Source organism: Hemiscyllium ocellatum, chromosome 6 (genome assembly GCF_020745735.1).
Source record: "Hemiscyllium ocellatum isolate sHemOce1 chromosome 6, sHemOce1.pat.X.cur, whole genome shotgun sequence".
NCBI classification, from domain to species: domain Eukaryota; kingdom Metazoa; phylum Chordata; class Chondrichthyes; order Orectolobiformes; family Hemiscylliidae; genus Hemiscyllium; species Hemiscyllium ocellatum.
The window spans coordinates 67,849,281-67,993,459 of record NC_083406.1 but is presented as its reverse complement, the minus strand read 5'-3'; the positions used below and the strand labels follow the sequence as shown (position 1 = coordinate 67,993,459).

Below are 144,179 nucleotides of genomic sequence, written 5' to 3'. Positions count from 1 at the left end.
CATCTTTTTGACAAAAGGACAATAATGACTTATCTTGTACTAACAACAAAAAATGCCCTTATTGCATTGTACTTAAGGAATCTCAAATATATAATTTATTAAAAAGATTACAGATAAATACATTTATTCCCTAAGTGTTTTACAAGGAAGAAAATGAAAGTTCTTATTTTACCTGAGGCTGTGTCTGAAGTGCCCTCCACTGAGTAAAACACAAAGCCAAATTCTAAAATGGTGAAAACAAGATCACAATTACATTTACATTATGTTGCTCATCCCCCAGGAATGTAATTTGTTGTTAAAGTTAGACAATGTCAGCCACAATATCCAGCAAACATTTATTGGAATCATTAATATTACCTCTGCATTGTTATTGTCCCATTCTTCAAAATAGTCTTGGAAGTGATGTGGAGACCCTGCCAACAGGGATAAGTAAGTGTGATAGATGCAAGTGGTCAAAGAACACATTAAGTATATATAATAAAACTAACATATTGAAGCATGGAAACTGGAAGGGAAAAAACGTGTATAATCAAATTAACAAAAAAGTAGAGCTGAAATGTTCTTATAAAATGGGTATTTCTATTTGAATTGCCCATTGACTTCCAGCAATATTGAGGTGGATGAGACCAGGACATGTGACAATCTGTTATGCAGGATCACCATCCACATTGGCTTCTGAAATAAGTCCATAGAGGCTGGTATCCCATCACCAAATCACTGTGTATTTACATTTGAGCAGTCCGTGACTCTAGTACTGCCTTGTCAGAGTCCACTCTCAGAACGCAGTATCTCTGATACTTTCATTTTTATCTGTCAGCCAGGGCTCCCTGATTGGGAATGTTAGCCTGTTCCAATCAGAGAACTGATATTCTATTATGCCTAGCTGGTTGACCTTGTTACAATTACTAAAGCTTCCATTTAAGTGGGAAGACACATTCAAATTAAATATCAAAAAAGTGGGTGTCAAATATCACATGCTCAGTTGCTACTGAGTGCTAATCACATCTTTGTGAAGTGGGTGTCCATTTGCTAGGGTGTCCATTACAGAGAAAGCAGAATGGAGTTCAACAAATCCAGTAAGGCATTTACAGAGAGTTGATTTCTGAGCTATTTTTGTCAATGTCAGAATCTATATTGAATCCTCTGAAAGACATCATTCTTTTAAAAATGGACACTAATGAGATCTGGAAACCTCTAATTCTTCAGCAGGACAAAATATCCTGATCCTCTGGCCAGTTACATTATCTGTGTCATGTTGCAGCAATACCTGATCACTTGCGCACTCTCATCTGACAGATTCTCCAATGTCCATTGGTAGAATGTCTTCAAAATTGGTACTTGTTGTGATTAATTGTAGTGAAGTGCTGTCAGAAGGACCTAATGCTTCTTCTGCCTTTGTTCCTTCTTCTGGGATATTGAGGAAGAAAGGCAATAAAGCTTGTTAAATAACAGAGTTCAGATGGAAATTGCAGTGAAAGCTGAGACATGACATAGTACCATAAACCTATCTGCTCACAGATAATGCAGAATGAGAAGGAAAAGAATTCTACATCGCCTTTCCATTCTCCAAATATTGTCTTTCCTTGAAGCTCCAAGTCTTGACATGGTAAAGGATAAGAAGGTGATCAAAGTTTGTGCGAAGATTTGTAGCTCGGGTGCTTGTTGTAGTGGTTCTGTTCGCCGAGCTGGAAGTTTTTGTTGCAAACGTTTCGTCCCCTGGCTAGGAGACATCATCAGTGCTCTGGAGCCTCCTGCGAAGCGCTTCTTTGATGTTTCTTCCGGCATTTATAGTGGTCTGTCCTTGCCACTTCCGGGTGTCAGTTTCAGCTGTCCGCTGTAGTGATTGGTATATTGGGTCCAGGTCGATGTGTCTGTTGATGGAGTTTGTGGATGAATGCCATGCCTCTAGGAATTCCCTGGCTGTTCTCTGTCTGGCTTGCCCTATGATACATGAACACCAACTAGCCACGAAACGACACGACCAGCTATCACTAGTAGCCACACACTCAGACAACAAGCAACATGAATTCGACTGGGAAAACACTACTATCATAGGGCAAGCCAGACAGAGAACAGCCAGGGAATTCCTAGAGGCATGGCATTCATCCACAAACTCCATCAACAGACACATCGACCTGGATCCAATATACCAATCACTACAGCGGACAGCTGAAACTGACACCCGGAAGCGGCAAGGACAGACCACTATAAATGCCGGAAGAAACATCAAAGAAGCGCTTCGCAGGAGGCTCCAGAGCACTGATGATGTCTCCTAGCCAGGGGACGAAACGTTTGCAACAAAAACTTCCAGCTCGGCGAACAGAACCACTACAATATCCCAATGACCATTTTTTATTTTTCTAAGGAGATCTATGTTTTAATAGTTTGATTAGCAAGGGCATATTATTCTCATTTGATTTTTCTAAAGTTCATTCATGGGAGGTGGGTTTTGCTGGCTGGTCTAGCATTTATTGCCCTCCCTAGGTAGATCCACAAACCCTCTAGGGAGGGAATTCCAGGATTTTGACTCTGCAAGACATAAGGAATAATTCAAGATGGTTGTTGGCCTGGAGGGAAACTTGCAGGTAGTGATGTTCCCACATATCTACTGACCCCGACCTTCTGGAAGATAGTGGCTTTGAAAGGTGCTGGCTAATGAGCCTTGTGAATTTCTGCAGTGCATTTTTAGGTGGTATATACTGCTGCTTGTGAGCATTGGTGTGGACAGAGTTAATGGATGTGGTGCCAATCACATTGACTTCTTATCCTGATGGTAAAAAGTTTCTTGCGTGTTGCTGGAGCTGCATTCATCTAGGCAAGTGGAAAGCATCCCATCTCATTGCTGACTTGTGCCTTGTAGTTGGTGGATAGGCTTTGGGAAGACAAGAGGTAAGTTACTTGCTGGTGGAGTCTTAGCCTCTGACCTGCTCTTGCAGCTATTGGCTCGATATGCTGTTGCAGTTCAGGTTTTGGTCAATGTTCACCCCCGGTATTGATTGTGGGAAATTCAGTGATGGTTAGGCTGTCTGTTCTTGGAGATGGTCAATGCCCGGCACTTGTATTATTGTTATTTGCCTCTTGTCAGTCTAAAACTGGATATTGTCAGTTCCTGTCACATTTGGAAATGGATTGTTTCAGCAAGTGAGCAGCTGCAATTGGTGCTGAACGTTGTTGAAATATCAGTAAGTATCCTCACTTCCTACCTTAAAATGAAGGGAAGGTCATTGATGAAGCAGCTGAAGATGGTTGTTCTGAAGACACACCCTGAGCAACTTCTGAAGACATTTCCTGGAACTGAAATTACTGGCCTGCAACAATTAGAGCCACCATCCTGTGTGTTAAGTATAGCTTCAACCAATAGAAAGTTTTCCTCTAGATTCCCACTGACTGAAGTTTAGCCGTAGTTCCTTGATGCCCTATTTGGTCAAAAGCAGCACTGCTCTCAGCTCTTTTGTCCATGTTTGAACTGAAGCTGTAATGAGGTCAGGAGCTGAATGGCTCTGGCAGAACCCAAACTGGGCATCAGTGAACAGGTTAATGCTGAGCAGATGCTGCTTGATAGCACTGTTGATGACACTTTCCATCAATTTACTGATGATCGAGAGTATACACTTGGGATTGTAATTGGCTGGATTGGATTTGTCCTGCTTTTTGTGTACAGAACATAACCTGGGCAATTTTCCACATTGCCGAGTAGATGTCAGCATTGTAGCTGTACTGAAACAACTTGGCTAGAGCTGTAGGAATTTCTGGGGCACACATCATCCATACTATCGCTGGAATTTTGCAGGGCCCATAGCCTTGGCAGTATCTGGTACCTCCAGCCATTTCTTATATATCAAACGGACAGAAACTTTAGTCTAATAGTCAATGTTATAGTGTAAAGTGGCGAAGACTACTTTATATTCATACCATTTTTTAAATTTAAATAAATAAATTAATCATGGCAACTTATTGACAGCAGGTGGACTGCAGCAGTTTAAGAAGAAACCTCACCCACACCTTCTCAAGGGCAACTAGGGACTGGCAATAAATGCTGGGCAGCCAGGAACCACATCCCACAACAAGAATGAATAAACCAAACATCAGCCAGTGTCACATTCACTTCACTCACAGTGGCTCCATTAAGCAAAAACAGCTCACCTATTTAAAACAAAGCTGTTAATAAGGTACAAATTATTGAACATCTCATATGGAAGAGGTCATGGCAGATGGACGGAGATGTTTAAGACCTTAGTCTGAAGAACGGTTCACTGTTTTCCGCGCTCTCAACTCATTTTGATATCTCCTAGCAGAGCAGAAAATATAATTTCAGACCAATCTCTAAACCATCTTACACGTTACCCCGCAATTTGGACGTCTAATCAAGTTTCAAATTTCCGCCTCCGTAACTATTATTGTCTGGCGTGTAGAAAGAGTTCATTTTTGATATCTGGCTAGGATCCGTACAGCAGAATTAGGCAAAACTTATTTTCTCGTATTTGCCAGATTCTCATGAACTCGGGATTTGATAGATCAGGTCAATCACTGGCAACTCACAATCCGACAAAGTAACTGCAATTTGTTTGACCTTTTGTGTAGTGTGTAATAGGGACACGGTCCGCACTCTGATAAAAGGCTGATATAAAAAAATCATTTCTGACTGCATTGTTATTGCTTCATTACGAATCAGATTAAGCCAATTTTGCAAATCAGAATCCCTAAATAAAAATCGCAATTATCTAGCCTTTAAATCTCAAAGATCAGAAACCTTCTGTCCTGTTCTGCATAAAACGATGAAGAGGTCATTCGGCCCATCCGAACCTGCTCAAGTACCATGAAGATCCAATTTTTCAAACTGTAAATAATATCTCAATTTAACCCCAAAACAACTAGACAAACAAAATCACAATTCTTAATCCAATGCGAATAGCGGTGTTAATGATATTAAATAATTTCCACTAAACAACGCGGCTGGTTTGCAGTGACAAACTTGCATGAAGATACAAAGTGAAATAAAAGCCCAGATTTTAAAAATTAACGAACACAATTTAAATCGACCGACAACCGTGATACGGCGTTTTCTGTTGCAATGATCAAACTTTGTCTCAACCTTGATTTGGACAATTACAAAGAAAAAAACGCTTCTTTGTCAAAAACCTACGAACCTGAACTTAAAGGCAAAGTAGACAAGCAACACCAGAGCAGAAAGATAAGCATTTGTGAGCTGCCCCTCATCTCAGTGCTCTTGCTGGAGCGACAGTACAGCATGCTACTATGCAGGAGTTCCTCCAACTCGCTGCCGGGGTGGGAGCAGCCCTCCATTTATATATAGCCTGACGGCTCCTGGATCAATTCCGCGCTCAGCGGGTGTCCCAATCGCCGTGTAAATGTCACACCGCGCTCTTATTTATCATGCTATCTCCCCGCTGAGATAGCACGCTTCAGCAGCACGCTTCAAACCTCACTCCTAAAGTTAATAAGCTGAGCCGAAACTACTTCTTTACGGCGCAGAAGGGAGTTTAATTAAATGTCACACAAAATTACACATTGGAGACACGGGGGAATCTGATGTACACGTGTGCTGCTTGCTACGTACCCATCTCCTGTTTTGCAAGTCCATGCAGACTGTATAGCCATTTAATATTAACCCACAGAATTAATAATGGTACACTGTGCAACGGAAACGCTCTCAAAATGTTAGCGCCAAATACAATGCGTTTGGAAAAGAAACGCGCCTGAACGCGATAGAGTCAAAGCTGCTTTGTGAATGATCTTCAGCTATAGAAGGGTCAGGGGGTAGCGCGGATGTCAGAAAAGTGGGAAGCAATGTCTGAAAGTGACATAATAACAATGTCTGCGCTTGAAGATAATGAGTACATAAGAACATAGAAACTAGGAACCCTTTGAGCCTGCTCCGCCATTTGATACTATCATGTATATCTGCACATTCTTCCCGTGTTTGCGTGGGTTTCCTCTGGGTGCTCCGGTTTCCTCCCACAATCGAAAGATGTGCATGTTATATGAATTGGCCATGCTAAGTTGCCCATAATGTTCAGGGATGTGCAGGTTAGGTGCATTAGTCAGGGGTAAATGTAGAGTAATAGGGAATGGATCTGTGTGTGTTACTCTTAGGACTTAGGTCTATGGACTTGTTGGGCCAAATGGCCTGTTTTCACATTCTAAGGATTCTACTCTATGATTCTATGTCTCACCTCAACTCCACTTTCTGGCCACTCTGCACAACCCTCCAACCCGTTAGTAATCAAAAACCTGTTGATCCACTCCATGAATTTACTCAATGGCCCAGCGTCCAGCACTGTCTGGGGTGGGGAATTCCACAGATTCATGATTCTTTGAGAGAAGTAACTTCTCTTCATCTCTGTTTTAGATCTGCCTTATCATAAATCTATGACCTCTTTTTTCTAAATTATCCAAATTGAGAAAGTATCCTTTCTATGTCTACTTCGTCAATCCTCTTTAGCATACTTTAATTAGATAACCTTTCATTCTTCTAAACTCCAGACAGTATAAGCCTGAATTGCTAAATCTGTCTTCATAAGACAAGCTCCTCATCTCTGGAATCAATCTAGTGAACCTCCTCTGAACTGCCTGCAATGCATATACAACCCTCCCAATAGTGGGACCAAAAATGTAATACTTCAGGTGCAGTCTCACGATTGCCTTGTAACATTGAATCAACTATTCCATATTTTTATACTATATTCCTTTGGCAATAAATCCAAAAATTCCATTTGCCTTGAGTTTGAATTTGATTTTTTGGTTGTCACATGTACTGAGATAGTGACAAGTGTTGTTTTGCATGCTATACAGGCAGATCATACCATACAAAGTACATCAGGGTAGCAGAACAGAGTGCAAAGGAACAGTGTTACAGCTGCAGAAAAGGTGCAAAGAGAGAGATCAAAATGAATATTTGTCAAGTCTATTCAAAAGTCTAATAGCAGTGGGGAAGAATCTGTTTTTAAATGTGTTCATTTGTGTATTCAAACTTTTATAACTCCTTCCCAATGGAAGAGGGTGGAAGAGAGTATAACCAGAGTGGGTGGAGTCATTTGATTATGTTAGCTGCTTGCCCAAGGCAATGGGAAGTACAGGTAGAGTCATGGATGAAAGGCTGATTTGTATGGTGGACTGGCCTGTGTTCACAAGTGTCTGTAGTTTCTTATGGTCTTGGGAAGACCTGTTGCCATAGGATGCTTTCTATGATGCTTCTGTAAAAATTGGTAAGAGTCTTTGGAGATATGCCAAATTTCCTTAGCCCCCTGAGGGTGTAGAGATGTTGATGTGCTTCCTTGACCAACGTATCAATGTGGGTGAACCAGGACAGCTGTTGGTGATAATCACTCTCAAGAACTTGATGTTCTCGCCCCTCTCCATCGCAGCACCATTGATGTAGACAGGGGTGTGCTGTCCACTCCAACTCCTGAAGTCAATGACCAGTTCCTTTATTTTGCAGACATTGATGGAGAGATTGTTATCTTTATACCATTCTGCTAAGCACTCAATTTCTTTCCTGTATTCTGTCTCATTGTTTGAAAACTGACCTACCACTATGGGTGTTATCAGCAAACTTGTGAATAGAATTGGGCAGAGTTTGGCCATTTAATGGTGAGTGGATAAGATGTATAGTAGGGGCTGAGTATGTAGTCTGATGGGGCACTGGTATTGAATATTATGGTGCAGGAGGTGTCACCTATGCTTACTGATTGTGGTATATGGGTCAGGAAGATTCAGTTACAGTGGGAGTCTTGGAGTTTAGAGAAGTTTTTGTTTGGAATTATGGTATTGAAGGCAGGGCTGTTGTCAATAAGCAGATGCCTGCCATGGGTATCTTTCTTATCCAGATGTTCTGGGGCAGAGTGTACCATGAGGGAGATGGCATTTACCACGAACCTGTTGTGCTGGTAGGCTAATTGCGGAGAATCAAGGCAATTTAGCAGGCTGGAACCTCGACGACCCTCTCAAAGCTCTTCACAATTATGGAGGTCAGAGCCACTAGGCGGTAACCATTGAGGTTCATTTTTGCCTGTAGTCTAGTTTTCTACAATTCATGCATGAAGACGCCCAGATCCCTCTGCATTGAAGCACTCCAAAGTTTCTCTCTATTTAGAGGGCAAGTTGCCTTTCTATTCCTTTCACCAAAATTGATAACCTCGCACTTATTTTCGTTAAAACTCAACGGCCAAATCTTGGTCCATTCATCTAATCTATCCATATTCATTTGTAATATTTGTTTTTCTTTATTATAACTGCAAATTTGGCTAGACTGCTTTCTATGCTGAAAATGTGTTGCTGGAAAAGCGCAGCAGGTCAGGCAGCATCCAAGGAACAGGAAATTCGACGTTTCGGGCATAAGCCCTTCATCAGGAATGAGGAAAGTGTGTCCAGCAGGCTAAGATAAAAGGTAGAGAGGAGGGACTTGGGGGAGGGGTGATGGAGATGTGATAGGTGGAAAGAGGTCAAGGTGAGGGTGATAGGCCGGAGTGGGGTGGGGCAGAGAGGTCAGGAAGAATATTGCAGGTTAGGAAGACGGTGCTGAGTTCGAGGGATTTGACTGAGACAAGGTGGGGGGAGGGGAAATGAGGAAACTGGAGAAATCTGAGTTCATCCCTTGTGGTTGGAGGGTTCCCAGGTGGAAGATGAGGCGCTCTTCCTCCTCGTTATGTTGTTATGGTCTGGCGATGGAGGAGTCCAAAGACCTGCATGTCCTTGGTGGAGTGGGAGGGGGAGTTGAAGTGTTGAGCCACGGGGTGGTTGGGTTGGTTGGTCCGGGTGTCCCAGAGGTGTTTTCTGAAACGTTCCGCAAGTAGGCGGCCTGTCTCCCCAATATAGAGGAGGCCACATCAGGTGCAGCGGATGCAATAGATGATGTGTGTGGAGGTGCAGGTGAATTTGTGGCGGATATGGAAGGATCCCTTGGGGCCTTGGAGGGAAGTAAGGAGGGAGGTGTGGGCGCAAGTTTTGCATTTCTTGCGGTTGCAGGGGAAGGTGCCGGGAGTGGAGGTTGGGTTGGTGAGGGGTGTGGACCTGACGAGGGAGTCACGGAGGGAGTGGTCTTTTTGGAATGCTGATAGGGGAGAGGAGGAAAATATATCCCTGATGGTGGGGTCCGTTTGGAGTTGGCGGAAATGACGGCGGATGATACGCCGTATATGGAGGTTGGTGGGGTGGTAGGTGAGAACCAGTGGGGCTCTGTCCTGGTGGCGGTTGGAGGGGCGGGGTTCAAGGGCAGAGGAACAGGAAGTGGAGGAGATGCGGTGGAGGGCATCGTCGATCACGTCTGGGGGAGTCTGCGGTCCTTGAAGAAGGAGGCCATCAGGGCTGTACGGTATTGGAACTGGTCCTCCTCGGAGCAGATGCGGCGGAGACGAAGGAATTGGGAATATGGGATGGCGTTTTTACAGGGGGCAGGGTGGGAAGAGGTGTAGTCTAGGTAGCTGTGGGAGTCAGTCGGTTTATAGTAGATGTCTGTGTTGATTCAGTCGCCCAAGATAGAAATGGAAAGGTCTAGGAAGGGGAGGGAGGAGTCTGAGACGGTCCAGGTGAATTTGAGGTCGGGGTGGAAGGTGTTTGTAAAGTGATGAACTGTTCAACCTCCTCGTGGGAGCACGAGGCAGCGCCGATACAGTTATCGATGTAAAGGAGGAAAAGGTGGGGGGTGGTGCCAGTGTAGTTGCGGAAGATGGACTGTTCCACATATCCTATGAAGAGACAGACATAGCTGGGGCCCATGCGGGTGCCCATGGCAACTCCTTTAGTTTGGAGGAAGTGGGAGGATTGGAAAGAGAAGTTGTTCAGGGTGAGGACCAGTTCAGTCAGTTGAAGGAGGGTGTCAGTGGAAGGGTACTAGTTGATACGGTGGGAAAGGAAGAAGCGGAGGGCTTTGACTCCTTCATGATAGGGGATGGAGGTGTACAGGGACTGGATGTCCATCATGAAGATAAGGTGTTGGGGACCGGGGAAGCAAAAATCATGGAGGAGGTGGAGGGCGTGGGTGGAGTCCCAAACATAGGTGGGGAGTTCTTGGACTAAGGGGGACAGGACCATGTCGAGGTATGCGGAGATGAGTTCGGGGTGGCAGGAGCAGGCTGAGACTGCTTTCTATCCCCATATCCAAATCATCAAAATCGATTGTAGAAAGTAGGACATCAAGAACTGAACCATGTGGCAGCCCACTAGTTGCCTCTTGCCCACCTAAAAATGATCCATTTAACCTGACTGTCTGCCTTCTGTTGTGTGGCCAATCCTTTATTTAAGACAATAAATTACCCCTAACCCCACGTGATCTTATCTTGTGTATTAACCTTTTGTGCTTCACCTTATCAAATGCCTTCTTGAAGTCCAGATGTCTACACCCACATGATTCCCCATTGCTTGTTACATCTTCACAAAACTGTAACAAATTAGTCAAACACAATTTACCCTTCATAAAACCTGCCTCTGATGGATTGTATTTTGATTTTCTAAATATACTGTTATTGTTCCTTTATAATGTATACCAACAATTTAACAGTGACACATAACCTCCACCATGTTGTGTGGCACTTTCAATGTGCTAAATGGGACAGACATTGAACAAATCGAGCAACTCAAGACTGGGCATCCAAGAGGTGCTGAGGGTCATCAGCATCAGCAGAATTGTATTCTAGCATAATCTGTAACCTGATGTCCCAGCATATCGCCCACTCAACCATTACCATCAAGTCAAGGGATCAACCCCGGTTCAATGGAAAGTGTACAAAGGGCATGGCAAGAGCAGCACCATTCATACCTGAAGATGAATTGCCAACCTGATGAAGCCACCAAACAGTACTACTTGCATGAAAATGTGTTGCTGGAAAAGCGCAGCAGGTCAGGCAACATCCAAGGAGCAGGAGAGTCGACGTTTCGGGCATGAGCCCTTCTTCAGGAATGAGGAAAGTGTGTCCAGCAGGCTAAGATAAAAGTTAGGGAGGAGGGACTTGGGGGAGGGGCATTGGAAATGCGATAGGTGGAAGGAGGTCAAGGTGAGGGTGATAGGCCGGAGTGAGGGTGGGGACGGAGAGGTCAGGAAGAATATTGCAGGTTAGGAAGGTGGTGCTGAGTTCGAGGGACTAGACTGAGACAAGGTGGGGGGAGGGGAAATGAGGAAACTGGAGAAATCTGAGTTCATCCCTTGTTGTTGGAGGATTCCTATGCGGAAGATGAGGCGCTCCTCCTCCAGCATCATGCTGCTTTGGTCTGGCAATGGAGGAGTCCAAGGACCTGAATGTCCTTGGTTGAGTGGGAGGGGGAGTTGAAATGTTGAGCCACGGGATGGTTGGGTTGGTTGGTCCGGGTGTCCCAGAGGTGTTCTCTGAAATGTTCCGCAAGTAGGCGGAATATAGAGGAGGCCACATCGGGTGCAGCCAATGCAGTAAATGATGTGTGTGGAGGTGCAGGTGAATTTGTCGTGGATATGGAAGGATCCCTTGGGGCCTTGGAGGGAAGTAAGGGGGGAGGTGTGGGCGCAAGTTTTGCATTTCTTGCAGTTGCAGGGGAAGGCACCGGGAGTGGAGGTTGGGTTGGTGGGGGGTGTGGACCTGACGAGGGAGTCACAGAGGGAGTGGTCTTTTCGGAACGCTGATAGGGGAAGAGAGGGAAATATATCTCTGGTGGTGGGGTCTGTTTGGAGGTGGCGGAAATTACGACGGATGATACGATATATATGGAGGTTAGTGGAGTGGTAGGTGAGGACCTCACCTACCACCCCACCCAGAACCCAATGGTCCTCACCTACCACCCCACCCAAAACCCCACTGGTCCTCACCTACCACCCCACCCAGAACACCACTGTTCCTCACCTACCACCCCAGGGAGATAGTGAGGAAAGAGATCGATCTGAGACGGGTACAGCTGAGAACAGAAGTGAGTCAAACAGTCAGGGCAGGCAGGGACAAGATAAGACTAATAAATTAAAGTGCATTTATTTCAATGCAAGGGGCCTAACAGGGAAGGCAGATGAACTCAGGGCATGATTAGGAACATGGGACTGGGATATCATAGCAATTACGGAAACATGGCTCAGGGATGGGCAGGACTGGCAGCTGAATGTTCCAGGATACAAATGCTATAGGATGGAGAGAAAAGGAGGCAAGAGAGGAGGGGAAGTGGCATTTTTGATAAGGGATAGCATTACAGCTGTGCTGAGGGAGGATATTCCCGGAAATACATCCAGGGAAGTTATTTGGGTGGAACTGAGAAATAAGAAAGGGATAATCACTTTATTGGGATTGTATTATAGATCCCCCAAAAGCCAGAGGGAAATTGAGAAACAAACTGGTAAGGAGATCTCAGCTATCTGTAAGAATAATAGGGTGGTTATGGTAGGAGATTTTCCCTTTCCAAACATCGACTGGAACTGCCATAGTGTTAAAGATTTAGATGGAGAGGAATTTCTTAAGTGTGTACAAGACAATTTTCTGATTCAGTATGTGGATGTACCTACTAGAGAAGGTGCAAAACTTGACCTACTCTTGGGAAATAAGGCAGGGCAGGTGAGTGAGGTGTCAGTGGGGGAGCACTTTGGGGCCAGTGACCATAAGTCTATTCGTTTTGAAATAGTGATGGAAAAGGATAGACCAGATCTAAAAGTTGAAGTTCTAAATTGGAGAAAGGCCAATTTTGACGGTATTAGGCAAGAACTTTCAAAAGCTGATTGGAGGCAGATGTTCGCAGGTAAAAGGACGGCTGGAAAATGGGAAGCCTTCAGAAATGAGATAACAAGAATCCAGAGAAAGTATATTCCTGGCAGGGTGAAAGGGAAGGCTGGTAACTATAGGGAATGCTGGATGCCTAAAGAAATTGAGGGTTTGGTTAAGAAAAAGAAGGAAGCATATGTCAGGTATAGAAAGGAAAGATCGAGTGAATCCTTAGAAAAGAATATAAAGAAAGTAGGAGTATACTTAAGAGGGAAATCAGGAGGGCAAAACGGGGACATGAGATAGCTTTGGAAAATAGAATTAAGGAGAATCCAAAGGGGTTTTACAAATATATTAAGGACAAGAAGGTAACTAGGGAGAGAATAGGGCCCCTCAAAGATCAGCAAGGCAGCCTTTGTGTGGAGCCACAGAAAATGGGGGAGATACTAAATGAATATTTTGCATCAGTATTTACTGTGGAAAAGGATATGGAAGATATAGACTGTAGGGAAATAGATGGTGACATCTTGCAAAATGTCCAGATTACAGAGGAGGAAGTGCTGGATGTCTTGAAATGGTTAACGATGGATAAATCCCCAAGACCTGATAGGTGTACTCTCGAACTCTGTGGGAAGCTAGAGAAGTGATTGCTAGGCCTCTTGCTGAGATATTTGTATCATCGATAGTCACAGGTGAGATGCCGGAAGACTGGAGGTTGACAAACGTGGTGCCACTGTTTAAGAAGGGCGGTAAAGACAAGCCAGGGAACTATAGACCAGTGAGCCTGATCTCAGAGATGGACAAGGTGTTGGAGGGAATCCTGAGGGACAGGATGTACATGTATTTGGAAAGGCAAGGACTGATTCGGGATAGTCAACATGGCTTTGTGCGTGGGAAATCGTGTCTCACAAACTTGATTAAGTAACAAAGAAAATTGATGAGGGCAGAGCAGTAGATGTGATCTATATGGACTTCAGTAAGGCGCGTCCAACAGTTGCTTAAATATCCCTAATGACTCTGTATCCACCAGCACCACTGGGTGACTTGTTGGGAAAATGGCCTGCTTCCACACTGTAGGGATTCTATGATTCCTACACGCCCTACCTACTGAGCCTCGCCTCATTAAAAAATCACTGCATCAAGGGATCAAACTAACAAACTTTCCTCCATTGCTTCCAATGTCAGTATATCTTTTCTTAGATAAGTGGTTCAAAACTATTCACCCTATTCCAGCTGTTCTGACTAGTGCCTTGTTTAATTTTAGCAACAACATCCTATTTTTATATTCCCCTCCCTTTGAAATAAAGCCAACATTCCATTGTTTTCTCTATTGTCCTTTGAACATGTGTGCAGGCCTTTTGTGATTTATGCATGAGGACCCTCCAGTGCTTCAGTTTTCTGCAGTCTTTCCCCATTTAAATAACAATCAGCTTTTCTATTCTTACCATCAAACTGCATAATCTCATATTTGCCCATATTGTATTCTATCTGCCTGTTTTTTTGCCTTCTCACTTAACTTGTCCATGTGCCTCTATCGACTCCAAGTTTTATCTTCCTTACATGCCTTCCTGATTGTTTTCGTCTTTTTTGTGGAATTCCCTGCCCAGTGAACCAGTTGAGGTTGCCTCATTGAATGCTTTTAAGGCAAAGATAGATAGACTTTTGAAACCGAAAGGAATTAAGGGTAATTGCGGGGAAGTAGAGCTGAGTCCACGAAAAGATTAGCCATGGTCCTCTTGAATAGTGGAGCAGGCTTGAGAGGCCAGATGGCCTACACCTGCTCCTATTTATAGAGTCATAGAGATGTACAATTCAGAAACAAAACATTTGGTTCAACTTGTCCATGCCAACCAGATACCCTCAGTTAATTTAGTCCCATTTGCCAGCATTTGGCCCATAATTGTCTAAACCCTTCCTATTCATACGCCCATCCAAATGCCTATTAAATGTTTTAATTGTACCAGCCTCCACAACTTCTTCTGGCAGCTTATTCCATACATGCGCCACCCAGTTAGTAAGTTTGCAGATGACACCAAAATTGGAGGTGTAATGGACAGCGAAGAGGGTTACCTCAGGTTACAACAGGATCTGGACCAGATGGGCCAATGAGCTGAGAAGTGGCAGATGAAGTTTAATTCAGATAAATGCAAAGTGCTGCATTTTGGGAAAGCAAATCTTAGCAGGACTTATACACTTAATGGTAAGGTCCTAGGGAGTGTTGCTGAACAAAGAGACCTTGGAGTGCAGGTTCATAGCTCCTTGAAAATGGAGTCTCAGGTAAATAGGATAGTGAAGGTGGCATTTGGTATGCTTTCCTTTATTGGTCAGAGTATTGAGTACAGGATTTGGGAGGTCATGTTGCAGCTGTACAGGACGTTGGTTAGACCACTGTTGGAATATTGCATGCAATTCTGGTCTCCTTCCTATCGGAAAGATGTTGTGAAACTTGAAATGGTTCAGAAAAGATTTACAAGGATGTTGGCAGGGTTGGAGGATTTGAGCTGTAGGGAGAAGCTGAACAGGCTGGGGCTGTATTCCCTGGAGCATCGGAGGCTGAGGGGTGACCTTATAGAGGTTTACAAAATTATGAGGGGCATGGATAGGAGAGATAAACAAAGTCTTTTCCCTGTGGTCTGGGAGTCAAGAACTAGAGGGCATAGGTTTAGGGTGAGAGGGGAAGGATATAAAAGAGACCTAAGGGGCAACCTTTTCATGCAGAGGGTGGTACGTGTATGGAATGAGCTGCCAGAGGATGTGGTGGAGGCTGGTCCAATTGCAACATTTAAGAGGCATTTGTTTGGGTATATGAATAGGAAGGTTTTGGAGGGATATGAGCTGAGTGCTGGCGGGTGGTACTAGATTGGGCTGGGATATCTGGTCGGCATGGACAGGTTGGACCGAAGGGTCTGTTTCCATGCTGTACACCTCTATGACTCTATGACTCTATGACTCTGGGTGAAAATGCTATCCCTCAAATCCTTTTTAAATCCTTCCCCTCTCACCTTAAACCAATGCCCTCTAATTATGGACTACCCCACTCTGGGAAAAAGACCTCAGCTATTCACTCTTTCCATGCTGTTCATGATTTTATTAACCATTATAAGGCCATCCCTCAGCTTCCGATGCTCAGGGACCTAAGGAGCAATGTTTTCACATAGAGGGTGGTGCATGGAATGAACTTCCAGAGGAAATGGTGGAGCCTGGTACAATTACAACATTTAAACGGCATCTGGGTATATGAATAGAAAGACTTTAGAAGGATATGGACCAATGCTAGCAAATGGGACTAGATTAGGTAAAGATAACTGGTCGGCATGGACGAGTTGGACCGAAGGGTCTGTTTCCATGCTATACATCTCTATGACTCTATGACTCTATCAAAAAAGCCCCAGCTATTCAGCCTTCCCTATAGCTCAAACTCTTCAAACCCAGCGACCTCTTTGTAAATCTTTTCTGCACCCTCAAGTTTAACAATATCATTCTGAAAGAAGGGCGACCAGAATTATATGCAGTATTCCAAAAGAGATCTCGTCAATGCCACAACGTGATGTCCCATCTCCTTTACTCAATGTGCTGACCAACGAAGGCAAGCGTGCCAAACAGCATCTTCACCACCCTATCTACCTGTGACTCCATTTTCAAGAAACTGTGCCTCTGTACACCTAGGTCTCTCTGTTCAGCAACACTCCCCAAGGCCCTACCATTAACTGTATATGTGCTGCCTTGGTTTGCCTTACCAAAAGGTAACACATCACATTTATCTAAATTAAACTCCAACTGCCACTCCTTGGCCCTTTGTCCCATCTCTTCAATGTCTCGCTGTATTCTGAGATAATCTTCTTCACTGTCTACTACATCACCAATTATGATGTCATCTGCAAACTTACTAACCGTGCCTCCTATGTGCACATCCAACTAATTTATATAAATAACTAAAAGCAGTAGACCCAGCACTGATCCTTGTTGCACACCACTGTTCACAGGCCTCCAGTCGGAAAAGCAACTGTCTACCACCACCCTCTGCCCCCTACAATCAAGCCAATTCTGCAACCAATTAACTAGCTCCTCTGAATCATATGTGATCTAAACATACTAGCCAGTCTACTATATTCATTTATCAACTTTGAACTGTGAGGTAGAAATGATTTGTGGACTTTGAGACAGCTTGTGGTAAAAAGAAACAAACAGATCAAACGAGCTTTGTTTGTTTGTGAGGCCTTGGCTGGAGGCTAACTGCAGCTGAGCCTTGATTAAAAAGATTCTAACAGACACAGCACAGTGGGAGAAGCATTATGTTTAAACAAATAGCAGAATACTGCATTTGACTGAGTGTGGAACCCCAGCAATACTGGAATCAATGGGTATTAGGGGGCAAACATTCTCTTGATTGGAGTTATATCTGGGCACATAAGAAGATGATTGTGATTGTTGGAGATTAGTCATCTTAGCTCCAGGACTTCTCTGCAGGAGATCCTCTGGGTAGTGTCCAAGGCCCAATAATCTTCAGCTGTTGTATCAATTACCTTCCCTCATTCATAGCGTCAGAAGTAAGATGTTCACCAATGACTGCACAATGATCAGCACTATTCACTACTCCTCAGATACTGAAGCAGTCCACATATTCAAATGCAGCAAGATCTGGACAATGTCCAGACGTGGGGTGACAAGTGGCAAGTAAAATTCACACCACACAAATCACAAGCAATGATCATCTCCAATAAAAGTCAATTTAATCATGGGCCCTTGGCATTCAGTGGTATTACCGTCACTTACTCCTCCACTAACATCATCCTTGGGGTTACAAGGATTGATCAGAAACTCAACTGAACTCATCACATAAACACAGTGGCTACAAGAGCGTATCAAAGGCTAGGAATACTGTGGTGAGTAACTCATTTCCTGACTTCCCAAAACCCCATCCATTGTCGACAAAAGACAAGTCAGAAGTGTAATGGAATACTTTCCACTTGCCTGGATGGGTGTGGCTCCAACAGCACTCATGAAGCTTGACACCGGTTGATTGACAACACATTCACAAACTCTGCCCACTCCATCATCAATGCTGAGTAGCAGCAGCGTGGACTACCTACAAGATGCACTGCAGAAATTCATGAAAGATCCTTAGATAGTACCTTCCAAACCTACGACCACTTCCATCTAGAAGGATAAGATATCTGGGAACACCAACCCCTGCAAATTCCCATCCAATCCACTCACCATTCTGACTTTGAAATATATTTATATATTTTGTATTCATTCATGGGATAAGATCATCACTGGCTAGGCCAATACTTTTTGCCCTCCCCTAATTGCACAGAGGGCAGTTAAGAGTCAACCACATTGCTGAGTCACATGTAGATCAGAATGACAGTTACCTTCTCTGAAGGACATTAGTGAACCAGAAGGGTTTTTCTGACAACTGGCAATGGATTCATGGTTATTATTAGACTCATTAATTCCAGTTATTCATTGAATTCAAATTCCACCATTTGTCGTGGCAAGAACATTACCTTGGTCTCTGGATTTCAAGCCCAGCGATAATACCACTAGGCCATTGCCTCCCCTTCACTGTTTCTGGGTCAAAATCCTGACATTTTCTCCCTGAGGGCATTGTTGGTCAACCTACTTCATGTAGACTGCAGTGGTTTAAGAAAACAACTCACCATAATTTTCACAAGGGCAACTAGGGATGGCATTAAATGCCGGCCAACCAGCAATACCCATGTCCCACAAGTGAATAAGAAAAGAAGGTGGCTATTAATATGGTCAGTTTCTTGGAATAGTTTCCAACAAGTCTGGAAGAGACCATGTGTACAAGCAGATGGCAATTGTTGAAAGGTAATTCAGGCCTATGGAAGAGTCGATCAGTCTCCCAGGATGGAACAGGAATTAAAGTGTTTTTTTTTCAAACAGGTTTTCTGAGAGATTGCTTTGGGCTGCGACTGAGACAGTATGGAGATTTAAAATCTCCCTGCTGAATCTGATACACCTGCTTCTGGAAGCCAAATAGTCGGAAGCTGAATTGAAAATATTGCTGCCTTTGCCTGGGTGAACTGAGAAGATGACCCGAATCAACATTTTGCAAAAACTGAAGAGTCCACATTTGTACCTGCGAAACAATGCATTGTGAAAGGCATTTAATTCACTTGACCAGTTTTGACCTTATCTTTTATTTATCCCTTAACTGTGTTTGTTTGTCTGACTATCTTTTGTATGAATGGGGGCTGAAAACAAATGTTGTTGGATTTAAGAACAGACATTAATCAGCTTACCATGTTGTTTAATTTTCTCACTGCTAAAGTTATTGCGTATCCAATAAATATTTAAGTCTTTCACTTGAGATACAAAATGGTGTCTGGAAATTAATTATTTGCAAAGTCTCGCGTTGGTTATCAAAAGTCTAGTTAGGAATCACTGGAATGACTATTGTGGGGGGAAGCAGTGGTATTCGGTTTAATTTTACTGTGTTGTGAATGCAGAGGTAGAAAGGCTGATTTGATTCAGCTGTCTGTCTCTGTGTCGCAACAACATGCTTCTTAATAGGTATAAGGACATTTCGGAAGTGTTGAGCTGTCAAGGGAAGTGTTAAACTCATTGGAAATGTTAAGCTGTCAAGAAATTTGAATTCACTGGCTTTAAATTTTAAAAAAAAGGTTGCGGTTGAAAAACAGTGTGTTGGATTTCACTCTTGTCTGTTGCCAAAATCTTGAGAGTTATCAGGATAGGATTTGTGCTGTGCCACTGATTTCACAACCTATCATTGTCACAGTGGGATGCTTGTTAGTTTACAGTTCGATTGAGAATGCCAAATGATTATGAAGTCTTTGATTGGAGTCTATGAACACAAATTACAAATGCTTCTTTTTATACAGAATTAATGTGTTAAAATTTAAATGCTATGAATTTTTTTATCAATTAGAATTTTTTAACATAGCAAAGTCATCAATAGATACAGAATTTTATTTTCTTTCATCTCAGCATGAGTTCTCAGGTCTGCCGATGATGAATACTGGTTAATTTGACATGGAGGGTGTAATTGGAAAGGATGATGGAGGGGAGGGCATAAGTTGACATGTGTTTGGACTAAAATGTCATAAAGACTATAAAGGGCTGTGGGGATAGCTAGAATAAAGATATGGTAGTAGTAGTGTCAGTGGATTAAGAATCCTAATGCTCAAGGACAGAAGTTAAAATCTTGTTATGGCAATTAGCAGAATTTGAATTCAGTTAATAAATCTGATATTAAATTGAAGAGCCTTTATTGTCATATGCACTCAAGTGAGTGCAGCGAAAGGTTTATAATGTTGCCCCTCAGTGCCATCTTAGGTCCTTTAAATGTTGGTACAGAATTGAAATACTGAAAAAAATTACTAGCGCAGGAATACAGAACTTAAAAAGTCCAGAAAGACAATAAAAAGTATCTTTAAAGCACTCAAGTTATAGTCCTTTTTCACTGAGTCCATGCCCGCTGGGCTTCAGAACACGAAGCCTTGCTGCCTCCATGCACTAGCCTTCATCCGGACTTACATCTAGGACTCATCCCCCTGGCCAACCCGCACTCACTCTACTCCCCACTCTGGCCTCTGGACGTAACCTATTTCTGATGTTCAGCCCATGAATGCTCTGTTCCTGTTTTGGGTTCTGGCCATGATTTGCTTCCAGGACTCGGCATACAATTGCTCTGCACCCGACTCACTTCTGGGAGTCGCCTCCCAGGTCAGCCTGGGCTTGGTCTGCTCCCACTCTGGACTCTGGCCAGGACTCACTTCCCACGCTGACCTAGTTGCTGACTTGTCACCTACTCTGGGCTGGTTTGGGACTCCGTTTTCCATTCCTTCCAGTTAGGGTAGTTTAAGAAATTAAAACTGGTGGGGCGGGGGAATGGGTGGGGGTGGCTGTGGAGTGGGGGGCTAGTGGAAGAAAAACTGCAGTGAAGAGGGAAAAAGAAAGAAAAAAAGAAAGGGACTGGTGAGCAGAGGAGCTCCGGTTGGAAAGTCTTACTCTGGCTGCAAATGTGTTGCTGGTCAAAGCACAGCAGGTTAGGCAGCATCTCAGGAATAGAGAATTCAACGTTTCGAGCATAAGCCCTTCATCAGGAATAAGAGAGAGAGAGCCAAGCAGGCTGAGATAAAAGGTAGGGAGGAGGGACTAGGGGGAGGGGCGATGGAGGTGGGATAGGTGGAAGGAGGTCAAGGTGAGGGTGATAGGCCGGAGTGGGGTGGGGGCGGAGAGGTCAGGAAGAGGATTGCAGGTTAGGAGGGCGGTGCTGAGTTGAGGGAACCGACTGAGACAAGGTGGGGGGAGGGGAAATGAGGAAGCTGGAGAAATCTGAATTCATACCTTGTGGTTGGAGGGTTCCCAGGCGGAAGATGAGGCGCTCCTCCTCCAGCCGTCGTGTAGTTGTGTTCTGCCGGTGGAGGAGTCCGAGGACCTGCATGTCCTCGGTGGAGTGGGAGGGGGAGTTAAAGTGTTGAGCCACGGGGTGATTGGGTTGGTTGGTTCGGGCGGCCCAGAGGTGTTCTCTGAAGCGTTCCGCAAGTAAGCGGCCTGTCTCACCAATATAGAGGAGGCCACATCGGGTGCAGCGGATGCAATAGATGATGTGTGTGGAGGTACAGGTGAACTTGTGGCGGATATGGAAGGATCCCTTGGGGCCTTGGAGGGAAGTGAGTGTGGAGGTGTGGGCGCAAGTTTTACATTTCCTGCGGTTGCAGGGGAAGGTGCCGGGGGTGGAGGTTGGGTTGGTGGGGGGTGTGGATCTGACAAGGGAGTCACGAAGGGAGTGGTCCTTGCGGAACGCTGATCGGGGCGGGGAGGGAAATATATCCTTGGTGGTGGGGTCCGTTTGGAGGTGGCGGAAATGGCGGCGGATAATACGTTGTATGCGCAGGTTGGTGGGGTGGTAGGTGAGAACCAGTGGGGTTCTGTCTTGGTGGCGGTTGGAGGAGCGGGGCTCAAGGGCGGAGGAGCGGGAAGTGGAGGAGATGCGGTGGAGGGCATCGTCGATCACGTCTGGGGGGAATCTGCGGTCCTTGAAGAAGGAGGCCATCTGGGTTGTGCGGTGTTGGAATTGGTCCTCCTGGGAGCAGATGCGGCGGAGACGAAGGAATTGGGAATATGGGATGGCGTTTTTACAGGGGGCAGGGTGGGAGGAGGTGTAGTCCAGGTAGCTGTGGGAGTCAGTCGGTTTATAATAGATGTCTGTGTTGAGTCGGTCGCCCGAGATAGAAATGGAAAGGTCTAGGAAGGGGAGGGAGGAGTCTGAGACAGTCCAGGTGAATTTCAGGTCGGGATGGAAGGTGTTAGTAAAGTTGATGAACTGTTCAACCTCCTCGTGGGAGCACGAGGCAGCGCCGATACAGTCATCGATGTAGCGGAGGAAAAGGTGGGGGGTGGTGCCAGTGTAGTTGCGGAAGATGGACTGTTCCACGTATCCTACGAAGAGGCAGGCATAGCTGGGGCCCATGCGGGTGCCCATGGCAACTCCTTTAGTTTGGAGGAAGTGGGAGGATTGAAAAGAGAAGTTATTCAGGGTGAGGACCAGTTCAGTCAGTCGAAGGAGGGTGTCAGTGGAAGGGTACTGGTTAGTGCGGCGGGAAAGGAAGAAGCGGAGGGCTTTGAGTCCTTCGTGATGGGGGATGGAGGTGTACAGGGACTGGATGTCCATAGTGAAAATAAGGCGTTGGGGACCGGGGAAGCGAAAATCCTGGAGGAGGTGGAGTGCGTGGGTGGTGTCCCGAAAGTAGGTGGGGAGTTCTTGGACTAAAGGGGACAGGACCGTGTCGAGGTATTGGGAGATGAGTTCGGTGGGGCAGGAGCAGGCTGAGACAATGGGTCGGCCGGGGCAGGCAGGTTTGTGGATTTTGGGCAGGAGGTAGAAACGGGCGGTGCGGGGTTGTGGGACTATGAGGTTGGAGGCGGTGGATGGGAGATCCCCTGAGGTGATGAGGTCCTGGATGGTCTGGGAGATGATTGCGCCCACACCTCCACACTCACTTCCCTCCAAGGCCCCAAGGGATCCTTCCATATCCGCCACAAGTTCACCTGTACCTCCACACACATCATCTATTGCATCCGCTGCACCCGATGTGGCCTCCTCTATATTGGTGAGACAGGCCGCTTACTTGCGGAACGCTTCAGAGAACACCTCTGGGCCGCCCGAACCAACCAACCCAATCACCCCGTGGCTCAACACTTTAACTCCCCCTCCCACTCCACCGAGGACATGCAGGTCCTCGGACTCCTCCACCGGCAGAACACAACTACACGACGGCTGGAGGAGGAGCGCCTCATCTTCCGCCTGGGAACCCTCCAACCACAAGGTATGAATTCAGATTTCTCCAGCTTCCTCATTTCCCCTCCCCCCACCTTGTCTCAGTCGGTTCCCTCAACTCAGCACCGCCCTCCTAACCTGCAATCCTCTTCCTGACCTCTCCGCCCCCACCCCACTCCGGCCTATCACCCTCACCTTGACCTCCTTCCACCTATCCCACCTCCATCGCCCCTCCCCCTAGTCCCTCCTCCCTACCTTTTATCTCAGCCTGCTTGGCTCTCTCTCTCTTATTCCTGATGAAGGGCTTATGCTCGAAACGTTGAATTCTCTATTCCTGAGATGCTGCCTAACCTGCTGTGCTTTGACCAGCAACACATTTGCAGCTGTGATCTCCAGCATCTGCAGACCTCATTTTTTACTCGAGTCTTACTCTGGCGCCATCTTGCTGTTAGTTAGTCAGGGTAATAATGACAATGAAAACTGGTAGTTAACTGTCAATCATCATTAATTGGGATAGTTTCCTTGGCAAAATTTCTACCAATCAGCACCCACTTGTCAACCAGTCAGGACTCTCCTCTCATATTGATGTTGGTCTTCCCCCCCATATTGGTATTTTTGCAAATTGCTCCAGTGAGTGCAAAATCAATCACTCTAACAAAATGTGTTTTTTAAACAATACTTGAGACAAATTGATTTGCAGATGCCGGTGTTGGACTGGGGTGTACAAAGTTAAAAATCACACAACACCAGGTTATAGTCCAGCTGGTTTAATTGGAAGCAAACTAGGTTTCGGAGAGTCGCTCCTTCATCAGGTGATAGTGGAGGACTCAATCCTAACACACAGAATTTATAGTAAAAATTTAAAATGTGATAAAATTGAAATTATACATTGAAAAATAATTTGATTGTCTGTTGAGTCTTTCATCTGTTTGAATACCATGATAGTTTCACTTCTTTCATGTGTAAATCACAAAACCTTTTTTTTTAAAAGTTGCATTCTCAGTTTAGCTGTAACAATGGGTGATAGCTAGACAATATGTTGAAGGTGTTAGTCCCCTGTGTTCTCTGTGTATGTCATGATGTTTAGATTGATTCTAATCTAAAAAGTGAGATAACAGAGTTTTACATGAATTCATGCAGTTTTTGAGCAAAATACAACGTAACTCTGCAAGTACAAATTCACCTCACAAAATATATGTGTGCATGTGGGTCTTTGTCTGTCTGTGTGTGTATGTGTGTGTGTGTCTGTCTGTCTGGGTTGGGGGTTGTGAGTGTGAGAGAGAATGTGTGTATGTGTGTAGTGAGTGTAGAGTATCTTAAGTCTGTGAGGGGGTGCATGTGTGAATGTGAGTGTGTGTGTATGTCTGGTGTGGGGGTTGTGAGTATCTGTGAGGAGAGTGTATGTGTGTGTGCATGAGTGTAAAGTGGTCTAAGTCTCTGAGAGGATGCCTGTGTCAGTAAGAGTGTGTGTGGGTGTCTGTGTATATGTGTGTCCGTGTGTATGTGTGTATAGGAGTGCGTGTGTGTGTGTGTGTGTGTGTGTGTGTGTGTGTGTGTGTGTGTGTAGGAGTGTCTGTGTGTGTACATAGTGCACTGGTGGTTACCTGTAATGTGGCATGAACCCAAGGTCTCGGTTGAGGCCCTCCCTATGGGTACCGAACTTAGCTATGAGCTTCTACTCAGCCACTTTTCGCTGCTATCTGTCCCGAAGTCTGCCTTGGAGGATGGTCACCCGAAGGTCCGAGGGCGAATGTCCTGGGTCACTGAAATGTTCCACAATTGGGAGGGAACATTCCTGTCTGTTGATTGTTGTGCAGTGCCCATTCATTCGTTGTCGTAGCCTTTGCTCGGTTTTCCCAATGTAACATGCTCCAGGGCATCCTTGCCTGCAACATATAAAATAGACAACGTTAGCTGAGTCACATGAGTACCTGCCATGTACAAGGTGGGAGGTATCTCCACATATAATGGTGGTATCTATGTTCATACTCTGACACATCTTGCAGCGCCTACCGTGACAGGGTTGTATGGAGTTGTCCTCACACATGCACCCCCTCACAGACTTAAGACACTCTACACTCACTACACACACACACACACACACACACACACACACACAGACAAAGACCCACATGCACACATATATTTTGTGAGGTGAATTTGTACCTGCAGGGTTACATTGTACTTTGCTCAAAAACTGCATGAATTCATGTAAAACTCTGTTATTTCACTTTTTAAATTAGAATCAATCTCAACATCATGACATACACAGAGAACACAGGGGGCTAACACCTTCAACATATTGTCTAGCTATCACCCATTGTTAACAGCTAACCTGAGAATGCAACTTTTAAAAAAAAAGGTTTTGTGATTTACACATGAAAGAAGTGAAACTATCACTGTATTCTAACAGATGAAAGACTCAACAGACAATCAAGGTATTTTTCATTGTATAATTTCAGTTACATCACATTGTAAATTTTGCTAATGTTTCTGTGTTTTAGGATTGAGTCCTCCACTACCACCTGATGAAGGAGCGACTCTCCGAAAGCGAGTTTGCTTCCAACTCAACCTGTTGGACTATAACCTGGTGTTGTGTGATTTTTAACTTTGAGACAAATTAGTTCAACTATTTCTGTTCACAAACCAATGTTGATTCTGTATTTAATATGATTTTCTAAATGAATTCCTATTCCTTAATAAATAGATTCTAGCATTTTTGTTGTAACAGGTGTTAGACTAACTGCTCTGTGGTTTCCTGCTTTCTTTTAGATTGCACGAGATGCATATATAATTGGATACTTCAGTGCACCAATTGTTTTTTTTTAAATGGTGCTTGTCAGGGAAGAGAATATACAGTAGATAACAGGCATGTTAAGGTGGCATTTCTCTATGGAGAGGTTTGATTTCAGGTAATAGTGTTAAGAAGTTTGAATTCCCAGTAGAAGCAGTTAGAGTTGAAAGATTCAATCCACCTGTGCTTTTAGGAAGGTGGATTGTTGACCACTTTCCTCTCTGATTAAGGATGCAAGTGGGTGGGATCTGAACTATGAAGTGGAGGCTAGAGTGATCCTTCAACTTCATGGTACGTGATCACCACAGACAAGACTGGGAGGCTGTTGCAGATGCTTAGACTGGCACAGATATTAGAAAGGCAACAGGTCATGTTTGTCATGTAGAACACTAAGATTTGTAAACATAGCAGATATTCTTGGGTATTTAAATCCTGAGGTTTTAGGCACTGTAAGAGTAGGGTGTTGCCTCAGATTCTGCCGCAAATGTGACAAAAACAGGTTAAAATAGACAGACAAGAAGAGGGAAAATTAATGAACAGACAAATATGAATTTTAACGTAATTTAGATATGCCACAAAATACTGGATAATATCCATGTGTCTGTTCCGTTCTTTCTTTTACTCTTTTATTTGCCTCTATGTTTGAACATTGTTTGTTTCTGAAATGCATAAAAATAATCAAAGCAATTTCATACACACACCAGATGGGAAGCTAGGCTGCTATTTCAAATCATAAAGAAGTGCAGTAATCAGGCTTAAGTCAACGCACATTAGAAACAGGGTGATTAATTTTCCAAAGTGTTTTGTTTATGGCCAAACATTTGAATTTGCAGACCAGGAGCTGGCAGGTAGAATAAAGTTTGGTAGCAAACAATGTTTAAAGAGGGATGGAAACTTTCAAAAGATGATCTTAATATTTTACAAAATTTGTCCTAATGCTAAAGTGCATTGTCAAATTTAGTGGGAATAGTTTGGTACAATATTGGAATGTTTCCCCTAATTCTCCTTGACTCCAGGACTCTTTGCTAGGGCTCACTGATGCAATGCTTGGTAAAATGTTGCCTTGCAGTCAAGGACAGTCACTTTCCCTCACCTCTAGAGTTCAGCTCCTTTGTCAATATTTGGGAAAAATCTCTAATGAGGTTAGGAGCTTGGTCTAACCCAAATTTAGTGTAAATGGGTGTGTTATTGCTGTGGAAGTGCTGCTTGATAGCACCATTGAGGATGCTTCCATCACTTAGCTGATGATTGATCAGAGATTGATAGAGTGGTAATTGGCTTCATTACATTTGTCTTATTTGCTTGCACAGGATTTACTGCATCCTAGACTTCAATGAAAAGCAGAAAAGTCAGATTGAAGACATATTTCAAACCTTCTTCTGAAGTTACATATGAAGGCTATATGTTCAACATCAGGACTTGGAGGAGAAAAAGAATGCTGATCAGTGTGTGGCAACATTCAGATATATAGCTGAATCCTGGATAACTGAAAGATGATCTCAGAAATAGGATTGTTTCATAGAATCAAAGAGGTGGAGAGCACGGAAACAGACCCTTCAGTAAACCCATCCATGCCAACCAGATATCCCAACCCAAACTAGTCCCACCTGCCAGCACTTGGCCCATATCCCTCCAAACTCTTCCTATTCATATACCCATTCAAATGCCTTTTAAATGTTGCAATTGTATTAGCCTCCATCATTTCCTCTGGCAGCTCATTCCATACACGTACCACCATCTGTGTGAAAACTTTGCCCCTTAAGTCTCTTTTATATCTTTCTCCTCTCACCTTAAACCTATGCCCTCTAGTTCTGGACTCACCCACTCCAAGGAAAAGACTTTGTCTTATTATCGTATCCATGCCTGTCATAATTTTGTAAACCTTTACAAGGTCACCCCTCAGCCTCCGACGCCACAGGGAAAACAGCTCCAGAATGTTCAGCCTCTCTCTATAGCTCAAATCCTCCAACCCTGGCAATATCCTTGTAAATCTTTTCTAAATCCTTTCAAGTTTCACAACATCTTTCCGATAGGAAGGAGACCAGAATTGCACGCAATATTCCAGCAGTGGCCTAATCAATGTCCTGTACAGCCACAATATGACCTCTCAATTCTAGTACTCAATACTCTGAGTGATAAAGGAAAGCATACCAAACACCTTCTTCACTATCCTACCTACCTGCAACTCCACTTTCAAGGAGCTATGAACCTGCACTCCAAGGTCTCTTTGTTCAGCAACACTCCCCAGGACCTTACCATTAAGTGTACAAGTCCTGCTAAGATTTGCTTTCCCAAAATGCAGCACCTTGCATTTATCTGAATTAAACTCCATCTGCCACTTCTCAGCCCATTGGCCCATCTGATCAAGATTCCGTTGTAATCTGTGGTAACCTTCTTCACTGTCCACTACACATCCAATTTTGGTGTCATCTGCAAACTGACTAACTATACCTCTTATGCTCATATCCAAATCATTTATATAAATGATGAAAAGTAGTGGACCCGGCATCAATCCTTGTGGCACTCCACTGATCACGGGCATCCCGTCTGGAAAACAACTCTCCACCACCACCCTCTGTCTTCTACCTTTGACCCAGTTCTGTATCCAAATGGCTAGTTCTCCTTGTGTTCTGTGAAATCTAACCTTGCTAATCAGTCTCCCATGGGGAACCTTGTCGAACGCCTTGCTGAATTCCATATAGATCACATGTACCACGCTGCCTTCATCAATCCTCTTTGTTACATCTTCAATAAACTCAATCAAATTCGTAAGACATGATTTCCCACCCACAAAGCCATGTTGACTATCCCTAATCAGTCCTTGCCTTTCCAAATGCATGTACATTCTGTCCCTCAAGATGCCCTCCAACAACTTGCCCACCACCGACGTCAGGTCTACAGTTCCCTGGCTAGTCCTTACCACCCTTCTCCAGTCTTCTGGCACCTCACTTGTGACAATCGATGATACAAATATCTTAGCAAGAGGCCCAGCAATCACTTCTCTAGCTTCCCACAGAGTTCTAGGGTACACCTGATCAGGTCCTGGGGATTCATCCACCTTTACCTGTTCCAAGACATCCAGCACTTCCTCCTCTGTAATCTGGACATTTTTCAAGCTGTCACCATCTATTTCCCTACATTCTATATCTTCCATGTCCTTTTCCACAGTAAATACTGTTCCACACTGTAAATAATCTAATCTAATCTAATCTAAAATACTCGTTTAGTATCTCCCCCATTTTCTGCAACTCCACACAAAGGCCGCCTTGCTGATTTTTATGGGGACCCTATTCTCTCCCTAGTTATCCTTTTGTCCTTAATGTATTTGAAAAAAACCTTTGGATTCTCCTTAATTCTATTTGCCAAAGGTATCTCATGTCCCCGTTTTGCCCTCCTGATTTCCCTCATAAGTATACTCCTACTGCCTATATACTCTTCTAAGGATTCACTCTATCTATCCTTACATATGCTCCCTTCTTTTTCTTAACCAAACCCTCAAGTTCTTTAGTCATCCAGCATTCCCTATACCTACCAGCCTTTCCTTTCACCCTAACAGGAATGTACTTTCTCTGGATTCTCATTATCTAATTTCTGAAGGCTTCCCATTTTCAAGCCGTCCCTTTACCTGCAAACATCTGCCCCCAGTCAGCTTTTGAAAGTTATTGCCTTATACTGCCAAATTGACCTTTCCCCAGTTCAGATCTTCAACTTTTAGATCTGATCTATCCTTTTCCATCAGTATTTTAAATCTAGAATTATGGTCGCTGGCCCCAAAGTGCTCCCCCACTGACACCTCAGTCACCTGCCCTTATTTCCCAAGAGTAGGTCAAGCTTTGCACTTCTCTAGTAGATACATCCACATACTGAATCAGAAAATGTTCTTGTACACTAACAAATTCCCCTCGGTCTAAACCCTTAACACTATAGCAGTTCCAGTATATGTTTGGAAAGTTAAAATCCCCTACCTTAACTACCCTATTATTCTTAGAGATAGCTGAGATCTCCTTACAAATTTGTTTCTCAATTTCCCTCTGACTATTAGGGGGTCTGTAATACAATCCTAATAAGGTGATCATCCTTTCCTTAGTTCCACCCAAATAACTTCCCTGGATGTATTCCGATAATATCCTCCCTCAGCACAGCTATAATGCTATCCCTTATCAAAAACGTAACTCTCCCTCCTCTCTTGCCTCCCTTTCTATCCTTCCTGTAGCATTTGTATCCTGGAACATTCAGCTGCCAGTCCTGCCCATACCTGATCCATGTTTCTGTAATTGCTATGATATCCTAGTCCCATGTTCCTAACTATGCCCTTAGTTCATCTGCCTTCCCTGTTAGGCCCCTTGCATTGAAATAAGTGCAATTTAATTTATTAGTCCTATCTTGTCCCTGCCTACCCTGACTGTTTAACTCGCTTCTGTTCTCAACTGTACCAGTCTCAGATTGATCTTTTTCCTCACTATCTCCCTGCATCCCACACCGCCCCCCCCCCACCTTACTAGTTTAAATTCTCCCAAGCAGCACTACCAAATGTCCCTGATAGTATATTAGTCCCCTTCCAATTTAAGTGCAATCTGTCCTTCTTGTACAGGTCACTTCTACCCTAAAAGAGATTCCAACGATCCAAAAATGTGAATCCTTCTCCCATACACCAGTTCCTCAGCCATACATTCATCTGCTCTATCCTGCTATTGCTGCCCTCACTAGCTCATAGCACTGGAAGTAATCCAGGTATTACTACTCTCGAGGACCTCCTTTGTAAATTCCTGCCTAACTCTCTGTAATCTCCCTTCAGAATCTCAACATTTTTCTTTCCTATCCTTGGTTTCAATGTGGACAATGATCTCTTGCTGTCCCGTCTCCCCCTTGAGAACATACTGCACCCTCTCAGAGACATCCTTGACCCTGGCACCAGGGTAGAGACACACCATTTTGATTTTTTGCTGCTGGCCACAGAAACGTCTGTCTGTACCTCAGACTAGAGACTCCCCTAACACAATTGACCTTTTGGAACCCAACGTACCCCTCATTGCATTAGAGCCAGTCTCAATACCAGAAACTTGGCTGTTTGTGCTACATTCCCCTGTGAATCGATCACCCCCTACATTTTCCAAAACAGCATACTTGTTTGAAATGGGGATAGCTACAGAACATCAACTGCCTACCTTTCTTACCTTTCCTGGAGTTAACCCATCTGTGTGTTTGGGGCATTATGAGAGCATCTGTGGTAAAACAGGAGAAACTTACTACTCAGGAAGCTATAACAACGTGTATCAGCTCTGAGCTGATCCAATCACCAGCTGAGTTGTTAATCACCAGCTTGTTGGTAGTCATGATTTGGAGATGCCAGTGTTGGACTGGGGTGGACAAAGTTAAAAATCACACAACAGGTTTATTTGGAAGCACTAGCTTTTGGAGCACTGCTCCTTCATCAGGTGGTTGTGGAGTGAACCTGAAGCTGAACAACCTAAAGCTGATCCAGTAGAAGATACCTGTGTACAAGTGCAGAGATCATGACAGCAGAAGGACTTTGCCCAGATTCAAACAAGGTGAGAGTTAAATTGGAGATGAGTAAGGAATGAGCTGCCAGAGGAAGTGGTGGAGCCTGGTATAATTGCAATATTTAAAAGGCATTTGGATGAGTATATCAATAAGAAGGGTTTGGAGGGATATGGGTTGGGTGCTGGCAGGTGGGACTAGATTGGGTTGGGATATCTGGTCGGCATGGACGGGTTGGACTGAAGGATCTGTTTCTATGCTGTACATCTCTATGACTCTATGAGGTATGAAAAAGATACAATGATTTCCTTGCTTTGTAAACTATCTAGCAAAGTTTTTGCCTAATTTAGCATCAGAGATTGAACCTTACACAAGCTCATTGCTAAATATGTACTGTGCTTTTGGGACGCAGAAGAAGCACTTTCATTAGAATCAAGCAACTAATAATGACACCAGTGCTGAGGTGCAATGACATCAACTGTTAAGTCACCGTGCAATTGAAGACCTGGACTCCCCAGGGGTCTCTCTGTTCCACGATCTGTCAATAAACACTAGCAATTCAGTCTGGCTCTGTAAGATTTCACACTTTAATTATCACGGCCGAGTACAGGTTGTCCAGTCAACACAAAGGTTCAACACTTCTGTCACCAAGGAGAAACTGCACACATGGCTTAACACAAAGACATTTTTATATATTTTTTTTAAAAGAGGTATAGCCATAATTACAGAGCAAATTTAAACAATTATCGATCAAATTTAACGAAATGGCTTTACTGACAATGGTATTTCCTGGGAACCAACTTTACTTTTCACATTCAAGCATCCCTATCTTAGATTCCCTACAGTGTGGAAACAGGCCCTTCGGCACAACAAATCCACACCGACCCTCCAAAGAATAACCCACCCAGACCCATTTCCCTCTGACTAATGCACTTAACCTATGGGCAATTTAGTATGACCAATACACCTGACCTGCACATCTTTGGACTGTGGGAGGAAACCCACACAGACACAGTGAGAATGTGCAAACTCCACACAGACAGTCACCCGAGGCAGGAATTAAACCTGGGATCCTGGTGCTGTAAGGCAGCAGTGCTAACCACTGAGCCACCGTGCCACCCCTATCTTGTGAAACTATTCTTTGCACCTGCATTTGCAAGGTCACTTAGGATGGTTAGTAATGTCCTGTCTAGTCTAGTTATTTCTATGCTATTAGGGAAGTATTGTCTGCTAATCTTTGCTAAAACACACTATGGTTAATTCAGGAATGCAGCTTTAAGCAGAACTGTCAATTTGCAGCCTAGAGGCCATTTTGTTTTGTTATTTGCATCAAGAAGCCATTTTATTGCTGCCTATGTTAGTAACAGCATGTATTAAATGGTTGTTACTGACTATAACTAGTTACTTTAGCCTGTATTCAGATTTCAGGCCTTTATCCTAAACTGAATGACATTAAGCACAGACTGAGAAAGAGTGCTTGGCTATTACCTGCGTGCCTATTTTAATCAATGCCTGTTTGGAAGAGACAAAGTGACCAGTGTCTGACCACAAGCAACTTCAAAATATCTCTTCAACCACTTCCATCTGTTCCAAAGTATCTGCAAATAATATTATTTTCCTGGCAGAGGTATCATTTGGGTGTGATGTAAAAGCAAGGGAAACAGATGTACATTGCAGAGGTTCTGTCAAGAACAGCAGTCCTTATAAATAAATTAGATGGTACTGAGACACAGTGGGAACTCTTCTACATACAAAAAGGTACTAGAGGTTGGCATGCTGTGGAACCCATCAACCAGCATAGACAATGAACCTGAAAGCAAGCATCTTGTTCAAATTAAGCAAATTCTGACAAGGTGAAGTACTCCAAATGTTGCAAGAAGTGAAGAAAGTATAGGCTGAAGCAATCATGGACATGCCTGTTGATATAAGAGAGTATAGAGTATGCAGATATGAAATTGTGACCCAAGATGGCATCTTCCAGATAAGACATTATCATGATGGACACCAGTAAAAGAAATGTTGAAATACATCTATGTAAACATCAAGGAATTTTATCTCATCTGAGCAAGACAGGAGAAATGCTCTAAAACAAGAACAGAAATTGCGAGGAGCAAGTCAACATGTCTGGCAACATCTGTGGGAAGAAAACAGAGTTAACGTTTCAAGTACAGTAACTCCTCATCAAACAGAAATGTTCTACTAGCCAAACAAGAACATGAGGTAAAGGACTGTATCAGCTAGTGCAGTGCTTTGTAATGTATATCAAGCTAAACAAGCTAGAAAACTAATCATGACACTTAACATCCCAGAGAGACGATGGATGAAGATTAGAGTAGATCCCTCCACTTTTGCAATATTTAATATCTTTTTACCATTGATCAACTGACTTCAATGACTACCAACAAGTTTATAGCATATAGTTATCTTGAAAGCATATAGTCATCCATAGTCATTATAGCATTCAGACTATGATGAGTGACAAAGGCCCTCAATTCATGAGTGAAGGATTCTAGTGCTTCTTAAATGATCAGGAAAATCAACATCATAAACCATCGCCACATTATTTCCAGTTAAAAGGAATGGCTGTGCCATCAGTGAAAACCACCAAGGGAATCTCAAACATTTGAACAAGGCAATCACATACTGACACCTGAACGTACTGAAAGTCTAACCTAATGTCACATTGCATCCAAACTATTCTTTAAACAGCTTAAACAAAAACTTCTGAAGCCAACAGAAGCAACAGGAATGAGTAGAACAAAATCAAAGTGAAATGACAATTACCACATTTCATTTTAATAGAGATGCAAGATCATCAGCACAGCTAAGCATTGGAGAAAGTCTGAGTTCAAACATTCAATGCTATCGACTAAAGTTAGCCCATGTGCAAGGTAGTACCTATGTAGAATATGAACACAGTGAACATGAATGATTGGATATATTATTATATCCATGCATTTATATGTACAACTACAGAAGTCAGTCCTTCACTGTAGACAGCTAACAAATAAGATTTGAATCCATTCACTGCACAGAATACAGAACACCTATCAGTTCTAGAGGTCCACTGGTCCTCAACAAGGGCAATAGATCAGCAACACCTGATACCAAAACAATAGCCCTCACCATGGATCAACATGCTCTGTAGTAAAGGAACATCACCTATGAGCTGAGAGCAGATGAACAGCTACCAACAGTGTGTATGTGTATCATTAGAAGACCTGAATGATTTAAACATTATGCATGCAGTTCATATGCAGAGAATGAAGAAAGCGCAACAGATAAACATTAACACAATTTTGTTCAATTTACTTGACTGTTTGTATATAGTGGGTAAATTGTAACTGCAAATGATAGCACATGAAAATGCATTTTTGTTTTTTTAAGGATGCTTGGAATGTTTAGAGAAATGCATCTGTAAATGAAATGTGCACTATGACCTGTCATAGTCACGGGACCTCTGCTGTAAGTACTTTCATTTAGCATAACTACTACTAGTACTTAAGTAACTTTTTTGCATGGTATTGTATATTGAATAAGAATTAGAAAAGACATTAGCAAACATACATTTTCAGATGCCCTTCAACTTGTTATTGAAGAATAAAGAGATAACTCTTGGCCATGTAAACAGAAAAGTTTAGTCTTTGTCAGTGGTGATACAATAGATCACGTGGTATGGAAATGCTTCGGAGAGATACAAGTGTATGGAGCTTATACTGAATCTAAATGTGTACAGTTAGCATATTGTAAATAAACTATTATTTAGAAAAGACTTGAGACTCTAGCAGCCTTTAGTAAAGTATTCAATTATTCTCCTCCAAGAATACTCACACAAGAGGCCATCAAGAATGCCAAGTGTTTCAAACAATTCTCAAACAAAAATAAATACCAAGCTACTACAGGTCAGATACTAATTTGGAGATCCCAACGAGTAGATGACGAAATTTAACTGTGTTTCCATCTTCTGATCCCAATCCTTTTCCATCTGATTGGATGCATTCCTGGAGGTATAATTTCACAACCTCCTGCCTCAACTGCCATATGTTTATCCCACCCCAAGACTTTTGTGATTAATAAGCAAAAGTGTTCAAAGTAAATGAAACTCACACATTTTTAAACTCCTCTAGGATTTTTCTTCTGGGTTACCCTTAGTAGTATCCAAGGGATTATTTTTTAATTCCTAGAGATTCCAGGATAATGCTGGAGATTTGGCAATCCTTTGAGGTGGGATGGTCATTACAGTCTTCCGCTCAAGTCGTTCAGTTTAAATTACAGTCAGGTTTGAATGATATCACATGTAACCAAGATACGTATTTAATAAAGGAACCCATTGGCTTTGAGTGGGTGTCTTTGCCATTGTATAGATAATTAAAACTGAGCATATATATAAATATACCAATTAGAAGTAGGAATAGGCATTTGGCCCCTCAAACTGATCTGATTGTGGCCTCTATGCCACATTCTTTTCTACCCTGATAACCTCTCATTCATTTGTTCGTCTAGAATTTATCAGCCTCTATCTTAGAAATATTCAACTAATACTGTTGTCTGGTGAACTGAATTCTGAAGATTCATGATCCTCTCAGAAAAATGATTTCTCCCAATTTTCATCCTCAATGGAACACCCCTTGTAATTAAACTATATCAATTGGTCAGTTCATGGTGACTCCATGACCAATAAGTAATTTGAACAAATTTAACTGCCCTTCAACCTGTTTCTGCTAAGCAGATGAAGTTATAATTCCACTCTTTGTTCAATGGGGAGGTTAGAAGAACTGAGGAAAAAGAAATAACCACTGCAACCCAATGCAAAGACCAATATAATGAGAAAGAGGCAAATCTTATTAAGAAGGTGTTTGATTTTTTTTTCGCAGGAACAACGGGATGAAACATTACACAGCCCTCAACACTAGGAAGAGATTATCTACATGTAACACTTATTATTAGTGCATAATTAAATGTTCCTGAGATTCAAAGTAGTTTACAAATCTTAAGAAAATGTAATTGTTGTATCATTATAAGATTGCTCACCAAATTTAAATGATATGTATAATTTTTTTGTCAAATTGTACGTATTAACTTATACTCTAACCAGTCACTTCAGACTGAATGTTGCCATATTTTCAATCTTGTCAGGTTTCATGGAGCATTTGATTTTTTAAAATTCACTCATGGGATGTGGGCATCACTGGCTGGGCCAGCATTTATTGCCTGCCTCTAGTTGTTCTTCAGATGAGGGGCGGTGAGCTACTTTCTTGTAGCACTGCAGTCCATGTGCTGCAGGAAAACCCACACTGCCATTAAGGAGGGGATTCTGGGTTCCTGACCCAGCAACACTGCAGGAACAATGACATATTTTCAAGTCAGGAAAGTGAGTGCCTTGGAGGGGATCTTGCAGGTAATGGGGCCTCATAAATCAGCTGTCTTTCTAGACAGTATTGTTCGTAGGTTTGGAAGATGCTGTCTAAGGATCTTTGGTGACAATCTGCAGTGCATTCTATAGAAAGTACGTATTGCTGCTGCTGAGTACGATGGTAAAGTGAATGAATGTTTATGGATGTGATGCAAATCAAGTCAGCTTTGTCCTGGATTAGTCGCACTCCTTGATTGTTGGTAATGCTGCATTCACCCAGACAAGTTGGGAGTATATCATCACACTTGGCTTGTGCCTTGTAGATAGGAACAGGCGCTTTTGGGAACAGGAGGTGAATCACTCACTGCGATATTTCTAGTCTCTGGCCTGCTCTTGTAGCCATTGTCTGGTGAGTCCAGTTGAGTTTCTAGTAAATAGTAACCCCATGAATGTTGATATTGGAGAATTCAGTGATGGTAACACCATGCATTGTCAAGGGACAGAGGTTAGTTTGTCTATTATTGACCATGTTCATTGCCTGGAATTAATGTGGCATGAATGTTACTTACCACTTGTCAACCTAAGACTGGATATTGTCCAGACTTTGTTGCATACCCTGAGGAGCCATGAACGGTGGTGAACATTGTGCAACCATTGGTGAACATACCCACTTCTCACCTCGATGATAGAGGGCAGGTCATTGATGAACCAGCTGAAGATGATTCAGCCAAAAACAACACCCTGAGGAATCCCTGCAGAGATGTCCTGGAGCTGAGATGACTAACCTCCACCAACCACAACTGCCTTTCTACGTGCGGGGTATGCTCCAACCAGCAAAAAGATTCCCTTTGATTCATGATTATTTCAGTCTTGCTAGGATTCTTTGATATCATTCTTGGTCAAATTTGTCTTGATGCTGAAGGCTGTCACTATCCTCTCATCTCTGGAATTCAGGTCTTTTGTCCATGTTTGAACCAAGGCTATAATAAGGCTGAATTAAACCAAGGCTGAATTGAGTGGTCCTGGTGGAACCCAAGCTGGGTGTCACTGAGCAGGTTATTGCTGGGCAGGTAGTGCTTGACAGCACTGTTTATGAATCCTTCCATCACTTTACTGATGATAGAGAGTGGACTGATGGAGTGGTAAATGGCAGGGTTGGATTTGTCCTGCTTTTTATGTACACAGCATATCTGGGCAATTGTCAGGTAGGAGCCAGTGTTGTAATTGTACTGGAACATCTTGGCTAGAGATCTGGCAAGTTTTGGAGCACAGGTCTTCAGTACTATTGAGGGAATATTGTCAGGGCCCATGACTTTTGCAATACTTGCTCCAACAATTTCTGATCTCACATGAAATGAATCAAATTGACTGAAGACTGGTTTCCGTGATGCTTGGGACCTCTGAAGTAGGCCAGGGTGGATCATTCACTTTTTGCTTCTATCTAATGATTATTGCAAATCCACGTATCTTTATAATTTTTTTATTCATTCATAGGATTTGGACATCACTGTCTAGACCAGCATTTATTGCTGATCCCTAATTGCCCAGAGGGTAGTTAAGAGTCATAGACTACGAGAACTCCTATAGCGTGGAAGCAGGCCATTCAGTCCATACCGATCAAACAAAGAGCGTTCCACCACCCTACCCTAACCCTGCAGCCCTGTGTTTAACATGGCTAACGACCTAATGTATACATCCCTAGACAGTATGGGTAATTTAGCATGGCCAAACCACCTAATCTACGTATCTTTGGACTGTGGAAGGAAACTGGAGCATCTAGAGGAAGCCCACACAGACATGGGGAGAATATGCAAACTCTACACAGTCACCTGAGGCTGGAATTGAACCCGGGTCCCTGGTGCTGTGAGACAGCAATGTTAACCACTGAGCCATATTGCCACATCACATTGCTGTGGTCTGGAGTCACATGTAAACCAGACCAGGTAAGGATGTCAGTTGAACTCTGGTCTTCAGAATATTACCAGCGTCTTTGGATTAACAGTCCAGCAATGATATTAGTAAGCCATCACATTCCTTAACAGGTCAAATAGATTGAATTCCTTCCAATATATACAAATGGCAGGTAGTAAGAGTAAAGAGATTTCTCATTAGCCGATGTGATGGAAAGAAAAGTGGATCCACGAGCATCAATATTCATATCTCTAGAATATACCATGCATATAAAAGTGCATGCTGCCTCAAGAACTGAGATTCCTTGGTGACGAGGATGTTCAATGTAGATCAGACTGATGCCAATGGCACAGGGTTTGATCCTTGTACAGACTGGGTAAATTGGAACCTGCCTCCTTGTCTTACCCATGATGTACATTGTGGTGCTGTGGGTTTGACCAACCTGAGGGCAGAGAATGGAAAATGACCATTTTTCATTCCAGTTTTGTTATTCATTTTTAATCTACCAATAAATGAACTTAATAGAAAACCGGACTGGTGCACTTGTGTAAACACAGCATATATGTCCAAGCAGTGTTTCAATGTGAAAAGTGAAATGAGAAAATAACTATTTTTTAAAAAATCAATGTTGACATATTGTAATGGTATAAATAATTTTGGTTCATTAAGATTATGTTTCATTAACTTAGCGAAAGAAAAATATAGCCAATTGTTTGAAGTTTTGTGTAGAATTTGATATTTCCTGAAAATTGATGCAGGTTTAGAATTTAGAATTAATCCTTATCCATTGTTTCTAACACTTTTAACAAGCAAATTTCACACTATCTATTCATTTAAGTGATTCCGGTATGCAGCCAATGCTGAATGCATGACTGACTGACTGACTGCTTGAGCAAGAGGTGCAAAATCATGAGAGGCTCACACCAGTTAAAGCCAAGCTTGAAGTTGTCTGCATCTCTTAAATGGAAGGTGCATTATGATTGAACTGGGTATACCATACAATCTGTTCTGATTTACTGGCTGCAATTTTAAGAATACACCTCTTTTTTTTCTCTTCTCCCATCTTAGTAACAGAATGCTTATGCCTTTTGCTCTTTAACCACCCAATAACAGTGACTAGGCAGTGGTGAAAGGAACCAAAGGAAAGAGGAAGAAAAGGCCGATGATATGAAATACTGTCATTCCCTCTCACATTCACAGCCATCAGACCAGATTTGACACTGCACTTGTTGAAAGGATGGCACAGAGGAGACACACAATCTCACAGTAGGCTGAGAAGATGTTTTCAACATAAGCTGCTTAGATTCACTGCAGAGAATGCAGATCACGGTTTTGATGGAGCACGGAAAAAGGCAGACATTTATGACTACTGAAATTCATTGTGACTTTGCAGACCTGACAGAAGGTCTGCATTCATTGTCAAGGAGTCTAATACCAACCTTGCACATTGATTTGCTGAGAGCTTCAAACTCATTCTTTGCAGCAAGGAAGTACTGTTAATTCCTCAAGACCTATTGATAACCTAACCATTATACAGTTTCTGGTGTTTCTGAGTTTCAGCTTCCACTGCAGCACCAAAAAAGGCCAAACACTATCTGTGATGGATAATCATGCCATGAATATTCAAACTACTACCATCAGAGCTTTAGATACTGTGGCTGCATGGTGACCATGGTGAACTGAATATACATTTATGACGTTCAGAAAAGAAAGAAAAGGATATGGAGTTGTGCTGATAAAAGGGATTAGAAAACATTTGAGTAAAGGGAGGATTTCAATTTGGATGAAGAATATATGGAATCTATTTGATTAGAACTAAAAATCAGTAAAGGACCGCAGTCATTGGTTGAAGTTGTTTACAGGGCACCAGATAGTGTAGGGCATGATTTTAATAGAAGTGAGAGAAACATGTAGGACCAAATGTAATATTTGCAAATTTACAGATTATACAAAGCTCAGCACGAAAAGTGTTTTACAGAAGATGTTAAGTTGTTTGAAGAGAATTTAGACAGGTTCAATGAGTGGGCAAGATCATGGCAGACAGAACATAATGTGGAAGACTGCGCAGTTATCACTCTGGTAGGAAGGACAAATGTACAGAACATTTCTTAAATGGTAATAAGTTGCAAAGTGGAAATATTCAAAACAATTATCTATGTGTTTTATGAATAAGTCACTGACAGCTGGCTTGTTGGTGCAGAAAGCTACTAAGAAGGCTATTTGAATGCTAGCCTTTATTGCAAGAGAATTTGGGCGGCACGGTGGCACAGTGGTTAGCACGGCTGCCTCACAGCGCCAGGGACCTGGGTTCAATTCTCGCCTCAAGTGACTGTCTGTGTGGAGTTTGCACGTTCTCCCCGTGTCTGCGTGGGTTTCCTCCAGGTGCTCCGGTTTCCTCCCACAGTCCAAAGATGTGCGGGTCAGGTGAATTGGCCATGCTAAATTGCCCGTAGAGTTAGGTAAGGGGTATATGTAGGGGCATGGGTGGGTTGCGCTTCAGCGGATCGGTGTGGACTTGTTGGGCCGAAGGGCCTGTTTCCACACTGTAAGTAATCTAATGTAATCTAAGTACTGGAATGGTGAAGATTTGCTTCAGTTATATAGGTGTTTGGTTAAACTGCACCTGGATTATTGTGCAGATTTGGTCTCCTTATCTCAGGAAAGAAATCATTACCATTGAGGGAGTGTTAATATTATCCTATGAAGTGAGATTGGACAAACTTGGCCTATAGAATCGAGAATGTGTTGCTGGAAAAGTGCAGCAGGTCAGGCAGCATCCAAGGAGCAGGAGAGTCGACGTTTCGGACATGAGCCCTTCTTCAGGAATGAGGAAAGTGTGTCCAGCAGGCTAAGATAAAAGGTAGGGAGGAGGGACTTGGGGAAAAAACATTGGAAATGCGATAGGTGGAAGGATGTCAAGGTGAGGGTGATGGGCCGGAGTGGGAGTGGGAGTGGGGGTAGGGCAGAGAGGTCAGAAAGAAGGTTGTAGGTTAGGAAGGCGGTGCTGAGTTTGAGGGATTTGACTGAGACAAGGTGGGGAGAGGGGAAATGAGGAAACTGGAGAAATCTAGGTTCATCCCTTGTGGTTGGAGGGTTCCTAGGTGGAAGATGAGGCGCTCTTCCTCCAGCCGTCGTGTTGCTATGGTCTGGCGATGGAGGAGTCCAAGGACCTGCATGTCCTTGGCGGAGTGGGAGAGGGAGTTGAAGTGTTGAGCCACGGGGTGGTTGGGTTGGTTGGTCCGGGTGTCCCACAGGTGTTCCCTGAAACGTTCTGTAACTAGGCGGCCTGTCTCCCCAATGTAGAGGAGGCCACATCGGGTGCAACAGATGTAGTAAATGATGTGTGTGGAGGTGCAGGTGAATTTGTGGTGGATATGGAAGGATCCCTTAGGGCCTTGGAGGGAAGTAAGGGAGGAGGTGTGGGCGCAAGTTTTGCATTTCTTGCAGTTTCAGGGAAGTTGCCAGGAGAGGAAGTTGGGTTGGTGGGGGGTGTGGACCTGACAAGGGACTCACGGAGGGAGTGGTCTTTTCAGAACACTGATAGGGGTGGAGAGGGAAATATATCTCTGGTGGTGGGGTCCATTTGGAGGTGGCGGAAATGACGACGGATGATACAATGTATGTGGAGGTTGGTGGAGTGGTAGGTGAGGACCTCACCTACCACCCCACCCAGAACCCAATGGTCCTCACCTACCACCCTACCCAGAACCCCACTGGTCCTCACCTACCACCCCACCCAGAACACCACTGTTCCTCACCTACCACCCCAGGGAGATAGTGTGGAAAGAGATCGATCTGAGACGGGTACAGCTGAGAACAGAAGTGAGTCAAACAGTCAGGGCAGGCAGGGACAAGATAAGACTAATAAATTAAAGTGCATTTATTTCAATGCAAGGGGCCTAAAGGGAAGGCAGATGAACTCAGGGCATGATTAGGAACATGGGACTGGGATATCATAGCAATTACGGAAACATGGCTCAGGGATGGGCAGGACTGGCAGCTGAATGTTCCAGGATACAAATGCTATAGGAAGGACAGAAAGGGAGGCAAGAGAGGAGGGGGAGTGGCATTTTTGATAAAGGATAGCATTACAGCTGTGCTGAGGGAGGATATTCCCGGAAATACATTGAGGGAAATTATTTGGGTGGAACTGAGAAATAAGAAAGGGATGATCACCTTATTGGGATTGTATTATAGACCCCCCAATAGTCAGAGGGAAATTGAGAAACAAACTTGTAAGAAGATCTCAGCTATTTGTTAGAATAATAAGGTAGTTATGGTAAGGGATTTTAACTTTCCGAACATAGACTGAAACTGCCGTAGTGTTAAAGGTTTAGATGGAGAGGAATTTCTTAAGTGTGTACAAGACAATTTTCTGATGCAGTATGTGGATGCACCTACTAGAGAAGGTGCAAAACTTGACCTACTCTTGGGAAATAAGGCAGGGCAGGTGAGTGAGGTGTCAGTGGGGGAGCACTTTGGGGCCAGTGACCATAAGTCTATTCGTTTTGAAATAGTGATGGGAAAGGATAGACCAGATCTAAAAGTTGAAGTTCTAAATTGGAGAAAGGCCAATTTTGACGGTATTAGGCAAGAACTTTCAAAAGCTGATTGGAGGCAGATGTTCGCAGGTAAAAGGACGGCTGGAAAATGGGAAGCCTTCAGAAATGAGATAACAAGAATCCAGAGAAAGTATATTCCTGGCAGGGTGAAAGGGAAGGCTGGTAACTATAGGGAATGCTGGATGCCTAAAGAAATTGAGGGTTTGGTTAAGAAAAAGAAGGAAGCATATGTCAGGTATAGAAAAGGTGGGAGTGTTGCCAGTGTAGCTGCGGTGTAGCAGTGTAGCAGCTACACTGGCACCACCCCCCTACCTTTACCTCCGCTACATCGATGACTGTATCAGCGCTGCCTCGTGCTCCCACGAGGAGGTTGAACAGTTCATCCACTTTACCAATACTTTTCACCCCAACCTCAAATTTACCTGGACTGTCAGACTCCTCCCTCCCCTTCCTAGTCCTTTCCATTTCTATCTCGGACGACCGAATCAACACGGACATTTACTACAAACCGACTGACTCCCACAGCTAGCTAGACTACACCTCCTCCCACCCTGCCCCCTGTAAAAACGCCATCCCATACTCTCAATTCCTTCGTCTCCGCTGCATCTGCTCCCAGGAGGACCAGTTCCAACACCATACAACCCAAATGGCCTCCTTCTTCAAAGACCACAATTTCCCCCCAGACGTGATCGACGATGCTCTTCACCACATCCCCTCCACTTCCCACTCCTCCGCCCTTGAGCCCCACCCCTCCAATCGCCACCAGGACAGAACTCCACTGGTCCTCACCTACCACTCCACCAACCTCCACATACATTGTATCATCCGTCGTCATTTCCGCCACCTCTAAATGGACCCCACCACCAGAGATATATTTCCCTCTCCACCCCTATCAGTGTTCTGAAAAGACCATTCCCTCCGTGACTCCCTTGTCAGGTCCACACCCCCCACCAACCCAACTTCCTCTCCTGGCACCTTCCCCTGCAACTGCAAGAAATGCAAAACTTGCGCCCACACCTTCTCCCTTACTTCCCTCCAAGGCCCCAAGGGATCCTTCCATATCCACCACAAATTCACCTGCACCTCCACACACATCATTTACTACATCTGTTGCACCCGATGTGGTCTCCTCTACATTGGGGAGACAGGCCGCCTAGTCGCAGAACGTTTCAGGGAACACCTATGGGACACCCGGACCAACCAACCCAACCACCCCGTGGCTCAACACTTCAACTCCCTCTCCCACTCCGCCAAGGACATGCAGGTCCTTGGACTCCTCCATCGCCAGACCATAGCAACACGACGGCTGGAGGAAGAGCACCTCATCTTCCGCATAGGAACCCTCCAACCACAAGGGATGAACTCAGATTTCTCCAGTTTCCTCATTTCCCCTCCCCCCACCTTGTCTCAGTCAAATCCCTCGAACTCAGCACCACCTTCCTAACCTGCAATCTTCTTCCTGACCTCTCTGTCTCCTCCCCCACTCCGGCCTATCACCCTCACCTTGACCTCCTTCCACCTATCGCATTTCCAACGCCCCTCTCCCAAGTCCCTCCTCCCTACCTTTTATCTTACCCTGCTGGACACACTTTCTTCATTCCTGAAGAAGGGCTCATGTCCGAAACGTCGACTCTCCTGCTCGTTGGATGCTGCCTGTCCTGCTGCGCTTTTCCAGCAACACATTTTCAGATCTGATCTCCAGCATCTGCAGTCCTCACTTTCTCCCTGTAGAATCGAGAGTTTTGAACAATGAGAGGTCATCTTATAGAAAATCACAAGATCATTAAAGGAATAGATAGGGTAAAATGTTTTGATTGGAGAGTCTACAACTGATGGGTACAATTTAAAAATAAAGGGAATGCCATTTAGGACTGAGATGAGGAGAAATGTTTTTACACAGGAAATTGTAAATCTTTTAAATTATCTACCGGGGAGGGCTGGGAAAGCTCAGTCTTTGAGCACATTGTAAGTATAAATTGAGATTTCTGATTACTAATAGTGTAAAGATTATGCGGATACTGTTGGTAAAACGAAGTGTTGGATCATTGACCATCATATTAAATGGTACAGTAGGTTTGATGAGCTGAATAGTTTACTCCATCTGCTAGCAGTATTCAAAGGGGACATGAAATCTCACAGCAGTCTCAGCATCACCTGATTGCAAAGACTGCTGGGACATTGCCATGGGGGTCTCGGTGGAACATGGACCTGCTGTGATTTCCAAGGTTGATTTCCACCACAGCCTTTTTACCGGTCCCTTGCTGTTACCTCACTGCTGTCCGTGGTGACATAGTACAATGCAAAGCATGGCCTACTATGGTCAGAGCTTTGGAGAATGTCCTGCAAAACCATCCTCAGCCTGGAAGTTAGCCACGTCTTCCACTAGACATACTTAGCCACTGGGGTAGCACTTCACTGGGGCTCAAGATCAGGGAAAAAACAAATTACAGACTCTCATTCAATACACAAGAATAGCATTGCAGGTGATTGCTATGTATTTGTATATTACATTGATGTGGATTATTTGGTTTCAAGTGGCATTTATTTCATAGTTTTAGTGAAAAGATACAGCAATTAACAGAGGAGGGTAAGGTGTGTGAGATTTGAATGAAAATTGGGATTGCATCCATTAGTCCCAAACAGCCTATTACAGATAGATTGACCAGAAAAGGAATGTGTTGATTACATTCCCTCCTATGTTGTCCTCCTTCTACTCTTCCTCCTCCTTCATCTTTCATAGAGTCATACAGCATGGAAATAGATCCTTTGGTCCAATTAATCTACACTGACCACATTCTCAAAATAAACTGGTCTCACCTGTCTATGTTTGGCCCAAATCCCTCTAAACCTTTCCAATTCATGTACTTATCCAAATGTCTTTTATATTTTGTAACAGTACCTGCATCCACCCTTCCTCTGACAGTTCATTCTACACATGAACTATTCTCTGTGTAAAGACGTTGCCCCTCATGTCCTTTTTGAATCTTTCTTCTCTTACCTTAAAAATATGCCCACTAATTTGGAACTCTCCCACCTCAGGGAAAAAGACCTTTGATATTCATCTTAGCCATGCTCCTCATTATTTTATACAGCTCAAAAGACCACCCCTCAACCTCCAATGCTCTGTTAAATAAAGTCCTAGCCTATTCATCATACACACTATAGTCATGGTGTACTGATGATGGTAAATCTTTTCTGAATCCTCTCCAGTTTAATAATACCTATCCTATAATAAAGTGACCAGAACTGCACACAGTGCTCCAGAAAAAGCCTCACCCAACATCCATACAACCTCATATGATGTCTCAACTCCTATACTCAAAGATCTGAGCAATGAAGGTTCCTTCCTTTTCTTCCTGTGCCTTAGCTACTCAATATATACCAGGTACTGCAAGGATAAATTTAGACAGGATGCAGCAGACCGTGGGGTAAATTGTGACATGCAATCTGGAGAGTGTTGCATGGTTCTTCCAGAGCAGGAGAAATGAGGACTGCAGATGCTGGAGATCAGAGCTGAAAATGTGCTGCTGGAAAAGCGCAGCAGGTCAGGCAGCATCCAAGGAACAGGAGATATGACGTTTCGGGCATAAGCCCTTCTTCAGGAATGAGGAAAGTGTGTCCAGCAGGCTAAGATAAAAGGTAGGGAGGAGGGACTTGGGGGAGGGGCGTTGGAGATGTGATAGGTGGAAGGAGGTCAAGGTGAGGGTGATAGGCCGGAGTGGGGTGGGAGTAGAGAGGTCAGGAAGAAGATTGCAGGTTAGGAAGGCAGTGCTGAGTTCGAGGGATTTGACTGAGTCAAGGTGGGGGGAGGGGAAATGAGGAAACTGGAGAAATCTGAGTTCATCCCTTGTGGGTGGAGGGTTCCTAGGCAGAAGATGAGGCACTCTTCCTCCAACTGTCGTGTTGCTGTATGTATGGGAGGGGAAATGAGGAAACTGGAGAAAGAGTGCCTCATCTTCCGCCTAGGAACCCTCCACCCACAAGGGATGAACTCAGATTTTTTCAGTTTCCTCATTTCCCCTCTTCCAGAGCAGTCCAAACAATGGAAATGTTGCTTAATGAACCTCAAAGGTCTGCTCAGCCAACTGGTTTGCTGATACCCTACAGGGAATGGAATTATTTGGTTCACTAAACCTGCCATCCTTACCTGGTCTGGCCGATACGTGATTCCAGACCTACAGCAATGCGATTGATCTTAACTGCCCTTTGGACAATTAAGGATGGACAGTAAATGCTGGCCTGGTCAGCAATGCCCAGATCTCATGAATGAATAAAAAAACACTAATGAACCAGAAATAATCATCCAAACAATGTAACTTTCTCTCCTTGATTAAAACACTGTAAATCAGAAACAAAAACAAATTGCTGTAAAATCTCAGCAGGTCTGGCAGCATCTGTGTAGAGAAATCAGAGTTAATGTTTCGGGTCCAGTGACCCTTCTTCAGAACTGATGGTCTTTAGGAAAATTGTGGTTTTAACGATAGGTGGAGATGGAGCCCAAAGAGACAGAAGAACAGTTGGACAGACAAAAGAGTCAGCCTGGATGAATGAATAGCTGTTAATGGGGACTTTAGATTACTTTCAGTGTGGAAACAGGCCCTTCGGCCCAAGAAGTCCACACCGACCCGCCGAAGCGCAACCCACCCAACACATACCCCTTACCTAACACCATGGGCAATTTAGCATGGCCAATTCACCTGACCTACACATCTTTGGACTGTGGGAGGAAACCGGACCACTTGGAGGAAACCCACGCAGACACGGGGAGAACGTGCAAACTCCACACAGTCAGTCACCTGAGGCGGGAATTGAACCCGGGTCTCTGGCGCTGTGAGGCAGCAGTGCTAACCACTGTGCCACCGTGCCGCCCACTATTAGTGGCTAACAGTGGGTAGTGTGTAATTGCAGTCCATGTGATAACAAGGCCTGGTTGGTGGGGGGGTTGCTATAACGACAAGGGAGAAGGTGCTTCAAGTCCTAAAATTTTTTAACTTGATATTGAGTACAGAGGCTGCAGGGTCCCCAAGTGGAAAATGAAATGCTGCTCTTCCAGCCTGTGCTGAGCCTTGCTGAAGCACTGCATTAGGCCTGAGACAGAGATGTTGGCCAGGGAACAAGATGGTATCTTGAAGTGGCAGGCATCTCCCCTTGATGTTCATTATCATTACTGAATCTCCTGTTCTGGGGCTACCATTGCCTAGAAAATTAAGTATGTAAACCACATAAATATTCTGCGCAGTTACAGGTCAGAGGTTGGGAATTCTATGACAAGTAACTCACCGACTGACTCCCTAAAACATCTTCATCATCTACAAGGTACAATTTAGAAATGTGATGGAGTACTCCACCATTAATTCCCTCTACCATTGGTACACCATGACTGCAGTGTGTATTATCAGCTGGATATCGCCAAGTGTGAATGTCTAGAGTGAATAACCAAGCTGATAATTGCGTGGTACTTGCTTGGCATAAATGTTACTAATCACTTAGTAAACCACATGGGTATGTGGCCAAATCCTGTTGTATGCAGGCACAAACTGCTTTAGTATCTGAGGATTCACTAATTTTACTAAGCATTGCTCAATCATTGGAGTAAGTGAGGACTGCAGATGCTGGTGAGTCAGAGTCAAAAAGGGTGGTGCTAGAAAAGCACAGCAGGTCAGGCAGCATCCAAGCAGCAGACCTGACCTACCTGTCCGTCTTCTTTCCCACCCTTTTCCGCTTCACCCTCCCCACTGACCGATCACAATTAGCCCCCACCTGCATCCACCTGCCTTTCCCCTACCTTACCCCAATCCCCACCCCATGCCCTTATTTATCTCTCATTTCCCTTCCCCCTTCATGATGAAGGGCTTATGCCCAAAAGTCAACTCTCCTGCTCCTGCTCCTCAGATGCTGCCTAACCTGCTGTGCTTTTCCAGCGTTACCCTTTTCGACAAGGTTCAATCATTAGCAAACATCTCCACTACAAATGCCATAATAGATAGAACATCACTGTTGAAGCAATTGAAGATTGCTGAAGTAGGACACTACCCTGCACTGCACTACCCTTGTAATGATGTGCTCCAGTAACGACAGCAATCATTCTAATGAGCTAGGTATGACTTCAGTCAGACTTGCACTGCTGTGTGTAGGAACAGTCAAGTTCACATAAAAGTCTTTCATATTGAAATGGTGCAATCCCTTAATATGAGTTTGGCAAATAGATCTCTATGGTACCATGAGGATGTAAACAACATATGTTAATTGAAATGATCCTTTTTCCTTTGTGGATGGCAAACAGAATACATTAGCATTTTTCAATTTTCCAAATTACAGCACCAAAGCATACATATTTATTTCAGAATTGTAAGACCCAACAGAGTGAATTAAATAGATAAAAGGCTGATCAATAAGTATATGTGAGAAAAAACAAAATTTCTGGTGCTATGATTTACATTGATCAGTATGAAATACTATCTGTGGAACTACAGTAAGATACAAGCTTCAGACGAAATAAAGGAATCATGAAGGTCAGCTAGTGTCTGTGGAAAGAACAGACAAGTTGGCACTATGCCTGTTTCTCCACAGATATTATTTCCTTTTCAAAACCAGCTTTAATAAAGTGCACAAATACATGTATTACAGACAATAATAATTCAATAACAACTTGATTGATACAACACCTTTAATGAAATGACACATCCAAGCACTTCAGAGGATCATTTTAAAATGAAGTATGACTGATCCACATGAACAGATATTAGGCCAGATGTCCAAAAGCTTTATCAAAGTGATAGGTATTAAAGAAGTATCACAGAGGAAGGTGAGGTAGTGCAGTGGAGTGATGTGAAGTCTGAGCCTGGGACATCTGAAGGGACAGGAAAAAGTGAGGTCTGCGGATGCTGGAGATCAGAGCTGAAAATGTGTTGCTGGAAAGGTGCAGCAGGTCAGGCAGCATCCAAGGGACAGGAGATTCGACGTTTCGGGCATAAGCCCTTCATCAGGAATCTCCAGATTCCTGAAGAAGGGCTTATGCCCGAAACGTCGAATCTCTTGTTCCTTGGATGCTGCCTGACCTGCTGCGCTTTTCCAGCAACACATTTTCAGCTCACATCTGAAGGGACAGCCATCCAGTGGTGGTGCAATAATTATTTGGATTGCACAAAAAGCTGGATTTAGAGGAGTGCAGCTATCTCGAAGAAATATTGGGTAAAAGGACGTTGGAGAGAAAGGGTAGTACAAGGTCATGTAGGAATTTGAAAACAAAGATGAGAATTTTAAAGTTAAGGTATTGCTTGACTGGGATCCAACAGATCAGTAAACATGGGGAAGATGAACAAGGCTCATTGTGAGTTAAGACAACAGAGTTTTGGATGACCATATGTTCTTAGTAGGTAGGTTTTGGGAGTGTACTGCAATAGTTGAGTCTAAGAACATAAGAAATAGGAATAGAAATCAGCCCCTGAAGCATAGCCCACCACTCAATAAGGTCACTGCTGATCAACCCAGGCCTCAACTTCTCTTTCGTGCCACCTCCTCATAGCCCTCAACTCACAACATTTCAAAAATTATCCACCTTCTTTTTAAATACCTTTAGTGATCTAGCCGCTACAGTTCTCTGGGGTAGAGAATTCCAGACATTCACTGCCCACTGGGGGAAGAGATTCCTCTGTATTTCAGTTTTATATGTTTGCCCTGTTTTCCTGCAACCATGTGCCCTATTTTGATTCCCTACTGATGGAAATACCTTCTCAACATCTACCCTGTTGAACACCCTCAGAATATTTTATGGCTCAAGGAGATCACCTCTCATTATTCTGAACTATAATGACTAAAGGCTTAACCTGTTTAGCTGACCTGGATAAATCAGTTCCAGCATCCAATGAAGCAACCTAGTGATCCTCTTTTGAACTGCCTCAAATGCTAGCATTTGCTTTCTTAAATACAGGACCCAAATTGTGCACAATACTAAAGATGTCATCTCATTAGCACTGTGTATAGTTATAACAAGCGTTCAGTATTTTTAAATCTAGTCCCCTAACTTAGAAGTCCAATATTCCATTTACATTCTTAATTACTTGCTTCACCTGCATTCTAATGTTTTGTGTTCATCCAGACTCCTCTGTGCTGCACGTTTTTCTAAGTTTCTCCATTTCAATAAAAGTTTGCCCTTTAATTATTCATACTAAAGTGCAGGCCTCACTCTTTCCTACATTAAATTCCATCTGTCATGTTTTTTGCCCACTCATTCAGCCTATCTACATCTCACTGCAGATTCCTTATATCTATATCAGGATATGCTCTCCCACCTATTTTTGGATCACCAGAAAATTTGGATACATTAGTCTCTGCCCCTTTTCTAGTTGTTAATATAGATAGTAACCAATTGAGTCGATACGACTGATGCTGGTGGCACTGCACTAGTTATGTCTTTCCAACCTGAAAAAGACCCATTAATTCTGGCCCTCTGTCTTTTGTGTGTTAACCAATCTTCATTCCATGCTAATACAGTAACTCCAATACCATGAGCTTATAACATGTACAATAAACTTTAATGTGCCACTTTACCTTCTGAAAATCCAAATACACTATATCTATCAGTTTCCTTTTAAAAACAGCGCTTGCTCGTTATTTCCTCAAAGAACTCTAGAAAATTTCTCAAACATGATTTCCCTTTTGCAAACCATGTTGACTCTGTTTGATTGCATCACACTTTTCCAAATGTTCTAAATCTCATCATTAATAACGGACTTCACCATTTGTTAAGTTAAGGCTAAGGCCTATAGTTTCCATTAACCTCCCTTTTGATCAGAGGTATTACAACAATGGTTTTCCAATTTCCTGGACTCCCATTATTTCAGGAACCTTTTGAGTAATTCCTCCATCATTGCTGTTGCTGACACACCCTGGTGACTTAATTGCCTTTAGTCCCATTAGTTTGTCAAATACTTTGTCCTTTGTGATCAAGAATGTTACAAGCATTTTCCTCTGATTAGCATTTTACTTATCTGTTATCTTTGGGATGTGTATAGTGTCCTCCACTATGAAGACCAGTGCAACATTATTTGCATTATTGTAATTTCCCTGTTTCCCATTATTAACTCCCAGTGTTGCATTTTCCAAAGTTTGCTCCTTTGCAATAGCTACTCTCTTTTTATGTACTTACAGAATCTCTTTCTGTTTGATTTTATATATCTTTTTAATTTACTCCCATAATAAATTTTCTCCCTCTTTATTAACATTTTATGATATCTGTTCCTGACTCCTAAAAGAAAATCCTAGTCCTCTGATCTACTATTACTGAGGAGGAGGTGCTGAACATTGTAAAACACATAAAGGTAGATAAATCCCCAGGACCTCATCAGGTGTACTCTAGAATCTGTGGGACGTTAGAGATGTGATTGCTGGGCCCCTTGCTGAGATATTTGTACTATCAATAGCCACAAGACTAGAAGTTGGCTATGTAGTGTCACTATTTAAGAAAGCTGGTCAGGAGAAGCCAGGGAATGAGAGACCAGCAAACATAATATCTGTGGTGGGCAAGTTGTTGGAGGGGATCCTGAGGGACAGGATTCATATGTATTTGGAACTGATCAGGAATAGTCAATATTGTTTTGTGCATGGGAAATTTTGTCTCACTAACTTGATTGTGTTTTTTGAAGAAGTAATAAATAGGATTGATGAGGGCAGAGTAGTGGACATGATCTATATGGACTTCAGTAAGGCATTCAACAAGGTTCCTCATGGTTAGCAAGGTTAGATCACATGGAACAGAGGGAGAACTAGCTATGTGGATACAGCACTGCTTGAAGGTAGACGACAGAGGGTAGTGGTGGAGGGTTGCTTTTCAGACTGGGAGGCCTGCGACCAGCAGTGTGCCACAAGGACTGGCATTGGGTTCACTGCTTTTTGTTATTTATATAAGTGATTTGAATGTGAACATAGGAGATATGGTTAGTAAGTTTGAGGATGACACCAAAATTGGATACAGAAACAGAATTTGTTGGAAAAGCTCAGCAGGTTAACGTTTCAGATCCAATGACCCTTCCTCAGCACGAAAACTGGAGGTGAAGTTGTCAATGAAGAAGGTTACTTCAGAGGACAATGGGATCTTGATCAGATAGGACAATTGGCAGGGGAGTGGCAGACTTGGTTTAATTTAGATAAATGTGAGGTGCTGCATTTTGGAAAGGCAAATCAAGGCAGGACTTATACTCTTAATAGTAAGGTCCTGGGGAGTTTTACTGAACAAAGAGACCTTGGAATGCAGGTTCATAGTTCATTGAAAATGGAGTCGTGGGTAGATAGGATAGTGAAGAAGGCATTTAGTATGCTTGCCTTTATTGTTCAGTGCATTGTGTATAGGAGTTGGGAGGTCATGTTGAGGCTGTACAGGATATTGTTTAGGCCACTACTGGAATACTGCGTGCAGTTCTGGTCTCCCTGCCATAGGTAGCATGTTGTTGAAACTCAAAAGGGTTGAGAAAGGATTTACAAGGATGATGCCAGGATTGGACAGTTTAAGCTATAGGGAGAGGCTGACTAGACTGGGACTATTTTCCTTGGAGCGTCAGAGGCTGAAGGATGATCTTAATTGAGGTTTATAAAATCATGAAGGCCATGGATAGGGTAAATAGATAAGGTCTTTTTCCAAGAGTGGAAGAGTCCAAAACTAGAGGACATAGGTTTAAGGTGAGAGGGGAAAGATTTAAAAGAGATCTGAGGAGCAACTTTTACATGCAGACTGTGTTGTGTGTGTGGAAGTGCCGCCAAAGGAAGTGGTGGAGGCTGATACAATTACAACGGGCATCTGGATGGGTATAGGAATAGGAAGGGTTTAGCAGGATATGGGCCAACTGCTGGCAAATGGGATTAAATTAATTTAGGATAACAGGTCGGCATGGATGAGTTGGACTAAAGGGTCTGTTTCTGTGCTATACGTTTCCAAGACTCTATTAGTTTTAGCTACTTTGTATGCCTTAGTTTTAACATGGATACTCTCCTTGAGAACCTTTGTTAATCGCAGATGGTTTATTCAGTCTTTATATTTGACTAAATATCCTGCAAAAACAAAGAATCAAATGGAGGTTTCTTCATCTGATGAACTGCGCTAGGAACAACACAACAAATGTTTTAGGGACAGAAATAGATGGTCGTAATGATGATGTAAATATAATTAGTAAATTTATATAATTTTTGAAAACAATTCTCCAATCACAGGAGAATACTTACTCTGTTTACAGAGTTAGCAATGTTGAAATCCTGATGGATTGCATTTCCATTATCATGAGCAAAGAATCAGTCAATGTTTTTCAACATTTTCATTTGTTTAGCTTTCACAATACAGCTTTCACAAAAACTCAATTGATTGGCTTCAAGAGTTTTGGAAAGACAAAGAATCACATATTTTGCTCTAAGCCTTAGTTTTCCAGTTGTCAAAGACTTTAGTTTTGCAATTATTTAATATATTTAATTTTGAAATCAATATAAGATTGGATTGAAACTTTCCAGAACATCCTGAATCAATTTAAATACAAAACACTTAGACTTGAACTCAATCTAGTATACCTACTTGCACTAGCATTTTTTCTCCCACAAGCACACACAGGTCAGAGTTGCAGTCATTTTTAACATCCATTTGCATATTCCTGGAAGGGCACAAGACAAAAACATTTCTGTTACATCTCATTCTTTGTTTGAAACTTGCCTGACATTCTATTGGTATGTAATTCCCCTTCATGTGAAATTCCCATATTCATGAGCATGGCTCCCACACAGGACTGCACCAGACAGCATTGAATTTACATTTGCAGTCTTCTATTTGTATGTACTGACAGTTTTTTAAAAAAAGCTGAATTAGAAGTTTAAAAAGTCCCCGAGGTATTTTGGGTTATGGTTCATTATCTGGGTACTTTGCATTGCTAGAAAACTGGATTGTTCATAAATATTACTATAATACCATTTCAAGTGACTTGAAATGGTATTATAGTAATATTTATGACAAATCCAGATTTCTAGCAATGCAAAGTACCCAGAACAACCTTGTCACATCTTATGAAATATACAAATGAATCCTTAAAAATGCATTCCTTTATTAAACTATTTTACAAATTAGGTTCCAAAGCATTGTTCCATCAAAGGTACTTAAAATTCACCGCACATCTTTGATGAATTTCAATTAACATGTATTTTTACACTTGGAATGTTTATTGGGAATTCAACTTCTTGTTAACTTCATAAGGGTTGAGAAAAGTAGATAATTGCATCTTCACATCATTATTTCTTTGCTCTGATGCTGTGCTCAGAATGAAGGACTGTTCTGGGTTAGTCACCTGTCACCTCATGCTTTCCTGTTGATCTTGTTCTGAAATCATTTTCATTTTCATTTTTAAAAAGAATGTTGCTGAAAGGATCTAGTCCTGTTCTGCCTTTTACAATAGAAAGGCAAGAAGTCTTAAAACATTTTAAATTAGGAATATTAAATGTAATACTTACAGTTACTGAAAAGAAAACACAATAACTACGTTCTCTGATTCACCTTACATCCTGTAGAGAGATTATTGACCTGGTTAATAGTTTGCCTGAGTAATAGGAGAGAGATGAGAGATAAATGACAAGTCATCAAATTGTCAAGATGTGGTGCCACGTTCAGTACACTTGCTAATGACTTAGGAGATGGAATAGAAAGCTACATATTCAAGTTTGTCAATGCTGCATAATGCAGATGGAAACATAAAAAAATTAAGTGAATGCCTTAAATTAGTTCTGCCAAAACATTTTTTACTTTGATCCCATTTTGAGACTTAATAATTGTGGCCGACCTAAAGTGAGAGCAGGTTCAGGAGAGAAGAGGATGGGCAAGAGCAGAAATGAGTTGAAGGTAATGATGCCTTAGCGCTCCTGACCCCAAACTTTCAGCTTCCATCCCAACTTGAGGTCCAGATATTCAACTTGAAAAGACGTGGGCTAAACTGTAAAACATTGATTTTAATATAGACGAACGTACAATCATCCAGTTTGAATCTAAACAGGATAGAACAAGGGACCTAATGGTGAAAAGTAATAAACAATCAATTTTCAAAGTTACACTGGGGTCCAGGTACAAAAGCCCTAAAATGTCACTAACAGGTACAGAAAATATGTTTTTAATTGATTTATAGAACACAGGCATCACTGGCTTGGCCAGCACTTCCAAGTTATCCCTAGTTACCCTTGAGAAGATGGTTGTAGCTATCTTATTGAACCACTGCAGTGTACATGCTTCAGGTACATCCACAGTACTGCTAGGGAACATTAGGGAAGGAGTTCCAGGATTTACACCCAATGACAGTGAAGAAATGGTGATATATTTCTAAATCAGGTTGGTGAATGGCCTGGAAGGGAACTCGCAGTTTCAATACATTTGCTGCACTTGTTCTTCCAGATGGTCATGGGTTTGGAATGTGTTGTCTCAGGATCTTCAGATGAATTTCCACAGTGCGTCTTGTAAATGGTACTTATTGGCACTATTGAGTGGCTGTTTATGGATGTAGTGCCAATCAACTAGGCTGCTTTTTCTGGGATGGTGTCAACGTTCTTGAGTGTTGTTGAAGCTGCATTCATCCAAGCAAATGGAAATTTTCTATCACACTCCTGCTTTGTGCCTTGTTGATAATAGATAGGCTTTGGAGGGTCAGGAAATGAGTTACACACTGCAGGATTGCTGGACTTTGTCCTTCTCTTGTTGCGACAGTATTTACATGATTGGTCCAGTTCAGTTTCTGGTCAAGATAAGCCCCAGATGTTGATAGTGAGGAATCCAGTGATTGTAACATTGTTGAATGGAAAGAGATGAAGATTAGATTCTCTCTTGTTGGAGAAAGTCATTGCTTAGCATTTGTGTGATGCAAATGTTACTTGTCACGTTTCAGTCCAAGCTTGGATATTGTTTGGGTCTTAATGTATTTGACCATGGACTGCTTCAGCATCTGAATGTCAAAAAAATGCTGAACATGTGCAATGATCAGCAAACATCCCCACTCCTGAACTTATGATAGAAGGAAGGCCATTGATGAAGCAGTTGGAGATGATTGGGTGAGAAAATCAAAAAGACTAGTAGTCAGGACTCTTGCGGTAGAGTGGCAGTGACCCTACCCCTGGATTGGAGGTCCTTGATTCAAGTTCTCCAGAGGTGTGTAATAACATCTTTGAATGGGTTGATTAGAAAAATAAGTTAAATGAAAAGGCTAGTAGTTCCTGCTGTCCCTACTTTGCCCTTCACTTTTGATGGTTACATTGCCCATAATAGACTTTGATTGTAAATATTTAATTGGCTACATGGGAGATTTACTGGCGGTGGTTAGTTGTTTACAAGAACAAAGTCATGGTAATTTGTGGTGGAAAGTTATTAAGTTGTGTAGGGTAATACTTCTAGGTATAAAAACCAAAATAAAAGGTTGATTGTAAGAAGTAAAAACAAGATCAGTCATAATGCTAAGTGGTTAAAACACATTGACAATATTTATACAGTTATCCATAGTTGGCTGCAGATACTAACATAGCCTTAAGGTTGAAAATTCATTGCACAAGCATAAAATATGTTTCAAAATAGTACATCTTTAAAATTCCATATATCAAATAGAAGTATATGATGCAATAATCATATCATAATTGACAAGATCCAAATAACTAAAGTTTGCTGTTTCATTCAATTGGCTTTTATGTAAAGCAAGACACATTGGCTCATTTTTCTTGTCGAGTTTTATGGTATGTTGTCTCCTGACCTCTTCAAGCTGTAAGGAAGGGAAGCACACATCCTCATTATTAACAAAATATTTCTTATCTGTGTCTGATTTCAATCGATGGTTAGTTATGCATATGTTTCAATAAACAAGTAAAGTGAAACAAAAAGCTTATTAGCCGCCTTCTTTTTCTCCATTATCTCTCCCTCATCATTGGTCGTCTGCACTACCCTTACAGGGTTTGTGTGTAAATTAACCAATTGGAAACATGGGTGATTTACTGGTGGTGGTTAACAGTTGAACAAATATCACAGATGATTTATTGATGGGAAAAAATGTTCAGTTATGTGGAAGAACGCTTCTGCTTATAAGAAAAAGAAACTAAGAAGGCTAGGAGAATGCTGGCCTTTTTTTTATCTGAAGGACAAAGATATAAGAGGGTAGAAACCTCCTTCAGCTATATCAAGCTTTGGATAGACTAGATTTAAAGTATTGTGTGTTTTTCTGTGCACTGCACCTCAGGAAGGAAGCTCCTATTTTGGACGGAGGGAAGCATAAATTTGCCAGAATTATTTTTGACTAAGGGGTTAAAATATGAAGAAATATTTTATAAGTTATTGTTATATTCCGTGGAAATTAGAAAATTAAGAAATAAGTTAATTCATGTTTCATGGTATAAAGGGCAACACTTAGAGAGAAAATGTTCCTGGTGGTTGGTTAGTCTAAAGATTAATTCTAATGATAGGAGCTGGGTATTCCAGGAATGGAATTAGGAAACACTTCTACACACAAAGAATGCTGTTAGATTAAGACTTTCGTCTTCAAACTAGATTAATTGTAAATTTTACACCGGAGATTGATAGATTTTTGTCCATTCATTCATTCATTTACTGTGAGAGCAATGGACATGGAAAATTTGGGTCCTCAGATCGATTTAAGGCACAGGATGATATCTGAGTGAGTTGTTGTCTGAGTGTGGCTGTCGGTTTATGGGCTGTCATGAACCCGAGTGGTCAGAGAAGTTTGGCTGTCAGTTCTGAGAATTTTTTCTGTAAGGTAGTGTGGCTAGTGAGTTAGAACGTGGCATGTCCTCGTCGTGTTGTTTGTCTATTAGGCATCTGCAGATGAAGTTATGGGATATCTGTTCTTGGCAAATACTCTGTAGAGGTGCTCTTCTTCCCTTCGTAGGTCAATAGTTTCGCAGTGTGTTGTAGCTCTTTTGAACAGGGTCCTAATGCAGCTTCTCTTGTGTGTGTTTGAGTGATTGCTGTTGTAATTCAGGACTTGGTTGGTGTGTATCGCTTTCCTGTACACTTTTGTGATGTATTCACCATTCTGTGTTCTTTGTACCATCACATCCAGGAATGGGAGTTGATTGTTGGTTTCTTCCTCTTTCGTAAATATGATCCCTGTGAGTACGATGTTGATAATCCGGTGTATGTTCTCTATTTCTGTTCTCCTAATGATAACAAAAGTGTCGTCTGATCCAGAGTTTGGGTTGGATTTGTGGTAGGGCTACTTGTTCCAATCTTTGCATCACTGCTTCTGCTATGACCCCAGAGATGGGTGAACCCATAGGTGTTCCATTGATTTAGGGTATAGGATTGCTCACTGAGCTGTAGGTTTGAAATCCAGACATTTCATTACCTGGCTAGGTAACATCACCAGTGGTGACCTCCAAGTGAAGCACCACTGATGATGTTACCTAGCCAGCTAATGAAACGCCTGGATATCAAACCTACAGCTCAGCGAGCAATCCTGCACCCTAAACCTCAACCTGAGCTACAAACCTTCACAAACCTTGCAAAAATGTTCCATTGATGTGTTCATATATTTGGATGTTAAATGTGAAGTGTGTCGTGAAGCACAGATTTAATAGTTTGAGCATATTGTCCTTGTTGATAGGTTCCTTGCCGTGTTTTCTGTTCTGCTTGCCCAGGAAGTTGTCTCTCTGGCTAGAGTTTTGTCAGTTGAAGTGAATACTGCCATTGCATCAAATAAGACCATTGCTTCATTCTTGTCTATGTTTATATTCTTGATGTTGTCCATTTTTGTGATGATTGTATGGAGTGTTTGGATCCGCTAATAAGATGTTTTAGTTTTTGTTGGAGTTCTTTTGCTAGTTTGTGTGATGGCATTCCTGGGAGTGCCACAATGGGTCGAAGTGGTATGTCTATTTTGTGTACTTTGGGTAATCCATAAAATCTTGGTGTGCTGTTGCTTTCTGGTTTCATCCTTTGTAGGTCAATCTTGGTTATTAGTCCATTTTTTGACCCTATACCCATCTTGTGCAAGACTAATGTAATTTACAGGATTCCATGCAAAGACTGCACAGACCACTACATAGGCCAGACAGGCAGACAACTAGCAATCTGTATCCGCAAACACCAATTAGCCACTGAACGCCACGACCAACTGTCCCTGGTAGCCATACACACAGAAAACAAGGACCACAAATTTGACTGGGACAGATCAACGACCATTGGACAATCTAAACACAGGACAGCCAGAGAATTTCTAGAAGGAAGGCATTCAGCAACAGACTCCATCAACAAGCACACAGATCGAGACCCAATATACCGGCCACTACAACAAACAACTGGAGCTGGCAACCGGAAGCAGCAGAAACAGAACCAAATAAATTTGAGAAGACACAGTACATTAACAATTCACAGGAGACTCCAAAGCACTGAATATGTCACTTACACAGGGGATGAAACTTCTGCAAATCAACTTCCCAACTCGGCGAGTATACCCACAACCACGACAACCAACACCTGAGCTACAAATCTTTATACAAACCTTGAATGAAACCATTCAAATTAGGAGCAAGAGTAGGCCATTTGGCCTCCTCAACCCTGCTATATCATTTAAAAGATCATGATTGATATAATACTGTCTATAATTCCACATTCTCACCAAAACCCAATAACCTTTGACTTCTTTGTTTGTCAAGAACATATTTACCTCTGCCTAATGACCCTGCCTCTACAGGTCTCTGGAGAAAAAAGTTCCAAGAGAAAAAGAAATTCTCCTTATCTCCATCTGAAAGGGTCAGCCCCTAGTTTTAAAACTGTAGTCTCTACTTCTATTTCTAGCCTGTAGACAATCCACTTGACCAGATCCACTACTTAACTCTTGTGTTTTAGAAGTTTACTGTGGTTGCCAATGGTTCTGTTACAAGCAACACTTCTATTGATCTAATTTTTGTAGCATATAAATTGATACAAGATTAAATTTACTAATATAATTATTTGCTAATGTATACTCACAATTCAGTTGTTTGGATTCTTAAGAGAAAGATAAGATCAGGTGTTTGAACCATCCCATTCTGTAACTTCCATTAGTAGCTGACCACGCTACTCTTTCCTTTTGCAGCTACAAGTCAGCTTCACACCCAGTTCTGATATCCTTTTGTCAGATCTACAGATTACATTTGGAGTAATGTCACTTTTCTACTGGCACATTGCTTTCAGCTTCAAGTCATCCCCTTCAATGAAATAATGGGTTCTTTTGGTCATTACAATTGCCAATTGCCTGCATCCTGACTGCAACATTTAAACCATATAGGGTGATTCTTTGTTCCTCTGTGTGCATGGGTACAGTTTGACTAGTTTCTGTCTGCACATCAGTGCATGTTGTCTCTCTTCTGATCACTGTCTGTCCACAACCCTCTCCTCCCATCAGTTCTCAGTCTACCGAGCAACCATTGTATACTATGTTAAAATAACATTATTCAATCACTAATACTATAGTTGGTATGACTTCTACAAAGAAAATAAGTGCTATAATTGTTTTTTTTAATGTGCATAAAAAGAAAGCAACTGAATCATCAACATCAAAATACCAACTTCTGTAATAGTGAATCCAGTAGGAGAAAGTGAAGACTGCAGATGCTGGGGATCAGAGCTTAAAAATGTGTTTCTAGAAAAGCGCAGCAGGTCAGGCAGCATCAAAGGAGAAGGAGAATCAACGTTTCAGGCATAAGCCCTTCTTCAGGAATGAGGAAAGTGTGCCAAGCAGGCTACGATAAAAGGTAGGGAGGAGGGACCTGGGGGAGGGGCGTTGGGAATGCGATAGGTAGAAGGAGGTTAAGGTGAGGGTGATAGGCCGGAGAGGGGGTGGGGGCGGAGAGGTCGGGAAGAAGATTGCAGGTCAAGAAGGCGGTGCTGAGTCTGAGGGTTGGGACTGAGAAAAGGTAGGGGGAGGGAAAATGAGGAAGCTGGAGAAATCTGCATTCATCCCTTGTAGTTGGAGGGTTCCTAGGCGGAAGATGAGGCGTTCATCCTCCAGGCGTCGTGTTGCCATGGTCTGGCGATGGAGGAGACCAAGGACCTGCATGTCCTTGGCAGAGTGGGAGGGGGAGTTAAAGTGTTCAGCCACGGGGCGGTTGGGTTGGTTGGTCCGGGTGTCCCACTCGCTACCACAGCCACATTTTAATTTCCAACCAATAAAACTATGCAAGGCCTGACCTGCTGCGCTTTTCCAGCAACACATTTTTAAGCTCTAAATAGTGAATCCAGAGCAAGTTCTACATTGAAAATTCCATCAGAATTTTCTTTTACCTCTATATTGCAAAAGTCAGTCATCAAGTAATAGATATTATTCTCTTAATTTACCAATAATTAAACACACCATCTATTGTTCAACAGTAATGTATAGGTTGCTGTTGTCAGGTTTATTAAATGCCCCAAAGTCCCTTCCATAAGAGCCAGCATCTTTTCATCATCTATTCTCTCCAGTCCCCTCAGGATCTTATTTGTTTCAATTAGATTGCCTCTCACTCTACTAAATGTTAATGGATGCAGGCCCAATCTGTCCACTCTTTCTCCAAAAGATAATGGCACATTCCAGGGATCAGTTGAGTGAATCTTCTCTGAACTACTTCTTATGCATGTATATCCTTTTCCAGTGGCAGTTACACAGCAGTTACAATTTGAATCTTTCACACAATTGAAATCACAAGTCCTAATGAAAGAGATATGCACAAGCTCTGACAGAAGATAGTTATTGGGATAATTGTAAATGTTTTACTATTGCAGTTACTCAAATTACCTTTAATTGTTAAGTGGGAATCTATACTACAGGCAAAAAGAGCTAGAATTCCTGCAAATAATTGGTAATCAAATTTCATCTGTGAGGTCAGAAGTCACATGACACCAGATTATAGTTCAAGAGGTTTATTTGAAATTGCAAGTTTTCAGAGCACTGTCCCTTTGTCAGTGTCGTGTGACTTCTGATCTTGTCCAACACCAGCACTTCCACTTCATCTAGGAGAACTGATACTGATCTCTTAATACAGAAGTTCCCTATGATCTCCATGAGTCTATATCATTGACACTAATAGTTCAGGACTACCAGCAGGCAGGTTCATGATGTAAGTAAAGCATCAACGCAAGCATGACCCTGTTCAGTCTATTCAAGAACTACAGGAGAAATGCCCAGCCCAAAACATTGAGCAGGTTACTCAATCCCAAGAAAACAGAAAAAGTACCATTGGTAGTTCAATTGATGAAGTTCATGTGGAACCTGAACAACAGTAACCTAATGTGATCTGGACAGTAAAAATAGCAAGAGTTCCAGGGAGAGAATTCCCCTTCCAGTGATCCCGTTCTCAAGGCATTGTAGTATCATAAGTGGAATGTCAGTAATATTACTAAGGTACACTTTCGCATTACTGGGAGCTGGATGTTTGAGGCAATGTTCTGCGATCAGCCATCATTTCAAAGCTGGATATAAAGGCCTGTTGAGGTATCTGTGGCAGAGATAGATTACTGCTCAGTCTTAACAAGAAGAAGCACTTGTCTTGCAGAACCAATGTAGCTTATTTCATGATAATGACAGGTACAAATACTATTGACTCACTGGACATAATTACTTAAGACTTCCAGGAGCCAGGAATGTCACTTCTGATCTTATGCAAGACTGTCTGATTTTCCACCCAAAGATTGTGTGACATCATCAGATTGGATGGAGCGTCCATATGAATTCTTTCAGCACCCCATTACTTTAAACAGATCCCAGAACCATGTAAGGATTAAGAATTTCAAACAGTCATTTTTAACACCATACAGATGTTGATACCGCAAATACTTGATCAAGATATCATTACCCAGTTACATCAATGTCATGTGAGTATTGAAAGAACAAGATGATTTTCACAATGAACAATTTTAGAACAAGGCCAGGGTTTAATAACAACATAGAGTGGACAGTGAGGATGTACAATGTATGTCAGAAGCATCAGGTAAGTCAACACAAAAATAGGTAATGTTTTAATCACTGTTAAGGTGATGATGTCTTGCTTATTAGTAACAATGTCTTACTTATTGCTGACAACCTCTCCAAATTTTCACTAACTGAGGGGTACTTCAAACACATCTAATATGATGAGTCTATAACACAAATGCGTGGTCCTTTATTAGACAAGGTCACTATATAAAACTAAAAGCTATGGGTGATTATGGAAGACCATGATGAGGCATCTCTTCCAATGTAAACAGCCAGTTGGATAAGTACTTATTTGACTGGTAACAGGTATCTCCTTTCACATACCTACAAGAATCCTTGAGCTTCCTCCCTCATAACAGGGATGGCCCTTTATAAGAGACCTTTCTCTCCTTCAGGTCCAACATCTGCCTCTAAATTGCTTCTAGGTTCAGCTCAAACCTGCTCCATAGTTTCTATGGAGATGGCTCTGCCAAGTCAGTAGTTCCATCAAATTGAACTTCATTCCTTGTTAAAAGAAATTTAGTGCAATTGGAAGCAATTTCCAAGAGTGGTTTGTGCAGCCACAACGCATCCATTTCCATTGATGCTGTGGAGAGCTCTGGCTGACAAAGCAAAGACGTTTTTTCAGCTTGTCCATAAACAAAGGGAGAGGGCATGCGTATTATTGGGGACAGCACTCTAAGTCCTGCAAAAATGCATGTTGAAAATGGAGGAATACCCTTTACCTGGTGGGATGCATATGGTATTGTGGTAAGTATGGTATGGGGTGTAAATGGTGTTGTAGGGGGGTATGAGAGTGAGTTGTTGTCGAGGGGTGGTGTGGGATGAGTATGGTGTTATGGGATTTTAAGGAGAGGGACTGTGGTGAGAAGGAATATGTAGTGTACAATTATTCTGTTTCATTATCAGCTGGAGTAATAACAGTTGGGATTTGTGTCCTTCTTAAAGTCAAGATCTAAGGGGGTAAGTAATTCAAATTCCATCCTCCCAACACCTTCCCCCCTTGCTCTCCCCTCGCCCCCTTCTTGGACATTCTGATTTTAGAAAGAACAAGATCAGATAGACATACATTTGGCTCAACTAAAGTCTTATTTTTTTAAAGTGAACCATCCTAATGCCCTGACTTTAAACAAAAACTTGAAACTAAATTGCCATGATTAGTTTGTTTGATTTAAAAACTGTCATGAAATACCCTTGGCCCCCAACCACTACACACAAAGTCCTCTGAATTTGGTTGTTATCCATAGGATATCATGAGCTCTCTGTCTGAATATCCCCTGCATTTGGATGATAACTTACAATTCACCATACGGTTGGTCCTTCCACTAAGAACTGCAGATCCATGAGCCAGGTTGACCATTCCTGACAATTCTTCTAATGTAAACCCCTCCAGACCAAGTTCACTATGTTATAGTTGGAACATTTACAATCCCCAACATGTTTTTGCCTATCTAGCATTGATTGTAGGCCTGAATCAGAATGACTGGTCCTGACCCCATCTTCTGACTGCAGTAAAGTTGCTTCACTTTTGTCCTTTTGTATTGTAATTCATATCAAGCATTTTACAACCACATCAAACATTTTCCTATTAATCAGGATTTCTGAGAATCAATTCTTCTTAGTGTATTTCACACACTTCATCCAAATGGAGTCAGTTAAACAATACAGTCCCTTTCCCTGATTAAAAACAGTCCAGATGACTGGATCGGTTCACAATGATTCTAAATATCCCTCCTGTTGTTTGGAGATGACAATGGCAACAGCACCTAGATCCCAAGTGAATAAAGGTTTAAATGATCCATTTCTCCTCTCAAATGAAACTCACTGTAAAATTAAAAGCTTCATTTGACAAGGTAACTGGACAGAGGGAGTGGCCAAAAGAGATTCTGACCTCAATGTTATGGATTGTTTGGACAGGCACAGCTATGATTGCATTAAATTGTCAGGGCACTCTTTAATGCTTATGAGCTTGTGCCTGAACCTTATCAGTTAATCTGAAGAAGAGTTTGTTTAGTTTAGAAACTTTAGTTCTGTCATACTGCACTCAAAACATTGTCTCTGCACAGATGCTGCCAGACTGCTGTGTTTCTCCTGCTTTCTCTGTGTAGGTAATTTTCATAGAGTGGGAATAAGCTTATTTTTCAGGTGAATACAGGACTCTTTTCAGAACTATTTTTCAAGAAAACTTGGACTTGAGGCAGTCAAGATGTTAGCCTGAAATGTTGCTTGTTGTTCTCTGTTCCGATATTTTAAGCAGATTGAGATAAGGGGTCAGAAATTATAATGAAAGATTTTCATGGACAGGTCCTGTGACCGGCTCACTAAGGTGTCAGTTTCAATTTATTAATTCATTTGCCTCCATCTGAAGAATGATCTATTGCTCACCATAGAGACTGGATGAAGCTATTAGCATCTCCATAACTATAACAAAGTTTGGTGATTTTCCCTTTATTATCAGAGACAAAAGGTCTATGTTCTCATTGCCTTGGCCTGCTTGCAGTATTCCTGCAATTATAAACATGAAATTCCACAGGGCTGGTGGGTTAGCTTTGTCTGGAATTTTCTAGTACTGTAGCCAAATGTGATCCGCAGCTACAATTTTAGTCCACCAAAGTTCATTTTGAAAATTAAACATTAAAGTGTGGATATATATATATATTTTAAAAATAAAATATATTTTATTATCTCAGCAACATGAAAAAGATGATGACCTGACATTGGAAAAGCCACAAGCTGTACAGTCCAAAATGATTCAGCCCCATTAGATTGAAAAAGGTGACACCAAAATATACACACAGACTACCTTTCAGAGAATGTTTGCCTATCCAGCCCAAATGTAAGGAACCCTCAGCAGTCTCATCAACACAGGTCTCATTAGGGTCAGATACCTTCAAACCCATTCTCCAAGTGATGGTCAAAGAAAAACAAATATAACTCGCATTTAAAATGAAAACAAATACATTTTGAAGAATCCCAGATTAACTTTCTAGGGTTCAAAATGATAGTGGCTACAATAAAGCCTGCACATGGCAACATCAAGGCCATTCATGTGCTTCTGATCCTGGGTTAACGTGGAAAAGTTGGGATTCATCAGTGTTGCCAACTTTTATGACAAATACCGTTCTAAGTATGCAGAAAACTATGGACCTTTTTCAGATGCTATTGCTCAAATATGTAAATTGGGAACAGACAATTGAACAGCAAGCAATGTTTGGTCATCCTGCATTTTAGAAACATGTCACAACAGATGCATCAGGAAAAGTGAACGCAGTTGTACTTCTACAAGTCATCACAGGAAGCAAATTGGGTGGAGGAGTCCAGAACTAGATGGCATAGGTTTAGGGTTAGAGGGGAAAGATATAAAACAGACCTAAGGGGCAACTTTTTCACACATAGGGTGGTAAGTGTATGGAATGCGCTGCCAGAGGAAGTGGTGGAGGCTAGTATAATTGCAACATTTAAAAGACATATGGATGGGTATATGAATAGGAAGAGTTTGAAGGGAAATGGGCCGGGTGCTGGCAAGTGGGACTAGATTAGGTTGGGATATCTGGTCAGCATGGATGCGTTGGAGCAAAGGATCTGTTTCTGTGTTATACATCTCTATGACTCTCTGCCTGTTGTTAGAAACTGAACACAATGACTTTACTGAAAAACAGGAAAACTTTTAATCAAAGTAGAATGCTCACCTTCTGCACTGATTGTCAATGCTGACTACATTAGCCTTGTCAGAATCTAGTCATTAGCCTTTATCCATCTACAAATGGTAACTTATAACATTGAAGACTATGATATTGCAGTAATCTATGCATGTCAGTGCAAGTTTATTATGTGAGAGAAGGTGAAGGCAGAAGCAGAGACAGATAGCGTACTGCAGAAAGGAAAGCTGACCAGCCTTACAAAATAGAGAAAGATTTGGTTTAGTACTAGAGACTACACTGTGAGATCATATTGTTTGATGACATTGGTACTGTGTGAGGAACTGAAGTTGTTATCTCAAAAGCATGACAGAAACCTATTAATCTTGGCCTTGAAGGCTATACCTTGTGTACCTTACTTTATGTTTCATGTTAGCACTACTAATGTAACATGGAAATTGTGTTAAGCTAATGTTTTGAAAAGTAATGAAAATGCCTCTTAAAAATACATTTCCATTCTTATTTGGAGGGAAGTGAGATCTAAAATGTGTGTTTTATACATGATCAATGTCATTTATTTTAGAGCTTAGATTTTGGATGACAGGCATGTGAGCTTTAGTTTGTTTGTTTGAAGGGGTTTAATGATGAACTTTTCTGTTTTTTGGAGCCATGTTTTTATTAAATGAGTATGAGAAAAGGAACCCCAAGGGCGATAATGGAAATGCTTGCATGGGGAGAATTGTATGAGCAAAGTGAATAAAGCAAGAGGAGCATTAGCTTGTTTCCAGTTCAGAAGGATCAGGAGTTATTTTTTGCTTAGGGGAAAACTCAAATGCTTGGAAAATTCTTGTTTTATCAGCTTACAGAAGTCTTTATTGAAGTTAGATGTATGACACAGTTTCAGATAGAAAAAGGAATTCATTCAGAAACATTGGGAAATAGGTTACCTCAGCATAAAGATTGCGATTTGAAAGTTGAAGATCAGAAGTGTTTGGTTAGAACCCTAAAGGTGTTATTTGAAGCTGAAAAGGTCTGAACTTTGTTGTATGACTATCCAATAGGATGCTGCCAATCTCTCATTACTGGAAATTGGAAGAAACAGTAAAGTTAACTCTATGGACGTGAATGAGGAGTGAACTTTCTCTAATGTTTGAGGACTGTGATGTAGTAGTGTTGACAGAGATGGAATTTTGTTTTACTGGGTGTTTTGAAAACTTTGAAATTGTGATATATATAATTTGTGCAATTGTTATTGTCCGATAAACATTTGTTTTATTGATAAAACCAGATCTGTAGCATTACATGGTTATATTTGAGTAAAAACCAAAGATTTTACAAGCCAAATTTCTGGGATCTGACTTATCTGGTAATAAAATCAGCTGGTATCATAATGCTATCCTATTCTATGTACAATATCAGATTTTATCATTTGTAAATGTTGACATTGTTCCCTCATTCCGAGGTCTAGGTCACTAAAGATGAAAAAAAAAATGGCCCTAATGGTGAAAAAAACAGGATATTCCAGTATATAGATTCCTCTGGTCACCTAATCAACATTGTATCCATTCTGAGGAAGGGTCGTCGGACACAAAACATTAATTAGATTAGATTCCCTACAGTGCAGAAACAGATTCTTCGGCCCAACTGGTCCACTCCGACGAGTAACCCACACAAACTCATTTCCCTTTGACTTATGCACCTAACACTATAGGCAATTCACCTGACCTGCACACCTTTGGACAATGAAGGAAACCCACGCAGACACGGGGAGAATGTGCAAACTCCACACAGACAGGATGGAATCGAACCTGGGACCCTAGTGTTGTGAAGCAGCAGTGCTAACCACTGAGCCATAAGGAAACTGGAGCACCTGGCAGAAACCCACACAGACACAGGGAGAATGTGCAAACTCCATGCAGATAGCAGCCCAAGGTCTCTGGCACTGTAAGGTAGCAGCACTAATCACTGAACCACCATGCCACACCTACTAATGTTGATATTCTCTTCAAGAATCCTGTTAAACCTGCGGAGCTTTTCCAGCAATTTCTGTTTTTGTATCCATACCTCCTCAGTTCTGAAATTGTGTTGTGCTTTAACTTTGTAGACAAGCCTGTATTCCAACCCTTTGAATGTCTAAAACAAACACAGAAATTGCTGGAGAAACTCAGTACATCTGGCAACATCTGTGGATAAAAGCAGGGCTAGCGTTTCAGGTCCAGTCACACTTTTTCAGAACTGGCTGTGGCTAGGCAAAGATTAGAATGTATGATGATGACTTCACCCTATGACTTTCTCCACCAATTTCTATTTTGGTTCAGATTTCCAGCATCCATAGTTTATTGCCCTTTTGTATGTCTATGTACACCAAATCAATTGCCTTCTTATAGTGATACAGTGACAGACTGTGTGTTCATTAGATGCACCTTGACACTGCAGTGGTGGACTGACTGCACCAACAGACCCAGGATCTGGGTTGCCTAACCACATCTACAGTATTAAGATGCTGGAATTGCACTGCTAGACTCTCTCCATCAGGTGGACCCTGGATCTGTAGTACAGCCAATGAACGCCAGAAGAACCTCGTTTTCTGTGGTGCCTATCTTTTCCCACGAGCTTAAAAGTCACATACCAGGTTATAGTCCAACAGGTTTAATTGGAACCGCTAGCTTTCGGGCACTGCTCCTTCATCATGTGGGATATAGGTAAGTAGTGTTACTTCTGCAATCATAATTACTTATACAAAGTAAATGAACTCACACCAGTGTGTAATTGTTTCAGCCAAGAGCTGAGTCAACAAGAATGGAAACTATGTGGAGGAAATACATAATTGTTTATTTGTATTAGCTAAAAATGTATGCAAGAAAGAAATGGGACTGCAAACAATGGTAGAAATACAGGCGAATAGATAAGGTGCTGTGAGGAGAGGCAGTTAAGCTAGATATGCCTGTACAAACAATAGGTATAAACATCTATTTCCCACTTTTACAGAAACAAGGAATAAACCCCAATTAAAAGGGTCTTAACAATCTGTATGAGAGGGGTGGCACAGATGGAGGGAGTAGATAATGGTAAGGAAAGGATATGCCTAACAATGACCCACAGCGGGATGTGATCAAACGGCCTTGTGAGGCCAGAAATAAGCATTTTGTCACAGACAAGGCCTGCTAAGGCAAGAGATAAACAGGAGTAATGGGTACCTGTCTTAGGGAAATGGAGGATGTAAACAGGGGAGCAGCAATGAAATTTAAAAAAAAGGAACCAAATTATATAAATATCGAGTATTCGTTGAATTCGGTGTGTGAGTCCCTTGCCTTGTACACAGACAGTGGACATCACACCCTCTTGCAAGAGTAAATAAAGGACACTACTGATTCATATTTTGTCTCGGGCTGAAATTATTGAAGTGAGTGAGCCTTGTTTCTCACAATCAGGTGATTGTGAAGGAGCAGCAGTCTGAAAGCTAGTGCTTCCAATTAAAACTGTTGAACTATAACCTCGTGTTGTCTGATTTTTTAACTATGTACACCTCAGTCCAACACCGGCATCTCCAAATCATTTTCCCACGAGGGAGGTCCTAGATCTGCAATGGCCCAGAAGGAGGAAGTTACTATCATAGCGATAAACTGTGCACAGCAAGAGCATCTTGGCGCTGCAGTGCCGGGCTGCATCCACTGGGAGGACCTTGGCGCTGCAGTGCCGGGCTGCATCCACTGGGAGGACCTTGGCGCTGCAGTGCCGGGCTGCATCCACTGGGAGGACCTTGGCGCTGCAGTGCCGGGCTGCATCCACTGGGAGGACCTTGGCGCTGCAGTGCCGGGTTGCATCCACTGGGAGGACCTTGGCGCTGAAGTCCCCGGTCCAGTTGTTGTTGTGGTGGTTGTCATGGGCGGCCAGCTGGAATACGGTTTTTGGCCCGGTTTTGTGGTGTTGCTGTAGGCGGGCTATGTGCTAGGGAAAAGGGCCCAGGTTAGGACTGCTCGGCGTCTGGTGAGGCGATCCGGGCCTGGACCTGACTGAAGGAGGAGCCCGGATTTGCTCTTCTGTGCGCAGCTTGGAGGGCAGACCGAGGGCGGCTTCGCTGTTCTGGGCGGAGAGCCTGCTCCAAGTTAATGGAGCGGCAACATTTCATCGTGGGAGCTGGCTGGCAGTCAACGGACGAATTTGATATCATCGCATGTTTCCGTTACATAGGGTGGTAAGTGAGCAGTTATTGTATCCGAAACGATGTTTACCTGGGAGCGATTACAATCCAGCCATTTAATCCAAGCTATTGTGACATTTTAAATCCTGAGTATGATCTGTACATTGTGGACAAGTTTTCTAATTTACAGCAGCATCTTTATCAATTGTTTGTACTGTTGAATTTTGGGGAGCATTTTATTTTCAGTACTATTTAATTAAGTTACTTATCGTTTAGGAAAGGTACGGAAAAATTTCGGCTCATTTAACAGGAATCAAGCCTGAGCCAATGGCAAGAATGTAAAAAGATCAGGGGGCACAGGGCAGTGCTGCAGGGTTCGGACGGAGAGCAATGTACTTGACAGTGGAAAAGTGAAAGGAGGCATGATTAATAGAAGACAGCCTAAGGGTGATAAAGAGGAATTGAGTTATAATAATGAGCCAAAGTGATAATAGATGGATGGACTTGGATCGGCTAGGGAGTGCACAAGTTTCACAGGTCTATTTAGATTTTTAAAAAAGCACATGAAAATAAGTAAGTGGTCAGAACAGTGTTACCTCTGAGCACATTGAAATATACTAGGTTCTTGGGGGAGAAAGTGAGGACTGCAGATGCTGGAGATCAGAGTAGAGAGTCAAGAGTGTGGAGCTGGAAAAGCACAGCAGGTCAGGCAGCATCCGTAGGGGAATTGACGTTTCAGGCATAGGCCCTTCACCTGGAAAAGCACAGCTGAGCCCGAAATATCGATTCTCCTGCTCCTCGGATGCTGCCTGACCTGCTGGGCTTTTCCAGCACCACACTCTCATAGAACATAGAACAATACAGCAGACTATCCATCCTTCTCAACCTTCCAAGTTGCAGCTTTTCTCATTCCTTTGCTTTTCACCTTCCTATCACAATGCTTCTAGTGAGGTTACCTCATGGGGTATTTTGAACCATGCATGCTACCAACTACTACCTCACCACAATTGGACAAGTGATAACAGGCAGGTGGTAGATGTAATGCCAAAGTTAGAAGAGGGATAGATAGACAGTAATTTTGTGAAGTTGAATGTGTTAACTGTAATAAAGTTTGTAACAGGGAAGACATTCATAAGATGCTAAATTCAATTCGCTTTCTGACTTAGAAACCCAGACAATAAGTTAAGATCTTAGGAGGAAAATAGAGGCCTTTTAAATGTGATGCTAAGAAACGCCATGTAGACTATAAGACAGATAAAGAGGTACTTGAAACTACAAGGACCAAGAGAATTCAAGCGCCATCCAGGAAAAAAATGTCTGTATTTCAGCAATTTGATTAGAATTGAAAAGGTATGGAGATTTTTGCAAGAGGTCAAAGTAGAAGGTAGCAGAAAGAAGGGTCGGCCTATCTGTACTTGGATGAAGGATGTCACATTGCGGTTGCAGAAGCATTATGGTGGATGTGAGAAGATGACAAAGACAGCTAAGTGTGATATACTATGACACAAGATTTCCACGTGGGAGTAGCAGAAAACAGCAGAGTGAGAAACAATTTGTTTTAACTGGTGACAAGTTTATTACTTTACAATTGACATATGTTTAATCTGAAGAAAAACTACCAGTAAAATTAATAACATTACTTCTCTATAAACAGGGGAGACACATCCCTCTCTGATATGCTCAGTGCTTTTTATGCTTGGTCTGAGCAGAATGCCAGTGGTGTGGTGATGCTTGCCTCAACAACCCCAGGAACATCTGTTCCTCCAGTTACCGCTGCAGACGTCAGATTGGTCTTCCTGGGAGTCAACCCAAGGAAAGCGACGTGCCCGGACGGTGTCCCCGACCGAGCACTCATATCCTGTGCGGACCAGCTGGCAGAGGTATTCACCGATATCTTCAACCTGTCTCTCCTACAAGCCAATGTCCCCAACTGCTTCAAGAAGACCAACATCATTCCCATACCTAAGAAAGCAAATGCAAAGTGCTTTAATGACTACCGCCCAGTGGCTCTGGCCTCAATAATTATGAAGTACTTTGAGAGGCTGGTCATAGTGCAATCAACTCTAGCCTGTCAGCCTGCCTTGATCCCCTACAATTTGCCTACTGATGTAACAGGTCCACAGCTGGTACCATATCCCTAGTCCTTCCATGCCTGGAACATCTGGACAACATGGAAACCCACATCAGACTTCTGCTCATTGACTACAGCCCCATCTTCAACACCATTATCCCATCCAGACTAATCTCAAACTCTGTGACCTTGGTTTTGGCTCTGCCTTCTGTAACTGGATCCTCAGCTTTCTGACTCTCAGACTGCAATCAGGGAAGATCGGTAACTGCACCTCCCCCATAACACTCAACACTGATACGTCCTCAACCCACTACTGTACTCCCTGGACACACACAATTGTGTTGACAAATTCCAAATGATCACCATCTACAAGTTTGCTTTGACACCCACGGATATCTAACAATGACGAGTCAAAATACAAAAGGAAGATAGAGGGCTTGGCAACATGGTGCAGTGAAAACAACCTCTCTCTCAGTGTCAGTAAACCGAAAGAACTGATCATTAACTTCAGAAAAAAAGGAACAGAACATGCCCCCATTTATATCAGCAGAACTGAGGTTGAGAGGGTGGAGAATATTAAGTTCCTCGAAGTGATGATAAACGACAATCTGTTCTGGATTTCGCACGTAGGTGCGACGGTCAAGAAGGCACAACAACCGGTCTTCTTCTTCAGGCGGCTTAGGAAATTTGGCATGTCCACCAGGACCCTCTCAAACTTCTACAGGTGCACCTTTGAAAGCATACTGTCAGGATGCATAATTCCTGAAGAAGGGCTTATGACCAAAACGTTGATTCTCCTCATTGGATGCTGCCTGTCCTGCTGTGCTTTCCCAGCACCACATTCTCTAGTCTGATCTCCAGCATCTGGAGTCCTCACTTTCTTCTGGGTGCATAATGGCAACTTCTCTGCCCTGGACCATAAGAAACTACACAAGGTAGTGTGCACAGCCCAGACCATCACAGAAGCCAGCCTTTCATCTTTAGACTTCATTTACTCAACTCGCTGCCACAGAAAGGTTGCCAACATCATCAAAGACCCATCACAACATGATAATAATCTACAGCCTCTTCCATCAGGCAGAAAATACTGAAGCTTGAACATGCGCTAGCTTCTGTATGGTAACTTGGAAACTTTTTATTTTGTTTAAGATATGTAAATGCAAGTTGTTATTGGAACCTTTGCCCATCTTGTTTTAATATCTTAATTGAAAGCCTATACTTGAGACAGTGTGGCATTCCCTCATTCCTGAATTGAGTGCCAGCTTAGCATTCTACCCTAAGTCTTGGAAGTGAAATTCGAGTCCACAACATTCCAAACCAGCTATGAAGTGTTTCTGATGAATTGAGGCTTTTAGATTCCTTGATTTTTCAGTATTTTTGCTTTTATTCTTTTATCAATTTTGCTTTGGAGCTGAGAACTGGGAATTGTGAGCTGAAACTGATGTGGACTTAGGGACAGCTTGTGGTAAAAGGATAAGAACAGACTAAACAAGAGTATTATGTTTAAAGAAATATCACTTGGCTTTTAACTAACTCAATTCATGAGAATTGGTTCCAGCAAGTCTGGAAGAGATGGTCTTTCCCTGAGGCCTCAATGACCATATAAAACCATCAGCATCTCGGGTTGCAACCAGAATTGAAGTTTTTTTTAAAAAAGTTGTGTTTTCTGGGAAATGGGCTTTGCTGCTGACAACACAGCATGAAGATTTGAAAGCTCCCTGCCTAATCTCTGACACCAGCTTCTGGAAGCCCAAAGAGTAGAAAGCTGAGTTGGAAGTATTGCTACTTTTGCCTGGGTATACTGAGAAGGTGATCCTGATTAGTGGTTACAGAAGGACAACCCCACATCTATGCTGTGAAACAAAGCATCATGAAAACCATTTAATTAATCTGATCAGTTTTGTTGTTTTCTTTCACTTATCTCTTAACACCTTTTGTGTGAATGGGGACTGAAAACAAATAGTTTGGTTTAAGGTTTAGGCATTACAGGGCTTGGATTACCATGTTGACTAATCATCTCTCTGCTAAAGTTATTGTGGTTGTAATAAACAGTTAAGTCTTTTGTTTAAAATACAAAACCAGTATCTGGATATTAATGATTTGAAAAGTATGGGATTGGTTATTCAAAACTCTGGTTAGGAATCATTGGAATGATTTAACAACTTAATTTTACTGTGTTGTAAATACAAAGGTAGACAGGCTGATTTGGTTCAGCTATCTGATTGTGTGTAATTACAAGGCTGATATTTACATAACAACAGTTGAAATGTGTGGCACTAGAAAAGTTCAGCAGGTCAGGCAGCATCTGAGGACCAGGGGAATTGATGTTTCAGGCATATGCCCTTTAACAAGAATGTTGGGGTGGGGGGAACCGGATAGTGGCTGAGAGATAAATAAGAGGGTGGGGGTGGAGGGAAGGTAGCTGGGAAGGCTATTGGTAGATGCACATGGGGAGGTGATAGTGTTAGGTCGCAGGGGAGCATGGAACACATAGGTGGGAAGGAAGATGGACAGGTTGGACAGTTCAGGAGGGAGGTGCTGGGTTGGATCAGGGATAGGAGATAAGGAAACTGGTGAAGTCAGTGTTAATGCCGTGTGGTTGGAGGGTCACAAGGCGAAGATGAGGTGTTCTTCCTCCAGTCATCAGGTGGCTTGGATTTGGCGGTGAAGGAGGCCCAGGACTTGCATGTCCTTGGTGGAGTGGGAGGGGGAGCTGAAGTGGTCGGCTGCAGGATGGTGGGGTTGGTTGGTGCATGTGTCCCAGAGATGTTCCCTGAAATGTTCCGCGAGTTGGTATCCTGTCTCGCCAATGTAGAGGAAAGCACATCAACAGTAACGAAACAGTGGATGAGGTGTTTTGCTGTGCAGGAAAATCTCTGCCGGGTATGAAAGAATCCTTTGGGGTCTTGGACGGAAGTGAGGGGAGAGATGTGGGCGTGGGTTTACACCTTTTGCGGTAGCAAGGGAAGGTGCTGAGAGTGGAGGTGGACTGGTGAGGTGCATTGACCTAGTGACAGAGTTGCAGAGGGAATGGTCTCTGCGGAACACAGATGGGGTGGGGAGGGAAATGTATCTCTGCTGGTCAGGGTCTGAATGCAGGTGGGGTAATTGGCGGAGGACAATGCACTGTATCCTGAGATTAGTGGGATTGAAGGTGAGGACCTGAGAGGGTCTATCTCTGTTGCAGTTGGAGGGGTGGGGTTCAAGGACAGAGGTTTAGTAATTGGAGGAGATGTGCTGGAAAGCATTGTTGATCATGTCAGAGGGGAAATGGTAGTCCTTGAAATAGGAGGTCATCCGGGATGTCATGAAGTGGAAATTTTCCTCCTGGGAGCAGATACGGCTGAGGCAGAGGAATTGGGAATATAGGATAGTATTTTTACAGGAGGGGGTGTGGGAGGAGGTGTAGTCCAGGTAGCTGTGGGAGTTGGGTGGGTTTGAAATAGATGTCCATGTTGAGTCAGTCGCCGGAAATGGAGAAGAGAGATCCAGGAAGGGGAGGGAGGTGTCCAAATGGTCCAGGTGAACTTAAGGTGCCATTTTAACTACGGAAAATGGGATTGTTCCATGTATCCGATGTAGAAGGCGGGCATAGCTGGGGCCCATACGGGTGCCCTGGCTACCCGTTTGGTCTGAAGGAAGTGGGAGGATTTGAAGGAGAAATTATTGAAGTTGAGGACCAGTTCTGCCAATCAAATGAGTGTGTTGGTTGAGGGGTACTGGTTGGGTCGGCAGGAGAGGAAGAAGCAGAGGGCTTGGAGGCCTCCACCATGGCATATATAGGGACTGGATGTCCATGGTGAAGATGAGGCATTGGGAGCCGGGGAAACAAAAGACATAGAAGAGATGGAGGGTGAGTGGTGTACCGAATGTATGTGGGGAGTTCCTGAACCAAGGGGGACAGGACAGTGTCAAGATATGAGGAGATAAGTTTGGTGGGGCAGGAGCAGGTGGAGATGATGGTTTGATCGGGGCAGTCAGGTTTATGGATTTTGGGTAAGAGGTAGAACCGGCCAGTCCAGGATTCGAGGACTGTGAGGTTGGACGCTGTGGATGGGAAATCCCCTGAAGTGACGAGATTGTGGGTGGTCTGGGAGATGATGGTTTGGTGATGGGAGGTGAGGTCGTGTTCGAGGAGGCAGTACGAAGAGGTGTCTGTGAGTTGCCGCCTGGCTTCAGCAGTGTGGTCTTTGGTGCACCAAACTACCACAGTGCCCCCACCCCCTCCGTCCTTTGGTTTAATGGCGAGGTTATGGTTGGAGCTGAGGGAGTGGAGGCTGCACTTTAAGGGTGAGAGGTTGGAGTTGGTGAGAAGGGTGAGCAATTTGAGGTGGCCAATGTCACAGCAACAGTTGGAGATAAAGAGGTCGAGGGCGGGTAACAGACCAGGACGGGGTCTCCAAGTGGATGGCATATGTTGGAGGTGGGAGAAAGCGTCCTTGGCAGGTGAGTGGGAGTCTCGATGGGAAAAGTGAGAGTGGAGGCAGTGAAGGAAGTGTTTGATATTGCAACGCGTTTAAAATTTGTTGACCTGGGAGCATAGTGGGATGAAGGTGAGACCTTTACTAAGAACTGATCGTTCATCCTCAGTGAGGGGGAGGTCTGCGGGGATGGTAAAACTCCGAGAGGTCTGGCGGATAGGACCTGGTGTCAAGGTGGAGTTGGGAGTGGGGGTGGAGATTGTCTCGAGTGGGTGTGGTCATGGGATCATCGGTGATTTCTTGGGCGACATCACCAGAGATGTTTACATAAGAAAGTCTTATATTGTTGTAAAAATCAATAATGGATGAACAGCACACACCAATGTCATTTCACTTGAAATAGGCTAAATTTTAAACATAAAGTTTTTAGAAATGTGTGTTAATCATGGATAGGTTGCATTTACAATATTGTAGACTTGTTTTCTCCTGCCATTGTATATACATTTGTTAACACTTACAACAAAAAAAAGTTTATTATTTGCCTGCAATTCTAATATATTCACTTGAATTTTAAAAAAAAACCCGAGAATTTGCTCAATAATACTGTAAATGTATATTCAAAGGTTTTCAATCTGTGATTGGTACAGTGTCAGTTTTATGAAATATATTTATTTGAAAACTTAATTTTAATATGAATCATTTTATTAAAAAGTATTATTGTTTCCACGTTTAATAGATAGATGTACACTCAAGAACATGGGTGAAATGTTAAGCCTTGTTCCATTAGACGTGACAGTATAAATTAGTAGACTATTTAAAAGTGCGTACATTTTGATTATAGTGTTAACGATCTACCCTCACACTCTTGTACATTTGAGGGGAATGAGTTATGATTATTAAGTCCATCTCACAATTTAAATAAACATTTCACTTTCAAATTTCAATCCACTGTTATATAATAAGCTATAGTATTATTTTAAATTTGTTTCTGCCTTGCTTCACTTATTGCCTCTACAGTACATGCTATCTCCTTATACTTCCATCATAAGTGATTCTAAAAGTGTGCTGCAACAATATATGATCAATTCTGCCTTTTTTTTCCCGCATTTCTGACATTGGATCACAAATAGTTTTGAACATTATGCAATCTTCAGTGATTATCTCCACTTCTGACTTTGCGATGGTGAGAAGATCACTGATGAAGCAGCTGAAGATAGTTGGGCCTAGGACTCTACCCTGAGGAATTCCTGGGACTGATGTCTGGAGTCTGAGAAGATTGACTTGCTATTACCACAGCCATTTGGGTATGTGCTAGATATGACTCCAGCCAGCAGAGAACTTTCCCTCAATTCTCATTGACTCTAAAATGGACACAAACAGTAACTACTGGAGAAACTCAGCAGGTTTGGCAGTGTCAATGATACTGTTTCAGATCTCCAATATTTACAATTCTTTGGTTAATCTCACTGACTCTAGTTTAGCTAGGGCTCCTTGATACTACATTTGATGAAGTGCTGCCTTGATGTCAAGTGCAATCACTGTCACCTCATCCTTGAAGTTCATTTCTTTTGTTCATGTTTTAACTAAGACTGGAATGAGATCAGGAAGTGACTAGTCCTGGCAGACTCCAAAGTATGCGCTAGTGAGCGGGTTCTGCCTCAGGAGCTGCGTCTTGAGAACACTGTCAATGACCCCTTCTTGTTGATGAAGAGCAGGCTAGGTCACTAATTGGCTGGGTGGGTTTGGGTTGTCCTTCTATTTGTTGAATAGAACATACCCTGAGGAATTTTCCACATTGCAAGGTAGATGCTGTTGTTGTCAGTAGATTACGGATCACCATTCATGACTGGACGTAGCAGCATTTATTGTTCAAGCTAATCCATCAACACCTCGTTTTTAGGAATGGCTGGTGTTGCTCTTGGTTTCCACGTGCTGTAAGATATCTTTTCCTGTTGCTTGAGCAAAGTAACAGTTAAATCCAACTCACAGAGTTCTAGTAACTTGTTTTAAATGTGCAACAACTTCTACAGCCCTTGGTTTAGAGCAGTATCTTTTCCTCATTGTGGTTTGCAATCCAAAATAAAGAAAAATAAAACGTTATGGTCTTTTCAGGAAAATTTCTTGAGTCTTTTTGCAGATGTGTCCATCTAGGCAAATGAGACATTTCCATCACATGGCTTACGTTTTAGGTGATGAGCAGAATGTGAGCCTTTTGTTTAGGATTTCTAACCTCTGATCTGCTGTTGTGGCAATGTCATTCAGCTGGCTGGTCAGTTGACTTTCTGATCAATTTTGTGCCTCACAAAAAAAAAAGCCTCCTTGTGTAGCACTTGCGTTTCTTTGCCCAAGTTTGGGATGTAGTCCAGGAATCCATATGTGCTCTCTGTCAGCTACATGGTATGGACTGTTTCATTATCTGGGGAAATACAAATAGAGCTGAACACTGTGCAAGACTGCTACCAACTGTTTCTTAGCCAATCTAAGTGCAGCTTAGGTGTTGTTTGATTGCTTTTTTTGATGACTAGAAGTAGGTTGAAAAGCTGGTAATTGGCCAGATTTGATTTTTCAGGACAAGGCACATCTGAATTTCCTGCATTATTGGGTGAATGCCAATGTTGTGGCAATGCTCATAGCTTGCACTTTGACTTGTTCTGGACTACAGGTCTCTGTTATTACGATACAGATGTTTTTGATGTTCAGCAGAATGAATTGGTTTGGTAACTTGACTAGAGCACTTTAGAAGGAGGTACTGTAAACCATCCACTCAGCTCAGCGGTAATACTCCAGCTTCTATGTTAGAAGATGTGTGTTCATTTCCCACTGGAGAAACTTGAGAATATAATATATACTGACATACTATGCATTTTGAGGGAGCACTGCACTGCAAGAGATGCCAACTTTCAAGTGAAAGGTTAGTCTGTGGCCTCATTTATTAGTAAGCTTGTAAGTTCTTTGGCGTGAATGATATTTATCTGTCAACTGACATCACAAAAACATTTCTAAAGAAGAGTCATATTTGACTCGAAATGTTTCCTTTTTCTCCCTCCATATAAACTACCAGACCTACTGAGTTTCTCCAATACTTTCTGTTTTTATTTCAGATTTACAGTATTTGCAGTACTTTGCTTTTATCACAATAACAGATTCTGGTCTTAATTATGTTTGTAGTTGCTTGCTATGTGCACATTGGCTGTATATGCTTGCTACAGTGTGAATGACTACTGTACAAAGAACTTAATCACTATAAAGCAAGTGGGGCACAGTGAAAGATACTATACAAATGCAAATTATTTTTCACTTCTTAGAGAAGGTAGCTGCCTTGTCTCTTACACACACTTGTTAGAATCCACTGTCATTCATAATGGTAATACTCATGAAATTTCTTACTGTTGTGAATTGCTTAATTGCCATCTACTGTTATAAAATTGTCAAATGCTTCTAATGTATTTGGCTACACATTTTAACCTTTGAAAGTTTAAACAATAAGTTTCTAACCTATTTTACTCAAGTTTCTTTTCTCTTTCATGGGATAGGAGGATTGCTGGCAAAGACAGCATTTTTTGCCTCTTTTGAATTATCTTTGAACTGAGTAGTATGCTTGGTCATTTCAGAGAGTACTTAAGAGTCAGTTACATTGCTTTTGGTTAGGAGTCCTTCCATAAAGGACTTCAATGAATCAGATGGGCTTTCTTACAACGTTCAATAGTAGTTTCATGACATCATTACTGAAATTACCTTTATATTGCACATTAATAATTAATTAATGTCCCCAGAACATTAGTCTGGACCTCTGATTCCTCCCCCAGTAGCATTACCACAATGCCGTTACCACCCTCAGTTTATGATTTAACCATTGTGTTATGAAGTTTAAGAGAGAAGTTTATGTACCTTTAAGAGAGAGAGAATGTTGTTCTGAACTGAGAAATTACAAACACCTATGACAGTCCCAGAGTATACTGGAAAATTGAAAATATGTAACATTTGGCTGTGAAATGGAAAACTGAGTTTTAGTTGCTGGTTTGACAACAATTCAGATTTAACCAGTCAGTTTAAATTATGCTAGGAGAAAGTGAGGACTCCAGGTGCTGGAGATCAGAGTCAAAGAATGTGGTGGTAGAAAAGCATAACTGGTCAGACAGCCTCCGAGCAGCAGGAGAATCAATGTTGATGAAGGGCTTGTGCCTGAAACATTGATTCTCCTGCTCCTCGGATGCTGCTGACTGGTTGTGCTTTTCCAGCACCATGCTCTTCAAGTTTAAGTTATGCCTCGGCATACTAAAACCAAATGAATTTTGAATTTATTGTTTTGCCAACATAAGCCAATGAGACAGACCTGTGATGGGGGATGTAAAATGCAGATGTTTTGAAAATTGGTCAGAGAATAACTACCATAGAGAGAGAAACTCATGGAGAGCTGTGCCCATCTAACATCTTGCTCTGAAAGAAATTAGAAAACACTGATTATCAATAGTACCTTTTCATGTGAAACATTCTTGCAGTTAAAAAGAAAGATGATGACCCAGGGAGATCCTCAGCTGGAAGAGTGATGACACAGAAGAAGGCAGCAATTGTGTTGTTTTGAAGTTAAGTTGATGTAATTTTAATGAGTGTCTTACTGGAACAGTAGATGGTTATAGAGTTGGAGGCAGATAGTAAGCAGTTAAGAGAAAGGGAAACTTAGAATTGTGAATAGTTGTTCTTTAATGTTCACTTTTAGAGTTAAAAATAAATTAATGTTATTTTCTTTAAATAGTGGAATCTGGAAGTTCTCTGTCACTCATGTTTTAACAGATTACGAGGTGAGGTGAACTTTCCTGGATGTTTGGTTTAATTAACAGAGGGGTTCGCCTCCATGTTGTAACAATTGTTTACAGTACTTCCAGAGTATATAAATATAGGTGGGTTCTAGCATCAAGTTTCTATTACAGGCATTCTAATAGAACTGTGATGTCAGTAGTTTGCTCATTCTTTCAACATAAATTCATGCTATTATGCATTGGAGTCATTTCAACAAATTCATCTAATTGCCTCCAAAGCAAATCATAAATTCATTGCAAGTTTATCTTTTTTTAGTTGCCCAATTTTGAAATATTACCATGCTCATATGATGCAAAATAGATACAATGAAAGTGACTTGACACAGGGTGGGAAAATTGCATTTAAGGGGAGCAAAGAAAGACTTGCATTTATAGAGCACTATCCGGTTCTTAGCATGGTTCAAGGCATTTTGCAGCCAATTAATTACTCAAAGTGCGGGGATTGATCTACAAAGCAACAATGTGATGATCAGTTAGTACATAGCAAATGTTTGTAGCAGCGAGGATATCTGTTTAATGATAATGATTGAGGAGTAATTTTGACCAGGTAGCCGAGAAAATTCCTTTGCGTGTCTTTGAGTAGAATGTTTGATATCTCAAAAAACTCTTTCCCTAAAATATGGAACCACCAGCAAGGAATTATATTCCCTGCTCAACTCGCTGACAGTGGCCCACAGAATTCCTGCTATCTTGTCAGTGAACATTTCCTCTGATGTGGTAACTTTTTCAGCACAGTGCCTTCAACTAACGTCTGTGACTGCTGTACACTAATCTAATTGAAGTATCCACATTGAGATGCAGCATGTCCAAATAAGCAAGTATAAATCATGAAATATAATTCTGGTTTTACTAATGCATAAGAAGTAATAATATGCAATAGTACTTAATTCCAATTAATCAGAGATAAATGAAAGATAGAATAATAAGATAATATCTTCAGTATTTAAGAAACAATCTCCCACAATAGTGTTCCATTGAAGGGAATGGGATTCTACACTAGTAAAATATATTTTCCAGGATTGGAAACGTTGTTCAGCCATATTTAGTACATTGCTAAACCCCAACAGAATTATGACTATACCGACTTTCACTTTTTAAAGCTCCTTTTATTGCACAACTCGCAAACAGATACAGTAAGATCTCACAATTCCAATGACTTCATTGATGAACCTCTTGGTGAGGATGTCAACAGCACATCCTCCAGAGGAAGTGCGTATCTCTGATAGCAACTTATAGATTTCCATGTTTAAGTCTGCTGTCTCTGCCCATTATAATGGTAAGTGCTGATAGTTTGACTCTTATTCTCATCTGAGTCAGTTACACTTTCTCAGTACAACACTGAAGTGTCAATTAACATTAAATATGACTTGGAGTCCTCCTTCTAGACCAGTACAAGTCCTACCACTGACTACAGATGCTACCACTGACTACAAGATTAGATTAGATTACTTACAGTGTGGAAACAGGCCCTTCTGCCCATCAAGTCCACAACGACTCGCCGAAGCACAACCCACCCAGGCCCAGTCCCCTACATTTATCCCTTCACCTAACACTACGGGCAATTTAGTATGGCCAGTTCACCTCACCTGCACATTTTTGGACTGTGGGAGAAAACCGGAGCACCCGGAGGAAACCCACGCAGACACGGGAGAATGTGCAAACTCCACACAGTCAGTCGCCTGAGGCAGGAATTGAACCCAGGTCTCTGGTCTCTGGCTAACCACCATGCCGCCCATGAAGATCGTTTATGCATCTGTAGCAAAGCAATTTTGTACAACTTGTAATTTTTTTGCTATTATTCTCAACTTAGTATCAAATTGCAAAGGTGATGAATTTCAAGGATAAGTAACTATTAAGATCAAAGCACAATAACATCATTTGGAAATAATTTATGGAGGAAATGAAACAATGAGAACTAGGATGATCAGCTTTTAGAAAACTTCATAGTAACACCCTCCTTCCAATCTGCTATGTTTAAAGTCTTGCCAGTTTAAGAATACTTATAGGATTTGAAATAAATTGTCATAGAAAGAAGTTTATCAATATTTCCTTGATATTTTCAATGAGCTTTTGCTGATTCAAAGTTTAATCCTTTTCCCTTCAGTGATGTCTCCAAATTTCTGGCACTGCCAATAGTCTCTTTTGTGTAAACTTTTCTGGATAGTCTCCCTTGTTCCCCTATGTATGTATTGTATTTCTCCACTGATCTACAAAACAGATCAATGCTCCTTCTTACAATTACACTTTGCTTATGTACATTGGAAATGTTTCCCTTTTCCATAGTAATTTGTGTTATGCAGATTCTTGAAGCAATTATACCATATTTTAGCAACATTTTCTTGAGCCATATTTTATTCCATATTTTGGTTGTTCAGTTGAACTGTCAATGCAGTTCTGGGCATAATTGTTACCTTGTTTACAAATCAGTTTATTTGTTTTACTGAAGGGTAAGGTATTTATTCAGTCTTACTCTGGAGGTTGAGGATTAGATAGATAAAGGAAACAGGAACTTGCTATGACCTGGTGAATTGAACATTCAGCTTTGAGCAATGTTCCAAAAAAAACAATTAAATTAGAAACAACAAGAATCTAGGAAGAATAAGAAAAACAAACTGGTTAAAAATCACAACAGGGTGTTGATGAAGAATGTACTGTCAAACAAATGGGTAAGTATTGAGTAAAGAACCACAAAAATTGTTCCTTGAATTTGATTGTTTCAAATTCAAGTCAATAAAATGAACACTGAAATCAAAGACATACTGCAATTAGACTAACGAATGAAAAGTTAAAATGACCACTGATTAATATAACATTTTCTGTTAAAAATGGAACTAGCTTTATTATAAATATTGAATCACTAAAAATAAATTGGAAAGCAGTCTGGAAATAATAGTAGACAAATCACTTATAATTTTAAGATAATATAAAGAAGCATTACAGGGCATGATAAAGTATTTGAGACCTTCTGGCTAGATCATTAGAAAATAAATCTGGAGAAATTGTGGTGAAGTTTTGTAACTGTTGATCAGGCAATAATGAAGAACATTATGTTTGATTTCAACCATCGTGTTCTTCTTGAAGAATTATTAGGACCAAAACCAAATATGAAAGGAATACAAATCAGTAAGTTCTGGAGAATCTTTCTTGAACTTAGGAGTCTGGACAAAGCATTTAACCTCAAGAAATTAATTCAAATGTTGAATGGGATGAACAGTAAATCCAAATTAGTTCTTGAAAGCTCGCTAAAATTGAAACAAAGTGAAAATTAATGAAATTATTACAGATATCAATAATGAGTATTTGAAATAATCTACCAAACAATTTCATGGAATCAATCTATGTTATCCTAAGCATAAAAGGTGCATTTTTGATGACAAGTTTAATAGTTTAGATGGCCTTGTTTCCCACTGGTTTCATTCTCTGAAACCTGTGAATTGATAGATAATCTGGTTAGCTAAATTTAATTAAAGTACAAAATGAAAGCAAAGACAGCAACCCCTATTTAATGTAATGAAATGTTCCAAGGTAAAGAAAATGTAATTATCACTGTTTTGGGGATAAACTGTTTTAAATCACAACTAATCATCAATAACTTTTCTTTCATCACTGAAACAATTTTGAATTGATTAGATTGGAAAATTATTGAAGAATTTGATCTGCATCATGCCTAAATGAAGATCTGAATATTTTGTAACTTACCTTTACTGCCAATACTGTAGATTGGGACATGGAATATTTTGTAATTATTATTTTTTTAATGTTTGCAGAGAACACACAAGTGATGGCTTATGTCTGAAAACATGCGGCACCGATGCTTGCTGCTGGCTGTGTGTGGATGGGCAGTTTTCATGTTGCTGTTTGTCAGTAAATTTATTACTTTAAGTCTCAGAGATAAAGAAGGTAGGTCAGAAGTGAATGATTATTTGGTTTTGCTTTCAGAATAATCAGCCTTTGGGATTTATCACATATGGTCGTAATTTGGTAATAGCAGCAATTGTACTGTCACAATTGATTGATTGTATTTTTCTCCTTCTAAACTCCATTTTAGAGCCTTCCACAGCATTTAGAGTAGACAAGTGACTAAGCTATGCTAAACCTCTGCTATGAATTATACAAGTGGCAAAAGTGTGATGTGATTGAAAGAGATTTCTTGAAAAGCTTTTGGATAAGTATTTCGAATTGACTGAAACAAACATCCCTGAAATCTGTTAAACATAATTCCTCATTGTAATATTTGCTTTATTCGCCATTTGACTTTTTAAACACCTAGAAGCTATTTGTTCCTTCAAAGTTCATCCTGACTTCTGTCCAACTTTGGCAATATGCTTATCTCTATTTTAATCATATACCAGATCCAATTAATGGGAAATTGCCCATTCACAGCCACTAATCTCACATCAGATTTGAAAAGCAGAATATTTATCTCTTATTCCTTTAAAGTAGTAATTTAAGGATAACATCATGTGACACACTGGGCAAAGCATTAGGGAGAGGAATTTCTGAAGGATCAAGTGAAGGTTTTGATGGACATGAATGCACTGAATAATTGCAGTGTATTGGTGTATAAATTGCAAAGAACTGTTTAGGTTATGTTTGCTCTTAATATTTCTGCAACAGGGTTTTAGACCATGCTTTCTCCAGTACTTTACGGGTAGAACCTAACAATACCCAATAATGCCACGATACCCAATCATACCAATGATGGAAACTTGCTGTTGATGGATTATGAACATTTTCCAGACTCTTCCTCCACCCTGATGTCTTCCTATTCCATTGTCAGGATGCACTTTAATGTTGATAAATTATTAAATCACATTTTGTTGACTGCAGATTCTAGAATGAATCAAGACCCAGTTGTCCAGGATCTAGACACCTACCTAATCCAACACTTTCTGATCCTCACAATTGTTTTCAGTGTCCTTAGTTTCTAGAATTCACTTCAGTGTTCCTGGAACCTCAAATTCCAGCATTCCTTTCCAATGCTTTCTGACCTTTGCTGTCTTTCAAATTACAGCAAGACAGTAGGACCCCATTCCAGTTGTGTAAAACCTACACCTCTTTCACAGGTCACAAAGTGGTCAGTCACTGTCCCTAATTGTATTGTTTCATGAAACCACCCTATTATTGAGGCTTTCAACTTTCAACCTTAAGTAATACCACAGCAGATTTGTAGAAATGTTTTCAGAACTTCCTGTCCACTTCCAATTCATCTTTCAAAAATAACACTTTTTATGTCAAACTTCAACGATAACAAGGGTAATACAAAAGTATGAATATTTAATATATGGAAACAAAAAGTACCAAAATCACTGTGTTTAGAGGCTGTTACTTGACCCTTGTTTTAATATGGTTAAGATTAGCAGCATAAAATAGTCAACTTTTGAAAGAATGTTTTCATTAGATTTTTGACTTTTATATTTTTTACATGATATAATGCTTTCACATGGTAAAGCATCACATCATCTGAGTTGCCTGAAATAATTGGTTTGATATTCTGGACCTTCTTTCAATTCAACTTTTAACCTCACTGTGTGGTTCTGTCGTCTCAGAGGTAGGGCACAGCAAAGAGCTGTGTTTGGAGTATTTTGCAGGTTGACGATGAGTGCTGGTAGAGGGTAAGACTGTTATTGATGCTTAAGGGAAGTGTTGGAATTGAATGTACCTAACATCTCCGGCTGCATTAGATAGCACTTCTTCTTAATTAGAAAAAGACTGAAACCGTATTAAGAAGCTGATTGCTTCTGGTGATACCCTTCTCCACCAGGCTCTGACTTTAGTTGTGGCACATGGACCAGTCAGATGGATGTACATAATTATATGCCAAGCAGAATTTTTGGTTCTATGCAAATGTCTTTCCAGATGTAATTCTAAGAGGCTGCTATACTCCTTTGGTATCCTGTTCAACAATATGAAAAGTAAATTGGAACGGGAGGTTTGGTTGGCACCTTTTCATTTTGGTACTCGACTATTGATTCTTCTTCAAGGCTGTATCTAAACTAGAGATTGGTTAGTTTAGTTAGCTAGACAGTTGGCATGCAATGCAGATTGATGCCCACAGCATAAATTCAATTTCCTTATTGGCTGAGGTCACCATGAAAGCCCCTCTTTCTCAACCTCGTCTAAATTGTGGTGAACTTCAAGTTAAATTGATCACCAGTCATCCTGTGGTCCATTGGGACTGTGGCAGCTTTTGTTAGTCATTCTAAACTGAACATGTTGCTTAGGAATAGTATCCAAGCCACAACTTTAGAAAGATAGGGGGAGAATGCTGAAAAACCTGGATAGAATGGACATGGAAATGTTTCCACTAGTAGGAGAGACTAGGACCCAAGAGCACAGCCTCAGAATGAAAGACAACCCTTTAAAACTGAGATAAGGAGAAATTGGAACTTACTGCTGCAGAAAGTTGTGGAAGCTAAATCATTTGAGTGTATTGAAGATAGAGATAGATTCTTGATTAGTAATGGGATCTATGGTTACGGGAAGAAGGCAGAAGATTGGGTTGAGCAATATATCCACCATGATCAAACGGTGGAGCAATTTAATGGACTGATTGACCTAATTCTCCTATATTGTATAGTATAGTTTAAGCTGATACTGCCGATGCACATACCATGCCTTTTCTGGATTTTCCTTAGCAAGCACTGTATCTTTTCTCTTTTGGCTTCCAAAGTTCTGGACCTCTCCAAAGATCAAGACTATAATTCTGCAGTGGACTACGGCAGCTTCTGTGCCTCGGATATGCTGCCCTGTTAATTTATATTTTAAGATAAATTTGATCAGCTTGCAGTTCTTTCTGCTCTGCTGTTGTTCCTTTCAGATCCTGTGCTTGTTATGTTAGTTTGGAGCATAATCCACAATCTGGTTCCTGGCTTGGGTTTCATAGTCCTGGGCCAAAGTATATTTCTTCACAGCTCTGGATGTTGTAGTAACCTCCAGTTCACATTGTTTTTCAGCTGTATGACCTATTCTACAAACTACCACAGAAATTCCTCTCTACCCTGCAATTCCTATACCCTTCAGATAGTTTCTGGATTCCCTACAAAGTCTGTCCATTATTTAGACAATAGTTTGGTGCTTCATGTTGACTCTGATATAGTTGACTATATCAACTTAATCCTCCCACAAAGCTTTTGACTTGAATGCTGGCCTCCCTCTTCCCCATTTACTAATAATTGCTAATTGCCTGTATAACCTAGGTCCCTTTGTAGGCACATTTGGCTATGACTAAACTGGACCTAAACTATCACATGTTCGTCTTTCTTCTTGCTTTTAAATACCTCCCGTGTTATCATTTTTCACCTCATGAGTTCTCTGCTCTTTGAAATCCCAACCCAACTCTTCACTATTTCTTAACCTTTCTACTCTCCTGCCATTCTCCAAAAAGCTCATTAAGAACACTTATTGCTGCCTCCTTACGAGCAGCATCCCTAACTATCAACTTTCCACCTAGTGCTGTGGAGAAATCTTGCCAGTTTTCTCATGTCCAACGCACCTCCTCCAGTACTTACACTTCAGAGTAACTGTTCACCTGTAAATAAATCTCATGTTACCTTAACGCTCGTTGATTATTCTATCAGTATCATGGTTTGAGGTAGTTTTCAGTAAGATATTAAATACACTGGGTCCCCACAACAAAGAAAGTGAGATCATTTGCCCTGTTGGTGATAGTAACCATCATTCTGTGTTTTGGTTTCCTGACTGTCATTCCTACGTTGTCTTGATTTTTACAATCCTGGTAAGAACCATTAACACTTAAAGAAAAGTTTGAAAACTCTATGATTAACTGAAATAAATTAGACTACATTTCATACAGTAGGATTTAAAACCAGTACTCTAACTTAATACAATAGTTATGGATAAATGAATCAGAAGGATTTAGAGGGATATGGGTCAAGAGCTGGCAAATGGGACTAAATTAGGTTAAGATATCTGGTCGACATGGATGAGTTGGACCAAAGGGTCTGTTTCCGTGCTGTACATTTCTATGACTCATTTATATATACTATGAATCCAGCTTTAATATTTTCCTTCTGTTATTTGTGATGTACTTCCAAGCTCCTGTTTTAAATGAATCAAAGATTTCTGCCTTTACTATCCTTTCAAATTGACACTTCGAGACCTCTACCATTCTCTGGGTGATAAGCTTTCCTTGTCTACCCTCTAAACTTTTTATCATTTCTTGAAATCAATGCTTCCTGGTCATTGACAGCTCTGTTAGGGTAAATAGATGCTTCCTACCCACTCTGTCCAGCCACTCATAATTTTGGACACATCAATCAATTCTGTTCTCCGCCTCCTCTGTTCCAAGCAGAACATTCCAATATTGTCCAATTGTTCATTAGCTGCATTTTAAGAGTTTCGTCAACATCCTTGTAATTCTCCCCTGAATGTTCAGGCAGGGGCTATTACCATTTAAAGAAAAATTTGAAAACTCAGTGATTAACTGTAAGAAATTACACCACAACATTTCACACTTTAGGATTTAAAGCAAGTATTGTTAACTTAATGCTATAGTTTATAACTACATATGCTGTGAGTACAATTTTAATAGTTTGCTTCTGTTATGTTAACTTAAGGTTAATTTACTTTGCCTGTGACCAACCTGAAGAAATGTCACAGCCCTGTGGAATTCAATTCTCCTCGCTGTTCTTTTATTCTCTAAAGTATAGGATTTAATTGTGATCTTTCCAATAACTTTTGGCTAGGTGGCTTCTCGCAATTATAGACTTCAAAGATATCCTGAATTTGGACATGCCTAAATTTTGCTTCCCCCAGTTTGTTTCACAGTGTCTTTACAGCTGTATCCAAGATAGCTGTTTCAGCTGACTGTTTCTCTCACAGAGCTAGGTAGCTTTCATTGTGAGGATCACTGCGGTTTTCTTCCTCAAGCTTCAAACTAAGTAACTATTTCAACTTTTTTTTCTTTCACCAATTTCAAATGAGCTGCAACTTACATATCTTTAACTGTCTTCTGGGAGAAACACCCATATGAATGAGAGAAAACTCCCTTCATCCATTTCTTGGCAAAGAGACATGCTTTAGGATGTTTCAAATAGAAACTGAAATTAATCATTTTTAATTTTAAAACAATCCCATTGATTCTGTCGTCAGTATGAATATTTTATATTTCTGATGGAGTTTACAGATCTCTTTCCCAGAATTCATAAAGGTAACAGAACTCTTTTACCAACCATTGGTCTCATCTTTCATTTAAAATGAAATTTTTCTTACCTCAAAAAAAGTTCTTTTTGAAGCATCTTCATTGCTTTCTTTGCTCAACCTGTGTCCAACCAACTTTCTTTCACCATGTGATTTCCATCTTATTTCACATTTTTGGTTTTTCGATTATTTAATCTTTTCCTCCATATAAACTACCCAATCCATATTCACTGCTATTTCCTTGTCCTTACCATCTCACACATTCTCACTGCTAACATTGTACTTCACTGTGTCTCTCTCCATTCGCAGCCTCCTTTCCACTTTCAATCCTATTTCATTCTTTGTGTTTCCCTCAGGAAAAAATGTCAACTTACATCTGCATTTTGAAAATCCCAATTGTGTAATCTTTGTCCTTTCAGTAACTATAGAAATTTTGTGTTGCCTGATTTTCTCAACTACATACTCACTTGCATTTTTATCCTAGTCTTATTTTGAGCCATTGTTCTTGTTCACTCTGGATGTTCCCCAGTCTCGACTTTATCTCTCTTCCCTTAGGTCCATTGCAGTAGATAAATTCTGGCAAAGATGACACCCGTGGTTTTTTTCAATATCACCAAAGCAAATATACAGATCCAATACCCTGGGCCTCAAACAGCTGCAGAGTAAGAGACAGAGAAAATGTCAGTCTCCGCTGAAGAGAACACTTCAAAGAAAATCATAAACCACAATACAATAATCAGTGAAGACTTGTTTGAGGAAATCCCCAATATCCTATCAAAGATGATCATGGACTTGCACTTAGTGTGGCAGAAGTTGAAGCTATAATAAAACACATGAAGAATGAAAACACCATAGGAGTAGATAAGATTCCATAGAGATTTTGAAACTTGGAGGAGCAAAGCCTACCACTCACCTCTATCAACTGTTCCTGAAAATCTGGGACAAAGAAGAAATCCCTGTCGATCTCAGAGATGCTGCTATCACAACCATCTTCAAGAAAGAGACAAAGTGGACTGTGGGAACAACTTTGGAATCTCCTTATTTTCTATTCTCAGGAAGATCATCACCCGAGTACTTGCGAGGTGTCTTTTCCCAGAATCTGAGGAAATCTTTCCTGAAAGCCAATGTGGTGTCTGACCAAACCAAGGACTTACACTGCTCAGAAACTCAGAGAATTGCCAGGAATAACACCAACCACTCTACGCACCCCTTGACCTGACCAAGGCTTTTGACTCAGTCAGTCCGAAAGTACCATGGAAGACCCTGTCAAAGACCGGCTACCCAGTGAAGTTCATCAACATCTCTATCTCCTCCATGACAAGATGTTGGCAACAATACTCACTGATGAAAGTGTGACAGAATCCTTTGAGATGAAGGCAGGGGTCAAGCAGGGATGTGTCATTGACTCCACTCTTTTCTCCATCACCAATACCATTCTTCATCTTGTCAAAAGTAAGCTTCCCAACGACACAGGATGGACAGAAAACATTTTGACCTCAATTGGTGGAAATCCAAGAAGAAAATGATGTTGACCTCAATTGTGAAACTTGACTATGTGGATGATCATGTTATCTCTGCTGTCTCAAAAGAGAATATTCAAGCCTTGCTTACAATCCTTGTGGAAGCTTTCTGAAGTACTGGTCTTAGCTTCAACATGAAGAAGATTTTAATCCTTTACCAACCCTTTCCGGGGTCAAGTTCTGGTCCATCCCTTCATTAAGATCACCAAAGATGTCCTCTCAAATGTGGAACATTTCCTTTACCTGGGGATCTGCCTCTTATCTAAGGCTGACATGGATGCAGCGATTCAACTTTATGTCCAATCAGGCTGAGAGTCTCTGATGACTGTGAGATGAGCGCTGATACCAAGATCCTGATTATAAGGCAGTTATCTGACTGACTCTTCTACATGGGTCTGGACCTTGGGACAATATACAGACACCGCTTCAAGACTCTTGAGAAGTACCATCAATGCTGTTTGAGACACGTTCTCTGTATCCACTGGCAGGACAGGCATTCTAGCATCAGCATTCTTGAAGCAGCTGATAGCATCAGCATTGAGGCAAAGATCATCAGAAAACCAACTCCACTGGACCGGCCACATGTTTAGGAAGCTGCCTTCACACAGCTTAAGGAAGGCACTCGAATCAGAGGAGAACAAAGTAAGTGCTTAAAAGATACCCTGAAGGCAACTCTCAAGAAAAAAACAATACCAATGTCAGCACAAACGATACCTTTATTCAGAAGAAGCTGACTTGGAGGAAACTGCTGGGTGATGGGACATAATTCTTCAAGAACGTCCATTGGTAAGAGAGAGTACAGAAAATGAAGAGGAGAAAAGTGTGCCAATGATCTCAAGGCCAAGGACCGCTTAAGCCTATGGGAAACACCTGCCAAATATGTGCTCAGAGATACGTCTCTGAGATTGGGCTCATCAGCCACATAAGGACCCACAGAACTCATAACAAGTGATACAGAATTACCTAGGTGGCAACTATGTTCATTAGAGAGCGATTGCCAATGACAGTAGCTAGCAACTAGTTAGCTGTTCCCCTGTATATCTAGCTGCATCACACATTGTATCATTAAGCTCTTATCATCTGTATTCCCTGTGTTCACACTTGCACAATTACCTTTGATGTTCTTAAAGCTCAAACCTGCTCTCAGCAACATCATTTGAAGACAAAGCATCAGTTTTTACTATACCACTCAGCAGTTTCTCTCCACTTGCTAAACACTTCTCCTATCTCTTGGTTCCTATTTGGCACTGAGATGAGCGTGTAACCACACATCCATGCCAACATTAGATAATGATTGGGACGTTTCACATGTTAAATGTACCATTTAAAGAGAGGTTGTTATTGAATGTAATACAGTAGGATCAGTTGATGTGTGGTTGAAGGTATGGTGCAGTGAGGTTTTATATTTATGGGACAAGCTGTGTGATGGGAGGGTTCTATTCAAAATGAATTGGTTTGCATCACTGGGTATGGATTGCCCATCCCTAACAGAGCAGTTAAAAGTCAATCACATTTATGTGAGTCTGGAGTCACATATAGGCTAGACCAATCAAGGATGGCAGCTTCTTTCCCTAAAGGACATTAGTAAACCAGGTGGGTTTTCCCAACAATCAACAATGGATTCATGGTCATCATTAGATTCTTAATTCCAGATAACTATAGGACGTCACGTTGCACTAACTGCCATGGCAGGATTTGAATCCTGGTTCCCAGAACATGCCCAGATCATCTCTGAATTAACAGTCTAGCAATAATACCAGTAGGCTAGTGTGTCCCCTAAATTATGGGAAGGATTTAACTTAATTTATCAGAGGGTGACGATGCCTTGATGAAATATTAGCGATGAGAAACAAAGTACAGAGAGGTCTGGGAAAGGCTAATAACACTCGACCTAAGAATAGTTTTGAAGTAGGAAGTATCACATTGAGAATATTCAGGGTAGTCTTAAATGTATTGAGTGTTTATGTTTGTAAAATGGCTGTTTCGAACAACAATCCTTTTTTTTAAACCATTACCCCTTGTTTCCTTGTTATTCCTATAATGTTTGCTCAAATATTTTTGAATTGTGTTTTAAAGACCACTATTGAATCTGAATCCATTATCCTCTTAGGTCGTGCATTTCAAATTTATCTACCTTTCTGACCATTTAGCCTATCTAAACCTTTCATGATTTTAAACCTAGCACAAACTACTCTTTGGACTTCTCTGTTCTAAGGAGAATACCCATTGTTTTTCCAGATATCCACTTAATTGTAGAGCCATAACTCTAGGACCATTCTCGTAAAACTCTTTTATACTCTTTCCGAAGCCACTGCACGCTTCGTAAAGTGTGGTGCTCAGAATAGACAAGGTTACTCCAACTGGGTTCAAACTAGTACTTTATTTCAGTTTAACTTCTCAGCCCACCTCTGCATTATACATCTTTATATACAGGACTTATACGTTTTATTAACTGTTCTTTTAACCTGTCCTATCTAAAAGAGTTCACCACAGCCACCACCAGATTATTCTCTTTTGGCACCCTTTTTAAAATTGTTCTACTTAGCTGAAAGGTGCACCCTCTACCCAACAGAAATGATCCCAGTTCTCTCCCAGGGGAGGTAAGACCTTACCTTGTTGCCTCTCGCAAGCCCCACATTTTTACCTTATTTCTGGGACTGCTCTGGATATGCTGCAGTCTAGCTGTGGTACTGCTGGTGGTGGCAGTGCTGGGACAGAGGAACTTTTTATTTCCTGATTGGCTGGCAACTCTTGGTGGTGGGTACACTGCCTGTCAAGACATGGAAGCCCCGTAGGCAGGCAGTTAATTGCCTGAATGTGCTTGAATTGCCTCTGGCTTTTTGAAAATGTCAGCAATGGGTCGTGCCTAACTTTTTGGCTAATGGACAGGGCCATTAAATTCAATCCATTAACTGCAATTTAAAATTACTGCATTTGTTGTACAGCTGTTTGGAATATTCTGATGTAAATATAAAAATATCAGATAATGGAACTTAAGTCCCTATAGAGTTGTATACTGTTGTTAAACCACAAAGACAGACAGCCGAACCAAATTGACCATCTCTCCATGAAGTCCCAGCTACACTTCAGCATCTGCCATCTGCTTCAGCATGATGTATGCTAGACTTGCTGGAATCAATTCTAGGTATATCCCTCATTACTGGCCAGAATCTGTTATCTTTTTAAACGTACTGTTCCCCCCTCACCCCCTGTGTTGAAGTACCTGTAGAACCCTTTGATAAGGAACCAGCCTGGAATTAACTTCTAGGCCTGGCCTCACAAGGAAACAACAGCTTGCTTGTTCTTTATTTTTGATTAACACAAGCTGCTAAATGAAATTCAAAGATCATTTTCAGTTTACAGTTTTCACTACACAACTCCAAACCAAATTGATAACAGAATAAAACAAAAATATTGAAAAATTAGCAATGGTTCTAACACTGTTGCTACTGAACTTTTCCAGTTTGTATGTCTGCAGATCAGCATTCAGGACAAGTTCCTATTTAGAATTTGTTGCAAAACTGTGGCTCACTAATGTCCTTTCGGAAAGGAAATCTGCTGTCCTTACCTGGTCTGGCCTACATGTGACTGCAGACCCACAGCAATGTGATTGACTCTCACCAATCCTCTGGGCAATTAGGGATGGCAGTAAATACTGGCCTGGCTAGTGATGTCCATGTCCTGTGAATGAATAAAATAAACTGTGGCTAGTCCTTGCTGATTGGAATTGGCTGAGAAACTCCTTGCAGGGCAACTGTTGTGAAATTTGCATCTTTTCTTTAAGGGGAAATAATAGCAAAGTTTTTGATATCTACTATGAGTTAGTAGGTGGAGAAAACATTTTTTCACACATGGTTTACTTTTATTTCAAGGTCTTCTCTTTGATGTGTAAGTTTGAAATTTAGTACAGGAATGAATAATTTTTAAACCTGAAAAATAAATTACCATTTTGATCAAGGTATTTTAACTGATGCTATTTTAAACCTATCTTACATGTTATAGTCATTTCTACTATGTTGTCTTCCAAAGCAATTTCAATGAAATGTACCAATCTAGTTGCTAGAATTAGAATTCCTACAGTGTCAAAACCGGCCCTTTGGCTCAACAAGTCCATACCGACCCTCCAAAGAGTATCCACCCAGACCCATTACCCTACCCTTTTACTCCACATTTCCCTTGACTAATGCAAGTAACTTACACATCCCAATACTATGGGCGATTTAGCTTGTGGGCAATTCACCTAACCTGCACATCTTTGAATTGTGGGAGGAAACCGGAGCACCTGGATGAAACCCACGCAGACACTGGGAGAATGTGCAAACTCCACACAGTCACCTGAGGCTGGAATTGAACCCAGGTCCCTGGCGCTGTGAGACAGCAGTGCTAACCACTGAGCCACCGTGTCATCCTAGTAACTGCCTGTTTTAATTATTTGTGAGTTGATTTTGTTTAATTTTCAGATTCATTGTTAGCTCAGTTGTACAGCTTTGAAACAGATGTTAGAATGTAAATTATGTTTCTGGTATTCATGGAACCTGTATAATACAATATTTTATAATGAAAGTCAGTGCACAGGACAATTCATTGATAAAAGAAAGACCAAAACATTTTCGAATATATATGGTTTTATTTGCTTGTTTAATATATATCTTTTCTACACTTTTATGTTAATGAAACACCCCAAAATGCTTTATGAGGAATGTTATGATTTGACACTGAACCATATAAGCTGATATTAGAGAAGCCTAGCCAAAGAGGTGGCTTTTAAAGAGCAGTAGAGTACAGAATAATCCCTCCAGCCTGTCGAGTGTAGGCTGACAAAAACTGTTCTCATTCTACTTTCCAGCACTTGGCCCACAGCCTTGAATGACATTTCAAGTGCTCAACTAAATGTTTTTTAAAGTTGTGAGATTTCCCATCTCAACATCTTAAAGAAGGAAATAAAGGCTTAGGAAAGGAATTCAAGAGTTTAAGAATTAGGTAATTGAAGCTATGCCCATAAGTGGCGGGAATTTGTAATTAGGGTTGCTCCAAAATCCAGAGTTAAATGAGTGCATCATGGAGGGTTATGGAGCTGGAACTCATAACATACGGGGAACGGCTAGGCCTTGAATATAAAAATGAGAATTTTAAATTGGGGCACTGTTAATCCATCTATACTTTTCACTGCCTTGGGAAGGCAACCATCATAATCAAAGACCCCTCCCACTCCAGCTATAATCTCTTCTAACCTCTTCTGTCGAGCAGAAGATACAAATGATTAAACCCACATACTAACAGATTCAAGAACAGCTTCTTCCCCACTGTTCTCAGACTTCTGAATGGAGCTCTTCAATTTTAAATTTAAACATTGATCTTGCTCTTTGTGCACCTTCTCTGCAGCTGTAAAATTGTATTCTTCGCTCAGTTCTGTTACTGTGATGCACTTTGTATGGTATGATCTGTCTATACTGCATGCAAAACAACGTTTTTCATTGTAGTTGAGTACATGTGACAATAATAAATCAAATCAAACTAATATTTAATCTGGATTCATATTGAGTGGCCTTGATAACACTTTAGTGACTTTATTTCTTATATATCAAAATGAGAATGAGACAAATCCGTATAGCAGCCTTGTCAGTTCCATTCATAAAACCACAATATACCTGTGTGCTAAAGTCCAATTGCTAGGAAGTCACAATGGGAGTGCTTATTTAAAATAAACACAACACTGATTTTGCTAAATTTTCAGTGAACACATATACTTGCTCTCAATTAATTTAGGTGAGCAAAAGTTATTATTGCTTCCACATGTTATATAATGCTAATAATAAAGATGAAAAGGTAAGTTACTATGTCTATAAAGATTGATATTTTAAAACTGATTTTCACCCCAATCTATAAAATGCACCAATGCACAACATAAAGGACACTTACTTCCGTTGTTCACAGCAATAAATGAACAATTGCCATTTGAATTGATAATGGACAATCTGAAATCATTGATGAAAGCAATAGTTAATGACAGACTTCACTGTTGTGATAAATATGAATTCATAAAATACAACCTGAGGTCATTGGTGTACATGGTAGTTACTAACAGACTGCACTAGCCTGACGTGTGAATTGAATGTTCAATTTTACAGAATATGGTATTAAACCACAAATATTGGATAAGACTGTGACTAAAAAAATCAAGCCTCAAGAACGAACTTTGCATACAACTAAGGTAAGAACAGTAAATTCTTTTTTTTTGTCCTTTTGAGAACAATTGTCACATTTTTGTACTGATACTAAGTTGTCATAAATTAAAGCTTTGCATGGTTATGAGCTAATTTAAATTAGCAAATTAAGATTATTTGGGAACAAAAGATGTTATAAGACCTAGTTTGTAGCACCAACCACTGATGTATATACCAAGAAACATTATACAGAACCAACAATAACAGCTTATATTATATAGTGTCTTTAACGTAATAAAATGTCTTGAAGCACTCATGGGACTACCTGTATTATAAAACCAATTTAAGTTTGTGCCATATGAAGATTGAGAGCTTGAAGAATTCAGTTCTTCAGCCCTTGGCAGTGGCCACAATATAGGATTGAAAGGAGAAAGTATTGTATGTGATCAATCATTTAGAATTATCTCCGGCAAATACAGTTCCATCTAGACAAATAACAGTTAGAGAGGTGTTGAAATGGAATAACGTGGATAACTGTGTCAAAGGCTTTAGAGAGCTCAAGAATGAACAGCTTGAACCATCTAAAGCCTGTGTCATAATCACATGCAGTGCTGCTGTGACTTTGATAAGGTCTGCTTTAGGTATTTTGGCATGGCCAGAAACGTATTGGTGTGATTGAAATATAGCATTCCAGGAAAGATGGGTGCTTTAGTCCAGAAAGCCAGCTGGTGAGGAATATTACTGGAGCCAAATTTTGCAGTCTTGAATTAGCAGTTATTTACTCAGTTATAGATTACAAGCAGACACGTCCTAACTTAACAGTCACTATACAAGTCTGATTACTTATAGCAGCACAAATTAATCCGCAACCCTATCCCTTATCTGCAAGTAAACAAAATGATTTAACAATTAACAGTAGGACATAGGAGCAGCAATATATAGTCATAGAGGTGTATAGCACGGAAACAGACCCTTCAGTCCAACCCATCCATGCTGACCAGATATCCCAACCCAATCTAGTCCCACCTGCCAGCACCCTATTCATATACCCATTCAAATGCCTTTTAAATTGTAATTGTAATTGCAATTGTACTAACCTCCACCACTTCCTCTGGCAGCTCATCCCGTACACGTACCACCATCTGCATGAAAACATTGCCCCTTCGCTCTCTTTTATATCTTTCCCCTCTCGCCCTAAACCTATGCCCTCTAGTTCTGGACTCCCCTACCACAGGGAAAATACTTTGTTTATTTCTCCTATCCATGCCCCTCATGATTTTAAAAACCTCTATAACGTCACCCGTCAGCCTTTGATGTTTCAGGGAAAACAGCCCCAACCTGTTCAGCCTCTCCCTATAGCTCAGATCCTCCAACTCTGGCAACATTCTTGTAAATCTTTTCTGAACTCTTTCAAGTTTCACAACATCTTTCTAATAGGAAGGAGACCAGAATTGCACGCAATATTCTAAAAGTGGCCTAATCAATGTCCTGTACAGCCGCAACATGACCTCCCAACTTCTGCGTTCAATACTCTGACCAATAAAAGAAAGCATACCAAATGCCTTCTTCACTATCCTACCTACCTGTGATTCCACTTTCAAGGAGCTATGAACCTGCACTCCAAGGTCTCTTTGTTCAGCAACACTCCCTTGGACCTTACCATTAAGTGTATAAGTCTTGCTAAGATTTGCTTTCCCAAAATGCAGCACCTCTCATTTATCTGAATTAAACTCCATCTGCCACTTCTCAACTCATTGGCCCATCTGATCAAGATCCCATTGTAATCTGTGGTAACCTTCTTCACTGTCCACTACACCTCCAATTTTGGTGTCATCTGCAAACTTACTAACTATACCTCTTATGCTCACATCCAAATCATTTATATAAATGATGAAAAGTTGTGGACCCAGCACTAATCCTTGTGGCACTCCACTGGTCACAGGTCTCCAATCTGAAAAACAACCGTACACCACCACCCTCTGTCTTCTACCTTTGAGCCAGTTCTGTATCCAAATGGCTAGTTCTCCCTGTATTCCATGAGATCTAACCTTGCTAACCAGTCTCCCATTGGGAACCTTGTCGAATGCCTTACTGAAGTCCATGTAGATCACATCTATGGATCTGCCCTCATTAATCCCTCTTTGTTACTACTTCAAAAAAGTCAAGACCTTAGCACAATTTGGCAATCAAAGAGTGGAAGTCATAGTAGAATTTACCCTTGACATCAGAATTTCTTGGTAGGGGACATGCACACTATTAGTGTTGCTTGATAGAGATTGCAATGAATTGAAAAGGGATTTTGCATCAGCCTTTGCTGTAAGGGAAGCAAGAAACATCCCAGAAGTAGTTGCAAATCAGAAAATGGGAGGGAGGGAGGAACTCAGGAAAATTATAGTTACCACAGATGTAGTACTGAGTAATTTTTTTGAGTTGTGGGTGACAGTGCCTGGATCCTGATGTACTTCATCCTCAGGTTAAAAAAAGAGTAGCTAGTGAGATAGTTGATACATTAGAAGGGCAGAACGGCCTACTCCTGCACCTATTGTCTATTGTCTATCAGTTTAATTTTTTGAAACTCCCTTGATTTGAGGATGGTCTTGTCAGATTGAGCGATAGCAATGTAACCCCTTTATTAAAAATGGAGGGAGACAGAAAGCAGGAAACTTTAGCATAGATAAATTGTTTGAAGCTTTTCTAAAAGTAGTTATAACATGATATTTAGAAAAGTTCAAGATAATCAAGCAGAGTCAACATGGTTTTGTGAAGGGGAGATCATGTTTAAACAGTTCTTTGAGATGGTAACAAATGCTAAGGTAAAAAGGAACCGGTAGATGCACTGTATTCAAGATTTCCAGAGACATTTTGATAAATGCCACACAAAGGGAATTCATCATCATGATCATTGGTGGTCCCTCGCAGGTGAGGATCTCAGGGCGAATCTGTAGGTGGATGTACAGACCGATGCAGTTACCGCAGGTTATATTTCACTTGGGGCAGAAGGATGTTGCAGAAGGCAGAAGGAAAAGGGTGGATGGGGCATTGATGTAGCAGTGCATTCCTTATGCTGTTTTCGCCTGGTTTTCGTTTTCTCCCAGCAGCAACTCTTAAGGTGCTCAATGCCTTTCTGGATCTGCTGCTCCATTTTGGACGGTCTTGGGCCAGTAATTCCCAAGTGTCTGTGGGAATGCTGTACTTCACCAATGAGGCCTTGAGTGTATCACTGAAGCACTTCCTCTGGCCTGCCTGCCGTTTCAAAGCTGAATGGCACTCCTGAGTCTCATGTCAGTCATGTGGATGACGTGCCCAGCTCATCACAGTTGATCAAAGATGGCCAGTGGCTTGATGCTGGAGATATTGGCCTGGTCAAGGATGTTGGTGTTGGTCCGCTTTTCTGCCCAGCAAATATGCAGGATCTTGCACAGGGAATATTGATGGTACTGTTGCAGTGTCTAGAGGTGTCTGCTGTAGACAGTCAACATCTCAGCGCCATATAGGAGAGTGGGAACCACCACAGCTCTGTAAACCATAATCTTGAAGTTGGATCTTATTGACGAGAGATTGCAAAGTTAATTGGACATCATAATGCATGAATCACAAAAGGTTGAAAAGCAAGAACAGCAAGTAATTAGGAAAGCTAATAGAATGTTATAACTGAATGCAAGGGAAATTTTAATGAAAGTGGAGAGGTTATTCTTCTGTTATATTATTCTGTGCACAATGTTGGTCACCTTATTTAAGGAAGGACATAAAGCATTAGAATGTGCAAGTTACCTTATGAGGAATGTTTGGACAGGCTAGGTTTATATCTGCTGGAATTGGAAGAGTACGGTGACTTAATCAAAACATATATGATCCTTATGATTTTTTTATGGGTGAATGTGAAGAGGATGTTTTTTTTCTTACGGGAGAATTGAGAACTAGAGGCCACTGTTTAGAAATGAAGGGTCACAGAAAAAAGGAAAAATTCTTTCTCTCAAGGGTTATGAGTCTCTGGAGCTCTCTTCTTGAAAAGGTAGTGGAAGCCGAGTCTTTGAATATTTTTAAGGCAGATGCAAATAGATTCTAAAGTTTCCATGGAGTCAGCAATGTGGATTAGAGGTTCTAATCATAGACTCATACAACACAGAAACCGATCGTTTAGTCTAACCAGTCCATGTCGAACATAATCTAGTCTCATCTACCTGCCCTTAGCCTATAGCCCTCCAAACCGTTCTTATTCATGTACTTATCCAAATGTCTTTTAAATGTTGTAATTTACCCAAATCCACCACTTCCTCATGAAATTCATTCCACATGCAAACCACCCTCTGGGTAAAAAATTTGTCCCCATGTCTTTTTCTAATCTCTCTTCTCATGTTAAAAATGTGCCCCCTAGTCTTGAAATCCTCCATTCTACGGAAAAGACAACTATCATTAACTCTGTCTATTAATTTTATAAACATCTAAAAGATTGCCTCGCAGCCACCTGCACTCCAGTGAAATAAATCCTAGCCTATCAGCCTTTCTTCATAACTCAAAGCTTCCGTACCTAGTAAACCTCTTCTGAACCTTCTCCAGCTTAATAATATCTTTCCTATAACAGCTATGATCTTACTAAATGGCAAAGAAGGCTGAACTGGTCAAATGGCCTGCTCCTGTTCCTGCAGCTAATTCTTATGTTTGTATGTGTGAAGTTTGAAAGATAGGTATCCATAAACAATGATCAAAAGTTATATGATACGTTGTCACCCTGGAGGCAGAAGTAATACTTTCATGCGTAGGTAAGTTTTTTTTCAATGTAAGACTCTTTAGCAGGATAAGTAACACATTTTGCAATTGTGACTGGTCTGGTTGCCATTTGCCAGTGCAACAGACGTGTGCTTTCAATAACAGCTTTCCCTTTGTCTGTCTTGGATCTTGCCGGACTAACCTTGTCTGAGGTTTTTCAAGAATACCTCCCTGTGAAAGCCAATCTCATGGCATTGTGAAACACGTGGCCTTTGTACCCATGCTGAAATTCTGATAGCTTTTCTTCAGACCCAAATATCTTCTCATGGAAGCATTTGGACAGTTTAATTAACCTGTCTATTGTTCTGTGTGACTACTAACTCCACGCCAGATTATTTTCCTTGAAGCTTCTCTCCCACTGACTGAAGTTAAGCTGACTGGTCTGTAATTGCTGGGCTTATCCTTAATTTTTTTTTGAACAATATGACGTTTGCAATTCTCAGTCATCTTGCATCTTCCCCTACTCTGGGAAAATGGAAAAATTAAGACTATTGTCTCTGCAATTTCTGCTCTCATTTCTGTCAAAGGAATTAAAAGTTCATGTCAATGCGCCTTTATGTACAACCTAAGGCAGTTCACACTCCCCTTTCTGTTCTTGCGAGGTTACTTTTGATGTTTCCCCAACAATCCAAGCTTATAAATTCCTGCATTTCATCTACAAATTGCCTTTCAGCAACAACTACCAAAAACATAATATCGGCATTCATGCGTATGCTGATGATTTATGGCTCCACCTCATTACTGACTTCTCAACTCCTCCACCTTTATTAAATTATCAGGCTGCTTATTTAACTTTCAGCACTGGATGACAAAAATTTCCTATTAGTAAAGCTGAAGCCATTGCTTTCAGTCACCACTCCAAACTTATCTGCTACTCCATTCCTGTCATGAGCAACTCTGAGACTAAATGGATCATTTGCCATCTTGGTGTCATTTTTAATTCTGACCTGAACATCCAGTCTCTGTTCACTCAATCTTCAAACCTACATTCATACCTTTGTATCTCAGTGCATCTTGGCTGACTTCCAATTCCATTACTGTACACTCGAGGTCATCCAAAGCTACATCTCCTAACTCACTGCAAGTTCTGTTCACCTGTTATCCTTTTATGCTGTTTGACCTACATTGACTCCAATTCACTAGTGTCTTCTAAAATTCCTTTCCTTGTTTTCACACCCCTCCATAGCCTCATTCCTCCCTGTTCTTTGTAATCTCCTCCAGCTCTGCAAACCTCTGAAATATCTGTGTTCAACTTATTTGTCCTCTTGTGCATCCCTGATTTCAATCACTCCATCACTAGTAGAAGTGCCTTCAGCTGCCTGGATCCTAAGCACTGGAATTTCCTTCCTTAAATCACTCTCCTACTTTAACTCACCTTCTTGTATAAAACCCTGTCTGTCTAAGCTATGTGGTACGGATATAATTGCCTTTGTGTGGCTGTGTCACAATCTTTTTTGATAATATTTCTGTGAAGTGGCAGGGCCATTATATTCCATTAGTGGTACCAAATAAATATAAGTTGTTGTTCAGTACATACCCTACCAATGGAACAGAATTTTCATAAAGTTAATCCATATTTCTGGGAGAAAATCCCATTATTGAAAATAAGTGGAAAATGTTTCACTGTCTTCTGGGACATTTATAACATCAATGCATTAATTTATTTCTGATTTCAAATTAATTTATACTTAACAGTGATAATATTAATTGTAATTGTTTACTAATGCATGCGTGATAAGAACAAATTGTCCAGAATCTTTGATTTGTTTACCACATATGAAACCGATAAATTTAACTTGAAATTTATAAATTTGCAACAAATCAGGTAAAACCACTGATGGGATTTTCATTATATCCCACAGCTGCTTCTTGTTCTTTGCCCGCCATCTGGTGACGTCCCCTTGTAAGAGAGGATTGCGAGTAGATTTTGAAATATTATTACTGAAAGGAGATTGAGAAGATGTGTTCAGTGTTGTGTAACGTGCTTGAAAGGCATTGCCAAAGGCAGAAATAACTGAAAGTCTTCAACAGAATATGTACCAGTTGAGATGAATAACTTAAAAAAATGGACAGTAGAATAAAAGAGACCGTAGCTACTTCCTACAAAGGCCTCAGAGTATTTCTTTTGCCTGCTCACACTTGTTTTATCTGAAGTATGAAAAAAATTATAGTATATTGTAAATGCATAAACTAAACATTTAAATTTTTTAAGTAAGCTGGCAGATTGTAGTGCAAATGTGCAGCGTATTTGAGTTTTTTAGTCCATTTCTATAACATTCAAAATTGCAACATATTTGGCATTTGTTTAAAAAGACCTATTCATTGTACTCCTGGATGAAAATGGGTTGATGAGACATTTATACAGCAATAATATTTAATGAGTCTAATCTTTTTTTTCAAAAATGTGGTAATATATTTAACATAATCTTTGTAGAATAACCAGTCAGTTACATTGTGAAGTTCATTAGTTTTTTTTAAGTTTCTCCTTACCCTGTTTGGTGTTAACATTTACTTTTGTCAACTTAAAACATTTGAAAGATAACTTAAGAGCAGCTGTTTTGAACTACAAACAAGCCCAGAACTAATTATTCCTTTGATTGGCTTTTGTAAGCTATCAATAAAATGCAGTTAACGATTTTATCTAGCTATTACAGTGATAAATCAGAAGCTGATTTTTAATTTCATAAAGCATGTTTTCTCATGCTTTTGTAATATGTTCATTTTCATTTTATTTCCATATTCATCTTTTCATATTCTTCACATTCCCTATGAATGATGTTCTAATAATGATCTGTAAATACGGATATATTTGTAGAAATATTAATGGCTTTGCTTGGTTAATATTTAAAAGAAACAGCTCAACAAGTTATTGTAGAATTGTCTAACTGTCAGTTAGATATTATATACTTTCTTAAGGGTTGGTATCTTTGTGTTGTGCACTGCAAGATAATTTCAAATTAATTATTATTACTTTCATCTCTCCCTAGCTTCACCTGAGACTATGTTGATGATATTTTGAACCTGTGTTCTCGTACATGTTCTTCACTGCTTTAACATTGAACATTTCTTCACCTGTCTACTGAACACATCAAATTATACATTCAACTGGTACACTATAACTGTCTGGCATACACTTCTTAATTTCCTTGCTATCGCTATCAATGTTTTGACAATATACTTTGAGAAGCAACTTGTGTCTCCTTTAACTTCATAATTAGAAACAGCCCTCACACTGAACAGGAAGTCTATCCTCTACAACATCATGATATGAGAAAACCTAGAACCAAAGCCAAAGGTACAATTTTGATCGTGCAGAACAGCAGCTAGGTATAATAAAACAGAGCATTCCATTGCAGCTATTTCTTAAAAGGAAGTTTTGCACAACTAGAGTGATAGAGCTGTACAGCATGGAAACTAGCCTTTCTGTCCAACTAGTCTATGTCAACCAGAAATCCTAAATTAATCTGGTGCCAGTTGACAGCACTTGGCCCATATCCCTCTAAACCTTTCCTCTTCATATACCCATCCAGATGCCTTTTATAGAATAGAAACCCCACAGCATGTAAACCAGCCATTTGGCCCAACAAGTCCACATGAACCCTCTGAAGAGCATCCCATCCAGACCTACCATATCCCTGTAACTCTGCATTTCCCATGGCTAATGCACCTAACCTACACATCCCTGAACACTATGGGTAAGTTAGCATTGCCAATCTTCCTAGCCTTTGGATTGTGGGAGAAAAATTGAGAACTTGGAGCATACATACAAGCTGCACACAGACAGTTGCCCAAGGCTGGAGTCGTACCTGGGTCCCTGACACTGTGAGGCAACAGTGCTTATCACTGAGCCACAGTGCCATTTAACTGTTGTAATTGTACCGACCTGCACCACCTCCTTTGACAATTCATGCCATATATGCACGATCCTCTGAGTGAAAACGTTGTCCATGAGGTTCCTTTTAAATCTTTCCCCTCTCACCTTATGTTTTGGTCTTCTCTACTGTGGGGGAAAGACTTTGGCTATTCACCCTGTCCATGCCCATCATGTTTTTATTGACCTCTATTGACCTTTACGGGCGGCACGATGGCACAGTGGTTAGCACTGCTGCCTCACAGCGCCAGAGACCTGGGTTCAATTCCTGCCTCAGGCGACTGACTGTGTGGAGTTTGCACGTTCTCCCCGTGTCTGCGTGGGTTTCCTCCGGGTGCTCCGGTTTCCTCCCACAGTCCAAAGATGTGTGGGTCAGGTGAATTGGCCATGCTAAATTGCCCGTTAGGTAGGGGGTAAATGTATGGGTGGGTTGCGCTTCGGCGGGTCGGTGTGGACTTGTTGGGCCGAAGGGCCTGTTTCCACACTGTAAGTAATCTAATCTAATCTATAAGGTTATCCCTCAGCTTCCAATGATCCAGAGAAAATATCCCCAGCCTATTCAGCCTCTCCCTCTAATCCTGGCAACATCTTTGTAAATCTTATCTGAACTCTTTCGGGTCTCACAACATCCAGAATTGAATGCAGTATTCCAAAAGTGGCCTCACCAATGTCCTGTACAGCTGCAACCTGACCTCCCAACTCCTAAACTGAATGCACTGACCAATAAAGGAAATCATAGCAAATGCCTTCTTCACTATCCTATCTACCTGAGATTCCACTGTCAAGGAACTATGAACCTGCACTCCAAGGTTTCTTTGTTCAGCAACACACCTAAGACCTTACCATTAAGTGTATAAGTTCTGCCCTGAATCACCTTTCCAAAATGCAGGTCCTCACATTTATCTAAATTAAACTGCCAACTCCTCAGCACATCTCATCAAGGACCAGTTGTACTCTTGAGGTAGCCTTCTTCGCTGTCCACTACACCACCAATTTTGGTGTCATCTGCAAACTTGCTGACTGTACCGCCTATATTTACATTCAAATCATTTACATAAATGCAGTGGACCCAGCATTGATCCTTGTGGCACACCACTGGTCATAGGCCTCCAGTCTGCAAAGCAAGCTTTCACCACCACCCTCTGTCTGCTTTGAGCCAGTTCTGTATCCAATGGCTAGTTCTCCCTGTTTCCACATGATCTAACCTTGCTAGCCATGTGGAATCTTGTTGAAAGCCTGAGTGAAGTCCATATAGATCGCATCCAACCCTCTGCCCTCTTCAATTCTATTTGTTACTTCAAAAAACACAATCAACTTAATGAGACATCATTTCCAATGCACAATACCCTATAGACTATCCCTAATCAGTCCTTGCCTTTGCAAATACATGTAAATCCTGTCCCTCAGGATTCCCTCCAACAACTTGCCCACCACTGACATCAGGCTCACTGGTCTGTAGTTCCTGATGTTTCCTTGCCACCTTTCTTAAATAGTGGCACCATGTTATATCTCAGCAAAGGACCCAGCAATCGCTTCCCTGGCTTCCCACAGAGTTCAAGGGTATACCTGATGAGGTCCTGGGGATTTATCCACCTAAATTGCCCGTTGTGTTAGGTAAAAGGGTAAATGTAGGGGAATGGGTGGGTTGCGCTTCGGTGGGTCGGTGTGGACTTGTTGGGCCGAAGGGCCTGTTTCCACACTGTAAGTAATCTAATCTAATCTTTATGCAGTTTAAAATGTCTGGAACCACCACCTATGTAATATGGATAATTTTCAAGATGTTGCAATTTATTTCCTGATATTCTCCAGCTTCCATATCCATCTCCACAGTAAACACTGATGCAAAATACTCATTTAATATCTCCCCCATCTCCTGTGGTTCTACGTGTAGGTAGCCTTGCTGATCTTTAAGGGGCCCTATTCTCTCCTTAGCTACTCATAAAAGAGTATCCTAGATGTATTTGTCAAATCCCTTTGGATTCACCTTAACTCTATTTTCCAAAGCTATCTCATGATTCCTTTTTGCCTTCCTGATTTCCCTCTTAAGTATACTCCTATTCCTTTTATATTTGTCTAAGGATTGACTCAAACTCTCCTGTCTATGCCCGACATATGCTTCTTTCTTTTTCTTGACCAAAACCTCAATTTCTCTAGTCATCCAGCATTCCCTACACCTACCAGCCTTGCCCTTCATTCTAACAAGAACACACTGTCTCTGGACTCTGTCGAAGCGTGTGGTGCTAGAAAAGCACAGCTGATCAGGCAGCATCTGAGGAGCAGGAGCATCGGCGTTTTAGGCATAAACCCTTTATCGGGAATCCTGGTGTCTCTGAACTCTGGTTATCTCATGTTTAAGAGATACATTCATAGAGAAAGCAGCTAACTATTTGCTAACTCGTGCATGGCACAAAAATCAAGCTATTAGGATCAGTCTGCTGATTTATGAAGCCTGTGTTTTCAGTAATTTGTTGTTTGGCTCAGAAACGTGGATGGTTTATGTCTATCATGAGAGGAAGCTAGGCAACTTTCATCTTTACTGTTTGAGGCAGACTCATTGAAGGACAAAATCATTAAAGCGACAGTCTGAAAAGGACAAAACTTCTAAGTGTGTTCACCGCATCAAGTAAAGGCAATTTCACTGGCTTGGTCATGTCCATGGGATGGCATATCGATTAGGTGGGACACCCATAACATTACTTTCAGATATGATATGAAGGGTCTAAACATTGTTTCTCAGGGAGACACTTGCTGATGACAAAAGAAAATGGTGTCATCTGCGCCATGTTGCTACTCTTATTTTCTACTGTGACTTATAACTTGCTTCACAGGCCTATTGTGTGACACACTATCTGTCACTATAAGGGTTGTATTGTGTTACACTGCTCTGTAATTACTGGAAATGCCCTTACAAATTTTTTTGAACAAGGCTGTAATGTTTGCAATTTTTTAGTCTTTTGACCTTTCCCCTGAGTCCAAGGAGCATTGAAGGAATTATATCCAGTATCTCCGCAATTTCTACCCTCACTTCCTTCAAAATTCTAGGGTGCATCTCAACCAGTCCTGATGTCCTGTCAATTTTAAGTGCCAACAATCTATCCAATATTTGTATCATTGATAGTCACAGGTGAGGTGCTGGAACACTGGAGGTTGGTAAATGTGATGCCACAGTTTAAGAAGGGTGATAAGGACAAACCAGGGAACTATAGACCAGTGAGCCTGACGTTGGTGGTGGGCAAGTTGTTGGAGAGAATGCTGAGGGACAGTATGTACATGTATTTGGAAAGGCAAGGACTGATTATGCATAGTCAACATGGCTTTGTGCGTGGCAAATCATGTCTCACAAACTTGATTGAGTGTTTTGAAGATGTAACAAAGAGGATTGATGAGGGCAGAGCAGTAGATGTGATCTATATGGACTTCAGTAAGGCGTTCGACAAGGTTACCCATGGGAGACTGATTAGCAAGGCTAGATTTCATGGAATACAGGGAGAACTAGCCATTTGGATCCAGAACTGGCTCAAAGGTAGAAGACACAGTGTAGTGGTGGGGGGTTGTTTTTCCTCTGGAGGTCTGTGACCAGCGGAGTGCCACAAGGATCGGTGCTGGGTCCTCTACTTTTTGTCATTTACATAAATGATTTGGATGCGAGCATAAGAGGTACAGTTAGTAAGTTTGCAGATGACACCAAAATTGGAGATATAGTGGACAGCGAAGAGGGTTACCTCCAATTGCAACAGGGTCTGGACCAGATGGGCCAATGGGCTGAGAAGTGGCAGATGGAGTTTAATTCAGATAAATGCGAGGTGTTGCATTTCGGGAAAGCAAATCTTAGCAAGACTTATACACTTAATGGTAAGGTCCTCGGGAGTGTTGCTGAACAAAGAGACCTTGGAGTGCAGGTTCATAGCTCCTTGAAAGTGGAGTCTCAGGTAGATAGGATAGTGAAGAAGGCGTTTGGTATTCTTTCCTTTATTGATCAGAGCATTGAGTACAGAAGTTGGGAGGTTATGTTGTGGTTGTACAGGACATTGGTTAGGCCACTGTTGGAATATTGTGTGCAATTCTGGTCTCCTTCCTCTCGGAAAGATGTTGTGAAACTTGAAAGGGTTCATAAAAGATTTATAAGGATAGACGTTTACAAAATTATGAGGGGCATAGATAGGGTAAGTAGGCAAAGTCTTTTCCCTGGGGTCAGGGAGTCCAAAACTAGAGGGCATAGGTTTAGGTTGACAGGGGAAAGATAAAAAAGAGACCTAAGGGGCAACTTTTTCACACAGAGGGTGGTACGTGGATGGAATGAGCTGCCAGAGGATGTGGTGGAGGCTGGTACAATTCAACATTTAAGAGGCATTTGGATGGTATATGAATAGAAAAGGTTTGGAGGGATATGGGTTGGGTGCTGGCAGGTGATTGGGTTGGGATATCCGGTCAGCATGGACGGGTTGGACCGAAGGGTCTGTTTCCATGCTGTACATCTCTAAGACTCTATTTCTTCCTTATTAAAGGGTGGTGCATATAGTAAATGAGCTGTCAGAGGAAGCGGTGGAGACTGGTACAATTACAATATTTGAAAAACACCTGGATTGGTATGTGAATTAGAAGGGTTTAGAGGGATATGGGTGAAATGCTGGCGAATGGGACTAGATTAATAGAGGATATCTGGTTGGCATGAAAGATGTGGACCAAAGGGTCAGTTTCTGTGCTGTACATCTCTATGACTCTATAACCCTTATAGTGACAGAATTTCCTTCTCTGTCCCCACGGCCTGGTCAACATGCTCATGTTTTGTAAAGACAAATGCAAAGTATTGATTTAACACCTCAGCCATGCAGCCCTCATGAGTAAGTCTCCTTCATGGTCTCTAAACAGGCCTACTCCTCCTTTAACCACAGTCTTAAGCTGTTTTAACAGTTACATTGTGCCTGCCATGTCATATTCTCCAAGTTGTACCTGCACATACAATTTATTCAGTTTGTTCCATATTTTCTGTCTTTTTGTTCTACAAGTTGGGATGCCAGTAAGGTAGAGGCAGCATTTAGGCTCCTGGTCCCATCTGCTCCTGACCGACAGTTTCCTCCCTTCTATCCTTGTGCTTTTTGGCTTTGTTATTTTGCTTTTTTTCCATCTTCCATTGACGGAGCAGAAAAGGTGACATCACGGAGGAGAGCAACTGGAGCAGGACTCTTGGCTAGAAACCTGGCAGCTGAAACATGGATTCCTGGTTGTGGGAGAACCAGATCGGGGAGGCAGTGATGGCAGCTCCTAGTTGAGATAACCAGGAGTTCCAGCCTCTGGGCCTATCAGCGAGGCATTGGCAACAGAACTGAGGTCTCCTGGTTGTGGGACGAGTGTGAATCAAGCAAGGGAATCGGCATCTTCAGCCTGTCAGAGAGGTGGGCCCAGTGATAAAGAGATGGTGTCTGAAGGGAGGCAGCTCTCGGTGGAGGGGTGCAGTGCAGGTGATGTTCATCGGCTGGCTCGGGGCTCATGGCAGAAACAGCGGAGCGAAGATGGACTCTCTTTTAGCTATTTCATTTTATTCCTTCAAATTGGCGCCTGACTGTGGTGACGATTGAAGCTTTTCACTGTATTTTACTGTGCTTATCATTTTGAAGTACAAATGGCAATAAATCATCATCACACCATCATGAATGCTGTTTCAGACTGTACACCGTAATCTCCCCTTCTGTAATATGTATCACTCACATCTTTCCTTCTGATTTGATTCTTTTCCATCTTTTTTAAAGCACAATTTCTGACTATTACTGTACTTTTATCCCTTTGGTTTGTTTTTGAACTCTTATTCATGGTACCTTTGCTATCTAATATATTTATCCTTTGTGATAAGGTCCTGATCCTAGCTCAGTTCAGTTGTAGCTTATCTCAGTGGTATAGTTCCTTCCTGTCCCAGAATTGGTGCCAGTGTCCCATGAAGTTTAACGCTTCTCAACCAATGATGTTACTTTAGTCACACATTCACCAAATACTGTCAGATTGCTCAGCCTATACAGAATGTCCCATCCAGTAGCATACCTAATATATGCTCTGTACCTAACCAGTAGTCAATGTTCACAGAAATTATGGATTACTGTAATGCATGTACATTGTTGCTTTTCATAAATATTTGAACAATGGCTAGGAGAGACATTGCAAAACCTTTTGTCAATTTGTTTTCTTTTTATTAATTTTCTTATTGGAAATGGTTTCTTGGTAATTTCTTGATATGGAAATGTTGGCATTCATTTCAAGAAGGCTAGAATACAAGAGTAGGGATGTAATGTTGATGCTTTATATGGTTTAGGTCAAACTACATTTGGAGTATTGTGAGTAGTTTTGGACACCATATCTAAGTAAGGACGTGCTGAGTGGCACACTAGCTCAGTGGTTAGCACTGTTGCCTCACAGCGCCAGAGACCCGGGTTCAATTCCCACCTCAGGCGACTGGGTGGAGTTTGCACATTCTTCCCGTGTCTGCATGGGTTTCCTCCGGGTGCTCCAGTTTCCTCCTACAGTCCAAAGATGTGCAGGTCAGGTGAATTGGCCATGCTAAATTGCCCATAGTATTCGGTGCTTTAATTAGAGGGAAATGGGTCTGGGTGGGTTTCTCTCCGGAGTGTCGGTGTGGACTTGATGGCCTGTTTCCACACTGTAGGGAATCTAATCTGGCTTTGGAGGGGTCCAGAGGAGGTTTAAACATAGTCCTGGGAATGAAGGGCTTCTTATGTGAGGAGCATTGAGGACTCTGGTTCTGTGCTTGATGGAATTTAATGATGAGGGGGTTCTCATTGAAGCATACAGAATACTGAGAGGCATAGATAGAATGGACATGAAAATGTTTCCATTAGGAGGAGAGGCTATGACCTGAGGGTACAGCCTCAAAGTTAAGGGATGACTTTTTTGAACCGAGGGAACCTGAGTAAGGTTACAACCTTACACAGGAAGATGGTTAATCTGTGGAACTCATTGCTGCAGAAGGCTGTGGATGCTAAGTCATTGAATGTCCTTAAGATAGAGATAGATAAGTTCTTGATTAGTAAGGAGATCAAGGGTTATGGGAAGAACGCAGAAGAACGGGATTGCAAAACATCAACCATAATTCAATGGTGGAGCAGACTCGATGGGCCGAATGGCTGAGTTCTGCTACTCTATCTTGTGTTTATAGATACCTGGTGCTGGCATGGTGAATTAGAAGATCTTTTATCCAATTGAGGTATTTTCTGTATGACAGGGAGAGATTTGTGGAAAGCAGGCATGGCAGCTAAAGAAACTGCACACTGCTCACAAGACTTTTTGGCTGAATGATAAACAAAGTATAATGGTCAAGCATAATGGGATATTTCTCAAGCAGGGAAAGATTTTGGTGGCATTCCCCAGGGGTCAGTAGTGGGACCCTTGCTTTTCCTGATTTATATTAATGATTTAGATCTTTTCAAAGGCAATTTCAAAATTTGCAGATTATATAAAACTTGAAAGCCTTGTAAACTCTGAGGAGAATGCTGTAAGACTTAAAAAGGACATGTTGGTGAATTTGGTAGATAGATGGCATATGAATGTCCAATGCAAAGAAGTATGAGCTGATGCATTTTGCTATGAATACAGATGGACAGACAACATAAAATAAGGGACAAAGTTCTAACAGTTATGTAGGAGCAGAGGGGTCTCTAGAATCCATCATTAAGGATGAGGTTTCTAAATTCTTGGAAGAGCAGAGTCTAATCAGAACAAGTCAGCATGGATTTAGTAAGGGGAGGTTGTGTCTGACAAACCTGTTGGAATTCTTTGAAGAGGTGACAAGCAGGTTAGACCAGGGAAACCCAGTGGATGTGGTCTATCTAGACTTCCAAAAGACCTTTGATAAGGTGCCTCACGGGAGGCTGCTGAGCAAGGTGAGGGCCCATGGTGTTCGAGGTGAGCTACTGGTATGGATTGAGGATTGGCTGTCTGACAGAAGGCAGAGAGTTGGGATAAAAGGTTCAGTGTTGGGGCCGCAGCTATTCACGTTGTATATTAATGGTCTGGATGAAGGGACTGGGGGCATTCTGGCGAAGTTTGCCGCTGATACGAAGGTGGACAGGCAGGTAGTACTGAGGAAGTGGGGAGGCTGCAGAAGGATCTAGACAGTTTGGGAGAGTGGTCCAGGAAATGGCTGATGGAATTCAACGTGAGCAAATGCGAGGTCTTGCACTTTGGAAAAAAGAATAAAAGTATAGACTATTTTCTAAACGGTGAGAAAATTCGTAAAGCCAAAGTACAAAGGGATCTGGGAGTGCTAGTTGAGGATTCTCTAAAGGTAAACATGCAGGTTGAGTCCGTGATTAAGAAAGCGAATGCAATGTTGTCATTTATCTCAAGAGGGTTGGAAGATAAAAGCACTGTAGTGCTACTGAGACTTTATAAAGCTCTGGTTAGGCCCCATTTGGAGTACTGTGTCCAGTTTTGGTCCCCACACCTCAGGAAGGACATACTGGCACTGGAGCGTATCCAGCGGAGATTCACACGGATAATCCCTGGAATAGTAGGTCTAACATACGAGGAACAGCTGAGGATCCTGGGATTGTATTCATTGGAGTTTAGAAGATTAAGGGGAGATTTAATAGAAACTTACAAGATAATACATGGCTTGGAAAGGGTGGACGCTTGGAAATTATTTCCGTCAGGCGAGGAGACTAGGACCCGTGGACACAGCCTTAGAATTAGTGGGGGTCAATTCAGAACAGAAATGCAGAGACATTTTTTCAGCCAGAGAGTGGTGGACCTGTGGAATTCATTACCGCAGAGTGCAGTGGAGGCTAGGACGCTAAATGTCTTCAAGGCAGAGATTGATAAATTCGTGATGTCACAAGGAATTAAGGGCTACAGGGATAATGCTGGTAAGTGGAGTTGAAATGCCCATCAGCCATGATTGAATGGCGAAGTGGACTCGATGGGCCGAATGGCCTTACTTCCACTCCTATGTCTTATGGTTGTATGGCTCCTTCCTCAGTCCATTTCTTCCTCTACTTTCTGCTTTATATTCTCATTTTTTTCACTTCCTCCTCTTCTAATCATCTCCCTCCCCTTTCTCCTCTTCTGTAATCTACTGCCATCTCTTCTGCAATCCATTGTGTTTCCTCCCTTTCTCCCTCCCACTCAGCCTTGGCACACATACTACTTCATTTCCCAAGTCAGAAGGAAGATGCTGTTCAGCACAAATTCAGAACAAAGAATATTTGACCCTGGTTGAAGGTTGGAGCAGCATCATAGGATGTTATTTGTAGAATATGGTCACTGCTTTTCGAGTGATGGGCCACTAGAGGAATAATTTGAGGAAAATGTTAGGGTCTAAGGGCAGGAAGTTGTAACCTTACTCAGGTTCAAAAATAAAGATCTGTAGCAGAAATCTAGATAAATAGTTTCTTTGTCTTAATTTCTCTCGATACCCATTCACCCCTATCATCGTGTCTTATTCCTCTTATCATTTCCCACACTCCTTTCCCACTTAAGTCTCTCCTCCTCCCCAATTCAATACACTTACCTTCTGTCCAGCCATTGTTACATACACTCTTTCCCTACCAATCCCCTCAAATTTTTTTCAACCTTTAGGGTATATACAATAGTCATTTAGGGTTGCTTTTCTTTGATTTTCTCCTAGTGCTCTGGGAAGCACCTACTGTGTTCTCTGTGCCTTCTCACCTCATTGTAGCTACACTTATGAGCTTGACACTGGGTTGTTGATGGTGAGCACATTCAAAGACATAATTTTAAGACCCAACATGAAGATCTTTACAGAGTTCTTAACAGAAAATTTTTTATTTTACTTTCCAGCCTGCTCAAAGTACACCGAATGAATTGGATCCTCACTGGGATGCAGTACATGCTGAACGCCTCAATCTTCTGAAGAACATCTGCAGAAATGCATCTTTACGGAATCTGACATATTGTCCTATCACAAAGTTTGTCTTGGACCGTATATTTGTATGTGACAAGCACAAAATTCTGTTCTGTCAAACCCCAAAAGTTGGCAATACACAGTGGAAGAAAGTTCTTATTGTTCTAAATGGTAATTCTAAAAACTTGCATTGTGTCTAGTGTGATATTTTGCTACCAGCAAGGTTATTGGTAAATGAATGTTCTGGAGTAAATATATAACTTAGTTTGTAACTTCCCAGTGCAGGTTTTTCTTACAGGTTTTAAGGCCCTTAATGCCAAAAGACCAAGTCAGTCAGATTAAAAAAAACTTTAAGATTGATTCCTTTTATTTTTTCTTCTATTGGCCTGTAAATTTTTAGTAGTGACCTTATTCTACAAGTAACATTTTGGGATGCAGCTCCAACTTCAATACTTTTGAACCATAGGTACATTGCATATGGTGGCCTGCATGTATGCCAGAAACATTAAAGCAACAAAGTAGAATCTGGGTTGAACTGCCTGGAAGTCATGTCCATCTCCATGGTATAATGGGCACACCAAAATCTAGACCACTGAAGCCAGGTGCCAACTCATGGACACCTCCCCCGACTTCCCCCTCAACCACGACCATCACCAAACTACTATCTCCCAGACCATCTACAACCTCATCACTTCAGGGGATCTCCCATCCACAGCCTCCAACCTCCTAGTCCCGGAACCCCGCACTGCCCGGTTCTACCTCTTGCCCAAAGTCCACAAACCTGATTGCCCCGGTCGACATATTGTCTCCGCCTACTCCTGCCCCCCCCCCCCCCGAAAATATCTCCTCATATCTTGACGCTGTCCTGTCCTCCTTGGTCCAGGTGATGACTGTATCAACGCCACCTTATGCTCCCATGAAGAGGTTCGATAGTTCATGAACTTCACAAACACCTTTCTACCCTGACCTTAAGTTCACCTGGACCATTTCGGACACCAGACACCTCCCTCCACTTCCTGATCTGTCCATCTCCATCTTCAGCAACCAGCTCAACATGGACATCTATTTCAAACCCACCAACTCCCACAGCTACCTGGACCACACCTCCTTCTACAACCCCCTCCTGTAAAAATGTCTTCCCTTCAACCCAATTCCTCTGCCTCCGTGGTATCTACTCCCAGGAGGATCAGCACCATTCCAGGACATTCCAGATGACATGCTATTACAAGGACCGCAAAGTCCACCCCACCCCCACATGATCAACAGTCCCCTTCAGCACGTTTCCACCACTTCCTGCACCTCCGCCCTTAAACCCCACCCCTCCAACCACAACAAGGATAGAACCCCCCTCTCCCACCCCGGTCCTCACCTTCCACCCCACTCATCTCCAGATACAGCGAATTATCCTCCATTTCCTACAATCAAACCTCCCCCCCCCCCCCCCCCCCCCCCCCCCAATCAGAGAGATATTTCTCTTCCCACCACTGTGTACGTTCCACAGAGACCATTCCCTCTTTGACTCCCTTGTTGGGTCCATGCCCCTCACCAACCAACTCTCCACTCCTGGCACTTTCCCTTGCCGCCGTAAGCAGTGTAAAACCTGCACCCACACCTTCCCTCTCACCTTCGCCAAAGGCCACAAGGAATCTTTTCACATCTGGCTGAGATTTTCCTGCACATCCAAGCACCTCATCTACTGTGTCCATTGCTCACGGTTTGGTCTCCTCTACATTGGGGAGGCAGGACACCAACTTGTGGAACGTTTCAGAGAACATCTCTGGGACACATGCACTAAACGACCCCACTGCCCTGTAGCCAACCACTTCAACTCCACCAAGGACATGCAAGTCCTGGAACTCTTCCACCGCCAAATCCAAGATACCCAACGACTAGAAGAAGAATGCCTTATCTTCCGCCTTAGGCCCAGTCAACCACATGGCGTCAACCTCAACTTCACCAGTTTCCTTATCTCCCCTCCTCCCACCTCATCCCAGATCCAAACCTCCAACTTGGCACTACCCTCTTGATCTGTCCTACCTGTCCATCTTCATTCCCACCTATCCGCTTCGTCCTTCCCTCTGACTTATCACTATCATCCCCCACCTATCGCCATCCCAGCTACCTTACCCCCCACCCCACCCTCCTATTTATCTCACAGTTCCCTTCCCCACCTCCACGTTCCTGATGAAGGGCTTATGCCCAAAATGACGACTCTCCTGCTGCTTGGATGCTGCCTGACCTTCTGTGCTTGTCCAGTGCCACACTTTTTGACTCTGATTTCCAGCATCTGCGATCCTCACTTTCTCCTAGTCATGTCCATACTGGCCAACAAAAATCTGACTGCACCAATCCCTTTTTCCAGCTCTTTGTCAGTATCCTGAAGGCTTTGGAATCATAAAATATATATTTAAATCTGTTTAAATGTTACAATGTTTCTGACTCAATCACCTTTTCATGCACCCATTACCCTCTGAGTGAAAATATGTCTCCTCCACTCTCCCCTTAGCTTTCTACCTCTTACCTTAAATCTGTATCTCCTTTACTGTGGAACATGTTCCTTTCACTTTATCTATGTCCCTCATATCATTACTAGTTCCCTTCTCAATTTTCACTGCTCCAAGGAAAACAAGCCCAGCCTAACCTATTTTTCTTCATAGCTCAGATCCTCCAGGCCAGGCAGCGTTCTTGTGTAATCACATTCTTCCTATAGTTTGGTGACTCGAAATTCACGCAGTACTCCAGTTGTAACCTAACCATTGTTTTATAAACATCCAGCATAACTTCTCTGCTCTTGTATTCCATGCCTTGCCTAATCAAGCCAAGTATCCCATATGCCTTCTTAACTACCTTAACTATCTGCTGTGCTACCTTTGGGGATCTGTAAATATTACAGCAAAGTCCTTCTGATCTTCAACACTTTCTCGTGTCCTACCATTCATTGTGTAACCCTTTGCCCGTGAACCCTCTCCAGGTGCATTCCCTCACACTTTTTCAGCTTGATTTCCATTTTTCACTGTTTTACTCATCTGACCAATCCATTGATATGCCTCTACAAGTTACAGTTATCTTCCTAACTATTTGCTGCCGTACTGATTTTCATGTTGTCCATATTCTTCCTGATCATCCCCTCTGTTCAGAGTATTGAGTACAGGAGTTGGGAGGTCATGTTGCGGCTGTACAGGACATTGGTTAGCCACTGTTGGAATATTGCGTGCAATTCTGGTCTCCTTCCTATCGGAAAGATGTTGTGAAACTTGAAAGCATTCATAAAAGATTTACAAGGATGTTGCCAGGGTTGGAGGATCTGAGCTGCAGGGAGAGGCTGAACAGGCTGGGGCTGTTTTCCCTGGAGCGTCGGAGGCTGAGGGGTGACCTTATAAAGGTTTACAAAATTATGAGGGGCATGGATAGGATAAATAGACAAATTCTTTTCCCTGGGGTCAGGGAGTCCAGAACTAGAGGTCATAGGGTGCGGGGGAAAGATATAAAAGAGTCCTAAGGGGGAACTTTTTCACGCAGAGGGTGGTACGTGTATGGAATGAGCTGCCAGAGGATGTGGTGGAGGCTGGTACAATTGCAACTTTTAAGAGCCATTTGGATGGGTATATGAATAGGAAGGGTTTGGAGGGATACGAGCCGGGTGCTGGCAGGTGGGACTAGATTGAGTTGGGATATCTCGTCGGCCTGGCCGGGTTGGACCGAAGGGTCTGTTTCCATGCTGTACATCTCTATGACAATGACTCTTAAATTAAGCCCAAATCATTAATTACACTACAAACAGAAAGGGCCAAGCCACCAAACCTAGCAGAACCACACTGGAAACAAACATCCCCAACCAATATCTCTGTTTCCTGATTGTCAGCCAATTGTGAATCCATTGTGCCGTTTTACCTTGGGTATCATAGGTTCTTATTTTCTTGACCCATCTGACATAACGAATCTTATCAAAAGCCTTCCTAAAATCCATTTAAACCATATCGAATGCATTACCTTCATCGACACATTTGGTTACCTTCAAAAAAGGTCAAGTTTGCCTAACATGACATCTTAACAGATCCTTGTTGACTATCTCTGATTAATCCTTTTCTTTGCAAGTGCAGATATATTTTATGTCTCAGAATGCACTTTCCCAACTTTGGTTGTAGTGACTGGCATGAAATTTTTTAGTAACTAAATTTGAGTCATGTCATATTATTTATTATTTCTATCTTTGAATTTCCTGTATTCTGGGATATTTAAAGGAGTGATTCAGTCTTTTTATACTCTCCATTACTCTGTTTTCCATTAAGTAAAACATTGAATCAGCTGTGTTTTTATTAATTTAAAAGCTTCTTTTTATTTGGCACAATGGTATTGAGTAACTCTGCCTATAGGGAATCAGTTCCTTTACAGAACTCATACAATGGCAAAGTAATAGTCCATGAGGAGGAAAATCCAATTAAGCTTCTGTCATTTTATCATCTCATGTATTCCATCTCATCACCTTACAAATCATTCTTCTCCTGTGTGTGTGGTCATTTTCCTTCACCTACTTATACTTGCTCTATTTCCTTCATATTTGGTATTCATGTAAAACCTTCAGTGTCTAACAAAGGATCATAAAACCTGAAGTGTTTCTCTTTTTTTCATTTTTCACTTTTCAAAGATGATGACAGACATTCTGATTGTTTCCAGATTTCCGTTTTTATTTTAATGCATTGCCACCCTATGTTCTGGAACTAGTGCAGTGATTGATTGACTTTTAGTTTTGGCTCGGGTAAACACAACAATCACAGTGCACGGCACGTATCAGCAATCACAGTGCACAGCACGTATCAGCTGGGGGATTTGGAGTTAAGTGAGAAGGACATGATCACTGATGTGTGGCAAATGTTTTAAATTACTTGGCAGACAGGCTCCTATCTATATACAATGGCAACAGTGCAAGGAACTACTAATGTTTCTGCTTCAGACCAAGGTACAAATAGCTGAACTAATTTGATTTCCATACATGTTGCAGTTAGCAGTAGCTGACATTATGCCCATGGGTCGGGCAGCAACCAAGGAGCAGGAAAATCAACGTTTTGGAATCCTGATGAAGGGCTTTTGCCCGAAATGTCAATTTTTTCCTGCTCCTTGGATGCTGCCTGACCTGCTGTGCTTTTCCAGCACCACTCTGATCTCCAGTATCTGCAGTCCTCACTTTTGCCGACATTATGCCCATGTCAATACTAATAATGGATCAAAAATATGAACATAATAAGGCTAGAAGTGCTTCGTATTTTGCTTGCTCACACAAGAAAACGATCACTTGAATGAAGTACCAGAGAGCTGCTGATGTATGTTGATTTTGAGTACAGTTAAAGCTTCGAGGGAGGATCTCAAATGTTTATTACTTCTATTAATCCTCATTATAAAACTATATATTTTTTCCTAGTTTGAATGCAAGTGAACATGCATTAGTTATTTGCATTTCTGGGAAATGTAATGCTTTGACAGCAAGTTTTACATAAATTTTTGATGCACATTTCCACAATTGATGACTCTGAAACTGCTCATAGCTGTTCACAAATTATCCAGTTGGAGTTGAGACTTTTGCTAAAAGGGTTTTCCTGTTTCATATGTAGAATATGCATTTCATAAGATGAAAGAAAAATTGTTGACACTAATTCAACACTTTATGATTTTATATTATTCCCCTCAAAATGTTATATTTGATTAGATATATTTGTAAAAAAATCCCTGAAGTTTGACTTTAAACAAAATAATCTGAAAATTTAGCATGCTTGAAGCCACAATGTTTTGAAATATTTTTGTCACTCTAGTTTTATCACTGCAACTTTTTAAAACTTCAGCTTGCCGAATTCTTCAAAAAGTTTGGAAATTTAATGCGGAAAATGTTTTCAAATATTGTGAAGTGTATACCTAGCAAATATGTTATTCTTGCACTTGACAGCACACATTAGACCACTTCAAAACTCGGGGTAAAACAGCTAAGTGACGCACACAGCAACAAAATACTTTTGCCTTCCATCAACAGTCAGTTTTGTAAAAATATCCACAATGTATTTATCAGTAAATATTGCAGTTGTATAATGCATAGAAAGACACATCACTACAATGGCCATTTCATCTCAAAACGTTTTCTTATTCAGCCCATTTAATTCCATCAATAGATATCATGAAAATCCTGAAGCCATTTATTATTGACTCAGAACTTATCTAATAGGAACTTAGAATGGTTTTTGCATTGAAGAAGACCTTTTGGCTCATTGTATCTATGCCAGTTCTTCTGTAAGAGCAATTTAGCTAGTCCCATTTGCCATCCCTCTCTTCATAGTCCCACAAATGTTTTTTTCTTCGTGTTTATCAATTCCGGATTATTCATTGCTTAAAACTCTTTTTCGTCATATTGCTGTTGATCCATTTAAATATTCACCTGAGTGTCTTCTGTTTCTTTACCCTTGCACTGATGGGAATTGCTTTTCTCCACGTGCTCTACGTACACTCCTCGTTACTTTGATCGGCCCCATGAAATCTCTGCTCAACTTTCTCTTCTGTAAGGAGAGCAATCCCCAATGTATCCAAGCTATGGATGTCCCTCACTCCTAGAACGTGAAACTCATTTATCTGCTTTGAACCTTGTATAAGCCTTCTTTATCCCCGAAAGCATTTTGACCAGACTTGTGCACAATATTCCTGTTGAGACAAAACTGTTTTGTCAAAACTTCCTTGCTTTTGTATTCTGTACATCCAATTATAAAGCCCAGGATTTGTTATACTTTATTAACTTTCTCAATCTAGTCTGCCACCTTGAACAATTTGTGCCATATCTCCCCAGGTATCTTTGAGGCTTTTTTGTGTCTCTTTGTTCTAACAACCATTATGTTAATGGAGTCATACAACACTGAAACAGACCTTTGATCCAACCAGACCATGCTAACTATAGTCCCAAACTAAACTAGTCCCACCGTCCTGCATTTGGCCCCTATCCTTCCAACCATTTCTTATTTGTGTGCTTATTTAAACATCTTTTAAACATTACAACCATACCCGCATTTACCACTTCCTCTGGAAGTTCATTCCACACATGAACTACCCTCTGTGTAAAAAAAAATGCTCCTCATGTCTTTTTAAAATATTTCTCCTCTCACCTTAAAAATATGACCCTTAGTCTTGAAATCCCCGGCCCTAGAGAAAAGCCATTCACCTTGCCTATACCCCTCATTCTTTTATAAACCTGTATAAGGTGACCTCTCAACCTACTGCGCCCCAGTGAAAAAAGCCGCAGCCTATGTAGCCTTTCCTTATAACTCAAACTCTTCCTTCCCAGCAACATCCTGGTGAATCTTTTCTGAACCCTCTCCAATTTAACAATATCCTTGCTACACTGGATACCAGAACAGGACATAGTACTCCAGAATAGGCCTCACCAATGTAATGTACAATCAATGTCCCAACTTTACTCAAAGGCTAACAAGGCAGGAATGTTAAACACCTTCATAACCACCCTATCTATATGTGATGTAAACTTGGATAAGCACATGGATGATGATAGGATAGTGTAGGGAGACGAGCTGAAAATAGTTCACAGGTTGGCGCAACATCGAGGGTCAAAGGGCTTATTCTGTGCTGTATTATTCAGTATTCTAAAAGAATTCTGTACCTGAAGCTCTAGGTCTCGTTGTTCCATAGCACTAAAACCTTACTTTTAATTATATAAGTCTTGCCTTTGTTTGTTTTACCAAAATGCAAAAGCTTATGTTCATCCAAATTAAACTCCATCTTCAGCCCATTGACCCAATTGATCAAGATCTGTTTGGAATCTTAAGTAACCTCCTTCACTGTCCATTATACCACCAATCTTAGTGTCATCTGCAAATTTACTATCCGTACTTTCTATATTCTCATCTGAATAATTTATGTAAATGAGAAACAAATATGGACCCAGCCCTGATCTCTGTGGAACACTGCTGGTCGCAAGCTTCTAGTCGGAAAAACAACCCTCTATCTGCTGCCATTAAGCCAGTTTGATATCCAGTTGACAGGATCATCCTGAATCCCATGTGGTATAATTTTACTAATTAGTCTACCATGCCGATCCTTGTCAAAGGCTTTATTAATGCCCAAGTAAACAATGTCTACCGCTCTGCTCTCATCAATCTTCTTGGTTACTTCCTCAAAATACTTAATTAAGTTTGTGAAACATGTTTTCCCTCACACAAAGCCATGCTGTCTCTCCATAATCATTCATTGCCTCTCCAAATGCATATAAATCCTATCTTTCAGAATCACTTCCAATACGGACCACCAAAGTGGCTTGTCCTTACATCTCTTCTTAAACAAAGGCACAATATTAACCACTCTCCAGTCATTCGACACCTCACCCACATTTATTGATGATAGAAATATTTCTGCAAGGGGTCCTGTTATTTCCTCCCTAACTTCCCATAAAGTCCTGGAATACACTAGATCAGGTCCCAGAGTTTTATCCACCTTTTATATTTTCTAAGACCTCCAGCATTTCCTCATCTGTCATGTGAACTGCTTTCAAAACATCAATATTTATTTCTCTGAGTTGTCAAGCCTCCATTTCTTTCACCAAAGTAAAATCTGACAGGAAATAATCATTTAATATCTCTCCATCTCTTGAGGTTCAACACAAAGATGACCACTTTGATCTTTAAGAGGCACTACTCTCTCTCTAGTTGCTGTCTTGCTGTTAATGTACTTTTAGAATGTCTTTGGATTATCCTTAACCTTATTTGCCAAGGTCTCTTGTTGCCTTCCTGATATTTCTCTTAAGAGTGCCCCTAAACTCCTAAATGTTCAAGAGATCCATTTGGATGGTAGAAGTGTTGTTCTGTTGTGAAGGGCCATTGGACTCAAAACACCAACTCTGATTTTTCTCCACAGATGCTGTCAGACCTGTTGAGATTTTCCAGCAATTTGTTTTTGATTATAGTAAAAGTGTTGTGATGCTGAGTGTGTCATTTAACTGTTTTTAGTTAATTATGATGGATAATGTAAAGTGCAGGATAACTTTTTACAGTATTTGAAACCATTTCCAAAATTTTATTTTGAAGAACTTCACACTTCACTTGCATTAGTTTTAATTTGCAACATGCCTACTGATTCTACCAGTTTAGCTATGTCCTCTTAAAATCTGTCAGTATTAATCTCTCAGACCACATGATTTCAAAGTTTTGTGTAATCTGCAAATGATGAAATTGTGCCCTTCACATTCAATCTATGTCCTTATCGATATCAAGAATACCAATGGTCCTGGTTTAGGCCCCTGGGGAACTCCACAAGATAGCTTCCTCCAATCCGAGCAGCAATCATTCACCATTACTCTAGGTTTCCTGTCAATCATCCATGTTTGCATCCATGCTGTCAATTTAATTGCATGGACTTCACATTTGTTTGCAAGCCGATTATGTGGCACTGTATGAAACACCTTTTGAAAATTCATGTACATACCATCAACTGCATTACTCTCATCAAGTTATAATTACTATAACTATAACCTCATTAAAAATCTCAATCAAGTTAGTGAAATACTATTTACCCATAGTCATGTTGTCTTTCCGCAATTAATCCATGCTAATCCAAGTAAATGTTAATTTTGTCCAATATTATTATTTAAAGCTTTCGCAGTCAGAGCTTAAATTCATTGACAAGTGGTTGCTGTTCTATCCTTGCATTTTTCTTTGAACAGAGATTCCTTTAGCAGAATTTACAGTTCTACCTTACATTACCTGAAGAGAATTAGAAAATTATGACCAGTGCTTTAAAATTTCTTTTCTTACTTTCTACAGTATCCTCTCCAATCCTGGGGGTTTATCAACCTTTAAGTACAGCTGGCCATTCTGAAACCTCTTTTTATCAATTATTACTCTCTTTTATCTTTCAACAATTCCACACCTTCACATCCAACCTGTGCTACTCAGTTAACTTTGGGAGCTCCTGTCAAAGTTTGACCAATCCAGTTTCTCGTAGTGACCACTGTCTCGTGCTGAGTGTTATTCACATCCTTGCACTGTACACATCAAAAGGAATTGGCTAGGGCTCTTTTCTAGGTCATGTCAATTTCTGGATGAATAGAATTAAAGCATAGCTCAAATAACTGGAACACAAAAGGTGGTACCTAAAGTTTAATTTCAAGTGGCTCAAATCCATGTGACCATGGCTAAATAAGTAAGATCACCCACCTCTACTTTCACATCTTCTCCAATTACTTTGGAGATCATTCATTCACAATGCCCAGCCAGCACTTTTTATTATGACCAGCTCATCCAATATTAAAATTACCAAATTCTGTTCTCTACTAAATCCTATTTATGCATTGCTACTGTCTTTATTTACTTCAATTGGCATGCTGTAAACCAATACAAGAAATCCATTTCTGAATCTCTCCATGTCCTTGCCTTACTTTACAACTTACTTCTGTAAGAGCACTTGAGGTAAATACTAAAGTTGCATTTAAGGGGTAGATAGATAAACATGAGGGAGAACGTGTGTATATTGATGGCATTAGATTTAAAAAAGGGTGGAGGAGGCTTTGATGAAGAATAAACACAAATGTGGACCTATTCGACTTAATGCCGTATTTCTGTCTGACGTACTTTGGAGTACTTGATTTTGGAATGTGAAAGTAATGCACTTAACATCTTTTTATTTTACAGGAGAATTTAAATCTATTAAAGACATTCCTGAACCTTTGATCCATAATCATGAGAGGAATGGCCTACCTCGTTTGTCATCATACAGTGAACTAGAAATAACAAAAAGGTTGAAGTAAATTTAATTTGACTATGTTTCCACACAAAGTATATCCTGATAACTCAAATAAATGATGTAATTTATTGAGCATAAATGCAGTATTATTCTTACTGAATCACACAGTTTTGATGTTACTTTTTTCTTAGAGTATTTTTTAAGAGTGCCAGATCACATTATCATGTTCATGTCTTTCATTTTTTTGATTTCTTTCAGATTGAAGACGTACTTCAAATTCTTCATTGTTAGAGATCCCTTTGAAAGACTTATTTCTGCATTCAAAGACAAGTTTCTAAAGAATCCTCGATTTGAACCATGGTACAGATATAACATTGCTCCAGCTATTATTCAGAAGTATAGAAGAAATCGCACTGAAACTAAAGGATTACAATTCGATGATTTTATTCGCTATTTAGGTGACCCGAACCATAAGTGGCTTGATATTAAAATAGGAGAACCCATTATTCACTGGGCTACGTATGTAGAGCTTTGTGCACCTTGTGAAATCAAGTATAATATCATAGGACATCATGAAACTCTGGAAAAGGATGCTCCATACATTTTAAAGAAAGCAGGAATGAGTAGCTTGGTATCTTATCCACCAATTCCACCAGGTATTACGGCATACAACAGAACCAAGGTTGAGCAGTATTTTTCCGGAATCAGCAAACGGGATATAAAACGCCTTCATGCTCGTTTCCAAGGAGATTTCAAACTGTTTGGTTATGATGAACCAGAGTTTTTGTTAAACTAACTTAGCCAAGTACTCTGCCTAATAGGGGTGCAATGAAGGTTTACGTTATTGTTTGGAGTTTTTCATTAAACACTGAACATTTTAATGCTATCACCAGCAGAGGTCAGTGAAGGCACGTGGAGTGAAAGAAACCTTTAATACATGCATGTACGCAGTATTAAATGGACCCAAGAATAACAATATTTTAGGGATTTTAGAAGTAGATCAGCAGTAGTGTAATGCATGGAACACATCAAAAGAGCCATTTCAGGCCTTCAAAATGTCGTGAAATATTTCCAAGAACAAGTACAGTAGAAGGCAGTTACTGAACAGTATAAATTTGGAAAATTATGTTGTAAATGTCTTTTGACCCCATATTGAATTGTTGCTGTCACACAACAGTCATAGATACTGGCAAAGTAATTTTCTTGTGACTTATTTGATTTAGTTGAGTTTAGGTACAAACATTGGACAAGTCTTAATACAATAGGTATTAAAATGTGCACATTTAAAGCTACAATATTCATTTTTAGGGATACCTATTTTTCAGTTTTATTAATTATCTAGGTTACAATTGGTACTTTTGGAGAATATAATTTCAGTTCCCTCCTGGCAAACAGAAGACTTGACTGAGCAGCATTTTCCCTTTGATCCTTCTGGGTTGGAGAACTCAGCACCTGCAGTGACTGATAGAAATTGCTGAATAATATAGTAAAAATTTGCAAAGATGGTGAATCTTGAGACGCATACATCAAGCATCCAACTAATAGATTAAGCTACCAGCAACTGTTATTTATAAACTTTTATGTCAACCTATTGATAAATGCATTATGTAACATTAAAAAGTAATATGACAAAAAAAAACCCAGATTTTATTTCACTAACTACTTTGAGGAATGTGTATCTGAGCTTCCTTGCATCATGATTCTGATATTTTATGTGTTAGCTAATGCATGGACCATGCCTTTATAAGCAAATAGTCATTTGGTGGTACAGACATCAGGTGTTGCTGAAAAAAAACGTTGTGTCAAAAGTTTTTTGTTGTGCACTTATCTGCATATCTCACAAGAATACCAATTCAAGGGGCTAAATAAACATTTGTACTGCATAAAAGGAGAGTGGTGATTGATTATCAAGTGGACTCTGATTAGTAGAGGAATAGCCACGGAGAATGCACCAATTTCAATGATTCTAAGCAAGGCAGGTTGACTCTGATAGATCAACTGTTGAGAAATATATCAGCAAGCGGCTGTTACTTATTGAGTAAAAATAATTGCAGTACAGGTAAGTGTTCATGTTGTATGCAGTGATATTGGGGTTCCCCCTCCTTGCATTGGTACTGTTGTAAATTGTCCTGACAAGTGCAAGACAAAAACTTTCAACAAAATTTGTCTTAATAAGCAATATTCATATCAGCATAAATATATTTAAAGTAGTGCATAAAATACATATGGAAATATTTTAACCTCTTGGTTGTTAGAACCTTTTCTTCCCAAAATGTATAATTTTTGTATCTATAGAAAGATGTTGTATTATTTAACTATTATTTCAGTGGCAAACACTGCCTACTTTCAGCTCAGTCTATACCTGAATGCAGCCGAAATGCTGATCTATTCCTATGCTGTCTTCAGACTTGACTATTTCAGTGGCCATCTGGTTAACATCCAATCTTCCATTCTCCACACATTTCAACTAATTCAAAATCTCTTTGGCAAATATTCTGTTCTTTAATATATCCGATTTGCCCTTTAAATGTTTTTTACAGATAGGCAATGTTTTCTAATCATTGGGGAGGTGATAGCTTAGTGGTATTATTGCTTGACTGTTAATCCAATGACTCAGGTAGTGTTCTGGGGCCTGGGTTTGAATTCTACCATGGCAGTTGGTGGAATAAACACCTGGAACTAGAAGTCTAATGATGACTGTGAATCCATTGCCATTGTAGGGAAGTTAGTAGACAAGCAGGAGGGTGGAAGAACACAGTAAGCCAGGCAGAATCAGGAGGTGGAGAAGTCAGCGTTTTGTTTGTAACCCTCCTTCAGGACAGGGGGGTTAAAACAATGCACAAAAATGACATGTTGATTTGGTCAACCCAGCAATGAGAAAAGAGAAAATTTATCCTATATTTCGGGATTTGTACCTCCCACCAACCAACCAGGTTGAATCCTCTACCTGTGACACCCCCATCCCCAGTCCTGAAGACGGGTTACACCTGAAACATTGATTTCTCCACCTTCTGATGTTGCCTGGCTTGCTGTGTTCTTCCAGCCGCCTGCTTCACTTCCTTGGATTTCAGTATCTGCAGGTTTTTTTGTATCTAATCAAGTTGTTGGGAAATTACTGATTATCTGGTTCACTAATGTCCTTTAGGGAAAGAAATTGCCATCCTGACCTGGTCTGGCTTATATGTGACTCCAGACCCACAGCAATGTGATCTACTCTTAACTGCCCTCTTAACAGTTAGAGATGGGCAATAAATGTCATTCTGTCCTGTGAATGAATTTTAAAAAAGTCCCCTACCCCTCCAAGGTTTAACCATCAACTCACTAACAATGCTCTGAGAACTCTTTCTTCTGCTCCGGATGGGGAGAAATGTAGGATAAATTTTCCCTTTTCTCATTGCTTGATTGACCAAATCAAGATGTCATTTTCCTGATGAAGGGCTCATGCTCGAAACGTCGAATTCTCTATTCCTGAGATGCTGCCTGGCCTGCTGTGCTTTGACCAGCAACACATTTGCAGCTGTGATCTCCAGCATCTGCAGACCTCATTTTTCACTTACTTATTGTTTTAACCCCTTGAGTATTAGGACCTTAATAAACAGTCACAAAATAGGCTTTTTATGAGTTTAAATCAAAAGACAGGGTTAAAATTTATTTTTCACGACAACTGAAGTGTAAACACAACAAGCATCAAGTCCCTAAATACACACATGCAAAAATTGGCTAAATGGCAATTTCAGCGAGTCAGAGACAGGGTTTCTTTCTGTGAGCCCTATTGAGTTTTCTCACTCAATTTTACGTCATGTTTATGCACTGCATCAATATGGTGTCACTCACATGATATCTTGTGCTCGGCGGCAGCAGAAATATTGACCACTGTTGGGACCTTCCTCAATTCCTACCACTACTTCACATGTAAACCTCAGCTGTGAACCAGGTCCATTGCTCCCAGCTAGGAACTGCCCTTCACAGTTGCAATATTGGAACAATTGCCGTACAGAATGCCAACAGAGGCAAGTTGACACCCTGATTTGCTGACAGGGACCTGGACATGCTGGTGGACAGGGTGATGGAGAGAAGAGCTGTTATTGGGGAAAAAGTAAATTTTATGCCAAATCATTTAAAACAAAGTAGTCAGGAGAGGAGACCTTGAGCAATTAACTAGCTTTTATTCTTGGCCATAGAGAATTACATCGTCATTCAAAGAAGTCCGACACAGTTCCAATGAAACTCAGAATGTTACAAGTTATATAGTAAAATACAAGCCCACTGTCCATTAATTACACAACCTAGGGGCAGTCGTAAGGTTCACATACATTGTCCAGATCTACATTTCTTAATATCTACAAAACTGAATGTTATAGTATACTGAAGGTTCAGCTAGACTAGAGCAACTAATAAGAGGCAGAGAAAAACAATACTTCATTCAATGGAGCAGAACTATCAAATGGCATGAAGAGCATAGACAGCCTGCATCAACAAGGTCAGACTATCAAAACAGAATTCCTCAGCCAGGGGTCAAACAGCACTTTACTAGGAAGCTACATTTTACTGCAAAAATTGTTTTGTGCCAAAAATGGCTTCCATACAGTTCTGTGTCAATTTTGCTCAAGTTCTCCCACAGCTGTCCTCTTTCCTCTGCATTGCTAGAAGAGACCACAGCATCAAACCGTGCCAGTCTAATCTAAAGTTGATATCTAGGTCAGTGCAATATAGCTGATCCAGAGGAAGTAATGTATAGGAAGAAGTTTAATGATCTTCTGTCATCTGCAAAGGTACGTGCCATCATCTTCATTCTGCCAACTCACACTCATTCTAACTCTACTACTACAACACCACCTAGCGAGGTTCATGTTCTGCCATTCTCACGTTCTCTAATGAATTCAGCATCTTCCTTCAAATTGTCTCCCTGAGCTCACCACCCTTCCTTCAACCTGCTAGTCCTGTTTGCCCTCTGCACTGTTTGCTCACTCACTTTGCACACCATTTATGTCACCTGCACCAGCTTTAAGAGCTATGTCTGGCACTTTCATCTCACTCAAATTCCCCCATTGTTTTATTCTAGGAGTCAAGACAGGTAACAGTGTGCCTGATGTTCATCTCCTTACTCCTTATGAGGAGAAATCCTTGCTCTAAATGGAGAGGACTATGACCACTCATGGTAATGCTAAGACCTACATGTCCCAGTAACCAAATAAGGTCCATTGTCATGTGTTGCATTGCTGTTTCATTACTGCCATTCTACATATAATCTTAACCTACCCAAACATTGACACTTCTTTTTTCGCAACTCGTTCTCTCCCATCTCCTATGAGCACCCATGGCATCTGTGCAGTAACCACATGGAAGACATCATCCCTTCAGGGTATTATCTCCTCCTCTAACTCTGAGGAAGCCACAGATCTCTCAGAGGAAGCAGTGGCAAGGCTATCTTCAACATCCTCTACCAGCTTGCTGACATCTTGGGGGTTACTTTAGCTGGAGTACAATTAGGAGCACAATCTGATGAGCACACCACTTCCATGTCTCCACAGCTGGTTGAGAAACATCCAAATTGCTGGCACTTAGAGGACTGCTAGATATCTGGTCAACTCCAGGCAGGAGAGGATCCTGTGTTGTCAGCCATTAAGGACTTCATTCAGATCCACAAGCCGTCATAGATGCAGCAGGCAAGTTTGTTAAGATGTTCAGGAAACTGACTCAAAGATTGAAGAATCCACCAATGCTTTTGTGCTGTGCTATGATAGGCAAGCTTCATGCTGCCTCTGTGGATAGATTCCCAATGCATGGAGACCCAGATTTACCACACTTGGTGTGACATGGATGTATGCAATCTATCACTCCAGCCATTGATAGACAACCAAGAGCAAAATTACAGGGGTGTAATAGACTTTGACCTTATTGCAAGTGCCCCTTCTTCTCAAGGGGACGAGTTGCTCCCAGTAGGTACTGAGCCAGTGAACCTTTCAGGACAGTGCAGAGGTGCCTGGCCCCTTCATTTCTGTTTTATCTGTCATGATTAATCCTGTGGGATTTCAAGCCATGGAGGGTGAAACTCCATCTTGGCAGGACACGCTCAGGCAAACAAGAGAAGGAATCATTAGGTTGATCATGGGTATAGAGATATTTTCTTACGAGGGGATGTTGGGTAGGTTAGAGTTTATTAGAGCTCATTAGAGTTTAGAAGAATGAGAGGAGACCTTGCTAAAACATAAAATTCATAGTGGACTTGACAGAGTAGATGCTGAGAGGTTGTTATCCCTTGTGGGAGAGTCTAGGACCAGAGGGAATAATCTCAAAGTAGATGGTGTCAAGTTAGGGCAGTGATAAAGCAGGATTTCAACTCTCAGTATATAGTGAATCTACAGAATTCTTTACCACAGAAGACTCTGGAGGCTAAGGTTATTAAGTATATTCAAGGCTGAGATAGATAGATTTTTAATCAGTAAGGGAATCAAAGGTTATAGGGAAATGGCAGGAAAGTGGAGTTGAGGACCAACAAATCAGCCATGATCTCTTTGAATAGTAAAACAGATGTGTCGATTTAAAAAATATATAACCAGGAGAACCCCCCTTCACTGTTTGATCACACAGCATTGCCCTTTGATGTGAAGGGCACTGCTTGTCACTGGCCACTCGGGTGTTTTCCCTGTCAGGAGTTGGACCAGTGTCAGTGTGTGCCTGTGTAAAGAAAGAAAAAAAAAAGAAAAAAGAAAGGAAGACAGAAAAAAAAATAAAGCAGATGTGTTAGGCCAAATGGCTTACATTTGTTCCTATATTTTATTAGCTTATAGGGAGTTTGAACTCTCCACCTACAAGTACCTCCAGGGATTCCTGTTCAAAGGCAGGTATCCTACACCTGTGCTGAAGACCTCAGGACTGTACATAGACATAATGCAAGTGACAGGAAAAACAAAATGCTCTGAGGGTGCATTGGTGGCATAAATATATGTTCAGTTTTCATCACCTTTTGAGTGAGTGCAATTTTAACTGCAGCTAAAAGATTGGAGGTACATGGTAGCCATCTTTAGTAGTACATGATTTTCTAACACTGTCTGTACACAGATCTCTGAAAGTTGCCACCCAGGTAAATAGTGCTATGAAGAAGGCATATGGTGTACTGGCTTTTATTGGTAGAGGAAGTGAGTTCCGGAGTCCTGAGGTCATGTTGCAGTTGTATAAGACTCTGGTGCAGCCGCATCTGGAGTATTGTGTGCAGTTTTGGTCGCCATACTATAGGAAGGATGTGGAGGCACTGGAATGGGTGCAGAGGAGGTTTACCAGGATGTTGCCTGGTATGGTAGGAAGATTGTATGAGGAAAGGCTGAGGCACTTGGGGCTGTTTTCATTGGAGAAAAGAAGGTTTAGGGGTGACTTGATAGAGGTGTACAAGATGATTAGGAGTTTAGATAGGGTTGACCATGAGAACCTTTTTCCACATATGGAGTCAGATATTACAAGGGGGCATAGCTTTAAATTAAGGGGTGGTAGATATAGGACTGACGTTAGGGGTAGATTCTTTACTCAGTGAGTCATGAGTTTATGGAATGCCCTGCCAGTAACAGTGGTGGACTCTCCTCTTTTTGGGCATTTAAACAGGCTTTGCATAGGCATATGGAGGAAAGTGGGCTAGTGTAGGTTAGGTGGGCTTGGATTGGCGCAACATCGAGGGCCGAAGGGCCTGTACTGTGCTGTATTTTTCTATGTTTTATGTTCTATGAACCAGAGCTATCCATTCCTAGTGCCATTACTAACATACAACATTGTCAGGATTGAATAAGGGCACATCAGATGTTGTGAAGGCTTCTATCAGTTGTAACTTTACCAGATTATGTTGTTTAGTAAAAGTTAGAAGGATCAAACTTTCAGTTGAGAGTTAACAGGGCGGTGGTGTGTGCTGGCATCAATATGCTGCTTTCAAGACTTCAAAGTTTATTGCCCTGAGCTCCCTAGCCTCCATATCTTTCTCCATTGTAAATGCTCACATGAAACATTAATTTGGTATCTCTCCCATCTCCTGTGGTTCCACATATAGGAAATTTTGTTGAACTTTAAGGGGGCCTATTCTCTCCCTGGTTCGTTTGCTCTTAATGTGTATGTGGAATCTGTTAGAGTTTATCCTTAGCCTTACCTTCCTCTTTAAATCTATGCACATTCTAACAAAGCCAATGATACCATATTCCATACTTAGTACTCTACACTACTCTTCTTACAGCTTAGAATTCTTCCAATCTTGTGCCATCTCCATTTCCCATTTTGAAATCTCTGTCTTTGACTTCCTATATTGTTCAAGCCAATGTCAATGCACAAGCATACAATTAGATCTCCCACGTGCTTTGCAGTCCTCTGGTCAAACCTTTGACTTTAACAACTTAACCTGCTTCAATATTTCTTATTTTCATATAGGTTGGGAATGTGGTAGTATGGTTGGCAGCATAGAGTGGTTTTGACATTTTGTTGTTGTCTGGAGAATTTTCTGTTTTCAGGTTAAGATTTCTTTCATTTGAAACTGTATTGATGCATTACTTCCATTTTGCCTCTGTCTTTTTATTGTCATACTTGCTTCTCATTGCATTTTTTTTTACTTTTAAGGTTCTTTCACTGTTTCTCCAGACTTATACCAATCCTTTGCCAGCTTTCACTGCAAATGATCTTCCAAAAATCCTGTATAAATATTTAACTCATTAATTTCATTATTTCTACATTCTTTGTTCCATTCCAATTTTTGGCTCTGTAAGATGTCTAAAATATTGGTGCTTGTTTTCACTTTAGGTAGCTGTTGGCTACAATTCTTGCAATTATTCAGGTGTGTTTATGTGAAGTTACAACACAGAAATGTGCAATTTAGCTGGACCATAATAATATGTTTTGGTTTAGACAAGTTCCTAGGGAGTACTACCAATGATCCTTGCATGCATTAAAAATTTCTTGGAATTACATTTGCATAAGTAGAACTGTTTAGAAATCCTGTTCCAAACCCCAAAACACCACACAAATCCATTGTGAATAATAGACTGTATCGTCTTTCATTCCCTTAAGAATATTGGATTGGTTGACAACTACTGAAATAAAGTTCAATGAAATTTGCCTGAACATTATGTGTGATAAAATTATTTTACCAACATTCCCATTCATTGTAATCATATAGTCTGGCAATTAATGTAATCATCAATTTTTTTTTAGAAATATGTATAATTTTATTGTGTAATATTCCAAGTTATTTCTTTCCTGAAGTAATGTTTGTGCGTTTTTTATTCCGTTGGATCTTGCAAATGTTCCATTCATAGTATCTCAAAGTCTTGCTGAGTTTCCACATAATTTTATTAAACATAAAATAACAATCTTGCATTTATATTAGCACCTTTCACATCCTGAGGACACCTCAAAGCATTCCACATATGATGAAATGTTGTCATTGTTGTAGTTTAAGGAAGAGAGTAGCTAATTTGCTTACAAGTCCCACAACCAGCAATGGAATAGATGATCACATAATGTAGTGTTCACTGAAGGAAAATGCCTTCCCGCTGCACCAAAAAGTGCTATTGAATCTTTTAATTCTACTCAAAAAGGCAGACTAGCCTAAAGAGGACACTTACGAGGTGAAGCATTCCGTCATCACTGTCTGTATGAATTTTCTTCTTCAAGACTTGGAAATGGGATGTGAATCCATGATCTTATGACTCAAAAGCAAATTTGCTATCATTGAATCAGTTCTGACATCATGTAATTCAATATTCTCTGCTCACGTTACAAAAACTCCCATTAGCAACTGAGCTAAAATTTTAGACATTTACATTCAGTCTTGGTTTCATAATATGTGACCTTCAGCTGACTGCTTTACACTTCGAGGTAGTCAGATTACTTAGTTTCTATCAGTGGTTCATAGCCAGTCATTCTTCAGCCGTGACTTCCAGGCATTTGGTTTAGCAGCATTTCTGATTAGGAGGAATCCCTTAAGACCAGTCTTCACTGAGGAGGTCATATTTATTTGCATCAGCAATTGACCATGCCTCATTACAAAAGATTGCCTTCTGATAGAATAAATGTTTTTGGAAGAAGAAAAAATGATCACCATTTTAAACAGAAAAAAGAAAAGTTCCAGAACTGGAAATCTTTTCTCCGAGATATTGCAGCAGAAACTTAATCTCTTGTTATAAACTCTTTATCAAACATATCAACCTTTGATCTCTCCATCTTTGCAAGTTACAGTCTAACTTCAACCTTATTTTCATACCTCAAAGTTCCTGAATGTTCTATCACCTCAAACCCATGCTTTTTCTGTAACTCCATATTTGAATCTCTCCTACCAAAGTGAGAAATTTCATCCCAAATGATGTTGACTAAGATAAGCTATATTCAGCTTAATCTATCTGCTGCCTTTGGCATAGCTAACCATACCATCATCTTTCAAAACCTCTCTACTATCACTAGTGTGAAACATCTCTCCTGGTTCCATCCTTTTCCATTTACTTACAGCCAGATAAACCCTTTGATGAATTCGTTATCAACTCTTGCATCATAATCTCTGATGTTCCTCAAAAACCTATGCTTGTCACCACACCTCCCCCCACCACCATCTTCTCCACTATATTCTGTCCCTTAGCAACATCACCTCAGTTTCAAGGTATACATTGCTAGCTTACAACTACCTCCACATCTTCCACACCGTCAACTATCCCTAAATCTCAGACTAATTGTCTGCCATCCAATATTGGAGTAATAGAAATTTGTGAAATATTTTTAAATTAAATTTTGTCTATGATCAAAGTCAAACAATTTAGTCACAACAATGTAATTTCCTAACTAGAAATTCCATTTCTCACTAGCAGTTTTGAAACTGAACAAGGTTGTTTACAAACCTAGTGTTCTTCTTGACCCTAAGATTAGTTTCTGATGACAGATCTGTGCCATCACAAAGATCACCTGTTTCCATTTCAGTAACATCACCTGGTTCCACCTCTGAGTCAACTCATGTGCCACTCTCCGTATTGTGAAATATGCTCAATGCTGTTATCTTTGAGAATTTTTCATCATGCGATGATGAAGAAACAGGAAAATAATTCCTTGTCATCATGGTCCTGAAAGAGAATTTGACATCCTTCTAACATTTCCTGCCACTATATGAACCTCCAAGGTTTGTGCACAGCAACATCTGAAATTGGAAGATAATGAGTCCTCATGCCAATCGGCATACTCAATGTGGCTGCTCATCCATGTGGCTACACAAATTACAGGGAATACTGATTTCAGCTGCTGCACTCCCAGACAATAGGGATTGTAGTTTTGTCACTTGCTGTTGAAACTTTGGTGAGTTGCAGTACACCTGGAAATGATATAAAGTTAGGCTGTGATGCTTTGGTGGTGATAAATCAAATGATATGTTGCTGGCTGGAAGCAGCTACTTTTGTTGGGTAATGTCAGGTTTTTGAACTTTGTCGGTGCAGCACTCAATGGGCAAGTGGAGAATATTACATCACACTGACTTGTGCTTTGTAGATAATTGAAAGACATTGGGCAGTCAGGAGGTGAATAATTTAGAGTCATAGAGATATACAGCAAAGAAACAAACCCTTCAGTTCAACACGTCCTTTCCAACCAAATATCCCAACCCAATCCAATCCCACCTGCCAGTGCCCGGCCCATATCCCTCAAACCCTTCCTATTCATATACCCACTAGCCTCTATCACTTCCTCTGGCAGCTCATTCCATACATGAACCACCCTTAGGCAACCAAAAAGTTGCCCCTTAGGTCTCTTCTTTACCTTTTCCCTCTCACCCTAAATCTATGCCATCTAGTTCTGGACTCCCCGACCCCAGGGAAAAGACTTTGTCTATTTATCCTATCTATGCCCCTCATAATTTTATAAATCTCTATAAGGTCACCCGACAGCCTTTGATGTTCCAGAGAAAACAGCCCCAGCCTATTCAGCCTCTCCCATAGCTCCAATCCTCCAACCCAGACAACATTCTTGTAAACCTTTTCTGAACCCTTCCGATAGGAAGGAGACCAGAATTGCACGCAATATTCCAAAAGTGGCCTAACCAATGTCCGGGACAGCCGCAACATGACCTCCCAACTCCTGTACTCAATACTCTGACTGATAAAGGAAGGCATACCAAACGCCTTCTTCACTATCCTATCTACGTGCGACTCCACTTTCAAGGAGCTATGAACCTGCACTCCAAGGTCTCTTTGTTCAGCAACACTACCTAGAACCTTACCATTAAGTGTATAAGTCCTGTTAAGATTTGCTTTCCCAACTAGCTCTTCTACCTTTGAGCTAGTTCTGTATCCAAATGGCTAGTTCTCCCTGTATTCCGTGAGATCTAACCTTGCTAATCAGTCTCCCGTGGGGAACCTTGTCAAACGCCTTACTGAAGTCCATATATATCACATCTACTGCTTTGCCCTCATCAATCCTCTTTGTTACTTCTTCAAAAAAATCAGTCAAGTTTGTGAGACGTGATTTCCCACGCACAAAGCCATGTTGACTATTCCTAATTAGTCCTTGCCTTTCCAAATACATATGCATCCTGTCCCTCAGGATTCCCTCCAACAACTTGCCCACCACTGACGTCAGGCTCACTGGTCAAAAGCTCCCTGGCTTGTCATTACCATCTTTCTTAAACAGTGGCACCATGTTAGCCAACCTCCAGTCTTCTGGCACCTCACCTGTGACTATCGAAGATACAAATATGTTAGTAAAGAGCCCAGCAATCACTTCCCTAGCTTTCCACAGAGTTCTAGGGTACCAGGTCCTGGGGATTTATCCACTTTTATTTGTTTCAATATTTCCAGCACCTCCTCCTCTGTAATATGGACATTTTTCAAGATGTCACCATCTATTTCCCTACATTCTATATCTTCCATGTCTTTTTCTACAGTAAATCCTGATGCAAAATACTCGTTTAGTATCTGCCCCATCTCCTGTGGCTCCGCACAAAGGCCGCCTTGCTGATCTTTGAGGGGCCCTATTCTCTCCCTAGTTACCCTTTTGTCCTTAATGTACTTGTAAACATCCTTTGGATTTTCCTTAACTCTATTTGCCAAAGCTATCTCATGTCCCCTTTTTCCCCTCCTAATTTTTCTCTTAAGTATAGTCCTGCTGCCTTTATACTATCTAAGGATTCACTTGATCTATCCTGTCTATACCTGACATATGCCTCCTTCTTTTTCTTAACCAAACCCTCAATTTCTTTAGTTATCCAGCATTCCCTATACCTATCAGCCTTTCCCTTTACCCTAACAGGAATATTCTTTCTCTGGATTCTCGTTATCTCATTTCTGAAGGCTTCCCATTTTCCAGCATTCCCTCTACCTCCAAACAGCTGCGCCCAAACAGCTTTTGAAAGTTCTTGCCCAATACTGTCAAAATTGGCCTTCGTCCAATTTAGAACTTCAACTTTTAGATCTGATCTATCCTTTTTCATCACTATTTTAGAATAATAGAATCATGGTCACTGGCTCCAAAATGCTCCCCCACTGACATCTCAGTCTTATTTCACAGTTCCACCCAAATAAATTTCCTGGATGTATTTCCAGGAATATCCTCCCTAAGTACAGCTGTAATGCTATCCCTTATCAAAAACTTCACCTCCCCTCCTCTCTTGCCTCCCTTTCTGTCCTTCCTGTAGCATTTGTATCCTGGAACATTAGATCTGGTCTATACTTTTCCATCACTACTTTAAATCTAATAGAATTATGGTCGCTGGCCCCAAAGTGCTCCCCCACTGACTCCTCAGTCACCTGCCCTGCTTTATTTCCCAAGAGTAGGTCAAGTTTTGCACCTTTTCTAGTAGGTACATCCACATACTGAATCAGAAACTTTTCTTGTATACACTTAACAAATTCCTCTCCATCTAAACCTTCAACACTATGGCAGTCCCAATCTATGGTTGGAAAGTTAAAATTCCCTACCATAACCACCCTATTATTCTTACAGATAGCTGAGATCTCCTTACAAGTTTGTTTCTCAATTTCTCTCTGACTATTGAGGGGTCTATAATACAATCCCAATAAAGTGATCATCCCTTGCTTATTTCTCAGTTCCACTTCCCTGGATGTATTTCTGGGAATTTCCTCCCTTAGTACAGCTCCCTTATCAAAAATGCCACTCCCCCTCCTCTCTTGCCTCCCTTTCTGTCCTTCCTGTAGCATTTGTATTCTGGAACATGAAGCTGCCAGTTCTGTCCATCTCTGAGCCACGTTTCTATAGTTGCTATGATATCCCAGTCCCAGTCCCATGCCCTGAGTTCATCTGCCATCCCTGTTAGGCCCCCTGATTGAAATAAATGCAGTTTAATTTATCAGTCCTACCTTGTTCTTTGCTTTGGCCCTGCTTGCCCTGACTGTTTGACTGGCCTTTGTTCTCAACTGTACCAGTCTCAGATTGAAATCTTTCCTCACTATCTCCCTGGTTCCCATCACCCCTCCCCCACCACCTTACTAATTTAAATCCTTCCAAGCAGCATTAGCAAATCTCCCTGATAGTATATTAATCCCCTTCTAATTTAGGTGCAATCAGTCCTTCTTGTACAGGTCACTTCTACCCCAAAAGAGATTCCAATGATCCAAAAATGTGAATCCTTCTCCCATACACCAGCTCCTCAGCCATGCATTCATCTCCTCTATCCTCCAATTCCTGCCCTCATTGCTCATAGCGCCGGGAGTAATCCAGATATTACTTCTCTTGAGGACTTCCTTTTTAAATTTCTGCCTAACTCTCTGTAATCTCCTTTCAGAATTGTAACCTTTTCCCTTCTTAAGTCGTTGGTTTCAATGTGTACAATGACCTCCTGCTGGCCCCTCTACCCCTTGACAACATTCTGCACCCTCTCTGAGACATCCTTGATCCTGGCACCAGGGAGCAACACAACATTCTGATTTTTCGCTGCTGGCCACAGTAACGTCTGTCTGTACCTCGGATGAGAGAGTCCCCTAACACAAGTTATCTCTTGGAACCCGACGTAACTCTCATTACATTACAGCCAGTCTCAATACCTGAAACTTGGCTGTTCATGCGACGTTCCCCTGG

At 41.3% G+C, this 144,179-nt stretch overlaps 1 protein-coding gene across 2 annotated transcripts; it reads left to right on the top strand.

The window, feature by feature from the left end:
- The first annotated feature begins 71,490 nt into the window (after nt 1-71,490).
- On the top strand, nt 71,491-131,354 carry chst10 (carbohydrate sulfotransferase 10). Of its 2 annotated transcripts, XM_060826635.1 has the most exons (7): nt 71,491-71,820; nt 79,389-79,562; nt 86,843-86,975; nt 99,886-99,968; nt 118,364-118,598; nt 129,095-129,200; nt 129,405-131,354. In XM_060826635.1, exons 3-7 carry the CDS (start codon nt 86,864-86,866, stop codon nt 129,940-129,942), a joined length of 1,074 nt encoding a protein of 357 aa, XP_060682618.1. In that variant the 5' UTR covers nt 71,491-71,820; nt 79,389-79,562; nt 86,843-86,863; the 3' UTR covers nt 129,943-131,354. The 2 variants fall into 2 exon arrangements, with proteins under 2 accessions (XP_060682618.1, XP_060682617.1); XM_060826634.1 differs by lacking the exon at nt 79,389-79,562.
- Nucleotides 131,355-144,179: the final 12,825 nt, after the last annotated feature.

Excerpts from the sequence above, each read along its gene's own strand:
- chst10 (XM_060826634.1), top strand. The coding sequence starts at position 86,864 with ATGTCTGAAAACATGCGGCACCGATGCTTGCTGCTGGCTGTGTGTGGA. Across the intron at positions 86,976-99,885 it reads AAGTCTCAGAGATAAAGAAG|AATATGGTATTAAACCACAA; the intron begins GTAGGTCAGAAG and ends TCAATTTTACAG. Across the intron at positions 99,969-118,363 it reads GAACTTTGCATACAACTAAG|CCTGCTCAAAGTACACCGAA; the intron begins GTAAGAACAGTA and ends TTTACTTTCCAG.